This window comes from Homo sapiens, chromosome 4, assembly GCF_000001405.40.
Source record: "Homo sapiens chromosome 4, GRCh38.p14 Primary Assembly".
NCBI classification, from domain to species: domain Eukaryota; kingdom Metazoa; phylum Chordata; class Mammalia; order Primates; family Hominidae; genus Homo; species Homo sapiens.
The window spans coordinates 100,781,308-100,925,486 of NC_000004.12; the positions used below are offsets into that span (position 1 = coordinate 100,781,308).

Here is a 144,179-nt window from a genome sequence, read left to right on the forward strand (position 1 = left end):
CCTGATTATAAAGCAATGATCCACAGAACTAAAATATAGAAAGGAAAGGGGGTTGTGATCCAAGATCAAATTATGCCATAGCTTTGCATGCACTGAGAGATGTTGGATCATATAATATTTGGAATTTGGTTCTGAATTCTATTCAGAAATAAGGCAGTGAAGAGTAGGAATAGGGTCCAGTTCCTGGGAAATAGGTCTGCAGGGAGCAAAACAGAGAGCAGAATCTCTGGTTGACTTGGGTTTTAAACTTTTAAGCACCAGTAGACCCAAGCAGAAAGTGACCCAATCAGAAAGGGACTGGTTTCCCTAAGGAGTTATACTGCCCTTTTGCTTCAAGGAAGAACTTTATATGCTATCTGTATGAGTCACAGCAAATTAACATTAGCTGCTATAAAGAACAACCCTAATTAAAGTGGTTTAACATGTGCAAAAAGAAAAGAAAGATTTTAAAAAAGTTTATTTTGTGTTTTTTTAAATTATACTTTAAGTTTTAGGGTACATGTGCACAACATGCAGGTTTGTTACATATGTATACATGTGCCATATTGGTGTGCTGCACCCATTAACTCGTCATTTACATTAGGTATATCTCCTAATGCTGTCCCTCCCCCCTCCCCCCACCCCACAACAGGCCCCGGTGTGTGATGTTCCCCTTCCTGTGTCCATGTGTTCTCATTGTTCAATTCCCACCTATGAGTGAGAACATGTGGTGTTTGGTTTTTTGTCCTTGCGATAGTTTGCTGAGAATGATGGTTTCCAGCTTCATCCACGTCTCTACAAAGGACATGAACTCACCATTTTTTATGGCTGCATAGTATTCCATGGTGTATATGTGCCACATTTTCTTAATCCAGTCTATCATTGATGGACATTTGGGTTGGTTCCAAGTCTTTGCTATTGTGAATAGTGCCGTAATAAACATACGTGTGCATGTGTCTTTTTTGACACAGTTCCGTGTAGGTCAGGCCCTCTCCTGAGAAACATTCCTTGAGAGAAAGACTCAGGAGCCAGCCTCTTTCCACTGTGTTCCTTTTAGTTATCTTGGAGCTCTGATTTTTCCAGTTACATAGAGGAAAGAGAGAAGATGTGCACAAGAGTGCATGAATGGCGATCACGTAGGTTGTTTGAGAGGCCAGATCTCTAGGGAGTATACGTTACTTTTACTCTCATTTTGTTGGCCAGAGCTCAGTTCATGTAGCCTCAAACTTACTGAAATGGTGATTGTGAAACGTGGCTTTTCTGCATGTCTAAGAAGAGGAAGTAGGATTGTTGAGTATCCAGCAAGCGTCTGGCACACTATCTTCTGTGAGACAAATAAGAATTTTCCCACTTTGCCAAAACATGCTATAAAAGCTCCTGGTAAACTGACCAGCAGCCTTCTTATTGTTTCTAGTCAGCAAAAAAACTGGAGGCTCAGTTAAGTCAAATCTAGTTGTTCTTTTAAGTTTCAGCACACCTAGGGCTCCGAGGCCAATCCCGTTTCTTCTTAAGTTAATTTTAGAAATCTAGGTCACTAAATAAGTTATCAGCAAGAAGTCAAGTTTTCTTATACTACTGCTGTGATCCTGTGACCCAGTTTAAAATGGTTGGCCCTGGAGACAGACTGCCTGGTTTGCCTTCTGGATTGCTATCTATGTGCCTTTGGGCAAGTTACCTCATTTTCCTTTTCTGTAAAATTGTAATAATGTTACACTTAACTTGCTGGGGCTTTATAAGAAATAAATTTGAAACTCTGTAAAAAGCAGCACAATGCCTAGTTTCCAAGCTATTATTATCATCATTATCAACATCATCATCATCATCATCATCATCATCATCATCATCATCGTCATCATCAGTATTTGCCAATGTTGGATCACACTATAATGGGGCACATGTCATATTTCCCCAGAGCCTGAATGACTATCAATATTTATCTTTGAGTATGTCCAGGGAAAGTTGCTCTCTAGCTTTGGGCGAGAGGGCAGGCAAGGGAGGTGGTCTAGAGAGTGAGGCCAAGAGTGAAGTGGTAACAAATAGAGTCTCCCAAAATAAAAAATCTTGAGCTGCTTAAGGCAAAAGTCAATAGACAAGAGTGGATCAACAGAAGATATTCCAGGAAAAATCCAGTACTCATAATTAGGCTCCAACATACAAAGACTCACTGCTGAGCCTGTGTGCATCAGGATTGAACGGACTCACAAGAAAGACAACCTGTGGCCAAGTTAGGTCAGGTATCCAGAGATATATGAACACCATGACTCTGTTCCAGTAGTGTGTGAGTGGATAGAACAAACAAACAAACAAACAAAATAGAGAAGAGTAGTTAGTAGGAGGGCTAAAAGCAAGTAGAAAGAAAATACTTATACAAGATTCAAAATGATTTTGTCGAAGCTGCTTTTTATTCATATTTGATGTGCTGGGCTGTCACTTTTGCAAGTCTCTACTTTGCCATTCCATTTCTTCAAGAATTGCATCCTGCCATGCCCTTATCAGTAATCATACCTTTCCACCTCAGCCTGGGAGATGATTGCCCTCTAAAACTGCCACATCTCTCCTGGGTCTGTTATCTTCCCGGACCTTGGCTTGTTGCCATTTTAAATCCATCACTTCTTGGTTCCAATCATACAGTGGTTCACCTATTTGATTATGTACAATAATTTCTTTCCAGTACCTGCTTTTTGACCCTTGAAAAGGCTACTGGTTTATCAGATCCTAGACTTTCAGGGCCGGGCTAGTGTTATTACCATTCAAGTTCTTATCTTGCCTCTGCTTAAATTTGGAAAATCCTCTCTCTAAGGAAGACACGTCATATAGATTTAGCCACAAGAACTCAATCAATAGGAGAAATTTTTCTTTATTGAAGCTTGTTAGATTTTGTTTTAATTTGGGTTGAAGTTTCTTTTAAATGCTCTGGCATCTTCAAAAATAAATATTATTAGTTTGGCGCAAAAGTAATTGCAGTTTTGTTATTACTTTTAATATATTTTCCTTTAAATTAAAGACAATTGTATTTATGCATAGATATATTGCTGGTAAATGTAAAAATTAGTATTACCCCCAAAGACAACAATTTGGCATTATCTATCAAAATTAAAAATTTCAGGCTGGGTGCGGTGGCTCATGCGTGTAATCCCAGCACTTTGGGAGGCTGAGGCGGGAAGATCACTAGGTCAAGAGTTTGAGACCAGTCTGGCCAAGATAGTGAAACCTCCATCTCTACTAAAAATACAAAAATTAGCCAGGCCTGGTGGCACACGCCTGTAGTCCCAGCTACTCGGGAGGCTGAGGCAGGAGAATCGCTTGAATCCAGGAGGCAGAGGTTGCAGTGAGCCGAGATTAGGCCACTGCACTCCACCCTGGGCAACAGAGAAAGACTCCATCTCAAAAAAAAAAAAAAAAATCTGCATTCTTTGAAACTACAATTTCACTTTTAGAAATTTTCCCTAAAGACAAACTGGCTCTAGGATTAATGATGTATGAACCAAAATGCACATCTCAGCAGAGTCTCTAAGAACAAAAGACCAGACACTACTTAAATGCCCATCAATAGAACAGTGACTTAACACATTTAATTAATTATATGCAATAGAATAAAATTAGTTATCAAGTCTAACATATTCATTTATTGAATAAATTCAAATATTTATTGTGTAATTATTATATGCCAGGCACTGTACTGGGCGTTAATAATGAGTGCAGTGAAAAAAACAGTTGAAAATATTTACTCTCATGTAATTAACATTCTAGTTGGGGGTCAGAGACAATAAACAAATAAAAAATGGTAGTTAGTTCTGGTTTTTCTTTTAAGCAGGTAAGAGAGATAGAGAGCATGAAGTGTTGAAATGCTGTATTTAAAATGAGAAGAGGTTTTCAGTACCAATATAGAATAATTCCTAATGTATATTATGTGAGAAAAGGAAGGTATTTAACAGTATGTAAAACATACAAATGCACACCCACAAGACTATTTGCTTATATAAAATATCTCCGAAAGAAACTAATAAACTGATAACATTGGTTATCTCCACAGAGGAATACTGGGTGAACAGGGGCAGGAGGGAAAATTTCATTTTATGCTTTTAAAATTTTGTATCATGTAAATGTATTTATTTTAAAAAGCAAATTGATACAAAAACAAATTTAAATTTCCATATACTTCTAATGTCCTAATTTCAGAAAAGTCACGTAACATCTTTGGAATATATGAATGGTTTACGGTTTTGGGTAAATACTTCTGATTATAAATATCTTAATAATATGAAAAAAATTATTCACACTTCTTCTACAAGTTTGTTCTGCAGAATGACTTGATGTAGTTAGTCCCCATTCCAAAAGCCATAAGAATGCGGTCAAAGGGCAGGGATAAGGGTGTTTTGAGTAATTGTTTTACAAGGCCTTTGCTGAACACTTGTAGTGACTTGAGTTAGCACTGTCATTGGCACTTCAAAGATATATTCAACATTTTGATGGGTCCAGCCCAATCATATAATGCATTTCAGGATTTGTGGAATTGACAAGTAGTATGAAGGTGCGTTCTTAAGAGCTGCAATGGGGCAGGCACATGCCTCTCACAAACTAAAGATGAGGAAACAGAAAATTCCATCGACATTCCCACAGATATTGTGGGCTGAGAAAAGTAAGACTCCTTTGGCTTAAGAAAGAGTTTTCACTAAAATTAAACAGTATCTGCATTTTGTTCGTTTTGTTTCTTTCCCTTTCCTTCTGAAAGTAATATTCCACCTTTAATCTGTTCCTTCCATTCTTGACTTTGTAGTCTTTCAAGGTCTTGAATGTGTAATAGACTCCTGGTGGGAATGAGATTAAGTTGTGAAATTCTGCTTTGTGTCACCAGTGAGATAGCTGGTGTCTTTTTCTTAGCCATTTAATACTCTACTACTCCTATGCTTCTGAATTCTTAACAAGCTCCTTTGCTGCTACTCAAGCAAAGCTCCTCATATGCTCTCAGACACAGAAAAGTATAACTCACGAGTAACTGATATGTGCTTAAACTTTCCAGCTTCTGAAGCTTCACGTATGGCTTTTCTGTTGGCTGTTTTATGATTGTGCAAACAGAATCACAAAACTAAAATCCAGAAGGAAGTTTATGTATCATTCAGTGCAAGTACTCAGGTGAGTGAACTAAGGTCTAGGAGAACTAGCTTGCTCAGGAATCCACAGTAAGGAGCTGAGCCAGGGCTAGAGCCAAATGTTACCTCCGGTCAGTTGCTTTCAGGAATAAATCAAGTCTCAAACTTGCCATGCATCTGCCAGCTCTCTTGCTTTCTTCTCACAGGAAACATAAGGTCCATGGCTATTTCTTTTGATCTCCTATGCCTAGAATTACCTCAATTCATAATTCTGGTCATTTAAGCCTCTGAGGATTAATCTTCTCCCTGATGTACTGGGAAGTGTATAATCAAAAACAATACCACCATTTCCTGTGGTTCTAGCAGGGGAAAAAGTTGGCTTGATTTATGCTTTACCAGACATTAGCCATGATTCCCAGTCATTGCTGAGGGGGTAGGGAGGGAGTAACTTCATTGCAACATGTTAAAATTAGCAGGGCATCCAAGACATAATAAACTTCTTTGTGCCTATGAAATTTTTACCACAGTGACAGCTAGATATGATTTTAGGTTTCCCAGAAGAAGACAATAAGACAAGAGTTTGTGTGCAAGTGATTCAGTACAGTTGGAGTCAGTACAGTACAGTATAGGAGATGCCTGTGAATAGATGAGGGAAGCAAGGAAGGAAGGAGAAGACTAGCAAGGGTATAATTTCAGGTAAACTTTCAACCTCAGGTTCATCCTGATGGGGAGCCCTGGAACCTAAATTAAACCTCAGATTTGTTCCTCCTTGGGGCAAGGTTGCTGAGATTTTATAATCTGTGCCTGTCTGTCCTTGGTGAGGGCTATCCTTGAGGGCATGTTACCACCATGGATGCTGGCTGGCTGTGCATTGCAGGCACCATGGTGCCAGTGGCCCAAGGGCAGTCCTTCAAAGAGACTTAGAGATGCCAGTCTCTAGGAGCCAAGCATGTTGAAGCCAGAGGATGGGCACACAGAAAGAGTCAGAAGAATCTGAGGAGAATTGCTGGAGTACTGATAGCTTCTGCTTCAAATGTTGCTATATTACCTGTCCAAAATAGAATGGACAAAAATATGACCAATTACTGAAGCCTGTTATTAAAAACCAGGTCTTTGCTTTCTATTTAAAACAATGACTCAGCACCACCATATCTATATTTTTTTCTAAAATGAATACGTATATTTCTAGAATATACATATATACAAGCATACACACTCATAAATATATACATATATGCACACACTAGGGTTACATATATTTGTTTAAATGTATTCATATAAATAAAAACATTACTCTTACAATCATAATATTTCATGCCTCTAAAAATGTTCCTTAGGGATTTATTTTTCTCCCTTTAAGTCTCACCAACTCATTTAAGATCCTGATGACTTTACTAGAACATGTTGGAACCATTATTTTATATATCTTTCAATTTACAAAACAATAAACAGACCAGACGACCAGTTTTTTCCTTTATCGGGCAAGTAGCAGTCAAGGTTTGTTTGCATCTGTCTATTCTTTGGTATGTAGTTAAAATGCTTTCTCTCCTCAAAAGAAAAATTAAAGTTAAACAAAAGGGCAGGTTTTTATCAAATATTTACACATTGGAAGATTAAAGAGTTAGAGAGATCTTCACTTCTTAGTGACCCAATCACCATATTTTGCTTGTTTAATGTTGCCTACATTGTCACTCAGGATTATCAATAATGAGAATAGAATACGTTTAAGAGCAATAGGTCCTTTGTGGACCTGTTTACTTATTTCTAATGTAAAATTTCTGAACTTTAGGATATATAAATAAATATCAAAAGCAAAACACCATGTGAAAATCATACATTTACTTGGGCCATAGACACATGGATTAAATAAAAATTTTTTAATAAAAAATTCTTTTTTAGTAAAAGAATTATTTTGTCTGGCCTAAAAATCACATGAACCCAATATGAAAATATTCATATATATTGCTCAAAAGCTCTCAAAAGTTGGCAGTTATGTCTATTTGGTTAAGAGATCAATATATGCAAACAAACAGTTATTAAATAATTAACTTTATTTAGTTAGACCAATTATCTCAAAACATAAGCCCTATGAGTGCAACATAATAGAAGAGAGTCTGGCTAAAAAGGTTGAGAACATCTTCACCCATCTCCTCCCCATCTCCAGATCTCCAGGGTGGTTTAAATATCTAGGACTGGCCATTAAGTAATCAATAATCATGGCCTCTATATTTAATATTCAAGCAAAACCTCCTGTAGACTTATTCCAGTGCTGCTAGCCATTTCACACCTTAATATTTAGAGCTCCCACATACCCTTGTAAAGTACATGAATTGTGCAATGATGCCAGGCTGCGAGGGGGGAGTGGGGGCTGAAATCCACCCCTGCCCAGGAGCCAAGCTGTGGCCCACAGGGCTATACCTACACGGAGGGGGTGCCTTTTCCTAATTAGCAAATCACACCACAGAGACTAATGGCATTTCTGTTCATCTTGGTGACATAAACATATCTGACCAGATATTCTTCTCTGTGGGTCTAAAATGTTATCCTTCAGCCTAGAAAGAAAGACTCTCAACAACCTAGAAATCAAATTATGAACAACTAATTACGGCATTTTCAAAATATTCCAAACTTTGTTTCAAGATACCAAGAAAAAACTGTACATCTACACACACACACACACACACACACACACACACACACACACACATACACATAGACAAACATGCAGATACGTTTGTGTATAGGTGAAAATAGCTAGAGAACAGATTCAGATACAGGAAAACATATTTTCTTATATGGGTCAGGTAACTGATTTCAACAGCCACATTCCAGGACAAGACATTTTGTCATATAAAATGGGAGTATTCACAGGGTCAGAGAAAACACAGCCTTTTCAGATTCTGTAATTTCCTTAATCCACTCAATACACAACTAGGATCCAATGCTGGCTTTTATGACCTAAACAAAATTATCCCTGTAGGTTCCAAAATTAACCTAACTCTTTCACCAAGTATTTATGACTAGCGTATTATATTCATTAAACCCAAATGTCACAATGTATTTTTTATAAATAATCTAATCTTTAAAATATCCAAGCTGCCCTTCCATGTCCTCAGGGAGCTTGTACAGTTTCCATAGTTATAACATGTGGACAAGACAAGACTGACTGTCAAGTGGTATACCTTTTCATTTACCATTTTCTAATTTATTTCCACTGCTTCATTTATTAGATTCTGTTCCAAAACTGAAAAATATTACACGTAGAAAATTGTCCCCATTTTTTAATCCAAACTTGGCTTTTCTTCCTTGATAGAAAAAAAAAAAAGCAGTTTTAGTCAATTGATAATTACACTATCGGCTAATGGAGAACTGTCAAAAGTTTAACTCTTTCTTTTCTGAGCAGTGATCTTACTGTCATCCAAATAACAGCCAGTCATGTAATCTTTCCATTTCTCTTGCCCTTCCCATAGCCTGCTCAAACACAAAGACACACACACACACACTTGCACACTCACACAGAGGGGCTAGAGAGAAAATCTACTTCTCCATTAGATATACTCATCCATCTATTGCTCTTGCAAAGACAGGACCCAGGTTTATAAAAGTGTTAATTATTAGAGGAAGATGTAGATAAAGAATATGATGATACTGTGAAGAAATAATCTGGAACCATCTGAAAATTCTGAAAAGAAAATATTATAGGAAAGGAAAATAACTAGTGAGTAATTAACATCACTTACTATGCCTTGCACTGGGCTACTTCTTACAGTAAATACAAAAATAATATAGTCACATCCCTAGGCATCATGCAGCTTGCCATCTGCTTAGGGAAATAATGTAATAGCACCTGAAATTATTAGAGAATATGTTAGTACTACTAAAAGTCAAAACAGAATTCAGACATTCAATGGTTTGCAGTGGTCAGGAAAATTTTTATGAATGTGAAGGGGCTTGAACTGGGTCTTCACATGAGTAATATTTAGATGAGGGGAAGATTGGAGAAAGCATTCAGAGCAAAGGATAAAGCAGAAGCCATCCTGGGGAGAAAGAGTTGAAGAAAACATGTGGGGCAGGATGGGGAAGTCGAGGGAGAAGACTAAAGCAACAGAAATAGAGAACATTCTAGAATATAATTTTGCACTTTTCAGGTAGATGCTGAGCTGTATGACTGCCTGCTTATTCGTCTCACAGTTGAAATTAGAGTATCCTCATTTAAAACTACAAATTTACATATTTTCCCAACTGTTCTTTGATGGAACGGTCCACCTCCAGGGCAGTCAGCTATTGACAATTGCTCAGAGAGGTAAGTAGGGAAAAAAATATTTAAATAATTCAGTACGCATTTCAAAGTAGAATTTTTCAAAAACGCAGAAGCTATTTTAAAAACATAAACACAAAGCATGTCATTCTTCCTTCCTCCCTCAAAGGACAATGGTCGTGCTGTGTAAGAACAGAAACAAGTATATCTAGCATACTGACTGTGGAGGCCGCAAACACCGCTAGTTCTCCTGAGAATTAGAAGCCCCGAGCCTGAGCTACGTGGTATCTGTGAAGCACAAGTCAAATCATTAGATTTACATATGAAAAGTTGTATGCCTTTCACCTCTGAGGCATATCAGAGATAGACTCAATTTCCTGGTTCTAAAGGCCGACTTCAAGGTGCCTATTACAGGCAGAGACCCACCCTTTACCCTGTGAAAGTACAAATTCCATTTCTGTCTCCGCAGCTCAGTAATAGTCCCTCTGCCCCCTCCAAAAGCATGCAACAAAGGAGTAATTCCCACTGTGTGTACCTTTCTGGAGCTGATGCAGGGACAAGGTGACATTTGCTCTGTTTTAGTCCTCACGTTACTGACAATGACTCCTGTATCTTGCGTGGGCTTGAATAAAGCCACTGCATGTGAAACGTTGATGCTAATGATGACTGTGGAGACTCCTGTCATTTACTCTCTAGTCCTCTGACATTTCTGTTTCCACTTTGATTTCTTTTGGCTCACACTGTAAGCTAGATTTTCTTCATGGCACCCTGCTTGGCAGGAGAATCTTGTCTGACCTGGAAATAGTGACATTGTGTTCTGGAAAAACCTCTGCAGGGAGTTGAATCAAAGGAAGAAATAAATGCAATTCTCTGCAAAACCTGTCTGTTGTCACCAGGGATGCTCCCTGCAGGGACCTTTCAGTAGAAGGGATCCCAAGCAGATGAGTGCTGTGCTGCACAGTGTTTATGCATGTCACCTATTGGTGTGCACAAAACACACAATCCAACATTTGACACAGCTACATTCCAGTTCCAGATTACATGTGAAATCTGACAAACTCATAACCTGATTAGAATAAACTGTACCCACCTCTGCTGTTTTTACAATTACAGTCATGTGTCACTTAATGATGTGGATTCATTCTGAGAATGCATCATTAAGTGTTATTAGTACATTGTAGTCTGTACTTACACAAACCTAGATGGTATAGCCTACGGTAACACACCTAAGCTATATGGTATAGCCTATTGCTCCTAGGCTAGAAACCTGTACAGAATGTTACTGTACTGAATACTGTAGGTGACTGTAAACAATGACAAGTATTTGTGTTTCTAAATACAAGGTACAGTAAAAATATAGTATTGTAATCTTATAGGACCACCATGTGTAATGGTCATCATTGACCAATGTGTCATTATATTGGCACATTACGGTACCTAAATTTCAATAATGTCTTTCATTTCTTTTCCTTTGAAGGGGAATGATTTTTTAATATGCTGGTTTTATGGTGGTTTTTAGAAATGGTGCCTGAATTATGAACAAAGTGGTATGAAAGAGGTATGTAAAATTGTTGTATAAACTCCATGGGAAGGGGAGAGAACTGGTTGTGTTTGGCAGTGAAAGGGTACTGGAAGACAGGAGAAGAGAGAGGCCAGAATATTTCTTCCCTGACTCCTCCCTGTTTTGAGGCTGTACCTCTGGCAGTAGTTCCATCCCTCCATACACGTCTCTGACTAGAGCCCGCCTGGTGAAGCCTCTGCCAGAATCTCAGCACTCCTGGGGATCTAATGACTCTGTTTCCTCACCTCCTCCTTCAAATCTAGGGTTGGCAAAAGCCTCCCACTATGCTAGTTCCTGAGCACCTCATCATCATTTGTTTGCTCAAAATTCTGAAAGTAGTCCCCTCATTGCAGCCTCTTTATTTGAACCATCTAAATAAAATTCTGTACCCTGCCAGGAGCTTAACTGATAGGCCATCAGAGAGTGTTAGAACTTGGAGGCATCTTAGAGACTGGAGTGCAGTAGCCTCATTTTAAAAACAAGGGAACCAAGTTTCTGAGAAGTAAAGTGACTCACCCAAGGTCTCACAACCAGCAACTAAATGAGTTGAAATAGATATGAATTTCAGGTCTTCTGACTCTTGGCTTGGCTCTCATTATTCCACAGTGCCAGATAAGTTCCTGTGTTGTTGGCTTGTAAAAAGGGAGAATAAACTTAAGTATGTCAATCACATTCCAATGCAAATTTTATGTGTAAATTAATTTTTATGTATTGATATGTACAGAGAAGGACTTTGATCTGTATATTAAGTAGATAGATGGCAACTTAAGACACAGAGCAAAGGGTTTTGTTGTGTAATTTTTGTTGTGCTAATGTTACATTTCAGCATTCTTATTTCTTTACTCCAAATATAACACTTTTTTAAATGGCTCAGATACCTAAATTATCACATATTCTAATTTCATACAAGTGTAATAAAATGTTTTAAAATTTATTCATGTGCCATTTGAATAAAAATTAAAGGGTGGAGGAAGTATTCTTCTTCAAATGGACTCAAACGTGATGAGAGCAAGTCTGAAGGCCTGAGTTCCAGCCCCAGGCCCATCGCTGACTCAATAGCTTCTTTCTCTGGGTATCAGTGTACACATCCTAAACAAAATTTATTTGAAGCATTAAAATAAGTTTATCTAAAGAGATTAATTTTTATGTTCTTTTCCATCTCCACTATTCAGTAATTCTATGAAAGAGAAAATTGACTCAAGAACCCCTTCTCAAGGACTGCCATCAATAAAATATTGAAAAAATTTCAAATAAAATTTTTGTCTTGCCTTTCACATTATTTTTATCTATTTAATTTTATAAGTACAAGTAAATAAAGAAAATGTAATACTATTTCTTTATCAGTGCTGGAATTCATGGAAAATATAATGTCAAAAAATAGAATTCTGGTATCTCTTTGCTATGCTATATAATTGTGGAACAGTTGCTCTTAATGTTTTTTGGTCATTGACTACTCTCAGGGACTTTTATGGGTTGTCTACAATTTCAGGGGTCCACAAAATAAGTCTTCCATGTACTCACCATCAAAAATTCCTTTTTACTAGCATGCAAATAATGATACATTTTATAATCACATTCCCATTTTCTACTTTGCCCCAGTGGTCCTTTCTTGTAACTGTGAAATACTTAACACAGACTTTAGTGTGACAATAGGGGTTTTGTCCCAGGTTTTTTACCACCTACCTGAGTGAGCTCGACAAGTTACTCAATTCCTTGTGTCTCGGCTTCCTTATCTTTGAAATAGAGCAAACATTCTGTTATTATGAGGTAAAATTAGGTAATATATGGAAAACTGCTCCAAGTACAGTAAAGTACTTCTCTAAGTTGGTTACTATTTTTCCAGTACATAACATAATACCTGACCAAGTAGGTGCTCAATAAATATTTGAAAAATGAATACAGTAGGTAAATAAAATGGTGACCATTTCCCTTCAAATTCTCTGTTGAGATTTAGATTGTTACCATGAGAGTTTATGTTTACTGACCTAGGTCTTCAACTTGAAAGTATTGCTCATTATCTTAGTTACCTCTGTGTTAAAAAGCATTATGTTAAAAGATGTTAAAGGCTGTATTATACTACAAAGCAATAAAAAAAAAACTATTGAAAGCTATAGCGTGAATCCTTTGGGTCAACAATGAAGAATAACATTTTGTTATTCATAACAATTTGTTGTTATGAAAGTGCCTCACAGAAATAGAAGTAACAGCTTTCTTTCCTTTCTTCTCTTCCCTAGAGAAGCTCACAGTTTAGTAAATGCGTCAGTTGAATCATGCTAACTTCTACCGTGGTAAAAACTAATTCTTAAAATCTCAGTCTCCTAAAGTAACTGAAGTTTATTTCTCACTCATGATCTACGTTTCTTACATGTCTCTTAAGACCTCTGTTTTTTGTAATTAATCATGGGCCAGGCTGATAAAACAGGTATCATCTCAAACATTTCTAGCTGCTGTCCCAGGGAGGTATAGTTCTGGAGGGTTTCATATAAGCAATCAGATGTTCCTGCCCAGAAGTAGCATACATCTCATCTGCTCACAGCTGTTCAGAACTAGTCACACAGCCAACTACAGTGGCCTAGGAAGTGCAATTCTACCATATCCCCAGAATGCAGAGCACCAGAAATACATGGCAAGCTGCACTAAGGACCACCGTAGTAGGGGTATTATTGTTTTAGATGATCTCAGTTTACACTTAACTCATTCATCCATTGAGAAATAGTGATCCAAACCAAGCAAGATCTTCCCTGTGTTTTTTTTTTCTTTTTCTTTTCTTTTTTTTTTTTTTCCTGTAGAGAAAGAGAAGCAGGAGATTGAGGAGAGAAACAGGAAAAATGGAGAATAGAGGAGAAGAGAGATATAAAAGAGAAAAGTCAGGCAGAAAAGCAGGGAAGTAGGAAAAGAGCAAATCAAAGAAAATATAATTATTCCAGAATATTTGTAATCCAATGAAAGGATGTTGGTAGCTACAGCATTTTAGAGACCCCCAACTTCTCTTAGAAATTTTCAGAATCACTAGAGTTCTTAGGAGAGCTTTTCTGTTTTCTGTTTCCTAATCAAATAATTGTAGAAGAAGTTAATATATGAACATTTATTTTCAAAATGGTTTCACTGACATCATCCTGCAAGATTATTATATTATGCCCATTTTATAAACACCAAACCTAAGGCCCTGAGGAGTTCAATGAAAAGCTGTCCCACTGGTGAATGATTCAGTGGTTAGGTGGGTTATGTAGTGGAGGAGTATCATGTTCAAAGGGGAAAGGGTTAGAGTGAAGAGAGCTAAAGGGGAGAGAATATGGACCCAAGAAAAGAATGCAGGAATGAGAAAACCTTAACTCCTAAGCTAGTCTTACAATGTGGCAGAGGAGTTTTTGTTTGTGACTTTCTCTGGCCTCTTTTGGGCATGACCTCTTGCACTTTGGATGACATTTGAGATTATTTTAAAGCCATAACAATAATCAGAGAGAGTGGTCAAAAAATGGTAATGTGTGAATTAAATTTTCCCAGAACTTGTTCAGAACACAGGGCACAGGAAAACACATTTTGACAGAGCCACCTGTGCCAACTCCCTGCTGATGAGCCCTGGGAGACGAGGTTTTGCAGAAGGACTTCAACCTGCAGGCTTGGTCACTGCCAAGAACAGCAGATGGCACTTGCTGGACATAGTTGCCTGTTAGCCTGGGGGGCCTACCTGTATAGCCTGACAGTATACACTAAGTTCAGCTATTCTGGACAGGCCCAGGAAGCCCCCCAAAGGAGGAAAATGTTATATTAGGTTCAGTATAGTTTTCCCAGTGCATAGAAGGTACGTAATCTCCTGATATATGTTTTTTGAATCTGTATTCTATTTTTATACATCTACTTTTCTTACAAAGGGGTATATTGTAATGTTACCCTGCAATATTCACATTTTTAAGGTATTGAAGGACAACTATTATTTTGAAGGTGAGATTTCAAATTTTTCCTGGGAAGAAGTTTTTGGCAACTGGTCCCTTGACAAACATCCAAAGAGCCAATTACTGCACATAATTTTAAAAGCTGAAAAACTAATGATGATTTTATGGGTTCATTAACCTCATAGCATTGTTGATGTGTTCTCACAGAACTCTGGAAGGGGGTGGAGAGGTTGGAAAAAGTGTTCCTGTGAGTATCCCACTGGGAAAATCTCTATATACATTTCTCCTTGGATTGTGTTAATAACTCAGCCCAGGGCAGAGCCCAAAACTGCTGGCGCAGCACATGGAAGGAGTTCCTGCTCTATCTCTCCTCTTGAGCCCAACCCATCTCTACTTCTGCTGACAGCCCTGCTTCAGGTTGGCAAAGCCTCTATGTGGCTGTCAGAGAATCATACTTTTCCCACCCCTCAGGGGCACCACCCACAGGACTGCCATCTGCTGCTGGGTCCAGGAAAGGTTCTCTGCCTGTAACTCTGGAGCACAAATTCTCTGAAGATGCTATGGCCAAATTTTCATGGAGCATATCGACTTGGGGACAAGGTTTTAGAAACTCTCTGCTCACCTCCCAGCAGTGTGTACCAGAAAAGGAGCAGATGAGTGGGCATGTAAAATGTCACTGTTATGTTCTGGCTAATTTCCTCATACTCATGAGACATTAAAGAGTAGAGAGCCACAATAATGTGTGATGACTTATAAGGGCCTGGAGCTCAAAGTAGAAGCACATATTTAAATTGGTGCCAGCTATATGTATGTATGTGTATATATATACACATACATATATATACACACATATATGTAAAGATGGTGAGATATACTAGGGCATTGCTACTCAAGTGTGGCCCTGGAACCAGCAGCAAGAGCATTACCTGACAGCTTGTTGGAAATGCGGAATGTGAAGTCTTAGTCCAGATTTACGGAATCAGAAACTATATTTTAGAACATCCCTAGGTGATTTATAGATACATGAAAGTTTGAGAAGCAAACTGAGACACATTTATATCTTTTGGAATATATAGGACAATTGAAAGAACAAAGAATTTGAAATCAAAAGATGGGTTCAAGTGCTTGGTGAGGGTGATGGTATAAACATAGTTACAGATAAGTTCCCCAGGTGAGGGAGAGAAAGGAAAGCAAAACAGGAGCAGCCAAAACAGGGTCTTGGGCATCTTTCTGCTATTCTTAGAGTCAGTACTCCCATGGTGGCAGAAATTATATTTTCTCAAAATTTACTACTGTGGTCCCAATTTAAGTTAATTTAATTTATTTAGCAAACACTTATATAGCACTTACTATATGCCAGAAGAGCTCTCAGCACTTTACAAATATTAATTCACATAATCCCCATAACAAGCTTAGGGGGCAAGCATAACTAGCGTGACCTCTGGCCACACAGTCAGGAAGGAACAAAGCTAGGATTCAAACCATGGAAGTCTGGTTAATGCTGGGTCTTAAAGAGTAAGGTCAATTGCTTCATAAATGGCAGAGGTAATTGAAACCTGACCCTAGGCATTCTAAATGTGACTTTTGTTGGAAACCCTTTGTTGTATCATGTTGTTATATTTGCCATTAAAAGTAATGGCAAAAACATAATTACTTTTGCACTAATATTTATATTTCAAAATTGGTACCACTTTTGCTGTCTATTTCATCATATATTAATGCATATTATAACATAAAAATGATTCTTTTATTTACCTTTTATTGGCCAAAACTGATGTTTTCAGCCTCTGGCTTCACATAACTATTATAGTGTGGGTAAGCCTACATGAGAAGCACAGACTTAAAACTTTCCCAAGGACCATCTACAGCCAACAACAGCCACAGAGACAAGCCCTGGGCCAAGAACATAATGCCCTGAAGGTTCTCCTAGGCTGAAGGAAAGATGGCCAAACCACAACTTCCATTGGAAATCATAGTTAAGTTAGATAACGTAATCATAGATAAGAAATCATAGTTAAATAATATATGCAATCTGGTGGGGTTGTTCCTAACTTGGGGAAGCTTGTAAAATACATTCTTGGTTGACATATTGTTCTTATTCATAAAATGAACTGTTACTTTATGCCTAGAGTATTCTTGCAAATCCTGCTTACCATTTTCTTTTCTGTCTCTCGCTTTTTTTTTTTTTTTTTTTTTTTTTTGAGATGGAGCCTCATTCTGTCACCCAGCCTGGAGTGCAGTGGCACAATCTCGGCTCACTACAACCTCCACCTCCCGTGTTCAAGCGATTCTCATGCCTCAGCCTCCTAAGCAGCTGCTGGGATTACAGGCATGTGTCACCACACCCGGGTAATTTTTCCATTTTTAGTAGAGATGAGGTTTCACCATGTTGGCCAGGCTGGTCTCAAACTCCTGACCTCAGGTGATCCACCCATCTCAGCCCCCCAAAGTGCTGGGATTACAGGTGTGAGCCACCGCACCTGGCCCTGCTTACCATTTTCAAAGACAAAAAATAAGTTTGCACATTATGATCTACCCATTTGGATAACAATTTAATCATCATCAATCCAGTTACTATCAAACATTCAAATATTTAATGTGAACCTCAGATATACACAAAAACCAAATAAGGGCCATTGTCAAAGATTTCAGAAGATCTTATGGAACATTTTTCTTCTGAAGTAGAAAAATATACACAATTCTCCATGTCTTTTCTTGTAAATACGGTCTCATGAAACAGTTTGGTTTGCTGATATGTAGTTCAATTGTAAGCACTAAGCACAGCTGACTGTATTAAACTTTCTTAGTCAATATCAGAAAAAAAAATGCAGAACAGGAAGGTGCTACAAGAAAAGCAAGACTGCTGTTTAGTTTCATTTTTTACAGTTTGAATCATTTGGCTTTATAAATATTAGAGTAAAATCAGAATCTCACCCATCTGTAAAGTATAGCCTGCACCAGAGTGAAGGTGCTGGATGTGTAAGTAGGCCCGAGGACAAAAGAAAAGGAAAATCACCTTCTTTCATCAGGGCAAACTGAGCAACTTTAGCCTGGTGGTGAAGCACATGGGCTCAGGGTTCAACCAGCCTGACTGGGTGACTGATTTTCCCACATAGTAGTTGTGGCTTCTTAGGGTTGTTTGAAGATTTAACAAGAACTGTGTATAAACCATTAAGCACAACCCCTGTTTGCCTGGATTTACAATATGGTACTCCCCATTTTCCAGCCTCTCAAATATACAATCCCATAACAAAAGATTTATTAATCCACAGTCATGAGGTTCACTGAGAAGCCAACTTGATAAAGGGAAGCCTCAGTTAACAATTTTGTGCCACATAACATGGGTTTAAAACGTTCATGGAGAGATTGCAGTAAGGAAATTTGGACACTGACTAGGAATACTTGATAATTATCCCCTTTTTTTTTTTATTTTTAAAAAGTTCTCTTTATTTGTAATTATATCCCCTTATCTTCTTTCTTCAACTAACTTACAAAGTAGATTGGTACAGATTACCAGATACTTTTCAATGTTGTTTTTTTTTTTATCCCCTTTTTGAGCCAACAAATATTTACTGAGTACCAAGTTAATACCAACTCACTACTGTCTGTAGAGGGTACAAGGAGTCATGACTCCTGATTTCTAAGACCTAACATCCTCGGGAAAATAAAGCACTTAAAAAAAAATCTGTGATTCAGACTTTGTATGCCAATTGCTAGAGGTATATACTATGAAAGTTTCAAAGAAGGTGAGATTTCATTCAACAAAGCCAGTGGGAACAGCTTCAAAGGGAGACAGAACTGAGCTGGGCTGGGCTTCCCAATGAAGGAAATCTAGGCCTCTCACAGGGCCCCACCAGACTGCTCTGGGTTTGGCTGCTAGCTCTCTGACGTCATACAGAATCATGTTCCCTGAATTCACTCTGCTCCTCCTCTCTGTCCTTCTTTCTGTGTCTTCAACCTACCAAGTGTGCTCTGCCTCAGAACCTCTGCAATTGCTGCCACTCTTCCCGGAATGTTTTGACCCACATTGTTTAATTGAGAGCTCCTTTTAATTATATCTCAGGCTAAATGTCTGTTCAATTCTCTCTTCTCTTTCTCTAACATTCAGCTTTCTCTGCCTTCCCATAGTTTCTACTCGTCATGAAACTGTCCGGCATGTGGTTGGATTTGGTTTGAGGTCGTTCCAGTGGCTTGACATGGTCCTCACACTCCAATCACAAATTGACATAGTTTCCATGTTTCTTGGCTTCGATTCTCAAAATAGGCTTTCTATTTGACATTAGACCAGGTGTGCTTCCCTGGCCTGGTTGTTTGAGGTCATGAGGTTGGGGTTGGTTTAATAGATTCTTAAAGAGCCTATACGGAGGGAAGGTGATAAATCTTTCTCAATACTGTTGTCTACTGTGGTATTTTCCTGACACCATTGTTATTTCATTAATTCTATTAGTTTTAAGTTTGTTGCTTTAGGTTTCTAAATATCCAAATGCATCATCTAAAATAATAATCATTTTGTTTTCTTTATGCTTCAGTTTCTTAATTAACAAATTTGAGGATAAATGACAATACTATGCTCTTAGATTTGTTGTGATGTTTAAATTAGTTAATGCCTATAAAGTACTTAGGACAATATTTAGTACAGAGCAAACACTCAACAAATATTGCCAATTGTTCTCACCATTATTATTCATTTTCCTGGCAAAGTCCTTTGTAGGACTTTTACATTTTGAGTAAGGTGTGGGAGATTGGTGGAGTAGGTATACCAGGAAAGAGAAGTTATCAGAAATATGCAAATATAAGGCATGATAACATTTTTAAATGTTAGATGATAAAATTATCAGCAAGTACATTTGTTAGATACGCTGAAAAAAATATTAAACTTAAAAGCTGATTTCACATGTTCCCACAGCAATATTTCTCAAGAAAATATTTGCTCCCATTTCTACCTCCTTTTGACCACTGTAGCCAATACTCTCTAAACACCTATTATATTCCTGGCCTTCATCCATGTGATTGGGTTCCCTGCAGAAGAGCACTCTGATGGGGCATTGTGCTGACCCATGATGGTCAGGTAATAAGAGCATGACATAAACTTTTGTTACTGAAAGCCACGAAGACTTAGGGGCTGTTAATTGTTGCAGCATTACTCTGCCTCAGCTGACTGACAGACCATGAATGAAAAGCCCACATTCATACTTTTAAGTAGATACTCTAAATTCTCTGAATACAAAGTTAAGTGAGAGATCATCTAGCCGAACTAGTAGATTGTAATGTCTCTAGAGAAGGAAAAACAAGAAATATTTAAGTAGCTATGGGTGTAAGATTTAAGCAATAGTTCTCAAAATTATCCTAATACCCTACATCTAGAAAAATTAGTTATCTATACGTTGAAATGAAATTCATACATGTTATGCACCAGTAAGTGTAACTTTCTAAAAATTTAAAACAATATCCTAATTATTATAAAAAGGAGATATAAAATATATTGATGAGGTAATATGTGTTTCAATGTTACAATAAACATGTATTTCAACATGTAAATGCACAGGCAAGACTATATCTGAAGGCATCGATGTAATATAACAGAGGTATAAGAAAATGTAAGTGTAGAAGTCCAAGAGGCTACTGGAATTAGAATCAATGATAGGGTATTTCCTTAATGTAAATGACGAGTTAATGGGTGCATCACACTAACATGGCACATGTATACATATGTAACAAACCTGCACGTTGTGCACATGTACCCTAGAACTTAAAGTATAATAAAAAAAGAATCAATGATAGGGTATTTTATAACACAGTAGATTTGTTATGATGATAAAGAAAAAAAGAAAAAACCTTAATTAAAGTAGTGATTAAAAATTTAAGTAATTAAAAAGCAAGTAAAAATGCAGAAGTATATTTTTACAAATTAGCTGAGCCTTTCTTATAACACTTATGTCAAAAGAATTTACTCAATATATCTGTTATGTAAAGTAAAAAATGCATCAAAGAAAAGATATCTCTTACTTTAAAAATCCCAACATATGACAATGCATGAAGAAATATCTTGTATAAAAAAGACTTTGGGCATACAGTGGATTATCACTCAGTAATAAAAGGTACAAACTATTGATACATGCCACAACTTAATTGAATCCCAAAGGCATAATCCTGAGTAAAAGAAGACAATGTCAAAAAGTTATATACTGTATGATCCAAGTTACATGGCATTCTTAAAAAAGACAAGGCCTATACTGACCTTAAAGAAAATAGATCACTCATTGCCAGGACTCAGGAGTTAAGTGTGTGACTTCCCTGAGGGGCAACCTGAGAAGGATTTTTGGAGCAATGGAACTATTCTGTATCTTGGAACTGTTCTGTATCCATACACTTGCTAAAACTCATACTGCTATACAAACACACACATACACAAAGGACACCAACTCTACTGTATGTTTATTTAAAAAAAAGACAGTTGTATTAATCAGGGGGTTCTTCAGAGAAAAAGAATCAATAGGGTGTGTGTGTGTGTGTGTGTGTGTGTGTGTGTGTATAATAAGAGAGATTTATTAAAAGCAATTGGCTCACATGATTATGGGGGCTGGCAAGTCCAAATCTGCAGTGTGTGACAGCAGACTGGAGACCCAGGAGAGCCAATGCTGCAGATGAAGTTCAAAGACAGTGTTCTGGAGAATTTCCGCTTGCTTGGGAAGGCAGGCCTTTGTTCTATTTAGGCCTTCAACTGATTGTATGAGGCCCATCCTCATTATGAAGGGCAATCTGGTTTGCCCAATGTTTGCCAACTTTAATGTTAATTTAATCCAAAAACATCCTCCAAGCTGACACATAAAATTAATTATCACAACCCTGGATGCAATATCCTTCAATAGGCAACTAGAAATTAATGGTAGATTGGAAAAAAAAAAAAGGAATATAAGAGATCAGGTTAAATCAAGATGCATCCAAAACATAAATAAATAAATTATTTCTACATAACTTTCACAACATTTATTACCAACTGACTTACACATTGAAGTGTTTATGACAGAAAAAAAAGAATTTTTGAAACAGACTTTATTAATTACATTTAAAACAGACTTTATTAACTACATTTAGTGACATTCCTGTATTTTTTTCTATTTATTGAGTAATGCTTATTTTTAAGTCAATCTCTTAAGGAAATCTCAAATTTTCAAATCTCTTTCATTCCAAGTAGTGCTCACTTTGTATGGTACTGTGTTAACTGAAACTGAGTATATCAGAATTGTGCAAAGCAAGGACACAGCTTCAATATGCACGTTTCAGTTAAAATGATGCCATGCAAAATGAAGACTGCCTGTGTATGTTTGACTGTTACAGCTACAAATGCAAGCTGACACAGGTGTATATATTAGCAGCTCTAATACCACAAATAGCATCATTGTCGGTGATGTGCATTTCCAAAATTGTAAATCATTCTTGGTAAATTTCCTAACAAAACAAAGAACAATTCATTTTTAGTTGTCATAGTGTTTGCATTCCTAAGAAAATTCGTATGTATTAAATGTTCAAAAATTACTTTATATGTATATCCCTAGCTTCCTGTCTGCTAAATGTCAGAAGACCCTTCCCCATACTGTGAAACATAAATTCAACCCCCACCAAATTTTCAAAATACTTCTAAGAAAGGATACCCTCCAACAAAATCACCACTTACAGCTTTAAGAAGATATCATAAAGACTACCCACTTAAAGTCCTAATACAAATTAGACTGTATTAAATTTCGGAAGACATTTGTTATACATGTAATGACTGGACAAAGCAAGTATCTTAAAGTTTAGGGATCTCTGACCTTTAACGTTCAGATTAAAATTGCTCATAAAATCTTGGTCCATTAGCAATTCAGACAGAGAGAAAGGCTACCTTTGTTCCTCACATACAGTGAATGCTCAATAAATTTAATTGAAATTCAAGGCAGGCAAACTTGGTTTTGCTTAAAAAAAATTGGGATAATTGGTATGGTAATTCCTAAACTGACTTCAGTATAGGGGAAAATAATTCACCCAAAAAGCACAGATTTTCTTTAGTTTCTTTGGTGTACTATTAGTTTTCCTTTTGCTGTTTTACATCAAAACCAGTAACTCCTGCAAACTGTATTCTCAAGGTAATAAGGAGAATCATAGGAGAGGCTATGGCCTTAATATGAACCAACCCAAGGACAGATTGAAGGTAAAAATGTTGGCTTTGAAATCATGCATTAAATGCACAATGTTATTCAGCTCATGACAATAGATACTTTGTTGTTGTTTTGTTTTGTTTATTCAAAAATTTTATTTGCAAACTAAATTTCCATAATACATTGCCAAGAGAGTATAACTGTTATCTATGTAAATGTTTGTGGTAATATACTAAAATAGGAATTTACTACTTCAGTTATGCTTCTGATAACATCATTTCATTTTGGATCATTCAAAGACAGTTGGGTCCTTGATTATAAGACACACTGTCTCTATTTCTAGAAAAATAAAGTAAAATAAAAAAATATGCTTCTAAAGAATTGTTTATCACTTGATAATTACAGAGCCCTTGAAGCTATTCTCTATATTTCAAGAACTCTTATTTTTTCCCTCGGGATCAAGCAGTTCTTTGTTTTAATTTATTTTCCTCTTAAATACCTCCTGCTATTTAAGCAATAATTCCTTCCAAATCAATTGTTAGCAGCAGTTAATGAATGGTTGGTTAATTAATAGCTCAAAGCAAAGCTGAGGGTGTTCCATGTTCTAACAAACCACCAGAGTCTAACTGGGGTATTATTGTTACTATACCCTGTAATCAGTGGCTTCTCACAGCATTGTGGCTACGTATTATTTTATTTTTACTAAACAGAATGAGTTAAATGGGAAATAGGTGACAGCATTATAAAATCAATTACAATAATATACATTTTCTAAAATTATTTGCATGTCCAGATTGATTTCTTATTTCCATAGGATGTGCCAGAAGGCAGGGGGGTGAAATGTCAGCTTGTGCCGGTTAGTAAACTCATTTAACGGTAGCAGTTTCCTCTCTTCAACCCTCCAGGGCTCCAAGCCTGATTATCTGCAAAAGCCTCATGGCATTTCAAATGTTTTCTGATTCAGAATTGTGGCACTGCACTCACTGACAGCAAAAGGAAAGAAACTGTGCTGCACATTTTCTGCCTGATAAACATACGGTTTACTTAACAACACCAGATATGCCTTCTGTATGGTTAATAGACGGGATATGTGCTTAATAATTACTGCAAGAACCTAAATATCAAGAGTCCTCAAATTCTATTCCTAAAACCTCCTGCCTTGTTCTATGTGACCACAGGGAAGTAATTCAGCAACTTTGTGCTTTGTTACTAAGAATTCTAACAATCAACCAAAATCAAAGACAGCTATTCCAAAAATGAGCCTAGAGATGCTATTATGTCCTTGAATTTTGCCTTTATTAGAAATATATTAATAAATGTGTTGCATGGAAATAAATGTCAGGCATATATTTTGTGATTTACTAAAGCAGTGCTTTCATTGTTCTATATCGTCCTTTCAACTACCAACTCCTTGAGATGGTATTGAAATGGAAAATGTTCCCTTATCCCCCTCACAGGGTGTGCGATGGGGGTGTGGCTCACTTCTTCGTGCCCTGCTGCTCAAACCCCTAGGGGGAGCATGCAGACGGATAGGTTGTGGGGCTCCAACCCCATGGCGGTGTCTAGGAGTGAATGTTTACAGCTCCTGAAGCCCCAGTGGGCGTGTGTTACAGGGTGCTCTTTTAGTTTAGCTGTCCATAGGCAGCTTGTGTTAGTCAGCTCAGTTAGGCCCTCTGCCGTATCACAAAAACAGAGGGCTTTCTGTATCCTGGGATTCTTGCCTTGGTGTACCGGAAGAACTGGATCACACCTGGAGAATGAGTGCAAGGTTTCCTTGAGTAGAGATAGCTCTCAACAAATGGGGGAGACAGAAGGGGAGGAAGTGGGAAAGTGGTTTTCCCCTGGAGTTGGGCCACTCAGCGGCCAGGCTGTTCTCCAACTGCCCCGGCTAAACTCCTCGTTGTTCCACTGGTCGATGGCCTCCATTCCTGCCAACGTCTGTTGGTGTGCTTTTCTGCCAACGTGCTCCCCTTGACGTCCTCTCGACGTCCAGCCACTTATGTCTCTGTCCACTAGAATCTCAGGGTTTTTATAGGCACGGGATGGGGACATGGAGGGTCAGGGTGGTCTTGGAAAATGTAACATATGGGCACGGAGGCAGGAGTGCCTGTCCTCACCTAGGTCCATGGGCACAGGCCCGGTGGGTGAAGCACTAACCAGGGACCTACTTTTCTCTACCTAGCACTTCCCTGCCCCCTCCCATATCAGTATTGGCAAGATAGCTCTGATTTTATCGTTTATTCCTCTGTGTACTTACAAAATGTTGCGATACCAAGGGTAAATCTGTGTGGAATTAGGGTATAAACATTAATTAATATTCTGGCTTCTGTATTTCAATGTAATAAACTATTGCCTGATTAAAGTTGAGATATCACCATGTAATAATAAGTCTCAAATCCCAATTTCAGGAATTTGTTGGCAGCACAGTGTCATAGGCTTTCAGAGATGATAGTGGAAGAGAAAAGTTGATGGAGCCAGAAACAGTAATGAAAACTATAGACTATTCCTGAATAGAGAACTCTGAAGGAGAAAAGAGATGGAAGATAAAAAATCACTGAATAAATAAAAAAAGGCCACAATAAAGATTTTGTCAAATATATAGCAAGTAAAGGTCATATTCATGTCATATACTCATTCTCGTGAGAATCACAAATAATGCTTTTGGCTGAGTCACAAAGTAAGTAAAACCCAAAGCTTGTATCCCCTGTTCTCTGACAGTATTTCAAACTTGGTTAGCAAGCTGTTGCCCAGATTTTTGTTAAAGGTTATTCATTTGAATCTCCAGTCCAGGTATATTTTATTATTTTCACAATTTCTAAAATTTCATTCTTCACTAAACTGCCTCAAATTGCCAGAATAAGCAAAACATGTCCATTAAGATAATAATTGTCCAAAAAGCTTCCTGTCTGCAGAGATGATTAATGACTTAAAAGATTAAAATATCCCCAGAAATGACTTTTTAGCTAAACCAAGTCCCTAAGTGAATTACCCTCCCATGAGTCTACCTTTAATGGTATAAGCTTTGAAATATGATGTTTCTATCAGAAATATAATAGATACTCTCTACTTTGCAGCCATTTGAACAGCATTTTCAGATTTAGGGGGAATAAATTTATTTAAATTTTGACAGTGGTTTATTTTAACTTTATTATTAATACTACCATAATATTAATGGACAAAAATAACTTCTGCTTGCTGAGTATCTAAGCTATTCTAAGTTCTGGTCCTTATTTTATTTAACCCTACAATAAATCTGTCTGGTTAGTGTTTTTATATACATTTTATTGTGCATACCAAAGATACAAAGGTGCAGAAGTGTTAAGTGTTTTGGCCAAGGTCAGCCAACTAGCAGTGAGCAGAGCCAGGATCCAAACATAAGTCTGCCTGACTCCAACACTGTTATATCAAATAAGTGGCACTGACCCTTGAATCTCACATCAGTCTCTAAATCAGAATGTGTTACTTCTGATGATGACACAATCATCCTTTCTGTCTTTCAAGTTCCATTTTCGTGCAAATTTTGCTTTATGTTTTCCTAACTTCTAGGTCAAACCGTAGAAGTGTCTGGAGCAGAAGACATAGGGAATGCAAGGGCGTTCTTGCCTTCTGTAGTCTTCCAGTTAAGAATCACATGGCTGACCCTGAAATAGAATTCCCCACCTTAAAGCCCATTTTGATGGCTCAATGGAAACCTATGGCCAAACAAACCAAAAGTGATCAAGATATGGACCCAAGTGCCGTAAGAGCACTCAAAGTTTATTTTACTATGTTCAGAAGTGCTCAGGGCTTGTTTTACCGTATTCACTAGGCTTTATTGGGAATCAGTAATGGGAAAGTATGCCTTATAGTGCCCTGCAGAAGAACTTGGTCTAGTAGTTCCACTGAAGGAAGACTGAACAGTTCACCTGAGGCATTCACAAATGAGCACAATGCAATAATGTGAGAACCAACAGCAACCTTTGGGACTTCTAAATGATCTTGGCAATAATTATAGCTGTGGGTCTTGAATCAGCAATAATACTTCTACATTTGTCAAAGTAAGGGGAACAAAAACTGTATACATGTTCTACTTGTATCAAAGGCAGATATTTTTCTTTTATTAATGCAGCTTTTCTTTCATGTCAACAACCTAGACATCTCTGCTTTAAGGCAGGCTGCCATGTAAGCCTGTCACAGCTATTAATTAGCTATGGGTTAAAAAGCTAAGCATAGTCTATGACTGTGAATTTAGGATCACTCTGTGGTAGAACATGCAGCAATATTTTAGTCAGTTGGGCTATGTTTACTTTATGTAAGAATGCAAGAAGAAATAAGCCATACACAATAAATTTATTTCTCACACACAAATGAATCAATATATTTGCCTTTGAAACCACGCTAATTATTCACACAGTTTGGCAAGTATTCAAAATACTGCAGCAGTGGAAACTAATGCAATAAAAATAATTTTCACACATTTTTCATTTTCTGTGAGAGTTGTTCTTCCAATTCCCTTTCTAAGTGTTTATAGTTCATAGAAACTGTGTAATATCTAACAAATTGTATTTAGAGAACTATATTTTCTATTCCTTCGTATTACATCATGGGCAAATAATAATCCAAGAATGTGTTGTTGAAAAGTAAAGGAGGCAACTAGAGTTTGTTTGCAAGTTTCCAATTTGCAAAAGAGAAATTTCAGGCTATGGCTCAGCTTTAGAAAGGAAAAGAAGTCAGGCCCAGACTGAGGGGACAAACTCATATAGGGAGGGGCTAATGATTGGAGTAGTGGATTGCTTGGCCTAAGTTTGAATCTTAGGGACAGTTTAAAGAGCAGACATAATTAAAGCAAGCCACCAACTGGTAGAAATATGCTCCTTGGCTAAGTCTACATTTACCCATTTACATTTGACTACCAGTGAGTGTGGGAAGAAAATGGAGGAGGCAAAGCTCAGGGTAAATCATGTCACAAACACTGGTAGAGACATCCAGTTCCATTCACTCAATTAGTTGAGGAAATAAGAGCCATCTCTTTTCTTTTTATGCATGAGCAAAGAAAACAGTCACTTTACCCTGTTTTTATGTGAATAGCAATCATAGATATTTAAGTCTGTCCTAGAACAAGCAAACAAACAAACAAAAAGGCAAATCTTCATTATTTCACTCTGTTAAACTGTTTTTCCTAAGGTGTGCCTTTCATAACGATGGGTGTCCAAAAGTTATGCAGTCATAGCCAACAGAATATACTCTGCAGAACTAAGAAAGAGTAGCATTCAAAAGTTTCACTTAATTTTGAATATGTCCAAGTTTTTAAAAACCACTTATTAAATAAAATATATTATATCTTCCTACCTAGAAAAGCATCCTTTAACACCACCCAAAAAACCAGATTGGAATTTTGAATTCTCAGATGTCTTGTTGCATGATGGAAGGCAACAGGCTCAGGATCTATGTCCTGGACTGTGAAGCTTGTGGAAAGTTATTTTCTAAATCTGCTCCAATTTTCCAACACGATTCCCAGAATGTACAGATCAAAACTTAACAGATTATGCTCTACTTCGGAAAGAAAAGAGGTATATACATATTTTGGAAAGATATCTATCCAAAATAGTTTCAGCACTCCAAAGAGTAATTTTTATTTGTCTGAAAATGCACTTAGAAGAATAAGTTCATTCCTGAGTAACCAAATAAATGTGAATTAACTGGACTTAACAAGAGTTGGGCTAATCACAAACATACATTAGACATTTCTTGGCTTTTACATGTTATCTCATTGCCACATGAAAATATTAGTTTTGTTTTGTGGCACCCACAGTCAAAGCTTGACGAGGCTGACTAAAGGGCTTTTTTTTTACAAGTAGCTTTCTTTATAGAAAATGCAAAACTCATGTTTTTTGTAGTTTAATTTTTAAATATTTTTTATTGTCTTTATTTTTTCTTTCCTTTTTTTTTTTTTTGGATGGAGTCTTGCTCTGTTGCCAGGCTGGAGTTCAGTGGCATAATCTCAGCTCACTGCAACCTCTGCCGCCCGGGTTCAAGTGATTCTCCTGCCTCAGCCTCCCTAGTAGCTAGGACTACAGGTGCGTGCCACCACACCCAGCTGATTTTTGTATTTTTAGTAGAGACGGGGTTTTACCATGTTGGCCAGGATGGTCTCCATCTCTTGACCTCATGATCCACCCGCCTCAGCCTCCCAAAGTGCTGGTAGTACAGGCGTGAGCCACTGCACCTAGCTAATTCATTTCTTCTTTAATTCACTCTTTCATCACCTATTATTTACCAGGAACTCCTTCAGGTATGAGATTTACACATATGAAAAAGATAAATTTTTGCCTTCAAAGGACTTATGATATTATTTGACCTACCCAGGATTAAATATTTACATTCGATAATATTCAAATGCTATAAAAATGTCTAAACACTTTCTCAAGAAAAACCGAATTACAGTAGTTTGCAGAGATTTTATAACAGCAAGGCACAATTTGAAGAGTTCAGCTTTATATATGGGAAAGCAACATTCTCAAGCAGGCCAACAGCTTCAATTGGGTTAATACTATTAGGAATTATTAAGCCTGCCTTCCTCCTATGAGTAACTAATTCGTATTGAGCGCTCACTTTAAGCAATTCTAATTTTCATGTTTATTATATTATTTATTTCCTCATTAGAACTACATAGGATCAGAAGCCTCCATCCTTTCTCACAGGAGAGTATCATTTGAGACTAGCAGCTTTGGAAGTCTCACAGCTTTTTAAATTTTAATTCCTGGCTAGAAAAAAAAAGTTTAATTCTATGTTCTGTACAGTGTGTAACTCCATGTCTTTGCTCAATAAATGTTAAATACCAATAATAACTATGGTGGTAATCAGAATTTCTTTTCATATAAACTAGTTCGTCTCAACCTTGTTTTTACCCTGTGTCTCCTAGTAATTGTCTGGCATTTTCCCTGCTGTTCTTGTCTTTTTTAATTACATCCTACTGACATGACTCTTAAAGCATCTTGAAGCAAATGGAAGAAAGGCTTAATGGTTTCTACACAAAAGGAGCAGCAGGACACAGATGCCTAGCAGTCAGAACAATAAACTCAAAAGAAATGGGCAAGATCTTGCTTTGCTTTCATTCCTCATAAATGGAAAAGAGGATGACGGGGGAGAGTGAGAGTACAAGGGAGGAAGGAAGAGGAATTTGCTTGCATAGGTTTACTGATGAGGGCAAACACAATTTTCTTTGTTTTTGTTTTATTGGGAAGAGTTGGTACGTTATATAATTCACAGACACAGCATAAGACATTTGCTTAGGATTGGGTAAGGAAGAAGAAGATGTGCATATCAATGTCATTTGTTGACAGATATTGAGCATCTATCTCACAGGAAACACACTTGTGGCCCAGTGGAGAAATATAAATTTCACCCGGTCTCCATCCTTAGAGTTGCAGATTGGAAAATAAATCATTTTCAGAGACCCATGGCTGGTTGTCGGGGCTTTCTCCATAGCACCCTGGATTTCAAACGTCAGGTAGACTTAAGAATACTGAAGTAATGCCAACTGTTAAAGCACCATTGAGACCATCTTAACCTAATGGTTAGTAGCACTAGCTTTGGGACAGTATAGCCTACCATATGCACTACTTAGGTTACAATAGAGTTGCTATAACTATATATGAAAGCAAGGAACATATATTGACAGCCTATTATGTGCACTTTTGCTTGTGCTGCTTCATATGATCAGGTGGCCAACTCTGCAAGGAAGCATTCCCTTCATCATTTTCCAGTTGCAGAAACCATCTAACAGACAAGTAACATTCCTAAAGCCATAAGTAGCCAAGCCAGGAGTTCTACCTGGGTCTATCTGACTCCATATTCAGTGTCCCTCTTGTTAACAAGTGCTAGTGAATGATTTGAGAAGAAAAGGAAACAAAGTTAAAAACTTGATTTCATATTATTCTGGCCTTGATAGGAATGAGATTTACAATTTGTGCTCCTGAAGAGGTTGTGTGTGGTAGGGATGAGAGGGAATGGTGGGCCTCGGTAAGAAGTAGGAAATTTATGTTTAATGACTGCAAATGTTATCTTCTCCTTCTCTAACCATATTATAATTTCTGTAGAGTATCACAAAGGTGGTGGAGTCAACAAGAATGAACAGAGAAGTACAAAATTATCAACACTTAGTGATCCAAAGAACAGCACAGGACCGGTTTTCAGTAGATGAAGAGCAGTCTCTGTAGAACAACACTTCCATATGCAGTGGGCAAGCCATTTACCCTCATCCTGGCCTGAAGAATATCTACATATCTGCTCTTTTTTTGTTGTTTAATTTTGCTGGTTATTGATTAGGAGACACAGCCATCTTCATCCACTGGAAATTTACACTTTTACTTCCCCTATTATCACAGTCTGAAATGCCTTTTTTTAAACATTGTTCTTGGTGAAATTATGGTTATTCTTCAAGTTGATCCTTCCTTGGTCTTCAGTCTGCCAGCAAAATTAATAATTCCATTACGCATTTTATTTCTTCTCCATTAGAAATAGATTCTTTATTAGATAATCTAACAAAGGTTGTAAAAACTATTTCCTCCACAACATTTTGAGCAATTCAAGATGTTTAAATCATATTTACATACCATGCTTTGGGCATTCTGCCTACCTAGTACATAGCTGATATTCAAAATATAAATTCTAAAAAGTGAATAAAATTTCCATTGTCGTTAACTCTGGTTAAATAGTCATGGAGGACCATTTAGTAACAAAGGGCATGCATTGGTCTAGCTGGAATGAATACACTTTTATTTTACTGTATTTTATTATATTTCATTGGTTACTTCCTTGAGGATTGATGTTTAAATTTAAACTGGTTTCATTCCCCCAAAGGTCAAACATTGGGCAAAGATTATTTAGAACCTTCTAAGCTATAGAAAGAAATCCCTGAAAAAACTTATATAATCTTCCAAAGTCAGTACATAATGCTAAGCCCATTCATACATTCTTTAAACCAATATTTATTAAGTTTCTGCATTATACCTAAGGAACCTATCACTGCACAGTTGCAGTCCCTGCCTTCAGAAAGTTTATAATTCAGTGGGAAACATGGACATATTAAAACTTACAACAATAGTTAATAAATTACAAATGTAAAAATGTAATTGTGATAAGTTCTATAGGAAATACATAGGTTGCCATCTAAGTATATAAAGGAGGAACTCATCTTCTTTGGTGAAAGGGGATCTTAACAAATAACATGAGGTAAAATCATGGAAATAAATTTAGAAATTACTGCAGTAGTCTATGAAAAGATAATGTTAACTTGGGCTACAGCTATGACAGTGCAGATGCCAGGGTGGTGTGTACATTAGAAACATATTTCAAACTCAGAATCTGTAAGACTTTGTGATTAGATAGGGAAGAATGATGAAAGAAAAAGATAGCAAGGCTGCCTCTCGGTGAATAATGATAGCATTTACTAAGATAAAAAATAGTGATAGGGCACAGTATATGGAGGTGGAGTGTGCAAGGATGAGAAATTCAGTTTTGGACATTATATTAGGACCTTCTAGCCATGGAGAGAAAGAGTGTTTATATGAGTCATATAAATGGAATTAAAATGAAGTAAATAGAATTTTTGTCAGCCTTCGAATAAACTTTTAAAACAATAGTCTCCACTATTCTTGAGAAGACTGTGTAAAATGCAGTGGACTAACGCCATGCAAGGCTTTCCCAAAATTTTGAACACCTGATGCATTTTGATAGGTTTCTATATTTTGAATTCCACCTCCCTAAGTTAAAATTTTAAGAACAAGTCTTTCCCAGGCTCTTTTATAGGTAGAGTACAGACATGTGCCTTAAATTCCATCAATCAGATGAATCTCCTGAGACTTTGATTTAGAACTGAGCTCCTGAGAGCAGGAAGCCAGGCATCAATTTTTGTTGTGTGCTGGAATTGTTTTGAAGTCAATGGTGGCAGCAGCAACCAAATCAGGCCAGTTCAGAAATGAGGTTCTATTATTGCTCCTAAACACTTACAGCCTGTTTCTCCAGTTCTCCTGGTGATTCTGAGAACCGTGTAATGTTCCCTAGTAACTTCCAATCTGTTTAAAGAAGAAAGAATTATTGCCTTCAACTAAAACAATTCAGTCTGATTAATATATAGAGTGATAATTAATACTCTATTTAATATATATATATAAACATGTATACTCCAAAACATAAAAATACCACACAGAGATGCTTTTAAGAAAATAATAATTTTAACTTGATAATTAGGTTCATAGAATTTAAAGGAATACCACCAAAAAAAGGAATACCATGTCAAAAATTGCAGGAAATAAATACAGAAGTTAATCCTAATAAGTCTATTTATAGTTCATGTCTAGGAGACAGGAAAGAAAAATGGAAAGATCTATGTATGTAATTCTAAGTTAACAGATGGAAAATTATTACATAACACAAACACTCACACTAGGCTTTCAAATTTTCAATTTATATCGAATCCAGGAAATGGCTGCTGTAGCAAAGCCAACATGTAAAATGTGTGAATGGAATTTGATATGTTGCAATTGATATGCATAAATTAACACATTTTCCAATAGGTGTACTTACCTAAAAACAAGAAATTGGTCTTGCCCAAACTATGATTAAGAACAAAAAACATAAGCTTTTTAAAAATCTAAATGTTCTTATTCCATCTAATTCTCCCCAGCTACACATAATGCTCAGCCAGCCACCTGAAGTCTGCTCAAAGATGACACGCCAGTCTAACAAAATCTGAGGAATTTTCACCAAACCAGCAAATTGGGTTGGAAATAATATTTTGCTGTCTTAAAACCAGATGCAGATTGTCTTAAGAAGAACTAATATTTATTTATTGCCATCTACTTGTTCAACCTTGCATTAGGCAATTTCTTTACAGTATCTTGAAGGGGTGAGGTTTAGAAAAAATTGCCATCACACGACTAATAAAAGGAAAAAATTTGAGATTCGAACAACTGGCTTCAAAGACATACTGTTTCTATTGTATCACACCATCTCTGTCAAGATGTGAAAGTGTCTCTCCTGCTAGCTAATATGCTTCTGACCTGGTCTTGCCCACCAAGACTGCCCTCTTCCTCTGAATATTGAGTAAGAAGAGCCTATTTCCATGGTTCATTTTTCCATCTGTGGTTTGCCCCTCATGCTTTAGTCCTGCCAGGGCTGAGCCTGTTTTCAGCCTTTGATGATTGCTCTCAGAATGATCTCCTGAATCAATCTGGGTTCTCTACCTCACACCCCAAGTATGTCCTTTCTGTATTTTTTGTGTGTGTTTCCTATCTGCTCTATTCAATCTAGATCCCCCTTAGGCACTGCCATAGACATCAAGTTAGATTTTTCACTTTGTCTTGAATCTATTTAAATTTGGGAGGGCAAGGGAGAGTTTTCGATTTGACCTTGATGTTTTCCATTTACCTTCAACAATTTCCTTTCACTTGGACCAATGCTTCTAGAATGCCAACGCTATGGGGCTAGAACTCCCCTAAACTCTATTCTAGAATAGCAAGTATTAAACAATTTTGTGACTGTATGTATTTATACATGTTTACATGTATTGTAACTAATATAATAATGTCTACTAAATGAAGGATCCCCAATGTGATTATAGCATCATCAAATGACATTTATATTACTTTACCTATTACAAAGCACTTTCACATTTATTGTCCATTGTTCATTGTTAGGTAGTGGATATGTGTATTATCCTGTTATTACAGAAAAGCAAAGATCCAAAGTATTAAATGACTTACCTAATGGTACAGAGTTAATAGCAGAGTTAGTAGATGGATCTGGGTCTCAAACTTGAGCTTCTTGATCCCAAACTTTATCTTTCCGGAAAGTAACCAGCACTTATGACAAGTATATCTGCCAGTGAAATTCACACAAATGTATTAGTGAAATATTCAGTTCCTAAAAATTCAGTTTTAATGACTCTTACAAAATAGATATAAAGAACAGAAAAATATTTCAGCATAGGTAAAAAGTTATTAATTCTGCTCTGAAGTGCAAGTCAACAATATCAGCGTTTTTGAAAAGCTCTAAATGTATCTTGACAGTTGTGAGGCTGGTTTTTCCACATGTGCAATTACATGGGATTGAAGCTGAATTATTGACAGACATAGGGGACTAGAAATATTTACATCAATATGTACAGGTCTAACACATCTATCTCACTGACATGAAATAATTTATTCATTTATTTCTTCAACAATAGAACCCAAATTTCCAAATTAATCCCTGAAGAAGTTTATAGTAAAGAGTGTAACTAATAGGGTAGGGCTGTAATAGAACTGAATGTGAGGTTATGAAATTAGCTATTAATAGAGTTCAGAGAAAGAAAGAGATTGCAGTGATCTGGAGTAGGAACCAACAAACTATAACTGATGCATCAAATCTGGCCTACCATATGTTTTTGTATATAAAATGTTTTTTGGAACCCAGCCACACTCATCATCCACTTACTTATTTTCTATGAATGCTTTTGTGCTAGAAGGACAGAGTTGAAGAGTTGCAACAAAGACTTGTTTTGGCCCACAAATTCTAATCTTTACTCTCTGATCCTGTCGAGATTAAGTTTGCTGACTATTGCTGTGTAGTAATTGCAGAAGATTTTATGGAGGTAGAAGAGTCACGCTTAGGTTATTGAGAAGGCTGTAGAAAGGGTTGAAATGAGGCAATTCAGGCAGAGAACTAGAAAGGGCAGAGGCACATTAGTAGGCTGTGACTCAGGATGATCAAAAGATAGTAAAAAGTATTTATCAGCTCAAGTGGAGGACTGATAATGGGAACTGAGGGCATGTACATTTGTACAGGTGGAAGGATACCATTTGGAGGCCTTTTATGCCAAGCTAATTAATATCACTTTTTCTTGAAGGAGTTCATTGACAAACCACTAAAGGTGTAACCCAATTAAATTCCAGTGTTCTTGTAGCCCAGTTCTGAATTGAGTATATTCAAAGAAAATAGTCCAGAAACAAATTTTTTTAATTTCAATTAAAGGAAATCAATTTTTTAGTATTTTTCTAAGAGGATCAAAGGGGATCCCATTTGTAATAAAACCAACCCTTCAAAATTCCCCTTTTCATTTTTCACCTATTTTCTTACTTTCCTTACTTTCTCCCTATCCCTAACTTTTCACCTTCTATTTCTCCACGCCAACCCATGCAACACTTGATATTATCTTCCCCGCAATTCCCTGATTTCCTTGCCCTGGGCTTCATCTCTCCTCCTTTTTTCTGTTCACCCTCCTTCATTAATATATCATCTCTGCTTTATACAATCTTGCAGGCCCTAGAAAAGATTAGACTCTCTCTATAGTAGGGACATTTGACCTTTTTTATACCATTGAATAGACAGTCTGGTGAAGGTGAAGTCTATGGGCCTTAGCTCAGAACAATTTTTTTTTTTTTTGACACAGTTTTACTATGTTACCCAGGCTGGAGTGCAGGGGCACAATCTCAGCTCACTGCAACCTCTGCCTCCTGGGTTCAAGCGATTCTCATGCCTCAGCCTCCCGAGTAGCTGAGATTACAGGCATATGCCACCATGCCTGGCTAATTTTTGTATTTTCAGTAGAGACGGGGTTTTGCCACATTGGCCAGGCTGGTCTCAAACTCTTGACCTCAAGTGATGCGCCCACCTCGGCCTCCCAAAGTGCTGAGATTACAGGTGTGAGCCACCATGCCCAGCCAGAACAATGTTTCTAAATACCTAAAATAAAATATACATTAGACCACAAAGGAAACTAAATATATTGATACATAGTTATCAAAATATTAAAAACAAAACTACATCATAGCAATATAGATTATTTATTAATACCTTGAGTAACAAAAACTAGTGATAAGATTAATAACTCCTATAACTACAAAGTCATGATTAGTAGAAATAGTATGTTGAGATATCTGTAATAATCAAAATATGATATACGAATATCTACGATTTGTTTTCTTTTTCATTAGGAGTAGATGGGTATACCTGACAGTAGTGAATATCTATGATTTCTGTTGGTGAAAAGCCCTAGGAATTATTAATATTACTGTGGTTTGTTGCTACTTACATTTATAATTGAAAATGTTTAATTTTAATTAGAGTTCAGTGAAACCAATGATGAAGTTTTTTTACCTTCTCTGTTAGCTCTAAGTTAAAAACTCTTTAGAGAGTGAAGAAAGAGGAGAAATTAAACAAGCAAAGGCAAAAATGTTTTTAATAGGTATGGGAAATCGGGGAAGGCTAGGAACTCTCACATGGGAATAATTTTTTAACCACTAACATTTCTAAGTAGAAGAATAAAATGATGACAATGGGGCTTTATTTTGTATGCTGACAGCAGCATAAAAAATATACTGGGAAAAGTAGATGTAAATAAACAAGGCAAAAAAGCTTTTGCAATATTCAATACATGAGGTAAAACTACATTGGTTGCATTAAGTTTGGGGGAAAAACAGATATTACTTCAATTTATTAAGTATTTTGTTTAATTAGCTGACATCCTTAAATCAGGAGTAGATTATGATTAAGCAAATGTTTCCAAAGACTATTGAATATTTTGTTTCACAAAATAGTTGATTCCTTTAACTCTTCTATACACACAGAGAGAGAATACACAACTAGAGAAACTAACAAGGTTATTAGAAATCTAGTGCACTGAAATTATTCAAAAGGAGATTGTTAAAAAATTATTTCAAAATATAGGCATTTTGAACAATGGTTTGTTTGCATATCATGAAATAAATATTAGAGTTGGAGTTGAAGTTCCCACTCTCATTTGTTAACTATGTAATCTTAGGTAAATTCCTCTAAAAATCAGTGTTTTCCATTTTCAAAATGAGAACAATACTAATGATATTTATCTCTATAGCCTACAGGGCTATAGAGAGAATAACTACTTCATAAATGTAAAAGCACTAATCATGGTATTGGATACATTATAGTTACTCAATATGGGTTGATTGTATTTGGAAAATAAGAGTGTATTAGATCCATGGCTTGAGATGCTATCATTTAAAGTTATCTTCAAATGAAAGGTCTCCCATGTTCTCCTTTTCTTCTTGGATAAATCATGTGTTTGTTGTCCGAGAAAGAAAGTTATAATTTGGCTACCCATAAAATTTCCTTGATCCTGAGACAATACTAAGGCTATAACCTGTAAACATTCAGAGTATTAGAAAGCTGAATATCTAAATAGGGTACTTTGAAAGAATTTTGATTACATTGTATACTCCCATATTATTGCCTTGGTACAAAATAATTATACTCTTTGAACACAAGGTTTCCATGTACCAACCCAGCATTTCTGAAGCTGTATAGTCTCTGTGAAGACAGAGCTTAAAGTTACAAAATGTGGTTTCACATAGTTCTATGGATAACAAAAGTCAGGGTTAAAATAAGGCATTCAAGTACCATGCAAAAGCTGGCGATGCAGCACAGAACGGGGCGGGAGGGGGCGGCTTAAACTCTACAAAATGTACTTAAAGATGTGCTCAGTTTTATCTGAAAAATAAAAAATAGTAGCTTTTACACTTGTTTTCTTGGAAAGGAAATCAGGTGATCTTCTGCCAAGATGTAAAGAGAATATGCACAATCAGCCTTCAAGACTCTTTCCAGAGGATATGTATTTTGACAAATTAATCCTTTTTGAAAATACATGTGCATTCTGCACTGAGAGAAACGGTTGGCCATTGTTCCCTTGATTGGCCTGAAACCTTTTTCGTGTCAACTTTGTTTCACATTGGTTTCTCTGCACATTTCCTCATTTTGGCTACATCTTTATACCTTCCAGATTTTATAGGTCATCAGCAGCTTCCTGCTGTCCATTACTTCAATTGAGAAAGACAGAACCATATAATTAAAAATTTAAGCCAAGGTGAAAAAATGTATGGTTGGTCTTAGTCTTCTCTGCGTATTAGCCTCCTCGAACTCAGGTACTTTCCTGAGTTTGCTGAGAGGCCCATAGGCCACAGCTGGTCACTCATGTGACTCCAAAAAAAAAAAAACACGTCAAATCCTGTTCTTTAATTTTACCTATTGTCATGCCCCTCTGTTCACGGAGGTAGATTTTCTTTAAAGATTATTCTTTACTAAGACCTCATGACCACAGGTTTGTTACCACTTTTCTGCATTCTCCTTTCCAGCTCGCATTTCAAGAGAATAAGAAAATCCTCATGTTCTTTTTGTAGCCCACACACTGACATGGAAACAACACTATTTTCTTCTGCTCCAAAAAGTTTGCATAATTGCAAGAGCTGTGTGTGGGAGCTGTGTAACCATGCTGCCATAGGATGAAAGGCAAAGGCAATTTTTGTAATTCTGCTACCATTTAGAAGCACAGTATTGTAAATTTGCTGTAAAGGGATCTCGAAAAATATCTAAGACAGATGTTGCAAATTCAAATGCATTTTGAGTCCAGGTAGGTAAAATTATTATGTAATGTTGTTATACATAAGACAACAGCATAAAGGGGCCTCTGGTGAATTTACTGCAGTCATTGAAATTAATTAAACACTGTGCTATCCAAAGAAAACCTGTAAATGAACCGCATTCTGGCCATTGCACATGCCAGCTTTGTGACCCATAACTGGTCAAACTGATCTCCTCCTATTCATGTAACCCTTGGTGAAGAATATACCCTCTCTATCGTGTCTTAGAAAGCAAAGTACTGATATTACATTAATGCTAAGAAAGTTCTATGTCGCACCCAATATCCAAGCCAAGGAAAGGGCCTGCAGGGTTTTTTTTGTTTGTTTTTTTCTGAAACATTTCTCTAGATGTCATCATTTCCATTTTCAAGACACAATTACAGCAAAGATTTTAATCACCTTGGATTTTAGTCTACCACTAAAACTTTCTAACTGCATCTCTACCTTCAAAACTTTATGCTGCACATAACCACAGAAACCATTTTCTTAAATGTAGTGTGATAATACTGTTTCCTGGACTAAAAGCCTACAGCTGACTTCAGTCATTCCTTATGCTCCTTCTAAATTCTTAATCATGAAGAAAGTTCTTTTTGGCACATCCATTTTCAGTTATGCTTCTTCTTCTCTACTCACATTTGGATCTGTCTCTTGTGTTATACAAGCTTCCTTAATACCCAGACACAAGTCCAGTTTCTGAATTTGGGCCCATTTGTACTTACTCTCTTCTCTCAGGAATGTCTTTCCTATTCCTTTTTCATAAAACTATGCCCCTTGCTCCTTCAGCACATCACTCAAAACTCAAGATCTCAACAAAAAAACTGCAGGCAAACTACAAAGACTTTGATCACATAAGCCATTCAAGCATCATCTCAGCACTCCTGGACATATAGAGTTTTATCTATCATAGTTATACACTTAATTACACCAATTATACCATCAGAAGTATGAAATGGTGGCTAAATATGAATAATTGAAGTCAGACTGGGTTCATATTTTCACTTCTTACTAGCTATGTGGCCTTGGTCTAATTATTTAACTCTATTTTTAAATTTTTGTCACTTGTAAAATAAAAAGGTATCGTGAGATTCATTCATTCATTCATTCATTCAGTAAATATTTATCAAGTATCTGCTCCATGACTGGAACTGTTATCATTGTTAATAATACAACAGTAAAAAATAGGAGAGAAAAATATCTAACCTCATGGAGCTTTTGGTTTGTAGGAAAAATATGACACATTAACACAAAGATTCTCACATAGTAAGCACTAAATAAATGTTAGCTACTAACAATATTATTAAGTTAAAATTGTATGGTAACTTGAGGAAATTAGTGAATGTTTCATGGAGAAAATGTAATATGCTTTTAGTGCTACCTCTGCAAGAATTTTGTGAGCATTGAACCAGATGTTACATTTAAAGGACTTAGCATAGTGCCTGGACCATAACTAACAATTAGTAAATGGCCATTGCTGGTGTAGCTATTGCTGTTGTTATAAATGAAAACGTTTAAAGTATTCCCTTCCTTAGTATGGTATAAGAAAGTTTAATTTGCATAGTCACTAATGTTGTTGTTGCAAATGTCCTATGCTCCCTTAGAAAAGGAGAAAATGAGACATTTCTAATGTCTTATTAGAAATGTCTCATGTCTCTAATGTCTCATTAGAAATGTACTTCATTAGAAATACTAGCTCAGTTGGCTGGATGCGGTGGCTCACGCCTGTAATCTCAGCACTTTGAAGGGCCAAGGTGGGCGGGTCACTTGAGGTCAGGAATTCGAGACCAGCCTGACCAACATGGCAAAACCCTGTCTTCACTAAAAATACAAAAAAATTAGCCGGACGTGGTGGCACACACCTGTAATCTCAGCTACTTGGGAAGCTGAGGTAGGAGAATTGCTTGAACCCGAGGAGGTACAGGTTGCAGTGAGCTGAGACTGAGCCACTGCACCCCAGCCTGGGTGACAGAGCTAGACTCTGTCTCAAAAAAAAAAAAGAAAAAGAAAAAGAAAAAGAAAAAACTAGCTCATAGGATTCTCCACTGATGCCATGTTTGTTGCTGATCCTCTCCCTGTAGCCACTTTTTAAACTTATTCATGTAATGAGAAAATTGCAAATTTTTTTAATACCCCTTTGAGTATGTCAGTGATTGTGCATCTATGACAAAATACATCTTCCCTAGACCAAATGTGACAGAATCTGTTGAGCAAAGTGCTGCATGCACAGAAACAGAGAAGGAGCAGGTTCAAGAGAATGTGTTCCAGAGATTCAAGAAACACTATTTATTGGCAATTTTGTCTAGATCTGATTTGTTTAAATCTGAATCATAAGACAGCCTTGATATCAAGTAATTACTTTCCTTTAGATCAAGGTTACTAAGGGAAATAGTCTTGACTTTGAACTACATAGCTGAAGTAAAAAGGGAACTTGTTTTACAGATAAGTAGCCTCAAGGCAAAGGTAGGATGAGAGACAAAAGTTTCATTGATAGAGAAATAAGGCTTGCAAGTGGCCCCCCCTTTAATGCCTTTATGCCTTTTTGAAAGGAATTCTACATCTTGCAAACTAAACTGACTGAACATACCTCTGAGATTAATCACTGGAGTTGTCAAAAAAGCCTTCTCTAAACTATTTTAAGAAGACCTTGGGTATCATCTAACTCATTCCCTCACTGACTCATTTGACTCAGCTGTCACTCATACCATGTAGAAAGAACCTGAAATGTTCCCTCATTTACTTCTTACAAAAACCCCATTTTACTAATGAAGTAAATGAAGTTTAGTAATATTGAACATATTTCTCAAGATTACCTACCTGGCAAGTTGGTAGGTATAAGCCACAATGCAAACCCTGGTCCGTTGAGCCAGTGCTTTATTCTTGTGGCTCACTATGGTTTGGGGATTGCTTTACTAGTATGAGTGTGGGGGACTTCCACCATCACTGCCACTCACTGGAGTTTCAATGCTTTATGCTCCTTTGTTTGGGCATAAGAGTGTCACAGAAGCATGTCCTGATGGTGTTCGTATGGAATAAGTCAGATGAGGGTGGAGCAAAAGCTCAGGATTCTAATGACCTTGAACTCTGTTGCATGTCACTGGTGATGGTAGTGGCTGTTGACACAGGAAAGAGTGAACCAAGGGGAAACTGACTTGCACCAGGCTCTTGAATGAAGTATTGGATGGTGTTGACTCAAATGATATTTGAACAGTCTGCAGAGGATGACTCAGCTCATACACAACTCCTAGGTGCTTTTTCCTGTCCATGTTGCCTATTTAAGTCGGGTGACACTCTAGACCATTGCTATTCTAAGTGCGCAGCTTTGTTACACCTGGGAGCTTGAAAGAAATGCAAAATCTTGGGCTCCAATCCAGGCCTCCTGAATCAGTGTTTGCATTTTAATTAGATTCCCAGTTGATTGATATGCACATTAGATTTGAGAAGCACTCCAGTGTGTTGCTCCTATACAAGCTTGAGATACAAGAAATCTTTGTGAGGCTGTCTATGGTCTCATCTGTATAGGCCTCCTGACAAACTGTCAATCTAGCTGCTGTTCTGGGAACCTGCCTAGTAAACAGAACTGAGGTTTCCACTCCTTTGGAGACAGCAATCCTTCTATTCCCATTACCTACCCCCTGTCTCCTCTTTCCAGCTCATAGGAATTTTTAGTTTCTACTCTGTGTGGGCCCTAGCCTCTTTCTAACGTTTGTCCTAAACATTTCCTCCATTTTTGCTTAGGTCCACTAAGGGCTTAAATGCTTTTGGAATGAAAGAACCTGAGAGATTAGAAATCTACCTCTGATTTCTACCTTGCCTCAGCCTTGAGCTGAAGCATTTAAATAGAACTAATTTCCTACCTGAATTAGGAAAAAATAAAGAAGTAAATGGGGAACATGATTAATTTATCAAAGAAGTATTCAACCACACTTACATCTGATACATATGTTTGAAGCATGTTCTCAACAGCATATTTCTGCTCATGTCATTGCAGTTTGTAGATTTCTATAAACAAAGGCCTATGCCTTTCTACCTTGCATTCACATAGATGTTAGAAACATACCTGGATAATTCTGACTAACTTAAAACACCTCTGGCTCTGAGATCACTCAGCTAGGAAGTGAGCACAATTCCTTACACTTTGAGCTTATGGGGAGGCTGACCAGTCTAGAGAATAGCAGTGAGTGTGCTGATACTCATCACTTACTGTCTGTCACAACTCTGTCACTTACTGCCTAACTGTCACTTATACCTGAGAGAGATTGTTTGTTTGTTTGTTTGTTTGTTTGTTTTTGAGGCAGGATCCCACTCTGTAATGGAGGCTGGAATGCAATGGCACAATCATAGCTCACTGCAGCCTCCAATTCCTGGGATCAAGTGATTCTCCTGCCTCAGCCTCCTGAGTAGCTGGAACTACAGGTATGTGCCACCACACCTAGCTAATTTTTTTTTAAGTAGAAACAGGGTCTCTATGTTGCCCAGGCACTGGTCTTGAACTCCTGAGTTCAAGAGATCCTCCTGCCCAAAGTGCTGGGATTACAGGTATGAGCTACCGTGCCCAGCCTTGAGAGAGTTTTCATGTAAATGTTACTACAGTATCTGTCATATGGCATGCCTGATAAAGTTGAGCTTCTGTTATCATTTCTGAATTACTACTCATGAAACATTGATTTTCACCTGCGGCAACTGAAATACTATGAATACTAATCTAGACTTTTAGTTTTGAAAATTATTATATAAAATTTTTGGTTGGCACCATCATCATAATACTATGTTTATTAAGCATTAACTGTGTGTCACATTCTCATACATTATCATGCATATTCTTCACAATTCTTGGGAGACTGTTTCTATGTGTATCTTGCTTTTTCACCAAATCACCAAACTTATTTCTTCTTTTCCTGGGCACACAACTAGAGACTAGATGGGAAGCCACCTTTGCATGTTGGTGTGGCCACGTAACTAAATAAAGTAGAATGTGTGAGGAAAAAAGATTTTGCTACCATGAGGGCTGGCCCATTAACACTCAGCATATTCAATCCCACGTTCTTTCCTTTTCCATAGAAACCTGAGAATTATATGGTAAAGATGGAGGAGCTACAAGTAAGGGGGAGTCACCCAGTGGAACAGGAACAACCATTTTAAGTTTTACTTAAGTGAGAAATAAATCCCTAGTGTGTTAACTTTCTGGCATGTATTTGTTACAGGAGCCAATCTGACCTTAATTAATTCACTTAAGAGGTTAAGTAGTTTATCTAAAGACACACAGCTTATAACTGGGGACAGCATATACCAGATCTCCAAAGTCAGTCCTGTCAATCATTAAAGCTTATTGGCAGAGAAAACCAAAGTGGTTCAGGTGTAGCCACCTGCCAAGTTATGCAGAATGGGAAACACTAGAAAGGGAGGAGGCTGAAAATACCTGAACTGTATTGTTTTAGGAAGGAAGTGCATGAAACAACCAATGTATGAGCCCTGAGAGTTTCCCACAGCTGTCATCACATCATCTTGGGCAATGCCAATTTATTAGGAAAGCAATTTTGCCTCAAGGTCTTGTCATTGATTTTCTGAAGCCTATTGTCAGTTTTACTTCTCTCTCTATGGGGGTATTGAAACAGTGACTTGTATGTTTGAAGCCTCTAATGAGGTGGTAATGGTCTTATAAACTCTCTATGGAGCTCTCACACCTCTAATTGAGAATCAGGCTTGAGACTGGGGAAAGCCCAGGAAGTATTCTCAGGTTGCATGCTCATGATGGCAAATGTTTTCTCAGAAGGCTCATGGGGCATCATTCTCTCTACCAAAGCCTTAAAGAATTAGGGCAGGCCTAACTCTACTTGGTTGAACAGAAGCTGTACATCCAAACATGAAAAACAACACCTATAATAACAACAAAGAACACATGCCTGGCACATTACTGATACCAAAGCACTTTGAAACATATAGTTTCAGTGCTCCTGGAATATATGCATTGAGATGATCTCTATTTTATTGATGAGATTCCTAAGAATCGGTGAAGTTAAGTGGCTTTACAAGAGCAGAATAAAATGAGGTGTAAACACTGTCCTCTTAACTCCAAATCCATCATAAAGCTATTGCAGCTCTGTGTGTCTAAATTCTCAAAGATTCTAGTAAGTTAACAGTAATACACATCAATGGGGCTGACTGTCACACTTTCAAAGGATGGAAGCTCACCTATAAACAAAACATCTATAGCCTATGAGTAGGGGTCTGTCCCAGGCATCATCGCTGCTTGGTACACTCAGGAGCATTGTCCTCTTTCTGCCTCTGCCAGACTCAGGGGCCTTTCAGACCTGCCAGTCTGGTGCAATCGTAGCTTACTGCAGCCTCAAGCTCCTCTGCTTTGTCGTAATTATTTGGCTATGTATGAGGCAAGCAGTCGATATGGCTTGTGTAATTAATTTTCCTAGCTGTAAAATCAGGAAGCAGAACTCTCCCAGGCTCTGAGCTTCTCTCTTCTGCTCAGGCCTCGACCTGACTAAAACCAACTGAAAGAACCCTGGCAGAGGGCAAGACAGCTTTCTCTGCTCTGCAACCCTCCCACAAGGCATATCCCAGGAATATGTACACATGCAAAGGGGAGCATCAGGTTTGTTATTTTCAAAAGGCTCATTACCACCAGTTTCATCTCAAAACCGAACTGTGAATCTGTCTTCCCACCTTATAACAGTACATGGTTTAAAAAAAAATTCAAAGATGGGCTAAAAATACCTGAGCCAAATGCAGTGCTTCTGTGAGAAGGCTGAGCACACCGGTGACATCCATGGTGAAGGCAGTGCCAACATTATATGCTACAAGTCACATCCTGATGAGTTAATTGCCCTAATTGAACATTAAGTGCAGTGGAGGAAAAGGGTATGCTAATGCATGAGACTTTACTTTTTCACACATAAAATAAAACCCCAAATAGAGATTTAACATCTTAGAAAAACGTATGCAAAGATTACTTTAAAGGAAAAAAAGAATTGCTCAGATTTGCAGATGAGGATGTCTTGTGAATAAAATATAGTCATGTTTCATAGGTTTTAAAAGAAAAAAAGGACTATTTAGCACAGTCCTGTATCCTTCCCTTTCAGCATAGGCTAGAAAAGAGTAAGTGTCCTAGAATCAGGAAGACCTAAGTTATAAATCCCTATGCCCCTCTTACTGATTATGTGGCAATTGCCAAGTTTATTAACTTCTCAGTCTTGGTTTCCACATATGTAAGATTGAGAATAATGCCTATGTCTCTCCAGCTGTTTTGAAAATGAAATGAAGCAATACAAACACACACATGCACACACAGAACCTGGAGTCATACCTAGTACATTACAGATGTTTGGTAAATGTTGGTTCCTCCTTCACTCTGCATTGCAGTGGGTTGAATCAAGAAATGGGTAGAATAAAGGAAAAGAAACATGTAGGGAAGAAGGGCATTGCAAAATCTGCCCAAAGGCTGGTCAAAATATTGGTACAGGAAACAGAAAAAAGTTCCTTTTCCTAAAAGCTTCTTCAAATGAAAACATAGTGGAATCCATTATTTTTTTCATTAGTTGAATTCTAGGCCTTCCTTAGGTGACCTCAAGTTACAACTAAAGGCGGGAAAACAGCCAGTGATGATAAAACAGGTAATATTAATTTGCTAGATCAAATATGTGTTCTTTGAAAAAAATAGTGTATATATATATATATATATATATGTATGTGCATATATGTGTGTATATACATAGATACTAATATATATAAAATACCAACATTTAAATAACTGAAAAATTGATTATAATAGAAGCATTCAAAATAAGTCCAGTGGGAAAAATAAAATTCTTACTTCAATTGCTGTTGCCTTAGAAAACCACATCTTGTCTCGCTATTTTGAGTTTTCCCCAGTATGTGCCCCAGGCAGGATCTGCAGGGTCCAGGACATGCAGAGGAAGCAAGCTCAAGAGCTCTGCATACTTAAGTAGGAAACCAGAGGTCCTGGGGGCGTCGCTGAAGGATAAGGAAGGACCTGTGCAGAGACTACAAAGAGTAGACAGGGGAAGATACAAAGTAATGTCTGTAAAGAACACAATGGTCAGAGAAAATTTTCTAGTGCTGATGTTGGCTGAGGGGTTCTTAAATCTGGGATGTGAATAGTACATATTAAACTGTATGCTGGGGCTGTATAGTAATCCTCCTTCATTGCCTTCAACCTTTAGAAAAACTCTATTCCACTCATTGCCTTCTGGTGCTACATTGAAATAAAGAGGAAGAGGTCCATTTTACCACTGGTTTTCTTCTCAATTTTTTTGAAAAGGGCAGTCCAAGCAAAGATGCAGAAAGGAACAAAAACGTGTCAACAAATAAGAAACTGGAGCAAGAGGTTACCAGGAGAAAAAAAGAGTCCCCTGAGAATTGAATTCTTGCTAATTATGGGCTAGGTGCTTGTGTCAGGGCTCCCTAACATCATCCCTAGATTCAGTGTTTTGCTGCAAGGGTTCACAGGACTCAGCATATAGTTCTACTCAGAGCTATAATTTATTACAGTTAAAAGATATAAAACAAAATCAGCAAAGGAAAAGGAACAGGAGGCAAAGTCCAAAGGAAACAAAGCTCCCAAGAGACCTCTCCCAGTGGAATCACACAGAATGTATTTGATTCCTCCAGCAACAAGTCATGACAATATGTGTGTACCAGAGAAGCTCATTAGAGACTCAGTGTTCAAAGTTTTTATTGGGGGTTGGCCATGTAGGCACCCTGTGCTTGGAACATATTGAAAATCCAGATTTTCAGAAGGAAAGTAGGTGTTCAACATAAACTACATTGTTTGCACAGTTTAGACACAGTGAGTCATTCTTAACATGAAATGTTGGGAAGCTTCCTGGAATCCGAGTTACCAGATGCCAGTCAAGAGCCAACCTTGCAAGCAGACTTTCTAAGGATGACAGACTCGGGCCTGCTTTGCTAACTCTTTTCTGCACATAGCTCAAGACAGACAGTTTTTGAAATACTTTGAGAGAAGTATGACCCTCAAATCCTGGAGGACTAAAGATGCCAAGTGTCTGTTATTTGGGTTACACAAATATTTTACAGAACTTTATTGTATAATGGGCACTATTATTTATACATTAATTTTATCTTTGCAACAATACTGAGGAGTAAGTAGTGTTATTTCACAGATAGGGAATCTGAGGTTCATCAAGGTTTAGTAACACATTCAGGGTGTCATGGAATTGTGTTTTAAACCCAGATCTACGGACTCTAAACTCACCACACTTTCCACTAATTCCCAATACCAACACCATTTCTCAGCTTGGAACTTAAATTCTCATCTTTACCTCTAATCTACCCCTTCGAGAGCGCTGTTCCCAAACCTGCCTAAATCCAATAACGCGACTATGGCAGATTGTATTTCTGAAAAATGGTACCAAGAATGTTTAGAGCTCCACTTGCTCTTCAATCCTTGCCATTTTCCAATCAGGGTGTGAAACCCATATCCCCCACCCTTGAACCTGGCCAGCATTTATGACTGGCTTAATCTATAGAATGTAGCAGAAGTGATGCTGTATGGTGCAGTTGCCAAGGCTGGGTAGTAAAATGCTATAATGTGTCCCTCTGGCACACTCTTGCTTTCTCTTGCTCTCTCTCTCTCTCTCTCTCTCTCTCAATGTACACCTTGTAGTCTGAACTGACAAGTAAAACATACAGCTACCTGCTACCCTGAAGCAACCATGCTGAAAAAATCATATGAAAAGACCACACAAAGAGAGACAGAGATATCCCAGAAGCCTCAGCCTCCAGCTATTTGCTTCTGCACAAACAAGGCACCTGAAATGCAAGTGAGTAAAACTCAGATTATTCCCAAATCTAGCCTTCCAACCACCCCGGCTAATGCCCAGTGGAACAGAAACAGACTGTTCCCACCAAGCCCTGTCCAAATTACAGACTCATGAGATAAGTAAATGCTGTTCTTGTTTTAAGCCACCTACATTGTTTAAGTTTCAGTAAGGCTCATTATGCATCAATAGATAACAGTGACACTGACAGGACAGCAGCTATATATGTAAGAAAAAGTGGGCATTTAGATATAGTTTTAAAAATTCAAATATATACATAAGCATACAAGACTGTTAAGATGTTTTATGTTTACATTGTAAATCTAATCTTTTCAAGACCAAACATCCTTTTTTTTTTTTTTTTTTTTTTTTTTTTGAGACGGAGTCTCGCTCTGTCGCCCAGGCTGGAGTGCAGTGGCGCAATCTCGGCTCACTGCAAGCTCCGCCTCCCGGGTTCACGCCATTCTCCTGCCTCAGCCTCCCAAGTAGCTGGGACTACAGGCGCCCGCCACTACGCCCGGCTAATTTTTTGTATTTTTTTTTAGTAGAGACGGGGTTTCACCGTTTTAGCCGGGATGGTCTCGATCTCCTGACCTCGTGATCCGCCCGCCTCGGCCTCCCAAAGTGCTGGGATTACAGGCGTGAGCCACCGCGCCCGGCCGACAAAACATTCTTAATAAACATAGTGCCAATAAGCAACATAATAATAAATCTGAATTTCTGAAAATAAATGTAAATTTTGAACTTTTTACATTACTAAGGAGAAAATTATTTTAATATTTTCAGACAATAAATCATATTTAAGTAGGGTCTTGTTAGTCCAATAATAAGTACCTGTCACCAAAGAATTGGGCATATGACCTCATTTAATGAAGGAGTTTCCTTCCTGGCAGACATTAGCTCCTCTGTCTGTTATATAACATCTGTTATAACTTAAAGGGCTGGGCCTCTTGAGAGGTAAAACAATTAGACCACTTGGAAAGTGGAGTCTGACCCCTGGGGGCTGAGAAGTGCTAGAAACGCATCTTTGGTTGGACAGAAAGTGACAAGTCAGGAAAACGGGGCTTTGGAGCCAGCACTTGAGGGTAGGAAAATTCCTCGACACCTAAGCTGAGGGTGGCACAAGGTAAACTAATGGGAGGGCAAAAGAAAATAGGATGTTAATGAAGTGAGAGACTATGGAGATTAGGTGTTTGTCATTACTGGAGAGAGAAAATAAAACAAGGGCATTCTACTCATCTCAGGATGAGCAGAGGTACTTCATCTACCTTTTCCGAGTAGGTCTCAGAGAAGCGACACTGCCAGAACTGCTTAAAAGTGGTTTCCCACTACTCAGTAGGGTGGCACCAAGTGGAGTTAACACACATGATGAGTCTCCAGAATACAGCCATACGCCCTTTTACCTGGACACCTGTAACCACACCTACTGCTGGGGAACAGAGGGAGAATTTCTCTTCTTATTCCATATTCATATGAAACTGACCTTGCTATTGACTTAGAAAGAATAGAATATGGCCTCAACCCAGAACACACACTAGCAGAGATAAGCAAATGGTGCTCTGCACATCTGGCTCTGTGGCCACATCTGTATGAAGGAGCCTGCAGGAGAGACCAACCTCATCTCATACCTTTTCTCCACGCTTGACCCAAGGTTTTTTAATTAAAATTAAACTTTTATAGAAACTTCTTAAAGTTCAGGGGTAGACTGTGAACCATAAATACAATAGAAAAAGTAAAATTTTCAGAACAAAAAAAGGAATTTTAATTATGATAATAATTCCAACTGTTTTTCATCCACTGTTCACCCCCAACAACTCTCAAACCTCACTCCTACAATATCTTACAGCCTCCAAGGATTGACAGTGTTTATACACAAAGAAATGCTTTTTGGTTTTTAGAAAGTTTTGAAAACAATACCTCATGCTGTTTTATTGATCTGGCCTTTTAATGGTATTTAAATATTTCTTTTCATAGACTCTTGTGATATACAGAATTCTATGATTCTCCTCCCTTAATAATCCCACTCTTGGTATACACCCCCTAATAATCCCCCACCTTGAGTGTGGGCAGAACATGTAAACGTGATGGGATAGTCACTGCGTGATTGTTACATTACACCAAGACTCATGCAAAGCAGGCTAGAGAGAGCTTCCTATGGGCTTTGAAGACATAAGCAGCCACATTTTGAGAAGGCCACTGTGTAACATCTGAAGACAAATCTTAGGAGATTAGAGCAACCTCTGACCAATGACCAGCAAGAAGACAGGAACCTCAGTCCTACAACCACATATATGTGCAACATCCTGGTGACTAAGTATTATTATTCCCATTCTACAGATGAGGAAACTGCAATCAAAAGAAGTTAATGTCACACAGCCAGTAACTGGAAGTTCTGGCATTTATATTTGTGTCTATCTTATATCGAATTATGTGCAGTTCTGGTTACATAAACATATCTTACAAATTCTAATTGGCCCTATTAGTCTTAGTTCACATCAAATTGCTCCTATTACTTACGGATAAATATTTACACCAGCCCTACTTACAAACAGTCACAGCACAGAACTTTGGGAAAGTCTGAACTTCAACCTGCACCCATGAAGAGTCATTGAAGAGATTTGCTTGTTGCTGTTTTCTTTTGTTTGAAAGGCATGCTATAATGGATTCAGTCTTTCAGGGAAATGCATATGGCCACAACTTCAAAGGACAGATTGGATAAAGGACTGGAGTCCCAGAGATCAGACAGGAGGTTATGAAACAGTCGTGGGATGAGGTATTGAAAACTTGGACAATAATGATGCAATAGAAATCAGAAGAAAAGGATATATGTGAAAAATCTTATGAAGAAACAATCAACAAGTCTTACTGGAGTGTAAGATGACCTTCAGCTCTCCAGCTGAAAGGTGCAAAATTGATTCATCTGATAGTAAAAAGAGAAAAAAAAACAAATAATAAGAAGATTACTCTGCATAATATATGCTCTTTCAATAGGTCTTAATTGTGACTAACAATACGAATACTACTAATAAAACATTTCTGCTTCGTAGATATGTTTTAGAAATCTCTGCTTAGATACAGTTAATGAGTCCAACACAATTTGGAGTGATTAAAGGTTGTATTGTCATTGTTTGTTTTTGAAATCAAATGCAAAGTACATAAACTTTTCTTGAGTTGTTCACTATTTCCTTCAGAAAGTAAAGGAGAATGTCATTTTTGGCTATATCAAAAGAACTTGCTTATGATTACTTTGTGTTAAGGGAACAAGTACTCCTTCAAGCAAGTTGCCATGTGACTTCATGCTTGCACACATACACACACACATTCTCATTTACACGCGATCATACAAGGTTTCCCAGACCTGTATGATAAATAACTCGCTTCTTCAGTACTTTTCAGGAGTGCCATGAGGCTTGGTAAATGTAAATTATTATTTGTTGGACTGTCTTAATGTAGAAACACATGAGCAAAAGGGTCAGTATTACAATAGGAAGACTGCTGACTTCACATATTTAAATAAATAATCTTAACATTGTTTCAGAGTTTCAGGGTTTTTGCAAACTTTTTGGCTCAACTCCATGTTTTAGCCTAGGCCAAGAAAATACAGAATTTACCATAGAGATGAAATTCTTTTACTTCAAGGAGAGAAATATGAAAAGAAACAACATTTGAAAAATGCTGATGAAATGTAACTTTTTCTCATAATAATTTTTTGGCATTTATGACAAAGATCCTCTGTTACTTACAACTTCCAGTGATTTTCATTCTTGGCTTAGTTGTAACCCAAAGAACTGACAGCGAAGGAATATTAATATATCTCTGAGCAGTGAGGGAGCTGTTCTTAAAGTGATACAAAGGCAATGAGAGTTTGGAACACCTCATATTTCAATGAAATTCAATTTTCTCTTACAGGTTTCACTCAGTAGCAAGAAGGCACTCATATTGTTATGCTTAGATTCTAACAGCATTTATAAAAGAGTAAATACACTCTGCAATGTTTAGAGGTTTTGTGTTACTTGCAAATGTACTTTCTTCTTGTCCAGTTCCAGTGAATTCTAACCACTGAGGCAAGACCCCAGACTTCCAGTGATTTGTAGAGAAGTATGTTACCAGTGGTTTTACGTATCCTTCATGTCTGAATCCTCTGAGTTTTGTGGAAGCATACTGCCAGGAATTTGCTTGCAGAAGGGAATAATACTTTACAGCAAATGATTAGAAGGCAAGAAGGGCAATTTCAATAGGAGAGTATGTCATAAATCACTGGAAATATGGACATTTTCTGGTATGGAGGCATTCAAAGGTTCAAGAAGCTTTATAAATTCTACAAATATTTAATACATTCCTATTGTGTGGCTGCCCTTCAAAAAGCTCCCTTCCTAGTCATGAAATCACCTCAGGCTATCTGAGGTCATAGGAGTTAGGAAACCTGAACCCTTTCTGTTAAATATTTGAGATACTGGGAAGAAAATAAAAAGGGAAAAATTTTGTTTATAGCCATTGAGGTATCTCTGTGGTGCCTTGTAGAATCATTATCAGGGGTTCTCAAATCTGAGAGATAGTTCACAAAAGCATTTTCAATCCCCTTGTACGAATGTGGGTGCTGTTGTTATTGTTGCTCTTCTAGCAATCAATAAAAAGTCAAACATATTTTAAATATGGCAAGAGCTTGAGATAATTTGAATTTTCCTAATAATACCATATTCTCTGAAAGAAGAACTTCAGCTTGTAGCAGGAAGGTTAGGGCACTCTGTTTCAAACTCAAGGTTTAGGAAAGATGTGAATATAGGTGTTAGGAGAAAACGGTTCACTTTCAGGAGCCTCCATAGTTAATTACCTACTGATATCTGCTACATTTATCAAGGTTCCACTGCAGGTTGTAACATGGCTGAGAATTAATAAAAATCTGAATCTATTTAAGCCCAAATTGGGATCTCAACTTGATATGGTTTGGCTGTGTCCCCACCCAAATCTCAACTTGAATTGTCCCTCCCAGAATTCCCACATGTTGTGGGAGGGACCCAGCAGGAGGTAATTGAATCATGGGGGCCAGTCTTTCCCATGCTATTCTCATGATAGTGAATAAGTCTCACAAGATCTGATGTGTTTATCAGGGGCTCCTACTTCTGCTTCTTCCTCAGTTTCTCTTGCTGCCACCATGTAAGAAGTGCCTTTCACCACCCGCCATGATGCTGGGGCCTCCCCAGACATTTGGTACTGTAAGTCCAATTAAACCTCTTTATCTTACCAGTCTCAGGTATGTCTTTATCAGCAGCATGAAAATGGACTAATACACAACTATTCTGTCTATTGTATTTCAAGCCTACTCACCTAGATTAAGGGGAGAATCTCAGTTCATTTATTGGGTACTTTATCTATGTCAGACAGAGTTTAACCATGTTATATAACCTCAGTAAATTCTTACAATAACACCATCAGGTATATATTATTAATATCCCCATTTTGTCAATATATAAGTGAGAATCATGCTCAGTTATTGGTGATAAAGCTGGCACTTGAACATAGAAATTATCTATTAAGAGCTGATTTTCCCATACCTGTTATCAGACACCTTGCTACTCTACTACTAGTGGAGTTTATTGGACAAATCATTTACATTAAAAAGGAAATTTATATAAAGACAGTGATGGTAAGACTATTGGTGGCATCTTTTCACAGAAATTGAAGGCCACTGAATCAAGGTGAGTCCAAGAAACTTTTCCGGGAAACTTTAAACAATTGAATAATAATAGTTCACAAAAGAGTTGACCAAAAGCCCCATCTTTCACTAGCAGTGATATTGCTGCATGGGATATCATGAAGTAACTGCTTTTTCACCTTGACTATATCAACAACAGTAACGAATGTCCAGGGGGAGATATTTTAGCCTATAATTCTATTCAGCAATAATAATTACCACTTAATTTTGCAAAAAGATTTAGGTGTTGTTTGAGGGAAAGGAGCATTGGCCATTCTGTCTATTTTGTTTGTTGGCTTTTTTGGTCTTGATTTTGGTCAATCATGTTGATAATGGCATAAAAGTAGAAGTCTGAACTTTAGTCAATAGCAAGATATGTGGTTCTATGTGTGATGTGTTCTTTGCCCTTCTGGCATTTCAGCTTTTTCATCAGGAGAAATTAAACAGGATTTTCCTCTCCCTGCAATACATTCCAGTTCCTTCCTTTTACTCCTGCCTCTCCCCAGCTCCCACCACCACATTGCTGGAGGGGCAGACTGGCCCAGCTGATCTAAATATACTCGGTTCTGATCATATTGCTTCAGAAACTGCTAGTGAAATTGAGCTGTAACGTATTAAAAATATCCAGAGATTTGACTCTCAAGGAAACAATGTTTTCTTTCTTCTAAATCCCAGGATGCCAATAGAAGAGCAAAATCAAACCTGGTAATGCAGAGACCTAAAGAAACCAGTGAAAATGATAATGATGCTTTTTTTTTCTTCCTGGGGGAAGAGTAATCCTTGTGAATTTTCCTCCTACAGAACAGAATGGTGTGGGATTCACAGGCTGCTTGCTCTCTCCTTTTTCTTGACTTCTTCAGGAACTTTGTATCCCTAGGAAAGTGTGTGTTATATAAAACAGGGTTGATTGACCTGCCTGTGATGGTAGCAGGAATTTGTAGCTTTGTTCTGTTAATCAGTGTGTGCACTCAGTTGAGGATTAGCAGAAGTTGCCAGTTGCATTAGCACTGAACCTGAGCTTCCTCAACCACTAGGGAATATAGCAAATCAATGCTCACTCACAAAGACGCCCTGATCTTATCCATACCAGCATCTCCACTCATGTTACCCACTACAGTTACCAGCCAACTGTGAAAAAGGAACAGGCACTCTGGAAATTTATCAGCCTCTCTCTTTCTTTCTCCACATCTACATCCACATCCATATCAACAGACACACACATACACACACTTGCCACATACAAACACACAATTTTCTGCAACGGTATCTCACTCCAGAAACCAAGAGCTATCATAACCAGCTATTGAAAGGGGCCTTTTAGAGATGGGAGGTAATGAGAAGATATAATTGGCCTACAATTTTTGAAGGAATCACTCTCTAAGAGATGAGTTGCTCTAAGCAAAGTAGTAGTTTATGTTCTTTATACCAGGACTTATATTCCAAACCCTATGTCTTTTTGTGTGGCCACCCTAAAGTCCAATATAGCACTGGTCACTTCTGCTAAAAAGTCAGCTCACTTTCAAACTCTGTGTGCTATGGGAGTCTTCTTATGGCGAAAAATGGCATAAACGGGGTTTCACCAAAGCCAGCTCAGGTTGCTTGTGTTTCTTTTTAGTTGCTGTTTGTTTTTTTCATGGATGCACAGAAAACTAGAGTCCACCCAAGGACTTGGAGTGAGAAGAGAAATAAATTAAGATTTCTGGGACTTTGATGAGAGCTTAGTTTTTCAGGCTTTGCTTGATCTGATTGATGACTGGAAACCCTGATGAGAGGTTGAAATGCAGAGATTCCTCCATCAAAGCTCAAGTTTTGGCATGTGCCCATTTTCCAACTCCACTTTGATTTACATGGACCTCTTATATTTTCATTGTAAATGATCAACTTTGATTTATTTAATAATTTTGCATTCTCATTTGTTATAACCAAATATTTGCATTTCAAATGCAAAAAAAAAAAAACAAAAAAAAACAAAAATAAACAAAAAAAAACAAAGGTTCTTAATGAAATTTCTAGGTTTTTATAATGCAAATTTCTCTTGTGGTCCAGCATGCTAGTCAGGAATGTCAGTGTTTCAAATTATTCCAACCTTCTTTTGTGGAGAGAAGCTTATCATATTCTACTCTTTCTACTGGTGGCTTCTTTTTGCTAAGGTTGGATTACATTTGGCTAAACACGAGGAAATTTTAAAACTGAGCCCATTTGTAAATTGGGAATTGCCTGCCAATGAAACCCATATGTAATCTCAAATCCTGATTTTCATCAGTAGTTTCAGCTTTTTCACTAAGTAAATCTATATGCCAGAATGCTCATGAGACAATCCTGAAGTGTCATTAGCATAATTGTATGGCCCCAGGGATTAAGAGGTCAACAGGTCTTGGCTGAAGTCCAGCTCTGCCACCAACTAGCTGTGTGACCTTGAGCCATTTACTTCATTTATATAAATCTCAGGTAGTAGCTCTCTCATTTGGCTTTTGTGAGGATTAAATACAGTAAAGTGTGAAGAATGCATTGTTTAATGCCTGACACATACTCAATAAATATTACCTAATGCTATGCTTCGTCCTTCAAACTTTCAAGCACGTTGAACATACATCATTGAACAAAAACCAGACTGGCATAAGATTTCTCATCAGAAAGATTCAGGCTAGCAGACAGCAGAACAATACTTTCAAAGTTTTGAGACAATGAGATTTTTAACCTAGAATTCTGTATCTGCGAAATTGTCAATAAGATATATAAATGTCCACCAGTCAACAATCTGGGACATACCTGAAGTTGAACAAGATTATGTTAAATGATATATTCTGCAGCAAGGAAGACCTCAGTCCATGGGGAGCTATGTGCAACTCTGCAAGAGGGTGTTGGGAGAAATCTTGTTATATGATTTAGGCTTGTGTTGAATTATTTTGAATAAAGTTCAAGGAAGTATGGTTTTGGCTGCTGTCGGGAGGTAGGAATAATCCTATGATTAGGTATATTAATAATTTTCATCTAGGAGTCAGGAGAAATCTAGGAGTAAGAAGAATTTTTATCTAGGATTCAGGAGAAATGGAAGAGGCAGTTCTAAAGCTTAATTCATATGGAAGTGGCGGTCATTCATGCTACTTAAAGAGAGGATGTTGGATGTCTTTGTGATTTGCTGTTGTCTGTGCTCAGACACAATTACGGTTATTCTGCTTTTATTTGCACGGTCATGGTCACAAAGTTATGTCTTTTTGTTTGTTTGTTGGTTTGTTTGTTTTCTGAGACGGTGTCTCACTCTGTCACCAAGCTGGAGTGCAGTGTCACAATCTTGGCTCACTGCAACCTCCGCCCACCAGGTTCAAGAGAATCTCCTGCTTCAGCCTCCCAAGTAACTGGGATTACAGGTCTGCACCACCATGCCTGGCTAGTTTTTTATTTTTAGTAGAGATGGGGTTTCACCATGTCAGCCAGCCTGGTCTCGAACTCCTGACCTCAGGTGACCCGCCCACTTTGGCCTCCCAAAGTTCTGGGATTACAGGCATGAGCCACCACACACATCTTGTCTGATGTTGATATTCCATGAAATTGTTTGTGTTAAATAGGAAGTATCAGTAGCAGTAACATGCCTGCCAACAGCTGACAGCATTTGTTCCTTCTCAGGTGGGAGGAAAGAATAAGGACATTTTCAAACATGCACAGACTCAGATATTTTGCCTTACAAACACTTTTTCCTAAGAGGTTACTTAAGGAGGTGCAAAGTGCAACAATGGGATGACCAAGACTAAAGAGGATTTAGAATCCAAGAAATATTGGCAGGAACCCGGGATAGCAAATATTGACCACAGAAAGGGTGAGGGGAACCTATGAGAGGAACAAAGTTCGGGAGAAGGTGAGTCAGTAGAATACCTGTCTGAAATACAGAATTGAAAATATAGGGACTATGATAAGTTAAATAAGAAATAAAAAGGGAAATTAGATACTCTAGAAAACAAATGTAATTAAAGTACCTTTTCTAGAAGTAATTAAATTCCACACTCTGAAATAGTTAAATAATGTAAACTTTTTTTATTAATTCTATTAGAAATAAACTATAGGCAGTGATTAGAACACCTCGGTGTGGATATTTTCAACCTTGACAATATAAAAATAAAATTTCAGATGACAGAAGTCTACAGGTAGGAAAGACGGAGAAGAGCTGAAGGAAATAGTAGAGCCAGTAATGTCATCAGCCTACAAATTCGGCTTCAGGAGAATCTAAGATAATTTGATGGAAGCAGTAACAGTGTTTTTAAATTACTCGAAGTTATAAAGCAATCAATAAAGAATCTGAAAACTCCTGTTTAACTGTTTAGGAGAACGCAGAAAGGGGTGGTGGTATAATGGTATAATGAGGCAAATACTCATTTATCAGATCAAGAAATCTAAATTGCTCAACAAGAAACAGAAACATAAGCATATTTATTAAAATTGTGGACGTAACAACCAGAGGAATCAGAACCAGCTAACGGAGGTAAAAGTTATTGCCTCTAAGCATCAGGTCTAGCACTAGAAAGGAATGTACCGTTTCCTCTACTAGAGATAATAACAAAGAATATAATAACAAAGGATGTTATTATCTCTAAATATTTTTTCTGTTCAATTTTTTTTCACCTACACTTTGATAAAATCTAGGTGAACAAAGAAAAGGGAGTAAAATGGGCATGGCAATTTCTTCATAAATATTTATTGAGTAAATTACTTACTTTATATTAAATATGAGAAAAATATAGCTTAGAATCAAAATTTTATCAGTATATTTTTGGACTGTCTGGATCTTCTTTATGATTTAAAACAAATGGCAGAATTTTTTAATGTAATGTTGTCATCCCAGATCCAGCTCTTAGAATTCACTAGCACATTTTCATCATGGGAAGTTGTTTTCTAACTCTGTACCTTCTGAGTAATCGGTACCATTGAAAGCAAGCAGATTGCCTTCTGCAATAAACTACATTCCCTGTGCATTCACCTAAGCCTGCACCAACCTGAAGATCAAAGAATATAGAGACTTTGAACATGACATTACCTTGCTAAGTGCAGCTCCATAGAATTCAAGACCTGTTTTAAAAAAACAGCACAGTCCACCCCACATATACCTACCCAGGCCCACAGAGATCTCTGTGAGAATGGCAACCAGACACTTGCGCCTCTCCTTTCTACTGAAAGTCTTCAGCATCTCCCATCATTATTGTTGTTTAGATTTCAAGACTTTGCTGAATCACAATGCCACTATACAGAATAATTCTGAAAGTCCAAATATAAGATTACAAAGCAGTTTTCCCCAAATGGGAATGAGGTTTTTGTTTGGAAATACTTAGTCCAGTGGTGTTTGTTTTTTGACCTCTCGGCATTAATATTTTCTTCCTAATAATATCACCTCCTTCCACTGGGTATAATTTAGTAGGTCTGTAATGGGGAAAGCTGGCCATCTCTAGCCAAGTTCATGATTCAAGGTAAGTCAATAGAAAGCTCTTTCTATAGAATCCAAATCTCTAGTAGAGGAACCAGGTTGCCCAGGTCTCAGTTCACATTAGGCTTTTCCAAGGTCAGGCTGCTCCTGCAAGACAAGGTCATTACTGCTTCTGCCACCCGACCTTCAGGGGTGCTTGAGATCTGTCTATATCCAAGATCGGGTCTCCAGCTTCCCATCAATCCTGTAAGACCGAATGGTTTTCGACTGAGTTAGCTTTTGCTACTGAGAATCAAAGAATCCTAGCTAAGCCTATAGCATAAACTGATACTTAGTACTTACTGATAGAGACTTTCACAGAGTCAAGAATAATGCTATCAATAAACTGAAGATGATATTTAATATATGAAAGTACAAAACAGAAAATAGTGACTTCTTTCCTACTGTATGATGACAACTGACTTTCAAATGTTTGTTTCTATGAGGAGCAGAACTAGAGGTGGGAAAGAACAAGGAAGAAGCTCTTGAGTGTACCCAGGATTTTGTGCAATTCTCCATGTGCTAACCACAATTCCAGGATGAATCAGAATGTAGCAATGATATTATTGTGGAAAATCATTTAAGTCTATTTATCTCTAGAAAAGAGTAAATTATTCACAAGTTATGGTAAGTTAACCATCTGAAGTAACAAATCCACTAATAGAACACTCAACTCGTCACATCCCACCAATGGTTTTAACACTGAGTTTAAGAGCCGTGATCTCATTTTTTAAATGAGATACCTTTTTAAAAAATCATCTCTTAAGGCTAATCTTATAGTAGGAAAAAAAAAGAGAATTAAATTAAGCTTTCCATGGGTCATCTAACATATAATTGCTTTACAAAGAAGAGGGTTAGGAGGTAAGAACATGGTGACAAGATAATCAAGTAAAACAAACAAATTGGTGATGGTTGTGTGGGGTGAAGACCTGAATGAGAAGGTAGTCAATAAAGAGAAAGAAAAATTTAAATATATTACACAGAGAGAAAGGATTGAAGACTGCAACTATAAATGAGGAATAAGTGAAGGGGCTGATAAAACTTCTTCAGACCTGCCACTAATAAGGAAATGTAACACAAATAGGAAAGAATTAAGGTGATATCAGCTGGGTTGAGGGTATTTGAAGATGAGGGAGATAGATAACACTTTCCAAACCATTAACATTTTAAAATTATAGTTCTAAAGAGTTGCATAATTAAATGAACATTAAAAGAGAAGCAAATAGATGTTTGAAAATGTGAGAGAAATGAGGGTGTGGAGAAAAGAGACCACTTGTACACTGCTGGTGCAAATGTAGATTAGTATAGCCATGATAGAAAACAATATGGAGGTTCCTCAAAAATTAAAAATAAAACTACCAAGTAGTCCCTCTGCTAGGTAGGTATCCAAAGGAAATGAAATCAGTATGTGGAAGAGATATCTGCACTCCCATTTTCATTGCAACACTGTTTACAATAGCCAAGATAAGGAATTAGCTTAAGTGTTTGTCCATAAAGGGAGAAAGAAGTTGTGGTATACAGGAAGTGGAGGTTGCTGTGAGCTTAGATTGCGCCACTGCACTCCAGCCTGGCCAACAATAGCAAAATTCTGTCTCAAAAAAAAAAATAATAATAAATAAAAATAAAAAGTTGTGGTATATGTACACAATAAAAAAATATCATCTTTAAAAAGTATATACTGCCATTTGCAACAACATAGATAAACCTGGAGGACATTATGCTAGCTGAAATAAGCTAGGCACAGAAAGACAAAAACCACATGATCTCACTTATATGTGGAATTTAAAGAAAGTTTGAATACATAGAAACAGACAGTAGAACAGTGGTTACCAGGGCCAAGGACATCGGGGAAGGAGGAGGAAATGGAGAGACGCAGATCAAAGGGTACAAATTTGTAGTTATGTGGGATGATTAAGTCTAGAGATCTAACAGAGAGCATGAGGACTATAGATCATTATATTGTATACTGAAAATTTGCTAAGAGAGTAAATTTTCGGTGCTTTCATCACCAAAAAAAGATAACTATGTAAGGTGATGGATAGGTTAATTTGCCTAACCATAGTGATCATTTCACTGTGTATATGTGTATTAGAACAGCACGTGTACACCTTAAATATATACTATAAAAATTTGTAGACAATCATCATAAAATCAGAGGAATTCTGTTGTAATTCATCAAAATTACATAAGAAGTATTGTTTTCTGAATAATATAGACAACCAAAGTCAATTTTCATCTCAAATAAAACAGACTTTTCATATAAAATATAAAAATAAAGTACTATCACTTTTTACCATATTTTAAGTATGACAGTTTCAAAGACTTCTGAATAAATATTTGTAGTCAACTCACTTAATTGTTTTTTTGAAAAACATAAAAGAATAGAGTTCTTTCCCTGTTGTTTGTTTTTATCAGTCTTGTCAAAGCAGAAAAGAAACCACCCCATTGAGTGAAGGATATGAACATCCACTTCTCAAAAGAAGACATGTAACTGGCCAACAAACATATGAAGAAATGCTCAGTATTACTGATCATCAGAGAAATGCAAATTAAAACCACAGTCAGATACCATCTCACACTAGTCAGAATGGCTATGATTAAAAAGTCAAAAAACAACAGATGCTGGCCAGGTTGCAGAGAAAAGGGAATGCTAATGCACTGTTGGTGAGGATGTAAATTAGTTCAGCCATGGTGGAAAGCAGTCTGGAGATTTCTCAGAGAACTTTAAACAGAGCTACCATTTGACACAGCAATCCCATTACTGGGTATATACCCCCAAATAAATAAATCTTTCTACAAAAAAGTCACATGTACTCATATGTTCATCGCTGCACTATTCACAATAGCAAAGACATAGAATCAATCCAGGGGCATATCAATGGTATATTGGGTAAAGAAAATGTGGTACATGTACACCATAGAATACTACTGAACCATAAAAAGAATGAAATTACGTTCTTTGCAGCAACATGGATAGAATTGGAGGCCATAATCCTAAGCATATTCATACTGGAACAGAAAAACAAAGACTGCATGTTCTGTTTATGAGTGAGAGCTAAATATTGAGCACATAAGGAAATAAACATGGGAATGACAGACACTGTGGACTACTAGAGAGTGGGGGGGTGGGCGTGGTGAGTTTAAAAACTACCTGTCAGGTACTATGCTCACTATCTGGGTGACAGGATCCATATTCCAAACTTCAGCATCCCACATAATAAATCTGTACATGTACCCCTACATCTAAAATAAAAGTTGAAATAATAAAAGTAAGTGCAAGATGAATTGCAAATTTGGTGAGCAGGTAACCATCTCATAAAATAACACTTAAGACTTTATTCAATGTATTTGAGTTGGCTGGAAAATTGGCTGGCAAGCTATAAAATAAATGGTAAAAAAACAGTGACATTTTGAGTACTTGATGAGGTGCCCCAGGAACCAGTATTAATTCAACCTCACTTTATGTACAAACAGAACACTGCCGTCACTGAGGCAGTAACTGAACACAAATACTCAAAGGGACATTTTCAAAATCCTTATGAGTCTAGGTCATCAACCTTAACTATACTTAAATTGAATGGGTTTTGGTAACAACTTACTTCTATTTAGTTTCTTTTGAAAAACCTTCAAGTAGTCAGGCCTCCAACAAAAGTAGTTAAATTTAATAAATTAAACTTCTGCTCGCTGCATTTGTTTCCATTTTCAGATGGAATGTAGTTGGGAGAGGAGGTAAAGAGACTCTTCTTCTGGCAGTGAAAGAAATCCCAGAAGAGGGACATGTGGAAGGCAACACAGAGGGCCCAGGTGGCAGACAGCAGTGAGAGATGGATGCTCAAAGCAAGTCCATGCCAGCTTCCCATTTTGCTGCAAGACATTAGGGAATTGAAAATTCACTTCCTCTGGAGAATTATGTAGCCAATTAAATGTGAACATTCTTCACACCTGTTCCTGTTCATAGGGCAATGGGCTTCGACATACGTGAGGAATACAGTCATATAAATCTCAAGTTGCATTGAGAAATTGATTTTATTTTTGTAAAACACTACCCTGAATCACACAGTGCCTCAACTGTTCCACCTGTAAACACAGAAAACCTTTGTCTACACAGTCCTCACAGAGATGGATTCATAGTCTACAAAGGGCTTTTCCTTAGAGAAATGAATTACATGAACCCAAGATTTTCCTAACCTATTAATAAGATCTTGACTTCCCCCCAAAAATTATGGGACTAATGTGATCTTCCAGCACACCAGCTGCATTCCAGATAAAAATATTATCAATTTTGAAGTTACTTGTTTGAAGAAGATTTGGCAATTTCCCTTAATAACTCAGTCTAATATAATTATGTACCTGACAAAAATGTTCATTATGTAAAAAAGAGAGGTGGAAAACAATCACTAGGCAATTGAAGTGAAATGCAGGCCTAGCTAATTGTGAAGAGATGTAATTAACTAGTTTATGTTCCTGAGATGAGTGGCTTAAATATAAAAGAATGAATTTTAAAAATTTCAGTCCCTCACGCCTGTAATCCCAGCAGCATGGGAGGCCAAGGCAGGCAGATCGCAAGGTCAGGAGATCGGATCATCCTGGCTAACACGGTGAAACCCCCTCTCTACCAAAAATACAAAAAATTAGCTGAGCATGGTGGCGGGCGCCTGTAATCCCAGCTATTCGGGAGGCTGAGGCAGGAGAATCTCTTGAACCCAGGAGGCGGAGGTGGCAGTGAGCCAAGATTGTACCATTGCACTCCATCCTGGGTGACAGAGTGAGACTCTGTCTCAAAAACAAAAATAAAATTCAGTCCCAAATGAGTAATGTTACCCTAATGGTCATATTTGTTTTGTTTAATTTTTATGAGGCATATTCCATTTTTTATTTGAACATAATGAGTTTTTTTCTGTGTTTACCTTTCCACATGAGAGAGACTTTTTGACACCACTTGCACTCTGTCACCCTGGTTTTTGTCACACAGGGGTTTACCCTCCCTGGCCCCGCACACTGCAGTGACCATGGACATGCATTCCCTGTCCCTACAACCTGCCACTCAGCACACACTCAGAAGAGAGTAGCAGGAGCAGCAGAGGAAAGCAATGAGAGCTTATATTCCAGGTGGGAAGACAAGCTTCTGCATAAGCTTATCACATGTGCTCCCCACTCTTCTCCGCTCCCTTGTCACCTCTGCATGCATTAAAATTCCCTAATTTTTAAAAATCTTTCTTTCTTTCCCATCTACTGATATGTTCCTAATAGGTAAACAACTAAAAGAGAAATCTAGTGCTCAGTCTCCTAAATGTGAGTCTCTCCCTGCTCCATGCTGCCCTATTCACCACCCCAATCATGTACATCAGCTGGATTGGTGTGGCCAGCCAGCTCCTCAGCCAGGCATCAAAGGCCCTACATGGAAACTCCTAGTTAGGTGGGTGACATTAGCTTACACTGATCCCCTTGATTCTTACTTTTAACAACATCCATCTCTTTGAATTCCTCAGGGTCAACAAATTAGATTTTTCTTTCATATGAAATAGTCCTCTTTCTCAACAGAATTACTGTAAAAATTCTGCCAATCCTTCAAAGCCTGGTTTAAATGTTACCTGTTTCCTCTATGAAAAATGTTCTCATCTCTACAAGTAGAAATTATCTGCATCTCTTTTTTTACTCTTATCATCATCATCATCTTTAGAATACTTTAATAGTTTCAGATTCAGGCTGGCACCATATAATATTTATGTCTGTATCCAATACCCTCTATTAAAGTCTAATCCCTTGGAGGTCACGGTGCCTTGTCTAGAATATATGCCTCCTCATTGTTGAGCAAGTAAATGATTAAGTTCCTCCTTTACTGTTTTCTCATTCAGTTCTGCCAATGACAGCATGAGATGAAAGGGTGAAAGGAGTACGGACTAAGAAAAGCAGGGCATGTTAAGGGCCAAAAGTAACTTCTGTCTTTTGCCTCATTTGCTAATTTCTTCTGTATCACTATAACATTCTGCTCAGTAGGGGGCAGAAAGTAAACTTGGTGTGGCAGGAATAGAAAATGGAGGTGTAATATGTAAGATTGCAAGAAAGGGGAAAACTTAACATTTTTTATCTCTTTTAGTCCCATAATTTATTTTATTTTCAATTTTCTACAGGAGACACTAGAGCAAGGCAGAATTATTCATGTTTTAAAAGGTATATTGAATTCTATTCTCTGTTCCCAAGATGAAGCTAGTAGAAAATCAGTCAACCAGCAAGCAGGCAAGGAGGGAGAACCTCCTCCCTCCTCTTGTCATATGCCTCTTTCCCTGAAGTTACTCCTGTTCAAATGAAACAATGGTTCTTCTCAAATCTACTGGAATCAGAACACACACACCTGTCATGTGTGTATGTTAGTACGGTGTAACAAATCAGCCAGTCGACAAATGTTCACTCACTGCCTATGATGCATCAGGAAGATTGCAGGCCCTTGGGGATGCAAAGGAGAACCAAACAAACAGCTACCACCCTCCTGGAACTACTTCTGCTCTCAACATTGCCAACAGTCTTCACACAAATAATTTAAATAATTGGAAATATGCAAAGTGTTATTTAATATAAGTATCACACACAGGTGTGGCGGCCAGTCTTTCCATGTATGTGTGAGTGATCATGGGCAAAGACAACAGCTTTAAACATATTTATTAAGCACTTACTGGTAATCCTACATTAAAGGCCCTTAGCATAATGCTTGGCACACATTAAGTATTGAATAAATGACATGGAATATATAAATTGCTCCTTGCTAAGGAATTACGTATTTCCACTTATAAAGTCTACTTCTCATTTCAGTCAAATTAGACTAAGAATATTAGAAAAGCCATTCATTCCACTTTTGGTGGATGTATCACCCCTAAAAAGTGGTGTACAAATTGTCAAGGGTCCTAACTGATGTCAAGAGTCTCTCTTCTTTTTCTCCTCATTAAAATTCTGATACAAGGTCTCTACAGGCTCAATCCCTGGGTTACAAGTGAGAGAGTAGCAAGGGCACCAGATTTAGAGTTAACTGGATTTGGGTTTATGCTGTGCTCTACCAGTGATTTGGCCATGAGACCTAAATCATCTGTAAAACAGAGATAGTAATATTGACTGCATACAACTTCTATAAGCCTGAGATGAGAAAGCACACAAAAGGACCCATGATATTTACTGGCAGGGATACTTGAGATATTCTCTGAGGACAAACAAGGTTCCATCCACTATTTAGAGGCCATTGATGCCAAACCAGCTATGCACTGATATCTTCCAAGAATAAAGGGAATGTGCTTTGTCCGAAGCACATTCTAAGCACAGACACTAACTAGTGATTTACAATGTGGCTCATGGAAACAGACTGGGCCTGCCTGCGATTGTGCCTGTTAAAATGCCCAAAGAGTACTGCCCTTCCCACTTAGAGCTCAAGAGAAATACAAAGACACCTCAAGAGTGGACCTGCTGTCACTCTTTCATTGACAGCTAGATGGCAGGCCCTGTGGTTGCCTCACTTGCAGTCTCATTCCTAACCCTCAACTTGTGGCCTCCTTTATCACACCCTACAGTTTCTAAATTGCTTTGCAGGATTTTCTAAGGACTATTCTGTGAGAACATCTTGGGCTGCTGGATGTGTGCATGCACTTGCACAAATATGAAACAGAGAGCTGGTCCAGGCAGAAGGACTTACATATTTTTTTCTCAAATAACATATTTGAGTATTAAAAGCAATGTATTCTGTTCTCCTGCTAACAAAGAATAATAAAACCAGAGTGTTGCCTTCCCAGCAGCTCTTGCCTTTGAATCGTGCAAAGCAGAAATGATCCTTGGTTTGTAGGCAGCAACAGCCTCCAGAAGCTATGGGAACATTGCCAAGAGCCCTGAAAAACCTCCACAGCTAATTGGGAACTGGCTTATTAGTGACACTTTTGAGAGTCAGGTTGTCATTGAAGAGAAACGAAGGAGAACACAGTGGGCGCTGTAGCCTGGAATTAGGCAGTGGGAGGAGGGAGGGCTGGTCCCTGCTCCTTGCAAGAACATTGCTCTGTAATTTTCTCAAACAGTGTGCTCAGCTGGCTTGCAAAAGCACTAGATCCTGGGATGCTGCAGACAACACCTTAGCCTCCACTCTTCCTTGAACACTGCCCCTTCCATACACATTCGGAGATCCCTGTGGCCATGTCAAAGGTACCGTGAATTTGTTAACACAACTGAGAAAAACATGTCATGCCCTCTTAGTAGCCTTTGGAACATGTATCTACATCATTTTGTGTGTGTAGCCAACTGAAAGTGTTTTATTTCACAGTGATTAGACAATTCCAGCCGCAAAGAACTCCTGATTTTTTGTATAAACATTAAAAACACACAAAAAAAGGAGAAATTAGTTAAAGAACTCACAATTTTTATTTAGCTAACTTAAGTCAAAATGCCAGGTAGGTCAATTAATTAGGAACCATCACAAGAGATAAATATGACTAGCAGTTTCTATTAAAACCCCTGATTTTTAAAAGAAAGTTAAGGACACTGATGATCAGTGTCAGGCCAGCAGTCAAGCAAAATGCTGTGTCCTGAGAGTCACCTTTGAGCAACTAGCAAGATGTTGTTCTGATAACAAAGTGGGTTTCTCAGTTCCCTCCCCATTGGGCTGATGGTGATTGATCTGGATAACCTTTTCTGATTTCTTTGCTAAAATTCTAGCCCTCACCCAATTTTTAAAAAATTTTTAAAAAGAAGAATCCGTGTCATTCTTCATTAGCAATGAGAGCTATGTAATGTGGATAAGCATATACCACATCCATTTGCTGTGCTCCCTGCTGGATTAATTGATGGAATTGAGTTGCCACCCTGCTAGAAAGAACAAAGACTAGATCCTGGAATTAACTCCTGAAGTTCTACACTGGTGTAGGGAACAACCCAACTCTTTTCCTGATGGTACTAGAAGTCCATCTGAGTACAGAGAAACTGGAACACGGAAAACATAGTTTATAGCCACCTGTTTGTTGTCTTACTCCATAAATTGCCTCTTGTTTCTCCTTTAGCAAATTCATTCTTCTCTTCTCATAATAATGATTCAGGATTTGCCCATTTTCTAATTCAGCTCAACCTGTGACACAATGGGTTCCCCGAATCTTAAGGTAACTCTATTTGTTTCTCTAACTCTTGCTGTTAACATCATACACACACATACACATAGACACACACACATGCATTTTAGTGGTAGACAATATTGGGTTGATTGCCTACCTAATAGTTGGCCATTTTCTCCCCCTTTCTTCTTTTCCGGGCGGGCTTGCTCCCTACAAGAGAAGCTGAACTGTCACTTATCAGTATTCCCAGCTTTCTTTCTTCTAGAGGTAGTATGTGACCGAGTTTTAGAGTGGTCCTCTAACAGACTCATGGGATGGTGGAATTATGACATAGTTGTGGGGTAGAAAGTGACGGAGTCCTGCAGCAGCAATGTGAAATCATGTGACAGATTTCTGGAGTAGCCATGTGACAAAATCTATGGAAGTGACACAGTTCTGACATGGTTGTGTGACACTGTTTTGGGGTGACCTTGTGATGTAATGCTTGGGTGGCAATGTGACATATTGATAGCCATGGAGCACAGTCCTGGGGTGACAATGTGACATATTGAACATTCCTGGGATGGCCATGTGACATAGTTCTGGGATGGCAATGTGACATAGGACAGGACCATGTGAAAAGTCTCTGGTCAATGAAGTCTTAGGGATGTCTCCTGGAGAGTTTCTGGGAAAGATTCTCCCTCCATCTAAAGAGGAATATGGAAAAAGGCTTTCCTCACCACTAGGACTGCCCCTTTCTCCTCTGATATTTGAACAGATTGACATGAGCACATAACACTCCAGGCTGCTGCAGCAGACATACTGCCGCAACAATGGCAGACATTTCATCTACTGAGAATGGCAGACGAATGAGAAGTGCCTAGAACCTTGATGGCACTTTGTGCAATAAGTCTTAGCTTGCCTACCCCTAGATTACTTCTTAAGTGAGTGATATGGTTAGGCCTTGTGTCTCCACCCAAATTTTATCTAGAATTATAATCCCCATAATACCCACATGTCAAGGAGATACCAGGTGGAGGTAATTGGATCATGGGGGCAGTTTCCCCTGTGTTGTTCTCGTGATAGTGAGTTCTCACAAGATCTGATGGTTTTATAAGTGCCTCTTCCCTCTTTGCTCAGCACTTCTCCTTCCTGCCACTTTTGTGAAGAAGGTGCCTTGCTTCCCCTTCAGCTTCTACCATGATTGTAAGTTTCCTGAGGCCTCCCCAGCCATGCTGAACTGTGAGTCAATTAAACCTGTTTCCTTTATAAATTACCCAGTCTTGGGCAGTTCTTTATAGTACTATGAACATGGACTAATACAGTAAGATTAAGCATAAGCATTTCCCTGTTGAAATTAAATTTATTTTTGCAACAAAGACACAAATTGCTTTTTCATAAAAGTTCAGGAGAAAAAAATTAATTTGAAACTTCATAAAGAATAATACAAGTAGTATCCTTTAGTTATATAAAGATAATGCAGGCAGGCTCCCTGACCTAGAGTAAAGACGCATAAGACTTTTTGCTTGACTAAGTTAGGTGCTAAAGACTGTGGTAAGCAGCTCTAGCGAGTGAGTGGCCAGTTGGCAAACGAAGTTTTAGGAGACTGAAACTTCCCCATTATTGCTTTCCAAAGTTCAAAATAAAGGAAAACAATCAATTTGCACCAAGGTGACCATAACCACCTACAATAAAATTACCTGTATCATAGGCGAGGCTCATGATCTAAGGTTCAGGTGTAGATCAAGCTGAGAATTCTGCAGTTTCCAATATCAGTGGTTGAGACTTAGGAAACAGCATTGAGTATAAAATCTGGAAATCTTGGTGTTGATGTGAAGGGATGTGAACAAGCAAGGGCATGTCAGAGCCAGTGGACAAATAGTGTCATCTGTCACACTATGTAAGACATAGAGGTAAGTCATGCCAGTAATGGGATTGCCAAGTAACAACTCCCTATTTGCTTTTTGTGTGTGGAAATAGGCTGAATCTCCTACCACAACTCACCTTGGTCATATGAGCAAATGGACAGGTTCTTGAACAAACTGGACCTGGGGAAACATGAAGGAGGATTTAATAAAATTTTCACTAATAAGACTTGTAGATTTCAAAGCATTAACTATAAATGAGTGAATACATGCATCAGTATTCCCACATCAGTGAGTATATACATATTTGTCTTTGTCATACGTATATCTACTTATATATCAACATCAAACACTACACAACAACTGTTAATTGCCCCAAAACAGAATGATTAATTAAGCACAGTTATTTTTTGCTAATCTAACCTTTCTTATTAAAAATAAATTTTATTATGCATATTTTAGGTATACAGCATGTTACAAGATACATATATGTACATATATACACATATATACATAATATAATGGTTACTATAGTGGAATAAATTAGTATACCCATCATTTCACTTAGTTACTCATTTCCCGCTCTGTGGCAAGAGCAGCTATCATCCATTCATTTAACAAAATTTCTGACTACAATACATTATTATTAACTATAGTTCTCATGTTGTATATTAGTAGCATGTTTGCTACTTTTTACCCTTTGACCTACATCTCCCCATTTTCTCTCCTTCACCTCAATCCTGGTAACCACTGTTTTATTCTCTATCTCTGTCTCTATATACTTGATTTTTTTAAGATTCCACATATAAGTGGGATCATGCAGTATTTATCATTCTGTGTCTGACTTATTTTACTTGGCATAATGTGCTCTCTAGATTCATCCATATTATTGCAAATGGCAGGATCTTCTCTTTTTTAAGGCTGAGTAATATTCCATTGTGTGTGTGTGCACACATGTATGTACATGCACACACACATGTATTTACACACACACACTATAGTTTCTTTATCCTTTCATCCATCAGTGGACTGTACATTGTTTTCATATCTTGGCTATCATGAATAATGCTTCAAGGAACATGTGAGTGCCAACATCTTTACTAGGTGGTGATTTCTTCCCTTTGGGCATATCCTCAGCAGTGGGATTGCTGGGTTATATGGTAGTTCTATTTTTCTTTAGGGACCTCCTTCCTGATATACCAATGTACATATCCATCAATGGTGCACAAGAATTACCTTTTCTCCATACTCTCACCAATACTTGCTAATACTTATTAAAATGTTAGGAAATCTTATCTGAAATAAAACGTTTTAGCAAAGACTGGAAAGACCGTGATATATATAATTAATTATATATTATTTCATATAATAATATATACTATATAATCATAAAATATGATATATAATTAGTTATATTATTGTATGTAATAACAAATTATAATATAGAATTAATGATAATACATATAATCTATATGTAATTAATCATAGTATATGTAATCTTTCTGGTCTTTGTCAAAATGTTTCATTTCAGAGATTATTTCTTAACATTTTAATAAGTGTTTTTAAGGACAATTTTCTAAGGTCAAATAAGTCTGGAAAATACTCTTTACCCAAATTTAAACTGGTTGCTTTGATGCAAGCCTTCTGAACCTTTGAATACGCAGTATGAATATTCAAGAGAGGATAGAGTAGATATTGCCTCTAAAAATTACGTATCCACTGAAGTCTTCTTTACAAAGCATCTCATGAGACTAGTTTCTTGCAGAACGTAATTTGAAAAACACTGATTTAGTTTTAAATTCAACCCACAGATAATAAATGTTTAATTTTTACATATATTTTCTTTAAATTAAAAATATTCAAATTTATTACAATTATTTGAAATTTAACCTTGTATTCAATTGCATTTTTATTCACCAGCAGTCCCTTTGTGCCTTCGCCATTCTAGCACTTTTAATATTAATGCATGGCTTGATCTGTTGGAGTAGATTTTTAAATACATTTTCAAGAATGGTTCATGGATAATATGTTTTATGATCCCACCCAAATATGCGAAATATTTTATTGTGTGACATTGATCTTGGCTATATACACAATCACTAGGTCCTCAGACTATGTCCTCAAAATGCTAGGCAAAATCTGTTATGTATAATTGTATAGGACTTAGTAGCTAGCCTGAATCTGTTCTTTTGCTTATAAGTTTAGTTTGTGAGTGGGGCAGGAGAGGGGTTTGAGGTGCATGGAGCTAAATCCAGATACTCTGTTTTGTCCAGCTTCTTTAACTTAGCCCAAATTTTTTGAGATTCATCCATGTTGTTTTATGTTTGAATACTTTATTCCTTTTTATTGTTGAATAGTGTTCTGTTATGTAGTATGCTGCAATTTGTTAATGGATTCACCTGTTGATGGTTATTCAGGTGGTTTTCACTTTCTGGTTATTGTTTCTATTTATGTGATTAAAAATTTTTGCAAGGATGTGTCTAGTGTGGGTATCCAAAATAACTTTGAATGATATTTGCAAAGCATGTCAAATCTATGTAACTGGTTTGCTATAAAGATTCAATGTGAGTCTAGACACGGTGGTCATTCCTATAATCTCAGCACTTTGGGAGGCCAAGGTGGATGGATCACCTGAGGTCAGGAGTTCAGGACCAGCCTGACAAACATAGTGAAACGCCATCTCTACTAAAAATACAAAATTAGCCAGGCATGGTGGCACGTGGCTATAATCCCAGCTATTTGGGAGGCTGAGACAGGAGAATCACTTGAACCTGGGGGACAGAGGTTGCAGTGAGCCAAGATCAAGCCATTGCACTCCAGCCTGGGCAACAAGAACAAACTTTGTCTCAAAAAAAAAAAAAAAAAAAAAAAAGACTCAATTTGTTGGGGCATAGAAATAAAAAGCATTCCTTTAGATCCAATAATTAATACCTTCCATGTTCAGTAATATCCTCTTTTCCTACTGGGTACCAGTTTTCTAATTGGCATTTTAATTTTGACTCAATTAAATCACATTTATTCTGGAAAGAATTATTTCATTTATTGAAAGACTAACATACTTATTTTAACTTTAAATATTCTATTCAATTCGAAGTTTACCCCCACTCATCCTGTCTCCTTTTCTCAGATTAGACTTGTGGTTCAAGAGTTTGAAATGAAGAGGTTGGAGTACAGCAAAACTCTGTTGGCAACCCACCTTCAATGCATATCTCTTTTTCTGTTGAAACACTTAGAAAAAGAAGAGAAGACAGTTGACTTCAGTTGCTAACCTTTGACTGGTAACTGTTTTTTCTTATGTGCTCCCTAAAATTCTTCATATCATATCACACCAAAAAATTGTATTATTAGCACAGGACATTTGAGAAAAGGAGAGAGCATCTGGGGCTTCTATGTGACTTGGAGAACAATTTTTATTATAAGAAAACAAAATGCAAAGTGTTGGAAGCATATTAAATGTTGAATTCGTTTATCCCTTCCAAATTAAAATTTGTCAATATTGTTAATCAGCCACTTGATCTTATCCTCAGTAAGCAATGTTAACCTAACATTGCAATCCTTCTCTTCCACCCTTCCACCCATTCCTCCTTCCATTGGCAAGCAATCAACTATCTTTTTTCTGTCACTTTCTATTTGCTTGCATTTTCTGGAATTTTATATAAATCAAATCATACAAGGTATGTTCTCTTTTGTCCAACTTCTTTGACTCAGGCTAATTATTTGAGATTTATCCATGTTATTTTATGTATGAATACTTCATTGCTTTTCTTTTCTTTTTTTTTTTTTTTTTTTTTTGCTTTTTTTGGCTGAGTAGTATTCCGCTATTTGGGTAAACTGTAATTTTTATTGCTAAGTAGTATTCTGCTATATGGGTAAACCGTAATTTGTTTATGGATTCACCTGTTGATGATCACTGGGTTATTTTCACTTTTTGGCTATTATAAGTGCCAAACATTTACTTGTTAAATTTCTTAACATTCATGTATGTGTCTTCTTGTGAACACATGCTTTCATTTCTTCTGGGGACATGCTAGGATTAGAATGGCTGGGTCATATGTGAGGTGTATGTTTACAGTTTCACAAAACTGCCAAACTCTCTTCTAAATTCATTTTTCCATTTTAATTTACCACAAACAGTATATGAAAGTTCCAGTTGCTTCACATCCTCACAAAACTTAGTATGGTCTTCTTTTTATTTTCACAAATTCTAATGGGTGAGTAATATATATCTCATTGTCATTTGCATTTTCCTAATGATTAATGACAATGAATATCTTTTAATATGTTTGACATCTGTATATCCTATGTGGTGAAGTGTCTGTTCAAATATTTTGCCCATTTTATTTCATTTTTTGTCTTATTATTGAGTTGTAAGAGTTTTGAATATTCTAGATACAAATCTTTCATTAAATACATGTTTTTCAAATATTTTTGCCAATCTGTGTCTTGCTTTTTTATTCTTTACAATGTCTTTTGAAAGGCAACTGTTTTTAATTTTCAGTAAGTCCAATTTACTAATTCTTTCTTTTTAAGGCTTTTGCTTTATTTGTTGTACTTAAGAAATCCTCATCAAACCCATGGTCACAAATATTTTCTCCTAGTTGTCTTCTAGTTGTTTTATAGTTTTAGCTCTTACTTTAAGGTCTATGATCAATTTCAAGCTAATGTTTGTATGTCAGATGAGGAAAAGGGAAAGCTTCATTTATCCAAATGACTATCTAATTGTTCCAGCACCATTTGTAGAAAAGATTATAATCTTGGATTCTCCTCTTAAATTGTCTTAACAATTTGGTAAAAATCAATTGATAATGTATGTGTGGGTCTGTTTCTGGACTCTTTATTGTATTCCATTGATCTATTTTTCTCTTTACGCTATGATCACATTATTTTTATTTAAAATAAGTACTGAAATTGGGTAGTGTGAGTCCTCCAACTTGATGGAGTTGTTAAAGTTGTTGTTTTAGCTATTCTAGATCCTTGGTTTTTTTTTCATTTAAATATAATTACCTTGTTAAAAAAACAGATGCCTGCTGGGATTTTTATTAGAATTACACTGAAGCATCAAATGGTAAAAAAACTTGCATCTTAACAGTGTTGAGCCTTCTGATCTGTAAATGCATATATCTTTCTAGTTATTTAGGTTTTTAAATTTCCTTCTGCAGTATTTTGTAGTTGTAGTATACAGATATTATATATCTTTTATCAAATTTATCTGTAAAATTTTCATATTTTGATGTTATAAATTATATTGTTTTTCATTTTAATTTGTGATTTTTTGTTGCTAGCATATAGAAATGAGATCAAATTTGCATACTGACCCCACTGTTTCTTTATAGAAATAAAATTTAATTTGCATATTGATCCTGTATACTGAAAACTCATCCAACTCACATTTTAATGCTGGAAGATTCTTTTGTCAATTGCATCAGATGTTCTACACAGATAATCATGTTATCTACAAATTAAAACACTTTTACTCCTGCCTTTCCAACCTAGATGTTTTTCATTTTTTATTCTCGCTTTATAGCAATTGATAAAACATCAAGTATAACGTTGAATAGAATCAATGACAGCAGATATCTTAAATTTTCCAGAAGAGTTTGCATGGAATTGATATTATGACTTTCATAATCATTTGGTATAGTTAATCACTGAAACTATCTATGCTTGAATTTTTTGTGGAAAAATATCTTAATAAAACTTAAAATTCAAAATGGAAAACTATGGAAACAGTAAAAATATCAGTGATTTCCAGGGGGTGGAGGAGAGACAGGGGTTAATGTGTGGAACACAGAGGATTTCAAGGCAGTGAAATCTTCCACACATACTCTATATGATACAATAATAGTGGATACATGTCATTATAAATTTGTCCCAACTGCTAGAATGTAGAGTAACCTTTAATGAAAACTATGGACTTTGAATGATAATGATGTGTCAGGGTAGATTTGTGAATTGTAATGAGTGTCCCAGCCTTGTAGGGGATATTGCATGTGTAGGAGCAGGATGTATACGGGAAATGTCTGTACTTTCCTCTCAATTTTCCTGTGAATCTCAAACTGCTAAAAAAAAAAAATAATAACAATAAAACCTTTAATTTTTTAGAAAATCTTTTTAAAAAATAAATTTTTGATGTACAATTATTTAGGTTATTTCTTATTGTGTGAGCGTTTGTAGTTTACTTTATCATAATATTTATTATTCTTTTAAAATATATATAATATTATTTAATTGTTTCTGATATTGGTAATTTGTGTCTTTTCTCTTTTCATCTTGATCAGTCAGGTTAGAAATTTATCAATTTTATTAACCTTCTCACAGAAATGCTTTTGGTTTTGTTGATTTTCCTTTTTTGTTATTTTCTAATTGGTTTCTAATCCGATCTCATCATTTTCTTTCTTCTGCTTACCTTGGTTTTAATTTTGTCCTCTTTTTTTCCAGTTTCCTAAAGTGGCAGTTGAGGTCATTTATTTGAAATCTTTTTTTCCTTTCCAATTAGGCATTTTAGGTCTATCCATTCCCCTCTCAATACTACCGTTGCTGCATTCTAAAAAATCGTGATGTGTTGTATTTTCATATTCGTTTAGTTCAAAACATTCTAATTTCTATTTTGATTTCTCTTTTAACCTGTGAGATTTGAAAAATTGTGTTGCTTAGTTCCCAAATATTTGGATCTCTTTGAGATATCTATTATCAATTAATAATTTAATTCGAGTGTGATTAGAGAACATATTTTGTATAACTTGGATCATTTTCAATGTATTGAGATTTGTTTAATAACTCATAACATATTCTATCTTAATAAATATTCCCCACGTACTTGAAAAGAATTTGTTATTCTGCTATTGTTGAACTGGATGTCCTTTTTCTTTATTTCAATAGCTTTTTCTTTGCTGATTTGTTTAAATTCCTTGTAGATTCTAGATATTTGTTCTTTGTTAGATGCATACTTTGTAAATATTTTCTTTCATTCTGCAGGTTACCTATTTACTTTGTTGATTATTTATTTTGCTGTGCAAAAGCTCTTTATTTTTGTTTTTGTTGCATTTGCTTTTCGGGTTTGTTGCATTTGGTTGTAAATTCTTTGCCTATGCCAAGGTTCAGAAGTGTTATTCCTAGGCCTTCTTCTGGAATATTTAAAGTTTCAGGCCTTGCATTTAAATATTTAATCCACCTGAAGTTAATTTTTGAATGTGGTAGTGAGGGATAGAAAACCAGTTTTACTCTTCTGAATGTGGCTGTCCAGTTTTCCAAGCACCATTTATTGAACAGGGTGTCCTTTACCTAGTATATGGTTTTGTATGCTTTGTCAAATAGCTATTGGTTATAAATATTTGGCTTTGTTTCTGGGTTTTCTTTTCAGTTCCATTGGTCTACGTGTCTACTTTTATACCAGTACCATGGTGTTTTGGTTACAATAGCCTTGTAGTATAATTTGAAGTCAGGTGATATGATGCCTCCAGATTTGTTCTTTTTGCTTAGGATAGCTTCAACTATTCGGGTTATTTTTTAGTTCCATATGATTTTAATATTGTTTATTCTAATTTTGTGAAAATTGACATTAGTATTTTGACAGGAATTGCATTTAATCTATAGATTGCTTTGGGTATGGTCATTTTCACAATATTGATTCATTCTATACATGAGCATGGGATGTTTTATCCACTTATTTGTGTCATCTATGATTTCTTTTATCAGTGTTTTTTAGTTCTCCTTGTAGATATCTTTTATCTCCTTGGTCATATGTATTCCTAGGTATTTTATTTTGTGTGCAGCTATTGTAAAAGGGACTGAGTTTTTTGTTTGCTTCTCAGCTTGGTGAATATTAGTGTATAACAGTGCTACTAATTTGCATATGCTGATTTTGTAACCTGAGACCTTACTGAATTCATTTATAGAATCTAGGAGTCTTTTGGAGGAGTCTTTAGGGTTTTCTAAGTGTACGACTGTATCAGCAACAAACAGAGATTGTTTGACTTCCTTTTTCAATTTGGATGTCCCTTATTTCTTTCCCTTGCCTGATTGCCCTGGCTAGGACTTCCGGTGTTATGTTGAATAGAAGTCGTAAAAGTGAGCATCGTTGTTAGTTCCGGTTCTGAGGATAAATGCTTTAAAATTTTCCCCCATAAAGTATGATCTTAGCTATGGGTTTGTCATATATAACTTTATTATTTTGAGGTATGTTCTTTCTATGCCTAGTTTGTTTAGGGTTTTATCATGAAGGGATGCTCAAATTTTTTATCAAGTGCTTTTTCTTCATCTATTGAAATGATCATATGGTTTTCATTTTAAATTTTGTTTGTGTGTCAAATCACATTTATTGATTTGCATATGTTGAATCATTCTTGCATCCTCAGAATGAAATTCACTTGATTGTGGTGAATTATATTTTTTGATGTGTTGTTGGATTCAGTTTCTAGTATCTTCTTGAGGATTTTCACAACTATGTTTATCTGTTCATCAGGAATATTAATCTGTAGGTATTTGTGGTGTCATTGTGCCCTTTCATGGCTTATGTATTAAGGTGATACTGGCTTTATAACATGAATTAGGGAGCACTCCTTCCTTCTTAATCTCTTCGAATCATTTCAAGAAGATTGGCATCATTTCTTCTTTGAATGCCTAATAGAATTCAGCTGTGAATCCATCTGGTCCTGGGCATTTTTTTGTTGTTGGGAGATTTTTTATTACTGATTCAATCCCACCACTAAACATTGGCCTGTTCAGGATTACTATTTGTTTATGATTCAAGGAAGGGAGGATGTATATTTCTAGGAATTTATCAATTTCTTCCAGATTTTCTAGTTTGTATGCATTGAGGTATTCATACTAGTCTCAGATGATCTTTTGTATTTCTGTGGTAGCAGTTGTAATGTTTCTATTTTTAATTCTAATTTAGCTTATTTGAATTAATTATCTTTTCAATTCATTGATCATTTGTATTTTTTTGTTTATTCGTTTCCATTTCATTTAGCTTTGCTCTTATCTTGGAATTGATTTCCAGTTGTATTCCTTTGCAGTCTGAGAAGATACTTTGCTTTTATTTTTCTACTTTCTTGAGGTCCAATGTAAAATTGTACTTTTTTTTAACGTAAGTATTTATCCTATAAATTTCCTTCTTTGCACTGCTTTCACTGGATCCCAGAAATTTTGATAATTTGTGCCACTGTTATTATTCATTTGATTTTAAATTAAATTTCCATCTTGACTTCATCATTGACCCAAAGATCTTTTAGGAGCAAGTTGTTTAATTTTGTGTATTTATATAGTTTTGAGAGTTCCTCTTGAATCTGAGAGCTCCTCTGTTAAGTGCATATATACTTAGGATTGCTGTATCTTTTTATTGAATTGGTCTCTTTGTTATTATATAATGACCTTCTTTGTCTTTTTGTACTGTTTTTGATTTAAAGTCTGTTTTTTCTGATATAATAGTAGACACTCCTGCTCTCTTTTGTTTTCTATTTGCGTGGAATATTTTTTCACCCCTTTATCTTGGGTCTATAATAATATTTATGAGTTAAGTGGGGCTCTTGAAGGCAGCAGATATTTGGGTTGTGTTTTTTTCCATTCCACCAGTATATGTCTTTTAAATAGGGCATTTAGACCACTTACATTAAAAGTTAATATTGACATGTGAGATACTGTTTCAGTCATCATGTTGATTGTTATCTAATTGCTATATCTTCTCCATTGTGTAATGTTTTATAAGCCCTGTGAGTTTTATAATTTCAAGTGTTTTATACTGGTGTATATCAACCATTAGTTTCAATGTTTAGAACTCTTTTGAGGATTCTTGTTGGATTGGTCTAGTGATGACAAATTCCTTCGGCATTTGCTTGTCAGGGAAAGACTTTATTTATCCTTCATTTATGAAACTTTAGTTTTGCAGAATACAAAATTATTGGCCAACAGTTATTCTGCCTAAGAAGACTAAAGATAGGACTCCAATCCCTTCTGCCTTGTAAGGTTTCTGCTGATAAATCTGCTGTTATTTTGATAGGTTTTCCTTTATAAGTCATTTGATGTTTTGTTTCACTGCTCTCAGAATTCTTCCTTTTGTGTTGACTTTAGATAGCCTGATGTCTGTATCCCTTGGTGATGTCCTTTTGCAAAAAATCTTCCAGGAGTTCTTGAACTTCATGTATCTGAATGTCTAAATCTCTACTAAGACCAGAGAAGTTTTCCTCAATCACTCCCTCAAATAGGTTTTCTGAACTTTTTGATTTTTTTCTTTTTGTTTTATAAATTCTATCTTTTTAGATTATTTTTCATTCATATCCTGAATTTGTTTTCTTTTCTTTTTTTTTATTATGCTTTAAGTTCTAGGGCACATGTGCACAACGTGCAGTTTGTTACATAGGTATACATGTGCTATGATGGTTTGCTGCACCCATCAACTCGTCATTTACATTAGGTATTTCTCCTAATGCTATACCTCCCCAAGCCCCCCATCCCCTGACCAGCCCCAGTGTATGATGTTCCCCACTCTGTGTCCATGTGTTCTCATTGTTCAACTTCCACTTATGAGAGAGAACATGTGGTGTTTGGTTTTCTGTCCTTGTGATAGTTGGCTTAGAATGATGGTTTCCAGCTTAATGCATGTCCCTGCAAAGGATATGAACTCATTCTTTTTTATGGTTGCATAGTATTCCATGATGTATAGGTGCCACATTTTCTTAATCCAGTCTACCATTGATGGACATTTGGGTTGTTTCCAAGTCTTTGCTATTGTGAATAGTGCCACAATAAACATACATGTGAAGGTGTCTTTATAGTAGCATGCTTCATAATACTTTGGGTATATGCCCAGTCAGGGGATTGCTGGGTCAAAAGGTAATTCTAGTTCTACATACTTGAGGACTCGCCACACTGTCTTCCACAATGGTTAAACTAATTTACACTGCCACCAACAGTGTAAAAGCATTCCTATTTCTCCACATCCTCTCCAGCATCTGTTGTTTCCTGACTTTTTAATGATCACCATTCTAACTGGTATGAGATGGTATCTCATTGTGGTTTTGATTTGCATTTCTCTGATGAACAGCGATGATGAGCATTTTTGCCTATGTCTGTTGGCTGCAAAATGTCTTCTTTTGAGAAGTGTCTATTCATATGCTTTGCCCAGTTTTTGATGGGGTTGTTTGTTTTTTCTTGTAAATTTGTTTAAGATCTTTGCAGATTCTGGATATTAGCCCTTTGTCAGATGGGTAGATTGTAAAAATTTTCTCCCATTTTGTAGGTTGTGTGTTCACTCGGATGACAGTTTCTTTTGCTGTGCAGAAGCTCTTTAGTTTAATTAGATCCCATTTGTCTATTTTGACTTTTGTTGCCATTGCTTTTGGTGTTTTAGTCATGAAGTCTTTGCCCATGCCTATGTCCTGAATGGTATTACCTAGGTTTTCTTCTAGGGTTTTTATGGTGTTAGGTCTTACATTTAAGTCTTTAATCCATCTTGAGTTAATTTTTGTATACTGTATAAGGAAGGGATCCAGTTTTAGCTTTCTACATGTGGCTAGCCAGTTTTCCCAGCACCATTTATTAAATAGGGAATCCTTTCCCCATTGCTTGTTTTTGTTAGGTTTCTTGAAGATCAGATGGTTGTAGATGTGTGGTGTTATTTCTGAGGCCTCTGTTCTGTTCCATTGGTCTATATATCTGTTTTGGTACCAAAACCATGCTGTTTTGGTACCAAAACCATGCTGTTTTGGTTACTGTAGCCTTATAGTGTAGTTGGAAGTCAGGTAACATGATGCCTTCAGCTTTGTTTTTTGCTTAGGATTGTCTTGGCTATGCGGGCTCTTTTTTGGCTCCAAATGAACTTTAAAGTAGTTTTTTCCAATTCTGGGAAGAAAGTCAGTGGTAGCTTGATGGAGATAGCATTGAGTCTATAAATTACCTCGGTCAGTATGGCCATTTTTACTACATTGATTCTTCCTATCCATGAGCATGGAATGTTTTTCCATTTATTTGTGTCCTCTTTTATTTCCTTGAGCAGTGGTTTGTAGTTCTCCTTGAAGAGGTCATTTACAATCCTTGTATGTTGGATTCCTAGGTATTTTATTTTCTTTGTAGCAATTGTGAATGGAAGTTCACCCATGATTTGGCTCTCTTTTTGTCTATTATTGGCATATAGGAATGCTTGTGATATTTGCACATTGATTTTGTATCCTGAGACTTTGCTAAAGTTGCTTATCAGCTTAAGTAGATTTGGGGCTGAGACGATGGGGTTTTCTAAATATAAAATCATGTCATCTGCAAACAGAGACAATGTGACTTCCTCTTTTTCTAACTAAATACACTTTATTTATTTCTTTTGCCTGATTACCCTAGCCAGAACTTCCAACACTTTGTTGAATAGGAGTGGTGGGAGAGGGCATCCTTGTCTTGTGCCAGTTTTCAAAGGGAATGCTTCCAGTTTTTGCCCATTCAGTATGATATTGGCTGTGGGTTTTTCATAAATAGCTCTTATTATTTTGAGATACGTCCCATCAATACCTAGTTTATTGAGAGTTTTTAGCCTGAAGGGCTGTTGAATTTTGTCAAAGGCCTTTCTGCATCTATTGAGATAATCATGTGGTTTTTGTCAATGGTTCTGTTTATGTGATGGATTACATTTATTGATTTGTGAATGGTGAACCAGCCTTGCATCCCAGGGATGAAGCCCACATGATCGTGGTGGATAAGCTTTTTGATGTGCTGCTGGATTCGATTTGCCAGTATTTTTTTGAGGATTTTCACATCAATGTTCATCAGGGATATTGGCCTAAAATTCTCTTTTTTTGTTGTGTCTCTGCCAGACTTTGGAATCAGGATGATGCTGGCCTCATAAAATGAGTCAGGGAGGATGCTCTCTTTTTCTATTGATTAAAATAGTTTCAGAAGGAATGGTACCAGCTTCTCTTTATACCTCTGGTAGAATTCAGCTGTGAATCCATCTGGTCCTGGAGTTTTTTTGGTTGGTAGGCTATTAATTATGGCCTCCATTTCAGAGCCTGTTATTAGTCTATTCAGAGATTCAACTTCTTCCTGGTTTAGTCTTGGGAGGGTGTATGTGTCCAGGAATTTATCCATTTCTTCTAGATTTTTTAGTGTACTTGCATAGAGTTGTTTATAGTATTCTCTGATGGTAGTTTGTATTTCGGTGGGATTGGTGGTGATATCCCCTTTATCATTTTTTATTGTGTCTATTTGACTCTTCTCTCTTTTCTTCTTTACTAGTCTTGCTAGTGGTCTATTTTGTTGATCTTTTCAAAGAAACCAGCTCCTGGTTTCATTGATTTTTTTAAGGGTTTTCTGTGTCTGTATCTCCTTCAGGTCTGCTCTGATCTTAGTTATTTCTTGCCTTCTGCTAGCTTTTGAATGTGCTTGCTCTTGCTTCTCTAGTTCTTTTAATTGCGATGTTAGGTTGTCAGTTTCAGATGTTTCCCTCTTTCTCTTGTGGGCGTTTAGTGCTCTAAATTTCCCTCTACAAGCTGCTTTGAATGTGTCCCAGAGATTCTGGTATGTTGCATCTTTGTTCTCTTTGGTTTCAAAGAACATCTTTATTTCTGCCTTCATTTTGTTATTTACCCAGTAGTCATTCAGAGGCAGGTTGTTCAGTGTCCATGTAGTTGTGTGGTTTTGAGTGAGTTTCTTAACCTGAGTTCTAATTTGATTGCACTGTGGTCTGAGAGACAGTTTGTTGTGATTTCTCTTATTTTACATTTGCTGAGGAGTGTTTTCCTTCCAATTATGTGGTCCATTTTAGAAGAAGTGCGGTGTGGCGCAGAGAAGCATGTATATTCTGTTGATTCTGGGTCGAGAGTTCTGTAGATGTCTATTAGGTCCGTTTGGTCCAGAGCTGAGTTCAAGTCCTGGATATCCTTGTTGACATTCTGTCTCATTGATCTATCTAATATTGACAGTGGGGTGTTAAAGTCTCCCATTATTAGTGTGTGGGAGTCTAAGTCTCTTTGTAGGTCTCTAAGGACTTGCTTTATGAATCTGGGTGCTCGTGTATTGGGTGCATATATATTTAGGATGGTTAGGTCTTCTTGTTGAATTGATCCCTTTACCATTATGTAGTGGCCTTCTTTGTCTCTTTTGATATTTGTTGGTTTAAAGTCTGTTTTATCAGAGACTAGGATTGCAACCCCTGCTTTTTTTTTGCTTTCCATTTGCTTGGTAGGTCTTCCTCCATCCCTTTATTTTGAGCCTATGTGTGTCTTTGCACATGAGATGGGTCTGCTGAATACAGCACACTGATGGGTCTTGACTCTATCCAATTTGCCAGTCTGTGTCTTTTAATTGGGATATTTAGCCCATTTACATTGAATGTTAATATTGTTATGTGTGAATTTGATCTTGTCATTATGATGTTAGCTGGTTATTTTGCCCATTAATTGGTGCAGTTTCTTCATAGCATCAACGGTCTTTACCATTTGGCATGTTTTTGCAGTGGCTGGTACTGGTTGTTCCTTTCCATGTTTAGTGCTTCCTTCTGGAGCTCGTGTAAGGCAGGCCTGGTGGTGACAAAATCTCTCAGCATTTGCTTGTCTGTAAAGGATTTTATTTCTCCTTCACTTATGAAGCTTAGTTTGGCTGGATATGAGAATCTGGGTTGAAAATTCTTTTCTTTAAGAATGTTGAATATTGGCCCCCACTCTTAGGCTTTCTGCCGAGATATCCACTGTTAGTCTGATGAGCTTCCCTCTGTGGATAACCTGACCTTTCTCTCTGGCTGCCCTTAACATTTTTTCCTTCATTTCAACCTTGGTGAATCTGACAATTTTGTGTCTTGGGGCTGCTCTTCTCAGGGAGTATCTTTGTGGTGCTCTCTGTATTTCCTGAATTTGAATGTTGGCCTGCCTTGCTAGATTAGGGAAGTTTTCCAGGATAATATCCTGAAGAGTGTTTTCTAACTTGGTTCCATTCTCCCCATCACTTTCTGGTACAACAATCAAACGTAGATTTGGTCTTTTCACATAATGCCATATTTCTTGGAGACTTTGTTCATTTCTTTTCACTCTTTTTCTCTAATCTTGTCTTCTCGCTTCATTTCATTACTTTGATCTTCAATCACTGATATCCTTTCTTCCACATGATCGAATCGACTACTGAAGCTTGTGCATTTGTCACGAATTTCTTGTGCCACAGTTTTCAGCTCCATCAGGTCATTTAAGGTTTTCTCTACACTCTTTATTCTACTTAGCCATTTGTCTAACCTTTTTTCAAGGTTTTTAGCTTCCTTTTGATGGGTTAGAACATGCTCCTTTAGCTCAGAGAAGTTTGTTATTACTAACCTTCTGAAGCCTACTTCTGTCAACTCATCAAACTCATTCTTCGCCAGTCTTGTTCCCTTACTGGTAAGGAGCTGTGATTCTTTGGAGAAGTGGTGCTCTATTTTTTGGAATTTTCAGGTTTTCTGCTTGGTTTCTCCCCATCTTTGTGGTTTTATCTACCTTTGGTCTTTGATGTTGGTGACCTGCAGATGGGGTTTTGGTGTGGATGTCCTTTTTGTTGATGTTGATGCTATTCCTTTTTGTTTGTTAGTTTTCCTTCTAACAGTCAGACCCCTCAGCTGCAGGTCTGCTGGAGTTTGCTGGAGGTCCACTCCAGACCCTGTTTCCCTGAGCATCACCAGCGGAGGCTGCAGAACAGCAAATATTGCTCCTTAATCCTTCCTCTGGAAGCTTTGTCCCAGAGAGGCAACCGCCTGTTTGAGGTGTCTGTCAGCCCCTATTGTGAGGTGTTTCCCATTCAGGCTACACGGGGGTCAGGAACCCGCTTGAAGAAGCAGTCGGTCCATTCTCACAGCTCAAACGTCATGCTGAGAGAACCACTGCTCTCTTCAGAGCTGTCAGACAGGTATGTTTAAGTCTGCAGAAGCTGTCTGCTGCCTTTTGTTCTACTATGACCTGACCCCAGAGGTGGAATCTATAGAAGCAGTAGGCCTTGCTGAGCTGTGGTGGGCTCCACCCAGTTTGTGCTTCTAGGCCTCTTTGTTTACACTGTGAGCCACTCAAGCCTCAGCAATGGCAGACGCCCCTCCCCCTTCCAGCTGCAGCATAGCAGGTGGATCTCAGATTGCTGCACTGGCAGTAAGCAAGGCTCTGTGGGTGTGGGACCTGCCGAGCCAGGCACGGGAGGGTATCTCCTGGTCTGCCAGTTGCTAAGACTGTGGGAATAATGCAGTATTTGGTCAGGAGTGAACCGTTTCTCCAGATACAGTCTGTCACAGCGTCCCTTGTCTAGGAAAGGGAAATCCCCCGGCCCCTTGTGCTTCCGGGATAAGGCGATGCCCCACCCTGCTTCAGCTCGCCCTCCATGGGCTGTACCCACTGTCCAACCAGTCCCAGTGAGATGAACCCTCAGTTGGAAATGCAGAAATCACCCGTCTTCTGCGTCAATCTTGCTGGGAGCTGCAGACCGGAGCTGTTCCTATTCAGCCATCTTGGCAGCAACCCGAATTGTTTTTCTTTTTAATTTCTTTATGTTCATTTTTAACTTTCCTTTGGAGCTCATGGAGCAACTTTATAATAAATATTTTGAATTTTTTATCTGGTATTTCAAAGATTTCATTTTGGTTGGATCCATTGCTAGAGAGTTAGTGTGATCCTTTGGGGCTGTTGTAAGATTTTTTTTCATATTGCCACAATTATTTTTCTGGTTGCTTCTCATCTGAGTAGACTCTTTATTCTAATTATTTTTGAATTCAGTTTTAATTAGACAGGGATTTCCCTCCTCTTGAGGAAGTGACTATAATGTGTATAGTTTATGATTGCATAGCTTTGGCTCCGGGTGCTTTCAGTGGTAAATACTTTGTATAAGTTCCCTGGTTATAGATAATCTTCATGCAATGACTTTCTCAGATGCTGCTTTCAGCAGCAGTGTACTGGGTGTAGGAGCAGTTTCACTATCTCCTGTGGGGCTGGAATGGCAGAGGTCTCATGAAGCTTACCTCACTCCCAGTGGTATGCACTTTACTCTTCCAGTATTTTTTTCACCGGGTTGAACAGTTCATCCTCAGGCCAATATTAGTTGTCCATGAGTAAGAACCAGCTGTGTCTGAAACAGGTGGGTATATGTGATATCACAGTGGTAGGTAAAAGTCCAGGCCCTGATGGAGGAAGTTTGAAGAGCTCCTAGTGAAATTCACTGAGGTCTTCACAGGGAGGAGGAATACAGCTGCCTCAGCTCTACTACCAGGCCAGCAGAAAAGCAATCCATCTCCCAGTCATGCCCTGGTCCTCATGTTCCAGATATTCAGATCAGACAGGCATCTCTCTCCATCTGCAGGAATGCTGATGTTCTGTGTAGAGAAGAAGGAGGTCTCCACCACTTGTGCAAGCCTCCCGTGTGGACGCAATCACCCCAAAATGCTCCAGAAAGACTGTCTACAAGTGCCCTCATGCCAAGCTCCCATGGGAGAAGTGCAAGCTGTGACTGCAGGGTGGGCAAGGGAAAGGAGAAGTCCCCTTCTTCAAGTCCTTTCATGATAACTGGTGTTGTTCAACTGCTGAAGCAGAACTCTAGGGAGCCCAGCACTGTATCTGTGCCTCTGCTGAAAGAGGTGCAGCCATTCCCTGCCCATGAACAGGAAGTTCTGGGACATAGAAAAGCCTCCCTTCTGGTATATTTTGTCCCACAGCATGCTCCCTTGGTGTGATACAGTCTCTCTTCCCTTGAAAATGGCAATCCCTGAGGGCCAGACTAATATGAATCTTGCTGCTCCTCTAGGTTTAGCCACTGTGGGGCTGCTGCAATCCAGGCTGGTGCTGGGGAATGTTTTCAAGGGATCTATTTACGTGAAGACCTGAAGATTGAAAGTTTCTGAGTGGAAAAATGTCCCACAATGAGTGTGCACTTAGTATGGTGCTTACTACTACAGGTTGAGTACAGGGCAAAAAGGGAGGGATACTAAATTAGGTGGTAGGCCAGTGTAATGCACTAGAGAAGTTCCAAAATCACAGTCCATTCCAGTGGGACCATGAAGGCAAAGAAGCTCTCTTTGAGTTCCAATACTGCAGTCTGCCAGATGAGCTAGAGAGGCTGAAAACACTCCCATCTGCCCTTTCCACAGACTTCTAAGTTTAAAAAGGTTTAATCTGTGCTAGTTTCTTGTTTCTTTCTTTTTTGTATGTCATAGATTCTTCCAGTGAACTCTCCAATAGGCTCTAGTACTCTCCTCTTAACACAATCTTTGGGCTATGATTTTTCCCCTGCAATTTTGCTTCTTCCTTCTGATGAGAACTGGTCCCTGAAATCTCTAGTCAGCCATCTGGAGAAGCTCTTCAATGCCTTAGGCAATGGATTGGTCTGCAGGATGTCTAGTGGCTTAGGGTCCAATCTTAGCTCCAGATGGCTACAACGTTGGGTGCTGCTGGACCAGGCTGACCTGTCCAGCAATACCCAACATGTGGGTCACAGAGAAGTGGCATGGACTTTGTAAGATTTCCTGGGTTATAAATAGCCTTACAGTGGTAACTTTCTCAATTGCCAGTTATAGTAATAATGTATTGGGCACTCCTGAGTAGCTGGGGTGGGGTAGGCAATGGTGTTAGCAGAGGTCACGCACACATTTTCTCCTCCCCAAGCACTGTGTTTTTGTGCAAGCAAATGTTGTAATGGGCTATGCCGATTGACCTCTGACCAAAAGGTGGCACTTGCAGCAAAGATCCAGCTGCAGAGGTGGCCATGGAATTTACTCTTGGCCTATGTTACCCAAAGGAAGTACTCAGCTGTCCCAGGCAATAGGTGGGGCCATGAAACTCCCAAAAATGCCTATATGTGTTCTGCTACTAAGAGGGGTGGATGAGCAAAGCTGGGTGGAAGCTGGGTCAGGCAAGTTCGCACTCTGGCTTCCCAAGTGTGTGTGCAAGCAAAGGATCTGACGGTGGCTGCTGGCGTAATGTACCAGGGAGAAGTAGAACCACCACTGCTGCCCAATAGAGTCATGTGAGGAGAGAGGGGCAGCTGAAAGCAGTGAGACCCACCCAGGTTCCACACCCTTGACATGGCATGTCTCACACCCTCAGACTTCTACTGGCAGAAAGCTGCAATAGCCAGCTGGATCCCAGGCAGTCTGTGCTCAGAATACAAAACTGCCCCAGGCCACAAGACTTTCCACCTGAGACAGAAACCTAAGTGTCACGCCACACCACTCCTGGTTTGGCTTGCGAAACATAGGCGCTCAGCTCACACACCCATGGCAGGAGAACACCTGAAAGAAGTATCCCATAAATCTCATTTAGATTAGTTATTTGACAGTATTGTTTAATTATTTTATATCATTACTGATTTTCTACCTCTCTATTCTATAAATTATTGGGAAAAGACTATTAAAATATTTAACTACAATTATGGATTTGTCCATTTTTTCTTGCAGCCCTATAATTTTCTTCATGTATTTTGAAGCTCTGTTACTGCGTGCATACATGTTTAGAAGTGTTATTTTCTTTTGAGAAATTAATTACTTTGTCATTAGGAAATAACCTTTTTAATCCATGATAATACTCTTTGATCTGAAGTCTACATTTTGTAATATTATTATAACTACTCCAGCTTTCTTTCTGTTTAATGTTAACATCATGACATATACACATATATGATGTTTACATGGATTCAGGCTGCTACCATTCTTTTAGTCCTTTTACTTTTCACCTATGTGGCCTTATATTTAGAGTGATTTTCCGGTAGGTATCAGATGGTTCAATTTTAAATAGCTTTTATGGTTGATGTGGCTATGTGCAGTCTTGACCTAACTTTTTAATGAAAAACTTTTGCAATTTCATCAACAATTTTTGACTTTACAAGTACATGTTAAAAGACTGACATCATTCAAATTTTTTTCAAAATTTTAAGTACTAAAGTGTTTAATAATCTTTATTTCATTGACAAATACAATATGGAATTTTCTTGTGATTGATGAAAGGCTTCTGAATCCAAATTTTTCTATATTGTTTCAAATTTGTGAAAAGCATCCATTATTCAGAGAAGACAGTTCATACCTAGTATGAATGTAACTGAAAGACACATCTGTCCCAAATGAACACAGGAATCCAATATATGTGAAGGCAGAGATTCAGGCTACCATTCTTGGGTTGTACACTAACTTATAAGTATGAAACATCAGCACCTCCAGACTTTGCATAGTTTTCTTGTCTATGACAGGCAGGGCAATGGTCTGTATCTAGTTGCTAAAGTAGATATCCAGATGCTAGTATACCTCCATAGTCACACTCAGCACTTAGTATTTGAGCACTCATTCCCAGCATCAAGTCACTTATGCTCTCTGGGAGAGCTTTCTTGCCCCAAATCCTCTGACTAGGGTTCCTGTGGCTATAGGTGACTGGCCCATGTGCTACAATTATCCCAGCTATTCTATTGCCCCAGATTCACCCCAAGGTGTAAAATATTTCTATACCCAATTTTATGGTGACGAAGATTCAGTTCAGGCTTGATCTGTCCTGATGTACCTCAATCCAATACCACAGGCATTTCACCAGTTCTTGCTGCCAGGATTCTGTCATTTAGAAGACAGCCTTCTCTAGGAATCACAAGGAATCCTAACCACTCTATGTGTTGTTTATCTGACTCATAGATCGCCATACCAAAGAGTGGGAATGCAAGCTGCCCGACCCCACTGCACTCATTCCTCAACTTTGCCATTTCTTCCATGTCTCTTTTTCAAGGTTTCCAGCAACATTCACCCAATTTTTTGACTTTGCCCATGCAGGAAGATGGTAAGGTAGAGGACAATTTAGGCAGCCCAAAAGTTTTACAGAGTGGCTGCCGAATATGTAAAATAGATCCTTCATTAAGCCTTGGTGGTGGTGGCTAGCCTCCAAGAGCTGGTATTGCTCTCAGCTTAGCAGCTATTTTTCTTCGCTGAAAGCTTCAATATCCAATTTTTAGACAACAGGAAAGATGTCATTTGACATTTCATATTATCTTGTATATCAGCATGCACTGATTTTCTTTCCCTATCACAGGAAATTTTGCCTTTGATTATTGTTTCTATTCTAATGATGTTATCTCTTCAGGGATAGCTAACTTCTCTAAGCTAAAGCTCTAATATTACCCATTCATTCCTTCATTCACTCACTCAATAGTTCATTCAATAAATATTTATTAAGTAAATAGTACCAGGAATCTTTCCAGGTATAGAGAGTATAGTGATGAGAAAAAATATACATGGTCTTTTTTTCCCATCTTAAGAAACAGCAAGAATGACAGGTAATTAAAGACATCATTCCAATAAAATGTGATATACTAGAGTATTTAGAGAGTACTAGGAAACAATAAATCAAGAGGGCTCAAACTATGTCAGTGAGTCAAAGAGAAACTTAGGTTAAAATTAGTCAGGTAAAAGAGGCAAGAAAAGTGTTCCAGGCAGAGAAAACAGCATGCCAAAAGGCTTTGGCAGCAAAAAAAAAAAAAAAAAAATGTGTAACATATTTGAGGAATTATAGATTCATGTTATAGAAAGTTCTACTAATGAAGATAAGAGCAAGATAGTGGCTAGGTCACTTAGGGTCAATTCAAGTTATGCATGGTTATGCATGGCCATGCATTGCCTATAATCTCAAAGACAATGGAAGTCAACAAAGCTCCTAAGCACTGAAATCATACAACTATACTTTGGGAGAATCACCTGGCTGCAGTGTACAGTTTAGACTAGAGGATGAAAAGATTGGTATCGGTAAATTTATTAAAAGTTTGCAATGGTCCAGGCCTGAGGGGATAGAGGGCTGGATTAGTTAGATTAGGGGCAGTTGACATAAGCAAAAATGGACACATTTGAGAGATAGTTAGCGAGTAAGCGAGTAGGCTCAAAAGAACTTAGATTGCTTCATTGTTAAGCCTAGAGTGGGGTGTTGGAAGATAACGGAGATGTTAAAGATAATTGGTTTCTATTTCTAGCCAACTTTAAATATGTAACACTGAAAGAAAGCTGATGAATCCAGAATTTGGAGATTCACTGTGAAAGTCAAAAAGAAATGTCCAATGGCTGGTTGTATATATGGCTCAAAGGTCAAGAGATGTCAAAGCTAACACAAATATTTGAGAGTTATCATATTTAACTTTTAAATTTCATCTCACATTACTTTTCTTTATCATTTTTTTCTGTCTTCCAGATGATCTTTTTAAGTTTGTGCTCTAAATCACTTCGTTTTCTGCTACCGGATTTTTATTAAATATGGTATCTATCCTTATTTCACTGAACTCCCTTTACACTTTATCTTTGCTTTCATAATTTGGTACCTTCTGTGGTTGTCTATTCACATTACATAGCTTTTATTGTATTGACACTGTCAAGCAGTTTTCAAACTTCTATTTAGGTTTCTATAGTAAAACATTTTGCATAATTTTTCATAATTATGCTCATTCATTCCCTGTTTAAGATTTTGCTTCCATTCCAATGTAATATAATCATTTTTTTTTTAGTGAGCCCTGTGTTATTTTGCCTTCTCATTCACCCTCAGTCCAGAAGATACTCTAGTTTTGATTCTCCCAGTAGCAGATTCTGGGGAAAAATATTGTAAGCCATGTACTTTATTTAGAAGGTATAGGAAGCACCAATAGAAGAGAGGGAATGATAAAGGTAAAGGAAGACAACATATAAAGGGTATATTGTTGGACCAGATAACACTGTAGGTAAATCTATGGGAAAACCCTAGGAACCAGTGTACATTACATACTTGAGAATTATCCCACCTTAGGTGAAAGCTGTGAGGTAAATAAATGCACATATTGGTAGTTGGAGGTCTGTCCAGTCCTGGAAGATGTTGACAGGACAGTGGGTCTTCTACAAAGACTTTTTTTTTGCCAGTACTCAAGAAGTGTGGATGTCTCTTTGTTCTTTTTACCTGTTGTTTTGTTTAATCCCCATTTGGGTGTGCTGCAATATAATTCTAAGGTTAACCACCTTGAGTTAGCATTGGACTCCACAGTTAAAGGCTCAGACACCCACAAGACTATACTTTAGATACAACCCACAACTTTGGGGTTCCTCATACCACCCACACTACTGACTGTCTACACATTCAGGGGTTCCCTTAACCTCCTCAGTTTTGATAGTTCACTAGAATGACTCATAGAACTCAGAAAAGTGCTATACTCATGAATACGTTTTATTATAAGGGATACACATAGAGTGATATCTGATAAGGAAATTCCATGCCCTCTGCCAGTGAGTCAGGGCTTGACACCCTCCCAGTACATCAGTGTATACCCCACTGAACTTCAGTGTCCAGAGTTTTCATCAGGGTTTCATTACATGGACATGATTGTTTGAATCACAGGCCATGTGATTGGATTTAATCTCTAGTCCTCATGCCTTCTCTGAAGGTTTGGAGGTCAGCTGATATCAAATGACTCAACATCTTCAAATCCTCTAATCCCACGGTTGGTCTTCCTGGGATGGCCAACCCCTATCCGGAGCCATCTCGCTAGCATAAGCTATCTAGGGCCCATCATGAGTCACCTCATTAGCATTAACTATCAGGGCCCACTACAAATGAAAAAGAGTTCCATCACTCTGGGAGTTCCAAGGATTTAGTTTCCCTCCCAGGAACAAGGGACAAAGACTAGATTAATTTTTTATTTTACTACACTTCTCCTTCTGGAGACAGTTGAATCTCCTTTGATCTAGATCTGGAGGGAGAGTTGGAGTTATATACTACTACTAAATTCTCATGTTTAGCAGGCATCAATTTAGTTTATTTTTCATACTAAGAATCCTTTCTTGCCACTACCTGATCCTCTGAAAAACTGGAGCACATTAAAACTATGTCCCCAGCATACATTTCTTTCTTCCAGGACCTCATAAAGGTACAAAATCCAAATGAATGTAGAAATATGAAAGAGTAATAGTACCCTTGGAGGAGAAGACAGATCTCCTTGTGTTTTGGGTCAACAAAGATCCTGGGTCACAGAATCACAAGGTAACTAGAGGGAGAAGCACAAATGTCATGCTTTTCTTTATCCTGATGAATTGGCTTTATTTTTCATAGAAATTTTCTCAGAGATTTTAATGATAGCCTTAGTTTTAGGGTAAGGTGTAAGTTTTTCCACTGTAGTAAGAAGTTGGGGGAAGCTGAATAAGAAGATGCAAACAAAGCATTATTTCAAAGCATAACTCCAGCAATTATTGTGCACAATTTAAAATGACATTCTTAAAAAACCTTACCATGTCTAATCATGTATCATTCTAGTTTTTGTATCTTTTAATTATTAACAAGCTCAGACTTGCCTTTTACTAGGAAAGTGATACAGCAAAGTTGGCTCATATAGCCTCTTCACACAGACACTCTCCTCAGGCAGAACTTTGCTGTTGAGCTCAGATAAACCAAATCTATACTCAAGCAATGTGCAGGCTTCCTTCCTCCCACAAACATGAAGGTTGTACTGGAAAAGAGGCATTTCATTCTCACCTGTCTTCTTTCTTTATTTTTCTTTTGTTTTCCTCTACTGGAAACCTCAACTAAGTTCTATATCTATATAGCAATATCTGAAGTCATGCATAAAATATAACCACATACCAATCCTACATCAACCTAATATTCTCCTTCCACAATCTGACTATTCCCTGTAACTTTCCTTAGTGTTAGCTAACAACTGGTATCATATTCTGTTCAGACTAACCCTCTGTAATGTCATCAATTTACATCCCAGGAGGATGAATTTGGAGCTATGCATTAAATATTTCATCAGGGTATGTGAAGTGTGATCTGTTGGATTTAAAGGTGAACAATCATCTCAGCTATCACACTCTAATATGAAATGTCTGTATTTTAGTTTCAAAAGACCATCAGGGAAAATATTATGCACAAAAATAATTTAAACAACATCTGCTCCAGTCACTGTTATAATTATCTCAGAGGCAACTGAAAGGATAATCACTTTTGTCATGTGAGAATACAGTGTTCTGTTCTAACTGGGTTAAGTACATGCCATGGCAGAACACAGAGAAAAGGCATAATAGGAAAATATGAATAGAAGATAGTTCAGCTATGATCCTTACAGCCTTATTTCATGAAAATTACAATTTAATCCACAGAGAAACTTTCTCTGACCAGTCATGATTATGTCAACTAAGCATTAGTCTTTGAGTCAATCCCCTGAGCTGCCATTCATTAAAGTCTTTCCGCTTTAATTTTCTCAACTCATAATAATACTCATCCCAAGAACATGGGCTCTGTAAGGTAGGTACCTGCCTTTTATCCTCTATTTTAGGCAAAGCACTTAGCTTACTAGAAGTACATACTTGACCCTTAATCAACAGTCATTGAATCACTCACGCATTCATTTAACAAACATTTAGTCTGATCTAGGCATGAGAGAAAGGTAGGTTATACATCATGAGGGCTATCACCACTTTAGTGAGAGAGAACAGGTCAAAGAAAGAAATATAAGGTAAGCAATTAGAATAGTCTCTTAAAATGGAGTTATGTCCTAAATGCCATTAGAACACTGAGAAAGGAGCCATTAATTCTGCCCCAAAGAGTTAGAAAACATACACAAAGGATTTGTATTAGTCTGTTTTCATATCAATATAAAGATACTACCTGAGACTGGGTAATTTATAAACAAAAGATGTTTAATTGACTCAGTTCCACATGGCTGGGGAGGCCTCAGGAAACTTACATTCATGGCAGAAGGTGAAGGGAAAACAATGCACGTTTTACATGGTGGCAGAAGAGAGAGAGAGTGAGGCCAAAACTGCCAAACACTTCTAAACCATCAGGTCTCAGGAGAATTCACTCACTATCACGAGAACAGCATGGGGGAAACCACCCCAATAATCCAATCACCTCGTACTAGGACCATTTCTTGACATGTGGGGATTCCAATTCAAGGTGAGATTTCAGTGGAGACACAGAGCCAAACTGTATCAGAATATGACATAAACTTGATCCTAAAGAATAACTGAAATTTACCAGATGGAGAAGAATGAGAAGGATATAACAGACAGAAGAAACAACATACTCAATAACTCTGAATAATATAAGAGTTTCTAAGGCTCATACACTACCTGATGTGGATTTCACCAGGTAGTAATGTGGGGGAAGAATAACAGGAGAGCATTCAGGTGAGCCAACCCAAGACCAAATCATAAAGGGTTTTGTATCTCACATACACACTTTCATCTTATAGGTAATCGGAAGCCATAGAACACTTTTAACAAGATCAATATTGTAGGATTAACAGATGACTTTTACATTAAATGGTTTTGTTAGAAAGTAGCCAAAGAAGGAGACTAGTTAGAAAATTCTGGCATTAATTTGTCAATATATGATGGGATATGTGCTAAGGCAACAGTAGAAATAGAAAATATATACAAATTTGAAAGATAATTAAAGGGGAGTATAGTTGGGGTTTAATGATTTTAGATTATTTTCAACTATGTGCCAGACACTATTCTAGACTCAGGATAAAACAGAGAAGAAAATTGACAAAATTGTCATTCCCTGATCTTGCAGAGCTCATAATCTAAAGGATAAAAAGATAAGGTGAGTTCTGTGAGATTCTCTTAGCTCCATTCTTCAGGGCCTACTCATCCAAACCCAGCTTCTCAGAATATTGGCTGCTGAGGGCCTACTTCAGCAGGCCCTCACTGTGAATTGCCTTTATCCAAGGTTAAGGCTCATCCCAGGGAAGGTCTATAACCTATGTCTAGCTGATGAAAGCATGTAAGAGTCCAGCACTACCCCTTTAGTTCAATTTGGGACAATGCCAAAGTTTCAGAGCCACTATAAAATTGGCTGTGGCCTCCACTGCAACATTACACATCTATGTATCTCTTTACCCAATCCTACCTTTCTAACTCCCTTACATATGTATCTCTCAGAAGCAATCACCAATAAACATCTGCACACAATCCTTCAGCTAAAAGTATATTTTCAGAGAACTCAGTTGAAGATAGTCAGTGCCAGGAGTGGTCTTAGAAAGCAGACTCTTTAGGAAAATTGATCACTTGTCAGAACATGGCAGTGAGAATCCCATTGCTAGAAATAGATGGAGTATGGATAGTCCCTGGCCTACTGTAATGGTGCAATTAACAAAACTATCACCAGTGGTAATACGTGACAAGACACAGGTGGAAGGGGTCACACTAGCTGATGAAATTGGTACTTGAGAGGTATGAGAGACACACTCACTGTGAGGACAATGGGATAGGGTGACTTGCTGAACACCACTGATTCATTAGAGACAAATAAAGACAGGCTCAGTATGATTAATCATCAATTCAAGACTTATTGTAAAAGTCAGGGTGCCTTGTAGGTTGCATTTAAAGTTCCTCACTTTCTAAAGCCAGAGGCAAAACAAAGCTGAAGACCAGGTGCTGGACTTAATCAAAGTGTTGCAGAGCTTCAGTGAAGGGAGGATCCTCAGCCCTTGTAGAATTTTTACTTCAAGGCCAGGACCCTATTCTGGAAATAGTAAGATATTAAAACTTGGAAAATCTATGAGAGTGCAGTGGCAGATCCCCTGAACCCACTACGCCTGAAGTAGAGGCCACTCACCTCTCTTAGTAGATTGTAGCTCCTCCTTACTGAAGATTATAAAGAAGCTTCATATGAGGCAGGTGACATAATGCAGTGCTCCTTTTTCTCAGCATCTACCATCCTGGCTGAGAATGAATGTCTAATTGTCAAACCCTGGCACAGATGTGCTATGCCTGATAAGGGAGGAAAGGAGCTACAGGAATTTGACTAATCTGCACTGCCAAGGGCTAGATAGAATACATGGACTGGACCCTGCTGGGGATGGGGCAATACTAGATCCCAAGGGTACTTGATACTGTATGTGGACCTGGCTCCCAGGGGTGCCTGTTAATGCACAAGGAACTGGTCCCTGAGTGCTCTGGATACTGACGGGAGAGTTTATCTGGAAGAGCACATTCTCATGGTAGAGAATTTAACACTCTGGTGAAGACCTCAAGAGAAAGTGCAAATGTGCTGCAAAAGTGACACTTAGAAGCTTGGAAAAAGTGACGGACACAGCTAATGGAGTAGAAATGTGAGAACTACTATGGTGACAGTTCATGGAGCAAAGGCTCCCACGGCTCAGAAAAATGGTCATGCTAAATTAGAAAATCCAGCAGATACTTATGTTCCTTTGAAGGACCTGGAGGACATGCCATGTAACAAAATAGACAAAGAACATGCTGGTGAAAGGGGCACCAGCCTCACTGAGAAGTTGACTGTGGTTGTTATTAATAGGCCAGCACTCATGGTAGGAGATGCTATCACAGGACTGGGCTACTTCATAGCAATGAGGGTGATGGGACCCTGAATAATGGAAGCTACATGGTATCACTGAACAGTCAGTAAACAAGGTAAGTCAATTATCACAATTAACAGCAAAGTCAGAGTGGTAATCAGGGACCCTGATACACAAATAACTTTTGGGATGGTTTATAGAATATTGGTCCTAGAGGCAAGATTAGGAATTCAACAAAAAAAATTTGCTTGAGTTATACCGTCAAAAAAATCCAGAGTTGATGATTATGAGACTAAAGGTAATTACCCTAGTAAAGAGTTATGATCCCTTGCCCGGCTTTTAGATATGGCCAGTTCTCAGAGAAATCCTGAACTCACTGACCAAGGGAAACATTAGTTCCCTATGATAAAAGAACACTGCAGCAAGACCACAACAAGCATAAGAAGTGTTAATTCCCCCAATTTTTTTTTTTTTTTTTTACCACCAAACGGTCCTACAGCTATTTATTCAGCAAACCATATGCTAGGAAAAGTAAAATACCTGGACCTTTCAGGGACTTTTGAACAGAGGCTAAATCAACACTGATGTCTGGAGATGCAAAATGCTACCAGAGCTCTCTTTTAGAGTAGGGGACAAATGGAGGTTAGTGGTAAATGGAGTTCTAAGCAGTAGTTAATGAGTTGTTCAGTGTGTCCACAGGATCCATGGACAACATCTGATGATCATAACTTGGGTTCCTATGTATACTGGTATGCTTTCTTATTAGCAGAACTATAACATTGGTTCACAGGTCTGTGGTATGAGAGTTATTTCAATAGTGAAATAACTCAAAAGTGAAAGCCTCTGTATCCCTCCCCCAGGAAAGAGAGTAAATTTAAAAACTACTAGTTTGTATGTGGGGAATGGCGAAGCTTAATGGCACTCTCAAAACCTTGAATGCAGGAGTACTGGTCAATATGGAAGCTATAGAAGTAATTTCAAAGAAAACATGGGAATAAAGGACTGACTGAGTGGGTTCAAGCAAGAGATTTGCTATGACAGCAAGCAGAAAAGTGGCTTTGAATGTGGATTGTAAGGGAAAGAAAAGAAAAAGATCAAAGTCACTAGCTTGTTTGATTAAATGTGTGTTAGTATCATTAATCAAGATTAAAAATTGATATGGAAAGCCATTAGGCTTTCAAAATTTGAAAGGGGAAAATAATGGTTTATTTTGGAGCCTGTTTGGTTTGAATATAGAATTGCCTAAGCTGGGCAAACCAGAATCAGGGGCCGCAGATCTCAGAACAGGGCTGGAATCTCAAGAGCTAAGATGGTCATAAGAGAGACTAGGACTTTCCCCTAGTAACCAGAGGGGTTCTGGGGATATCAGGTTTGATTTGCCATGAAAATGGGGCTGGCTTACTGTGCTAGGGAGCTAGGACTGAGAAAAATAGTCTCGATACCTTGGGACAAGCATATTTGGTGGGGGTAGAGGAAGAGTTCCAAAAGGGCCAACACAAAGGAGAAGAAATAGAGCAAACTGTGCTAGAGAGTAAGATAAGCTCAAGGTGAATGGGAAAGCAAAGCTGTGATAATTGCATTCCTGATATTGGCCCTTAGGAACGCTTCTGGGTAGACCACAGGAAGGATGGAATGCTCATAAAGGCAGAGACTTGGGAAAATACAATCATTTCATGGTATACAATCAAATATTATTATCTTCATCTCCTAACAGCTTTTTATTCTGCTATTCTTATTAATTTTGGTCTGTTAGAAACCCAACTCCAAAAGCCCTTAGTTTTTTTCATCAGTTTGGTAAACACCTACCTTTTTCTTGGGGTATGTACGAGATTGGGGTCAGGCCTAGGAGCAGAGATAAAACAGGATCCAAAACCATAGCTGTCGTGGCGATTGCCTCTCACCCATGGTGTCTGGGGCTAACAGGGAATTTAGAATCTGAGCAGATCTATGGACTATAATGAGTTCCATATTGTATATAATGAGTTTAAATACCTGGCCAAGTGGAAGTATAGGTTTAAAACTCAAGATGTTTTCAACAGAAGTAAAAATTACTAGTACCTGAATATTTTGTATTTTGCTCCTCCTCCCTTCAAATGGGGAATCATTTTTTTCACACTTGCCCAGATTCTCCTTTCCATACAGGAGTTGGTAATGAGTGAAGCCCAGAGAACACCACAAAAAATGAGGAAGTGAAGTTAATGTACATCATAATGAGCTTGAAGTTTAAAACAGAAAAATAAGGTGGGCTAAATGCTGAGAAATGGTTTTGAGAATTTGGAGTCCAAAATGGAAAATGGAATGTTTCAGGGAGAAACTGCTGTCTGCTTCAGGATCCTCAAAGTAGCAAAAGTAGAGGCAACATTTTAATTGTGTATGGAGAATGTTCTCATTTTATGTACTTCATTGAGAGGCTATTTAAAGACAGAAGAACTTTAATTACTTTAGGGCTAGTGGCTGTTGTTTTTTAAATTGCAACATCTTTACTAAACAGGTCTATATAGTCTTTATTTTTATTATTTTTTAAATTTTTGTGGGTACATAGTAGGTGTATATATTTGTGTGTTACATGAGATATTTTGATACAGACGTGCAATGCATAATAATCACATCAGGCTAAACGGGGCATCCATCACCTCAAGCATTTATCCTTTGTGTTACAAACAATTCAACTATACACTTTTAGTTATTTTTAAATGTACAATTACATTATTTTTTTACTTTAGTCACTGTTGTTCTAGCAAATTCTAAGTCTTATTCATTCATTTAATGTTTTGCTACCCATTAACCATTCTCTATTCCCACCCAATCGTCACCCACCAAATACCCTTCCCAGCCTCTGGTAATCATTCTTCTATTCTACAACTCTATGAGTTAATTGTTTTAATTTTTAGCTTCCGTAGATAAGTCAGAACGTGTGCTATTTTTCTTTCTGTGCCTAGATTATTTCCCTTAACATAATGACTTCCATTTCCATCCATGTTGTTGCATATAACAGCATCTCATTTTTTTTACAGCTGAATAAAACTCAATTGAGAGAATTTACCCCATTTTCTTTATACATTCATCCATAGGTTGCTTCCAAATCATAGCTATTGTGAATAGGCTGCAATAAACATGGAAGTGCAGATATCTCTTTGAGATACTGATTTCCTTTCTTGTGGGTATATACCTATCAGTGAGATTGTTGGGTCTTATAGTAGCTATATTTTTAATTTATTGAGGAACCTCCAAACTGTTCTCCATAGTGGTCATAGTCATCTACATTCCCATCAACAGTGTACAAGGATTCCCTTTTCTCCATATCTTTGGCAGCATTTGTTATTGCCTGATTTTTTGATAAAAGCCATTTTAACTGGGGTGATATCTCATTTTAGTTTTGATATTCATCTCTCTGATGATCAATGATGTTGCGCACATTTTCATGCACCTGTTTGCCACTTTTATGTCATCTTTTGAGAAATGTCTGTTTAAATCTTTTGCCCATTTTTCATTGAATTATTAACTTTTTTCCTATAGAGTTGTTGCTTATATATTCTGTTTATAAATCCTTTGTCAGATAGTTTTCAAATATTTTCTGCCATTCTGTGAGTTGTCCCTTCACTTTGTTGATTTCTTCCTTTGCTGAGCAGAAACTTTTAACTTGATTTGATCCTATTTACCAATGTTTTCTTTGGTTGGTTCCCTGTGTTTATAGGGTATTACTGAAGAAAATGTTGCCTAGTCCAATGTTTTGAAGATTTTCCCCAGTGTTTTCTTTTAGTGGTTTCATCATTTGAAGTCTTAGATTTAAGTTTTTAATCCATTTTGATTTTTGTGTATGATGAGAGACAGGGGTCTAGTTTCATTATTTTGCATATAAATATCCAGTTTTCCTAGAACCATTTATTGCAGAGACTGTCATTTCCACAGTGTACGTTCTTGGAATTTTTGTCAAAAATGAGTTCACTGTAGATGTATGGGTTTGTCTCTGGGTTCTCTATTCTGCTCCATTGATCTATTCTGTTTTTATGCCAGCACCATGCCATTCTGGTTATTACAGCTCTGTACTATAATTTAAAGTCAGGTAGTGTGATTCTTCCAGTTTTGTTCTTTTTGCTTAGGATAGCTTTGTCTATTTTGAGGTCTTTTGTCGTTCTATATCAGTTTTAGGATTTTTTTTCTACTTCTGTGAAAAATGTAATTGGTATTTTGATAGGGATTGCATTGAATCTGTAAATTGCTTTGGGTAGTATGAACATTTTAACAATATTGACTTTTCCAATGCATGAACATGGAATGTCTTTCCACTTTTTTTGTGTCCTCTTTAATTTCTTTCATTAATGTTTTATAGTTTTCATTGTAGAGATTTTTCACTTCTTTGGTTAATTCCTAGGTATTTTATTTGTAGTTATTGTAAGTGGGATTACTTTCTTGATTTTTTCAGATTTGTTCACTGTTAACATATAGAAATGTTACTGATTTTTATATATTGATTTTTGTATCCTGCAACTTTACTGAATTTTTTTATCAGTTCTAATTGTTTTTTGGTTAGGTCATCAGGTTTTTCCAAATATAAGATCACATTATCAGCAAAGATAATTTGACCTCTTTCTTTACAATTTGGATGTTCTTAATTTCTTTCTCTTGTCTGATTGCTCTACCTAGGACTTCCAGCACTATGTTGAATAACAGCGTTGAAAGTAGGCATCCTTTTCATGTTCCAGATCTTAGATAAAAAAGGCTTTACAATTTTTCCTATTCAGTATGATACTACCTATGGGTCTGTCTGTCATATATAGCTTTTTTTATGTTGAGATATAATCTATCCCCAGTTTTTTGAGGGTTTTTATCATGAAGGGATGTGGAATTTTATCAAATGCTTTTTGGCATCAATTAAAAAGATCATATCGTTTTTGTCCTTCATACCATTGATATGATGTATACATTAATTGATTTGCATATATTGAACCATCCTTGCATCCCTGGAATAAATTCCATTTGGTCATGATGACTGATCTTTTAAATGTGTTGTTGAATTCTGTTTGCTAGTATTTTGTTGAGGATTTTTGCATCTATATTCATCAGTGATATTGGCCTATAGTTTTCTGTTTATTGCTGTGCCTTTGTCTGGTTTTGGTATCCAGGTAATACTGGCCTCATATAATGATTTTCCCCCTCCTCTATTTTTCAGAATGGTTTGAATAGGATTGGTATTAGTTCTCTCAATGTTTGGTAGAATTCAGCAGTGAAGCACTCAGGTCCTGGGCTTTTCTGTGATAGAAGACTTTTCATTACAGCTTTGAGCTGACTACTTTTTATTAGTCTGTACAGGTTTTGGATTTCTTCATGTTTCAATATGGGTAGGTTGTGTTTGTCTAGGAATTTCTCCATTTTTTCTAGATGTTCTAATTTATTGGCATTTAGTTGCTCATAGTAGCCACTAATAATCGTTTGAATTTCTGTAGTACCAGTTGTAATGTCTCCATGTTCATCTCTGATTTTGTCTAGATGAGTCTTCCCTCTTTTTTTCTTAGTCCATCTACAGGTTTGTCAATTTTGTTTATCTTTCTGAAAAACAAACTTCATTTTATTGATCTTTTGTATTGTTTTATTCATGTCAAATTAAGTTATCTCTGCTCTGATATTTATTATTTATTTTCTTCTACTATATTTGAGTTTGGTTTGCTCTTGCTTTTCTAGCTATTTAAGATGCATTGTTAGGTTGTTCATTTGAAGTTTTTCTTCTTTTTTGATGTAGGTACTTATAGCTGTAAATTTCCCTCTTAGTCCTTTTTTTGCTGTATTCCACAGGTTTTGATATGCTGTGTTTCCATTATCATTTGTTTCAATAAATTTATTCAATTCTTTCTTTATTTTTTCATTGACCTACTGGTTATTCAGGAGCATATGGTTTAACTTCCATGTGTTGGTATAGTTTCCAAAATTCCTCTTGTTATTGATTTCTAGTTTTATTCCATTGTGGTCAGAGAAGATGCTTCATATTATTTCACTATTTTTAAATGTTTGAAGACTTGTTTTGTGACTTAACACATGATTTATCCTTGACAATGATCCATGTGCTGAGGAAAAGAATTTGTAACCTGCAGCCATTGGATGAAATGTTCAAATGTTCAATAAGTATCTGTTAGGTCCATTTGGTCTATATTGCAGATTAAGTCTGTTGTTTCTTTGTTGATTTTCTGTCTGGGAGATCTGTCCAATGCTGAAAGTAGGGTGTTGTAGTCTACAGCTAGTATTGTATTGGGCCCTATCTCTCTCTTTAGCTCTAATAATATTTGCTTTATATATCTGTGCTCCAGTGTTGCGTGCATATATATTTACTATTATATCCTCTTGCTGAATTGACCCCTTTATCATTGTATACTAACTTACTTTATCTCTTCTTATAGTTTTTGTCTTAAAATCTATTTTGTCTGATAGAAGTACAGTGACTCCTGCTCTTTTTTGATCTTCACTGCCATGGAATATCTTTTCCATCCCTTTGTTTTCAGTTTGTGTTTCTTTACAGATGAAGAGTTTCTCATAGGCAACAGATCATTGAGTCTTGTTTTTTTTTTTTAATCCATTCAGCCAGTCTATGTCTTTTGATTAGAGAGTTTAGTCCATTTACATTTACATTCAATGTTATTATTGATAAGTAAGGACTTACTCCAGTCATTTTGTTTTTTGTTTTCTGGTGGTTTTGAAGTCTTCTCTTCCTTCTTTCCTTTCTTCCTGTCTTCCTTTTAGTGAAGATGCTTTTCTCTCGTGGTAGGATTTAATTTCTTGCTGTTTATTTTTTTGGGGATCAAATGTATTTTTTTTTATTTAGGTTACCATGAAGCTTGCAAACACTATCACAACCCATTATTTTAAGCTGATAACAACTTAACACTGTTTACATAAACAAATAAAAAGAAAACTAATAAAAAGTCTACACCTTAACTTCATCCCCACACTTTTTAACATTTTGTTTCTATTTATGTCATATTGTACTCTCTATGTCTTGAAAGGTTGTTGTAGTTTACATAGTCTTTATTTCAAGATTGTTTGCATGACAACCTTGTACTAGGTGTTATTCATGTGATTTTACCATCCAATTTATATTCACGTTATCACCAAAGATTACTGCTTTTTGTTATGAAAAGGGATGGGAGAAATGGAACTGAACATAATCCATGATGATGAATTTGTGCCAGCTAAGTACAAATGAGATCACAATGCCCTAAACAAAAAAGTGGTTCCCAGCAGTTAGAAAACAGAAAACTAGCTGAGAAAATGAGTTGCCATAGCTACCACAGCAGTAGAGCAACATGCAATTTAAAGGACTCTTGTCTTAGCAGTCCTCACTAAATTCAACTCTTGAGTAAGAATATAATATTTTCATCAAGACAATATAATCTACATTGTTAAATTAATGATGCTAATTTTAAAATATAGTATTTTTAAGGAGTTTATAATTTACAAATTTGTCTTTTTTAAGATATTGATTCACATCTGAACATGTTTAAGTGATGTTTTTATTAAAATAATTTATATTAATATGGGAAGAGAAAGAATTTTGCTTCTAAAAGTGATCCTCATTTTATTAAGTTTGAGAAACAATTAGAATACAACTAGCTATAATGCAAGGAACGATTAAAAAAAAAAAGTGCTCTCAGACAGGCATAGGCCACAGAGGGAAACTGGCAAAAAGCAGAAAAGATGCCAGAGCAGTTCTAGAGAGAAGTAAAATGTTTAGGAACTATCAGTCAAACCCACAGAAATTTTTCTCATAGCCAGCTTTTTAAATTTCAGATAATTATATCTCAGAGTTTTAATTTAATAATACCCATTTAGGTTTATAACATTTTTCATCATGTCACAAATTTATATGGCAGTTACAAATGATTTTGTGTTTTGTCTGAGCAACCACTGCATTAACTAAATGTGAGAAGCATCTTGGTTCTCCTGGCAACTGTAGTTTAAAATAAGGTAGTCATATTCTAAACAATGTGCTGAAAAGTGACATAATAAGGTATTATAATGTTGTTATAACAACTGGAACATTTTGACTTAAACATTATGGATCCATAATTTTAAATCATACCTAAGCAAAGAACACTGTATCAATAAGTAAGCCATCCTTATTCAGTTATTTCTACTCATTCCTGAATGCCTTCCTTTAACTCTCAATTTATCACTTATCCCATGTGATTTTTTGAGTAATTACAATATTCAAATCTTTAGTCTGGAGGGAATTACAATAGGATTTTGTCCCTTTTCATCCTGACTCTTGTCTTGTCACTATGGCTTCTCCTATTCAAACTAAGCTCCAGCCAAATTGAAATTTTTCCATACTTCGAGCAGGGCATAATCTTTCTAATGTTAAACATCTCTCTCAAATGTTCACACCATGAGTCCAACCAATTCAGCATCTTTTCCCCCAGACATCTTCCCACTTAGATAAAGATGCCAGATTCAGCTAATAAAAATACAAGACATCCAGTTAAATTTGAGTAACAGATAAGCCTTTTTACCATAAATATAGTTTATATATTGCGAAGGACATACTTCTTATACTAAAAATTATTTGTTGTTTATCTGAAATTCAGATTTTACTAGATGTCTATATTGCACCTGAAAATCCTGAGGCTGGAAGGACTCTCGATGCTACAGTTTTTCATTTCTCTTAATGCATATCCTCTCCCACTGGCATGGCTAAAAAAAGTGAGGCTTCTATATAGAAAAGTGAGAAAATGGCAACTTTTGGTGTGGCATCAATGTCTTTCTCCTTGCTGATACCCTGGCCCACTTTCCAAACTAATTTTACAGCCTACACGTCCATGTTAGTTAATACAGTTTCTTTTTCTAGATCCCTAACCTTCTAACCCACTCTCAGACTGTGTTGCATGAGAACCAACTTTTGAAAAGTCTGCAGCCCTATATTATCTCATCTGAGTAGCCCAGAAAATCTCAGTTTCAGAAACTAGATTAAAGTGACCCTAGGTTGCTTGCACACCTGAAAGCTGCAGAGGCAAATGAAAATCCTCTTTAATAAAAGAGAACACAATCTTTGGTAGAGTATTAGTGCTACTCGCTCATATTTTTAATTATCTTTTATGCACAGGAAAAACTTGCTTTTCCCCATCCATTCAAGTTTGGGAGTAGCCATGTGACTTGTCTAGACAATGAAGTATTTAAAACCGGTACACAATTCTCCGGTTTCTCTTCCTAGCCATATATATGGCCAAGAAAGATAAAATATGGGGAAAAAACTCTCAAAGGGAACAGCCAGAGACCACAGAGAATAGTGGACTGGGGAAGGCTTCCCAGGTAGCAAAATTGTCTAAATAAAAAATTATCCAAATAGGGACCTGTTGAAATGTATTTTCAGGATGACTTCAGTATTACTATGACTCAGTTACTTCTGCAGGTCTCCCACTCTTTTTCTTTCAAGATGAGAGTGTTTTTTGTAATGATCCAATCCCCATTTCATGACTGTCTATTGGTTTGGAGCAGAAGATAACTTTATATTTTTAGTTCATTGATCTCTGGATCAATAGATCCACATCTAGATTTGATGTAAATATTACTATCCATCACACTCTAATGGAGAGACTACCATACATCACCAAAAAATCCTGGATTTTCAGCTCAATGATATGTTTGGAGAGGATTTCAAGTTAGTGACCTTTGAGTTAAGAGTGTGTGTATTTGACATGCAGAAAAGAGACTGAACCTAACATCTAACATCTGGTAACCAGAAGAGTACTCTGCAGTAGACATTAGTACTACTCTCCACCAGTTTTCCTCCCTTTCTAGGCCCATGGAACAATTGCATTTGCCTGTCCCCTTGCTTTAGCTAATAAAATGAGAATAGAAGTGATATGTGTATTTGCAGGTAGAAGTATTTATAGTACAATTTTACAATTTTTCCCCATCTTGGCAATTGTGGAAGCAACTGTTAATATGAAGCTGTCATAAGATTAGAGCAAACTGAATCATTAAATCAACATGTGAAATATAGCAACACTGGAGCATTATCTGGTCCCCCTTGCATGTTAACCTACTGACATTGAGGTTGTTAACACAGCATAACAAAGGTAATCTGATACTTTAACATAGGCTAAAAAGTATTTCTATGTTTTCAATACACTGTGCAGCACATATTCAAAAATAATTCATACAAGAAAAGACATCATAAACAAAATCCAGTGGAAACAACAGACAATATAAACAGATCTATGGAATCTCCAGAGATTATATTAACAAACACAAATTTTAACTATGCTTATTAACTTTTTATTATTAACTCTACCTTAGTTCAATAGTGATTCAGAAACATCCATTTTATAGCTTTAATCCTATCACATTTTTTGAGAGCTTCTTTATTGCTCAGTGTATAATAAAATTTGTTTAATGTTCTATGTATGTTTGAAAGAAATGCATATTCTACAACTGTTGGGCATAGTGTTTTACATATGTTAATTAAGTCAATTTTGTCATACTTTAAAAAATATTCTGCATATTCTTGACTTTTTTCTCTTGTTCTATCACTAATGAGATAGAACAAATTGGAAATATAGTGATAAAATCTTCCAGTATGATTTTAGCTTTGTCTATCTCCTCTCATGGTTCTGTTAATTCTTTCTTTTCTGTATTATAATTTTATTGCCTTTGTTTGAAATTGGAATTAAATTGAAAATTCTATTGATTTCCTTGTTAATTAAATGTTTTGTCATACCAATTGTCTTTTTCTCCAAAGATATATTAAATAAAGTATACTTTAAGGCAAAAAGTAATATACTTGTAAATAACATGATGCAAAGAAGAAATCACAATGGATATTACAAAATATTTTAAATTAAATACACTTCAAAATACAACATAGAAAAACTTTTAGAATAAGGCCTAAGGTACATTTAATGGGGAATTTATATTTTTAAATTATTAGAAAATGAGAAATGTTAAATATCAGTGGTCAATAAGTTAGAAAAGGAATAACACTTAAACATGCATAATGTAAAAGGAAAGTAATACAAAATATAAAGTATTCCCTTCCAGTTACTTATTTCCTGTTATTATAGTTTCCTTTCAGTACAGCCTGTGATCAATAGTGGACTCATTGTGTTTTTTATTCATAAATATCTTCATTTAATAACAATGATGATAATAATTGAGAAATTATGTGCCAGATACTGTATAAAAGTTTGACATGCTATATTTCATTTAATCCTCTGAATAATTCTATGAAGAAGGAACTATAGTTTTTCCTGTTCTACAAATGAGAAAACTGAAACTTAAACAAAAGTTGTGTAATTTGCCCGAGGTCAAACCAGGTATTCTGACTCCAGAGCCAGCACTCTCAACCAGAACACTACATACATGGCTCCCACTGTCTCTTACACACACACTCATGCATATACACACAAAGCACAGTCAAGAAAGAACCCACTCTTCCACTCCTCAGATTTCCTAGAGGCCGGCCTGTAGAGATAACTGCCAAAATATAGATGTTTTGTCTACAAGAGCCATCTAGCTATGCCACATATGAGATAAATGCCAAACTTTTTGGACTTCTAAAATATATAAATATTTTTGTATGTCTCTAACTCTTTCAATTGTAGAGTCAAAAGAATTGCTAGTAATTTTCTACTCCCACAAATGCAGAAAATCCCTTTCACTGTGTAGGATAAACATACTCCTTGTCTGACCAACTCTAAAAACACAAGTTCCTTCCTCAGCAGACCATTTTGAAATGCTGTTTCTTATAGTTCCCTCTAGCCCAACTCCACTCATGTTACTTGCTTATATTCTCTCATATTTAGTAGGAAGAGGTGTGTTGCAAAAGGATACACCTATGGCAGTAAATCCACATAAAATCTCATTTCCCTTGCAAAGTAATATTTTTATGGCACGTATTTTTGTTCTGGTTACAATAGTAATGCTTGTTCACTGAAGAGAACTGGGGAGATCCAAAAAGAATAAAAGGGGAAATGCAGATTACTTTCAAAATCATCACTATAAGGTAGTGTCAACATGTTGACTTATATAGTTTCAGTAACCTAGAATGGGATATATATGAAAAGGAATAAGAGAAAAACTTTCAGTGGCCAATGAAATATTATTGCTAATTAGCGACCATAGGTACAAAAACATATTAAATTGTTTTAATTAACAATTCATTCATAGCTTTCAGTATTTTGGATCTCAAGAACCACCCTTCAGTCTGCTTGTTTCTCTTTGAAGAGTGACTAACCAAAGTTTATTTTCCACTTGTCCATAAACCACTTAGGATACAGTTCAACTGGCTTGTTTTATATTTATTAGTTATCTTACCAATATTTTCTCTCTCCAAGGGTATTTCCTAAATTAAATAATCAACCTTGACAATATATTAGAGTAGAACAAATATATGGTGGATAGAGCCAATTTCACTTGACTTTGAGTCTTCCTAACAATGCAGTGACAGGTATAAATTAAGCATTTAGAAGGTGCATTGCATTAGTCAGTAAAATCATCCATCTAGAGCTTCTCCAGTGACTTACTGTTAAAAATTAATCTTTGAAGATTAAGCATTTTTTTCTATCTCTTAGTACAATGCTTTTAAGGTGTAGATTCTAAGTATAAATATATGTATCTTTTGCTGCTAGACCTATTTCAAAGGGGCTTTACTTAACCTGAAGATGCGTTTAGTCCATAGGGGATACTTATTGGGTAACTGTTCTGTGCCTAACATTATGCAGCAGCAACACAGGGGGAATCAAAGGCTGTGGTTACGTTTGCACTTAAAGGGTCCTTATAGAAAGTGTACACATGTTCGGCCGGGTGCGGTGGCTCACGCCTGTAATCCTAGCACTTTGGGAGGCGGAGGCGGGCTGATCACGAGGTCAGGAGATCCAGACCATCCTGGCTAACATGGTGAAACCCCGTCTCTACTAAAAATACAAAAAAATTAGCCGGGCGTGATGGCGGGCGCCTGTAGTCCCAGCTACTCCGGAAGCTGAGGCAGAAGAATGGCGTGAACCTGGGAGGCGGAGCTTGCAGTGAGCCGCAATCGCGCCACTGCACTCCAGCCTGGGCGACAGAGCGAGACTCTGTCTCGAAAAAAAGAAAGAAAGAAAGAAAGAAAGTGTACACATTCTTTCAGCTATATCTTACAAGAAGCTGCTTATATATAGTTTTTTTTCAAGATAAAAAATATGAGCAATATATGCATTCTGATTTTCTTTCAGCCAGACTGACATCTCATATGCTATGCACAGACTGATGAATAGATAAATATGTATAGGAACATTCCAAGGGTATTCTTGAACTTTTCCCTGGACCCTTCACTCCGTTTCTAACCTGTTCTTAATCTTACTCCATCCCATTTGACCCTAAACTCTTGGAAGCATGTGTTTGATCCCACCTCTGGCAATTTAGACTTGGTGTCTGTAATTGGTCTCACTGAAGTTAGCTTTACAGCTCTTCCTTAGAGATTTTGACTGTCTCCTGGGCAGATTGCCTGAGATAGTATAGCCCATCCTAATCCTAGCTTTTCATAACTTGGCTAATACCCCGGCCAAACTGGCCCTGGGACTGTAATGGAACACTGTATCTCTTTTAGAAATCATGACTATTGCACAGTATTCATTTCTCCTGCTCCTTTTTGTGCTCCATATAGACAAATAAGAGCCTCTGCTTAGAAAAACACCATGAAAATAGTGCATAATAACTTTATGTACTTTTTTAAGTAAAAAGCTAGTTGGAAAAGTAAAATTTGGAGTTTATTTGGTTATTGAAAACGGAGTTCATAAACAGCAATTGACAGTACAGCACTCCTGTTTCATGTTGCATTGCAGTTGTTTTATGGTACTGTGCAAAGTCTTACCTTTTCCAAACAAAGAAAATCACCAGGCCTCTCTGCACTTAGTACCAATTAAACTGAGCATATTCAGTTCCATTATCACTGAAGAAAAGTGAGCCCATTGCTTTTGACAGGGAGCTGGCCCCTTTCTGAGGCCATGTAAGCATGTTGTGCAGCCACCTGTTATAAGAGCCCATAAATTGGCTAGCAATTATTAACCAGCCTTTCTCCATCAAAGTGCTTAGAATAAGATGGTAATTATGAACAGAAAAGTTAAGAACAGATTGATTATCAGATCTGTTGTCAACCACAGGCAATGTCATCATACAAAAAATGACATTCAAAAACCATTTCTGTCCTCTCTTTGCATTAATAGGTCTTAGGTTTAAGGACCTCCAGCTTATTTTCTATAAAACATTTATTCCTATATTGACATTCACCATAGCCTGTAAAGATAGAACACTTGATCTTGTATATCCACTTAAAAATGAGGACACAGAGGCACAAGAAGTGTTCAACATCTTACTCATCATCAGAATTAAGGAGGCCTGAAAGGAGAAGAAGCAGTCTGGCCCAATGGGAACTGCCATAGTTTTGACACCAGCAAGATGCAGATTTAACACGTGCTTCGATGTGAACATATTGTGTGACATTGGGCATGTAACCCAAACTCACTAAACCACAGTTTTATCAGTAGCATGGGATTTTTAAAAACTGTGTCATAACATTGTTGAAAATATTGAATAAAATACCACTGTTTGCACAAAATAAATTATAAATAAATGGTAACTATTCCTATTGAACCTCTTTTGACGAAAATTGCTTAGAGTCAACCCTAGAAACATCAGTCAGTAGATATGAGTATTGAAGTGGAAAGGAGATACTTTAGCCAGTCAAGGTGAACAATTATATCCAGGAAGTATAATGCCCCTGGGGCTGGGAATCATTGAGTATAATTTGGGAGTGAAGGTCAAAATGATTTGTTAAGGACAGATGCAAAGAAGAGTGCTACATAAAAATGTCTGCAGGAATGATTTTGTGGCTGGAGATGTAACTGAGGATACTTCTCTGGAAAAAAAGACCAGCTTCTTCTATAAATGCTGTCATTGACTCAAAATCATCTAGTTTTGTGGAATTTAAAGACGATTATATGATCAAAGGGATTATCTGCTTTCTGCCGAGTGGTTCACATCAATAAATTTATTTAATTTCACCACAACTCTGTGAGGCATTACGTCTTTTATACAGAAAAGGAAAGTGAAACTTACAGGGGTTAAATATCCTCTTTATGGTTTTATGGCTCGTTCAAGTCAGAGACAAGGAAACCCAGGTCTATCTAACTTGAAAACTCAACTTCTTTCCATCCTATCATATTTTCTCCCCCAAGAATGAGAAACTCACCAACGAAAAACACATCTATATTCTGGGGATTTGTTTTGGTTTGGTTTTTTGAGACAGAGTTTTACTCTGTTGCCTAGGTTGGAGTGTAGTAGTACAATCATGGCTCACTGCAGCCTCGACCTCCTGGGCTCAGGCAATCCTCCTGCCTCATCCTCCTGAGTATCTAGGACTACAGGTGTATGCCAGCATTCCCGGCTAATTTTTTGAACTTTTTTTAGAGACGGGGTCTTGTTATATTGCCCAGGGTGGTCACAAATCCCTGGGCTCAAAAGATCCTCTTGCCTTGGCCTCTCAAAGTGTTGGGATTACAGGTGTGAGCCACTGTACCCAGCCTACATTCTGTTTAAGAAGGAAACAAGATAAGTAAAAAATGAATGTGTTTCTTCAGGGAATAATTCACACACACACATACACACACACACACATTCAGATATCATAGTATTTACTTACCATACTCCTAAAGAACAGTAGAAGATGGAAAATAAGCTTTTAAACTATAAGAAAACAGACGATGGGGCTAAACTTTCAGACATTTATTTATTGTAACTTTGTTGTCATCTTATGATGATAAAGGGGGCAGCTAATGTGTTTCCTATCTAGATGTTTCTAACGGCTGTGGAGTTACGTTTCTTAAATATTTTTCTCATAAGACATTTTACAATAACATCATCTATCATGAAATTATGAACTATTCATAATATGTATTCTTATTTTCTTTTCCAAAACAAGTTCAAGGACATTCAGATTTAGATTTTCTCTGAGGAAAAAAAATGAGAAGTGGATTATGCTGTTTTATGCATCTTCCTAGGAAATTCTTTGCTTCCATTGAAAGAGTTGTAATTCATCACGTAAAAACTATTTATTGAGCAGCTACTCTTTTCAAGTCACTACACTAACCACTACTTGGAAATAGGGGGAAAAAAGAAGGGGGAAGATGACAGGTTCTTCGTCTTTAATAAATATATAATCTGATTTAAAAGCCAACACAAAGGAATCATCATGACTGTTAAAGCCATGCCGGAAATAGATTGCTTTTCTCTCCACCAGTGTTTCTGATCCCCTGTCCTGACTTTCCTTCCTCCACTAAGACTAATAATACCTACTACCATATAATGTGACATAATGCCTCTATAGGACAGTGCAAAACTTCTGGACAACCTACTCCCTTCCTGATGTTTAGGTATTTTTCAGAGGGGCAATTTTCAAAGAACACTAATGTCTTCTTTACAGTTTTTTCCAGGCTTTTGTGAGCACTTACTGTTCTCCAGGCATTTCTCTAGGAAATTTCACATCCACTATCATACTTATTTTCATAGTGTCTTGATATTAATATAATAACCTCCATTTCACAAATGAAGAAATGAATAATCAGATATATGAAATAAGTTGCCCAAGATCATGCCACCAGCTTATGCTAAAACCAAGATGTAAATATAGGGCTTCAAAAGACATTCTAAGTTCAGTACTTTTTTCACTGCACCACTTTGTACTTAAGGACAGATAGTTGGCCTTGTGTCCCCAGCTGGGTCCTCCAGGAAGCCCAATACAAGATGGAGATTAGTGACCATGAAAATTATTAGGGAACACTCTCAGAATCAATGCAATTAGTATTAGGGAAGGAGGCTGGGGGAGATGAACAGTGATGCATTCACAACAAGACCTCACACAACAAGAACTGGCACATTGGCACAGTTTAGGATGTGTGCTACCTCAGAAGGAGGGTTTAAATCTGTATAAAGTAGCTCTCTTTAGTGAGATAATTCCCAGAGAAGACTAATGGTTGAGAGGTGTCAACTGGCTTCCCAGCAGCTGGAGGAAAATCCTTTAGTCTTAAATAGGGATTTGGATGGCAAAGAAAAGCATTCACATATTAGAGCTTTTTGCATCCGACTCTCAAACTAATTCTTGGATCTCTTTCAATTAATTCATCAAACCATTCACCATGGATTTTTCAAAAGCATGCTCAATTAGAGTCTTGGGAATGCAGCAATATTATAATGTGAATTTTTAGTCTTTATCTAAGTATTCATCACAATGTCCAAGTCCATAAGCTTCCCTCTTAATCAAGGAAGATATACTAGGGATGCCTTGGGTTAGCTGACCCTGGTGTATCTAAAAAAGACCACCATATTGGATTTCTCACTTTTTGCTTGAAGGCTCTATTTTATGCAAAAATTACTTAATATATAAGCAAATCAAACTGAAATTCTGCTATAAACAGTTAAGGCAAAAACCTTTGTATACAGGTTCTCACATTTCATGCAATATTTTGTATTTGTCCACCATTTTAAGATTGCATTACTCCTTCTGATATACAGTCTCCAATCACCAAGAAGGAGCTGAATATTGTATTTGATGAAATTCCTGACAATCAGTGCTAACCAAAACAAAGATCCTAATCTTTTAGTAGATATAGAATGAAGATTCCTCCTCCCAATCTATTTCATTATTGTTTAACCCTTATTAGACCCTTATCAAAACAAGTTTAGTAGTCTCCCATGGGAAGTATTCTGACATTTTAAAGCACTACTGCTTTTTAGTTATTTGGGTGCAAATAAAGATTGTTTTAATTAAGTGATTTTTTTGAGTAGAGGTAATCTATAAAGAGCTCAGCATTTTTTCCGACTTTCCCTATATTCTCTAAATATGAAATGTTTCAAGTATATTATCTTGGACCCAAATGAATGAAGCTGAGTGAAAACCAGGTAGCTTCAAGAAATATTTATAATCCTATTGTCCACTACAAATTCCACAAATTGCCCTTCATTATCTCAACAATCTATTTTAATAGTCACAGTGAAATCTTTGTCTGTACTTGAACGTTTACAATGCATTTATTCATTCCAAAAGTCAGAAATCCTGATTTTTATTCTGTTGATTTTCATATCATCAAAGACTGCTATATAAGAGTAGTCTCAAAAGTGATGTGTACACAACAAATGTGTGTGTACAGAGTAATGCTGGAAATAAGAAAGTATCAAGATTTTCTTTTGAAAATAATATGTAGTATATTTAGTATTAGTAACAGCACCTCCTCACTCAGTCCAGAGAACAGACTGGAGAGTGGTAGAGCCAGAGATGGAGGGTTGACTGTAGTGCTCTCATATGTTCCATAGCAAGTGCTCAGACAGGTGTATTTACAGATCCTGCCTAGTTTAAACAAAACTAACCCTTGCACAATAGATGAGTGCTTTAAAAAGATAACTATTGGGTACAGGGCTTAATACCTAGGTAATAAATAATCTGTACAACAAACCCCAGTGACATGAGTTTACCTATGTAACAAACCTTCACATGTACATCCAAATCTAAAATAAAAGCTAAAAAGAGACCAAGCCCTCCCAAAAAAAAAGATTCTTGCAAAGAAACAGTTGATTAAAGTTAACGCTAATATTGCAAACTTTTCTAACATGAAACACATCTTGACAATTTTTTGCAATCTTCAAAATCATGCATCTTAATCCAGTAATTTGTAAATATCCACTCACCATAATGATACATTTTTAAATACATCTTTTGAGATTCCTTGCTTATCATCAAAGCACAAAAATCTACATACCACTGAGAAACATCTTTTTGCTGTGGCCAAAATGACCAAAACAACAAAAATAAATTAATATTGGCAATCAACATTCATTCTTCTGCTAGCAAATACTATTTGAAAATGCAGAGAAGCTTTGTTAAAGATTTTAGAAAACAGGTATTGGAACAAGTTACGCAGCATGGGAGGTTTGTTATACAGTTGGTCAAGGCTCAAACGTTTCTACCATGCTCAGCTTATAGTATTTACTAGATTCTTTTAATGATAAAATATACATAAACTATAATTTGTGAGTCATTAAAGGACAGATGTCTTGCAGAAGATATGTTCTCCAAAGTAAATGACTTATTTTTATATCGCTGTAATTTATCGAACAAAAAAGTGCTGCATAAATTAACCCCTAGTATAGTAGATACTTTGTCTAGAATTCTGGGAATAGGTCACAGAAATAGTCAAACATATGCAATTCAATCACTGCATCATTTGTAGAACAATGCAAGCCATTGCAAAAATGAATTGAAGCAAAATTGTACAAAGTCCTACAGTGTGTCATTCATCAGATCAAGCTTATTTTTTTAATGACACCTTCAAATAAAAATGTATCTTTATAATAGATGTAATGAAATGTGGAAGGACTATGAAAATCTTTTGTTCCGAAGAGAGGTTTCCTTGTTGACATGTAGCAAAGCAAATATAAGACTTGCTGATAGTTGTCAAGATGGCCGAATAGGAACAGCTCTGGTCTGCAGCTCCCAGCGAGATCAACGCAGAAGGCGGGTGCATTCTGCATTTCCAACTGAGGTACCCAGCTTATCTCATTGGGACCGGTTACACAGTGGGTGCAGCTGAAGCAGGGTGGGGCGTCCTCTCACACCGGAAGTGCAACGGGTGGAGGAACTCCCTCCCCTAGCCAAGGGAAGCCATGGGGGACTGTGCCATGAGGAACGGTGCACTTCAGCCCAGATACTACATTTTTCCCACTGTCTGCACAACCTGCAGACAAGGCGATTCCCTTGGGTGCCTACACCACCAGGGCCATGGGTTTTAAGCACAAAACTGGGAGGCGGTTTGGGCAGACACTGAGCTAGCTGCAGTGTCTTTTTCATACCCCAGTGGCACTTGGAACACCAGTGAGACAGAACCATTCACTCCCCTGGAAAGGGGGCTGAAGCCAGGGAGCCAAGCGGCCTAGATCAGTGGATCCCACCCCCATGGAGCTCAGCAAGCTAAGATCCACTAGCTTGAAATGCTTGCTGCCAGCACAGCAGTCTGAAGTTGACCTGGGATGCTCCAGTTTGGCGCAGGGAGGGGCGTCCACCAATACTGAGGCTTGAGTAGGCAGTTTTCCCCTCACAGTGGAAACAAAGCCGCCTGGAATTTCAAACTAGGCAGAGCCCACCACAGCTCAGCAAAGCCTTCGTAGCCAGACTGCCTCTCTAGATTCCCCCTCTCTGGGCAGGGGATCTTTGAAAGAGAGGCAGCAGCCCCAATAAGGCGCTTATAGATAAAACTCCCATCTTCCTGGGACAGAGCACCTGGGGGAAGGGGCTGTTGTGGACGCAGCTTCAGCAGACTTAAATGTTCTTGCCTGTTGGCTCTGAAGACAGCAGCAGTTCTCCCAGCACAGTGCTTGAGCTCTGCTAAGGGACAGACTGCCTCCTCAAGTAGGTTCCTGACCCCCGTGCCACCTGACTGGGAGACACCTCCCAGGAGGCGTTGACAGACAACTCATACAGGAGCGCTCTGGCTGGCATCTGGCAGGTGCCCCTCTGAGATGAAGCTTCCAGAGGAAGGAACAGGCAGAAATCTTTGCTGTTCTGCAGCTTCTGCTAGTGATATCCAGGCAATCAGGGTCTGGAGTGGACTTCCAACAAACTCCAGCAGACCTGCAGCAGAGAGGCCTGACTGTTAGAAGGAAAACTAACAAACAGAAAGGAATAGGATCAACGTCAACCAAAAGTACATCCACAGAGAAACCCCATCTGAAGGTCACAAACATCAAAGACCAAAGGTAGATAAATACACAAAGATGAGGAAAATCCAGCGCAAAAAGGCTAAAAATTCTCTTCTCCTCCAAAGGATCACAACTCCTCACCAAGAGAACAAAACTGGATGGTGAATGATTTTGATTAATTGACAGAAGTAGGCTTCAGGAGGTGGGTAATAACAAACTCCTCCAAGCTAAAGGAGCATGTTCTAACCCAACGCAAGGACACTAAGAACCTTGAAAAAAGGTTAGAGGAATTGCTAACTAGAATAACCAGTTTAGAGAAGAACATAAATGATCTGACGGAGCTGAAAAACATAGCATGAAAACATAATGAAGCATACACAAGTATCCATAACTGAATCGATCAAGTGGAAGAAAGGATATCAGAGACTGAAGATCAACTTAATGAAATTAAGCATGAAGACAAGATTAGAGAAAAAAAATGAAAAGAAACAAACAAAGCCTCCAAGAAATGTGAGACTACGGGCAAAAACCAAACCTACATTTGATTGGTGTGCCTGAAAGTGATGGGGAGAATGGAACCAAGTTGGAAAACACTCTTCAGGATATTATCCAGGAGAACTTCCCCAACCTAGCAAGGCAGGCCAACATTCAAATTCAGGAAATACAGAGAATACCACAAAGATACTCCTCGAGGAGAGCAACCCCAAGACACATAATCATCAGATTCAACAAGGTTGAAACAAAGAAAAAAATGTTAAGGGCAGCCAGAGAGAAAGGTTGGGTTACGCACAAAGGGAAGCCCATCAGACTAACAGCAGATCTCTTGGCAGAAACCCTACAAGCCAGAAGAAAGTGGGGCCAATATTCAACATTCTTAAAGAAAAGAATTTTCAACCCAGAATTTCAAATCCAGCCAAACTAAGCTTCATAAGAGGAGAAATAAAATCCTTTATGGGCAAGCAAATGCTGAGAATTTTTGTCACCACCAGGCCTGCCTTACAAGAGCTCCTGAAGGAAGCACTAAATATGGAAAGGAAAAACCAGTACCAGCCACTGCAAAAAAATATCAAATTGTAAAGACCATCAATGCTATGAAGAAACTGCATCAACTAACGGGCAAAATAACGAACTAGCATCATAATCACAGGATCAAATTCACACCTAACAATGTTAACCTTAAGTGGAACTGGGCCAAATGCCCCAATTAAAGACACAGACTGGCAAATTGGATAGTCAAGACCCGTCACAGTGCTGTATTCAGGAGACCCATCTGACGTGCACAGACACACATAGGGTCAAAATAAAGGGAGGGAGGAATATTTACCAAGCAAACGGAAAGCAAAAAAAAAAATAAAAATAAAAATAAAAAAAAAACCAAGGGTTGCAATCCTAGACTCTGATAAAACAGACTTTAAACCAACAAAGATAAAAAAAAGACAAAGAAGGGGTATTGCATAATGGTAAAGGGATCAATGCAACAAGAAGAGCTAACTATCCTAAATATATATGCATCCAATACAGGAGCACCCAGATTTATGAAGCAAGTTCTTAGAGACATACAAAGAGACTTACACTCCCACACAATAATAGTGGGAGACTTCAACACCCCACTGTCAATATTAGACAGATCACGAATACAAAAAAGTAACAAGGATATTAAGGATTTGAACTCAACTCTGGACCAAGTGGACCTAACATCTACATAACTCTCCACCCCAAATTGACAGAATATACATTCTTCTCAGCACCATATCACACTTATTCTAAAACTGACCACCCATAATTGGAAGTAAAACACTCCTCAGCAAATGCAAAAGAATGGAAATCATAGCAAACAGTCTCTCAAACCACAGTGCAATCAAAGTAGAACTTAGGATTAAGAAATTCACTCAAAACTGCACAACTACGTGGAAACTGAACAACCTGATCCTGAATGACTACTCAGTAAACAACGAAATGAAGGCAGAAATAAAGAAGTTCTTTGAAACCAATGAGAACAAAGACACAACGTACCAGAATCTCTGGGACACAGTTAAAGCACTGTTTGAGGGAAATTTATAGCACAAAATGCCCACGGGAAAAAGCATGAAGATATAAAATTGATACCCTAACATCACAATTAAAAGAGCTAGAGAAGCAAGAGCAAACAAATTCAAAAGCTAGCAGAAAACAAGAAATAACCAAGATCAGAGCAGAACTGAACAAGATAGAGACACAAAAAACCCTTCAAAAAATCAGTGAATCCAGGTGCTTGTTTTTTGAAAAGATTAACAAAATAGATAGACTGCTAGCTGGAGTAATAAAGAAGAAAACAGAGAAGAATCCAATAGACGCAATAAAAAATGATAATGGGGATACACCTCCAATCCCACAGAAATACAAACTACCAACAGAGAATACTATAAACACCTCTACGTAAATAAACTAGAAAATCTAGAAGAAATGGATAAATTCCTGGACACATACACCCTCCCAAAGCTAAACCAGGAAGAAGTCAAATCCATGAATAGACCAATAACAAGTTCTGAAATTGAGGCAGTAATTAATAGCCTACCAACCAAAAAAGCCCAGAACCAGACAGATTCACAGCCAAATTCTACCAGAGGTACAAAGAGGAACTGGTACCACTCCTTCTGAAACTATTCCAAACAATAGAAAAAGAGGGACTCCTCCCTAACTCGTTTTATGAGGCTGCCATATCCTGATACCAAAACCTGGCAGAGACCCAAAAAAAAGGAAAATTTCCACCCAATATCTCTGATGAACATCAATACGAAAATCCTCAATAAAATACTAGCAAACCAAATCTATCAGAACATCAAAAACTTATCCACCACGATCAAGTCAGCTTCATCACTGGGATACAAGGTTGGTTCACCATATGCAAATCAGTAAACGTAATGCATCATATAAACAGAACCAATGACAAAAACCACATGATTATCTCAATAGATGCAAAAAAGGCCTTCAATAAAATTCAACACCCCATCATGCTAAAAACTCTCAAAAACCTAGGTATTGATGGAATGTATCTCAAAATAATAAGAGCTATTTATGAAAAACCCACAGCCAATATCATACTGAATGGGCAAAAACTGGAAACATTTCCTTTGTAAACCAGCACAAGACAAGGATGCCCTCTCTAGCCACTCCTATTCAACATAGTATTGGAAGTTCTGGCCAGGGCAATCAGGAAAGAGAAAGAAATAAAGGGTATTCAAATCAGAAGAGAGGAAGTCAAATTGTCTCTGCAGATTTCATGATTGTATATATAGAAAACCCCATCATCTCTCAGCCCAAAATCTACTTCAGCCGATAAGCAACTTTAGCAAAGTCTCAGGATACAAAATCGATGTGCAAAAATCACAAACATTCCTATACACCAATAATAGACAGAGAGCCAAATCATGAGTGAACTTCCATTCACAATTGCTACAAAGAGAATAAAATACCTACGAATAAAACTTACAAGAAATGTGAAGGACCTCTTCAAGGAGAACTATAAACCACTGCTCAAGGAAATAAGAGAGGACACAAACAAATGGAAAAACATTCCATGCTCATGGATAGGAAGAATGAATATTGTGAAAATGGTCATACTGCCCAAAGTAATTTACAGATTCAATGCTATCCCCATCAAGCTACCATTGAATTTCTTCACAGAATTAGAAAAAACTACTTTAAATTTCATAGGGAACCAAAAAAGAGCCAGTATAGCCAAGACAATCCTAAGCAAAAAGAAAAAAGCTGGAGGCATCATGCTACCTGACTTCAAACTACACTAGGAGGCTACAGTAACCAAAACAGCATGGTACTGGTACCAAAACAGATACATACACCAGTGGAACAGAACAGAGGCCTCAGAAATAATGCCCCGCATCTACAACCATCTGATCTTTGACAAACCTAACAAAAATGAGCAATGGTGAAAGGATTCCCTATTTAATAAATGGTGTTGGGAAAACTGGCTACTCATATGCAGAAAACTGAAACTGGACCCCTTCCTTACACCTTATACAAAAATTAACTCAAGATGGAATAAAGACTTAAAATAAGACCTAAAACCATAAAATCCCTAGAAGAAAACCTAGGCAATACCATTCACGACAAAGGCCTGGGCAAAGACTTCATGACTAAAATACCAAAAGCAATGGCAACAAAAGCCAAAATTGACAAATGGGATCTAATTAAACTAAAGAGCTTCTGCACAGCAAAAGAAACTCTCATCGGAGGCAACCTACAGAATGGGAGAAAGTGTTTGCAATCTATCCATCTGACAAAGGGTTAATATCCAGAATCTACAAAGAACTTAAACAAATTTATAAGAAAAGAACAAATGACTCCATCAAAAAGTGAGCAAAGGATATTAACAGACACTTCTCAGAAGAAGACATTTATGAGGCCAACAAACATGAAAAAAAGCTCATCATCACTGGTTATTAGAGGAGTGCAAATTAAAACCACAATGAGATACCGTCTCCCACCAGTTAGAATGGCGATCATTAAAAAGTCAGGAAACAATGGATTCTGGAGAGGATGTGGAGAAATAGGAACACTTTTACACTATTGGTGGGAGTGTAAATTAGTTCAACCATGGTGGGAGACAGTGTGGCGATTCCTCAAGGATCTAGAACCAGAAATACCATTTGCCCCAGCAATCCCATTACTGGGTATATATCCAAAGGATTATAAATCATTCTACTATAAAGACACATAGACATGTATACTTATTGCAGCACTGTTTACAATAGCAAATACTTGGAATCAACCCAAATGCCCATCAATGATAGACTGGATAAAGAAAATGTGGCACATATACACCATGGAAAACTATGCAGCCATAAAAAGATGAGTTCATGTCCTTTGCAGAGATGTGGATGAAGCTGGAAGCCATCATTCTCAGCAAACTATCACAGAAACAGAAAACCAATCACTGCGTGTTCTCACTCATAAGTGGGAGTTGAACAATGAGAACACATGGACACAGGGAGGGGAACATCACACACCGGGGCCTGTTGGAGTGGGTGGACTAGGAGAGAGATACCATTAGGAGAAATACCTAACGTAGATGATGGGTTGCCGCAAACTATCATGGCATGTGTATACCTATGCAACAAACCTGCACGTTCTGCACATGTATCCAAGAACTTAAAGTATAATAAAATAAAATAAAAATTAAGAAAAAAAGAACTGATATAAAGCAAATTAAAATTTGGTGGACTAAGATTTAAAATCTAATACTAAGGAGCATAGATGCAATTTCATCCCAATTATAATGAGAAAAAAAAGAGTTGCAGAACTTCAAGACAACTTATATTTTTTTCTTTAAAAAAGAGAAGTGTTCCAACTTTGCTTTCCATCTGTAATTTAGAGAGACTGTTGATATAATACAGATATTTAAAACAACACATTTATTTTGTCATTTATAGGTAAAGGTAACATTTTTACAATAAATGAGAAAGTAATTGTTTTATGAAAGAAAACTGAGCAATGGAAAGAACATTGAAATTGAGTATTTGAAATCATTTTCCTCATTATTTCTTTTCCTGAAAATAGTGAGTATCACATAAAAACTCCTACACTCTTAAAAAACTATTAACAGAATCTTGTTTAAAAAATAATAAAAAAATGCAACACTTCTTCCATTCACTTGCAAGAACAACTGACTTACATCAAGGAGATAGAAATTTACTAGCAGTGTTTTAAAAATCAAAATCTTGCATAATCCATGAGTAGAAGCTATTGATTTAGTAAGCACAACCAGTGCAAACCACTTGCATTTGCGTTTATGCTTTTCTCTGCAGTAACATCTTCAGCTATGAAAGCCATTTGAAACATTATTGAAATAAACTAAATAAACTAAACAAAATAGTCACTTTTTGTATTCACAATGGGTTAAACCAGGACTTTTTTAATGGCGAAGAATATTCATTCACATCACTCTCAAAATATCGTCTTTTGGCACCAATAATGAAATATATTATCTTTAAATTAATGTTTATTCCATCTTTATTTTATGTTTAAAATTCATTCCTGTATGTTTTATGGCATATATGTTAGTATTTGTACATTACATATAAATATACATATATTATAGGTGAAAGCATAAACATTTTTACTGAGAAGTCTGAAATCCAAAAAGATTGGTGATAATGTTTTATTAGTCTTTCTACATTTTCTTTCTGGATGTTCATGTTTTTGACCAGCAGGTGTCAATATCTGGAAGTGTGGCTGCATTTTGCCTCCAGCCACACTTCCAGATATTGGGGACATCTTACCTCACTCAACAGGAAAAGCATTCCGCACTCTTCCACAAGTTAAAGAAAAGACAATGAATTGACTCTGTTCACTTGGCAAAGCAAAACAAAACAAAAACAGGGAGAGCCTGTTTGCTTGGTCAAAGATAGTGACCTGGCAGTGCATTTTTGCATTCATATTTATTAACTGGGTTTTAGGAACAACAGAAGTCTTATTGAACTGCAGGAGATTGCTGAGGGAAAGGGGACACCAGAACACCATATTTTAAGGCCACCTGATTACTAAGGTGGGCTTGTGGGAGTGGAATGAGTATGTGCTATGGAGCAAGAGATACTTGGTTTGCAATCCTATTGGTAGTGACCTTGTGCAAGTTAATTAATAGCTCACTGCCTCAGGCAACTAATCTATAAAATACACATTATGATGCCCAAAGCACAAGATGACTATAAGGGTTACGGAAAGTGGTACGAAGAAAGCATCTATCATTCTGAGGTAACTTACAGACTGAATTTAGGAAAATACAAGCACCCTTAAAATAAAGGCTAACAGGATGATTTGCTGTTTCCTGCTTTGGATCAAGGGTGAGAGTTCATTCCAGAATCCAGGGCATTCTCATGCTCTCTCTTGATCTCTCTGTCTCTCTTGCTGTCTCTTTCTTTCTCTCTTATATCTATGTCTCTGTCTACACACATATATAGCTTTTCTGAGATATAACTGACATGCAATAAATCACACATACTTAAAATGTACAATCTGATGACTTTTGAATTTATGTATATACTCATGAAACCAACACAATAAAATTAATAAATACATCTGTCACTCCCCCAAATTTTCTCATGCCTATTTGTAATACTTTCTTTTCCCAGCCCCTGCCTATCACCAGGGAATCATCTATTTGCTTTCTGTCACTATAAATGATTTTGCGTTTTCTAGAATTTTACGAAAATAGAATATATAATATGAAACTTTTTTGTCTGCCTTATTTTACTCAGCATAATTGTTTTGAGATTCATGCGTGCTATTGTTCATTCCTTTTCATTGCTGAGTAGTATTCCATTATATAGACATACCATGATGTGTCCACTGACCAATTGATACTTATTTGGATTGTTACCAGATGTGGGCTATTACCAATAAAGCTGTAATGAAAATTCTTGTACAAGTTTTTGTGTGGATATATTCTTTTGCTTTGATTGGAGTAAAATGGGCAGGAGTAAAATGACTAGGTCAGATGGTAGGTATGTATTTATCTGTTAAGAAATCACAAATTGTTTTCCAAAGCAGATGTATCATTTTATATTCCCACCATCAGTGTATGAGAGTTCCAGTTGCTCAATCTCTGCCCCGCAACACTTGAAATGATCAGATATTTGAATTTTAGACACTGTCACTTTAATTTGCATTTCTGTACTAACTTTTGGTGTTAGTACATCTTTTCCTATGTTTATTTTCCATGTGTATATCTTCTTGGGTGAAGGGTCTATTCAAATCTTTTATTACTTCTTTATCAAATTGTTTGATTTCTTATTGTAAGCATTAGTGTTCTTAATGCATTCTGTATGTAAGTCCTTTATCTTATATGTAATTTGCAAATATTTTCTTGCAGTATGTGACTTGTTTTTCAACAATGTCTTTCAAAGAGTCACAGTTCTTAATTTTGATGAAGTCCAACTGATTCACTCTTTTCTTTTAAGAATTATAATTTTGGCATAGTTTCTAAGAAATCTTTGCTAAATCCAAGGTCACAGATTTTTTTTCCTATGTTTTTCGCTAGACACTTGTTAGTTTTAGAATTTACACTTCAGTGTATGACCCACGTTGGGTTAATTATTATATATTATGTGAGATATGAACTGAAGAGTTTTTGTTGGGGGAAGGAGTATGGATATCCAATTTTTCTGGCATCATTTTTTTAAAACACTAATTTTCTTCATAGAAATTCTTCTGTACCTTGTTTGAAAGTCAACTGACCATATATGTGCAAGTGTATTCCTGAATTCTCTGTATTCTGTTCAAATAACCTATTTGTCTGTATTCACATGAATAGTATATTTTCTGGATTACTGTAGCATTATTAGTCTTGGGACTCAATATTACAAGTCCTCCAACTTTGTTATTCTTAAATTTGTTAGGCTATTCTAGTCTTTTGCATTTCCATATGAATTTTAGAATCGGCCTATAGAAGAACCTTTAAAGATATTGTTTTGATATTTTGATTATGATTGCATCAATTATATAGATTGCTTTGAGACTAGAATTGACATATTGACAATATTCAGTCTTGTGATACAGGGACACAACACATCTCTCCATTTATGTAAGAATACATTCATTTCTTTTACTAATGTTTTATAGCTTTTGCGTTATAGATCTTACACATCTTTTGTTACATGCATGACTATGTACTTTATATTTTAATGCTACTATATATGACAAGTTTTAAAATTCAAATTTCTGATTTTATTGCTAGCGTACAGAAGCACAGCTGACTTTTGAACATTTATCTTTTATCTTGCAGTGATAATAAACTAATTAGTTCTAGTACCTTTTTTAAAATTCCACAGGATTTTCTATATTGACAATCATGTAGTCTTTGGATAAAGATCATTTTGTATCTTTGTATCTAATATGAATGTCCTTTTGTTTTACATGCCTTAGTGACTAGATCCTCCAACACAACATTAAATATAAACAATGAGAGCAAACATCCTTAGAAGGAAACAGCACTTTTTTTTTCCTTAATTAGGACATTAGATGTAGGTTTTTCTTAAATGCTCCTTATCAAATTGAAGAATTTTCTTTCTATTCCTAACGTGATGAGATTTTGACTTTTATCTACTGCTTTTCCTACATCTGTTGGTGTGCTTGTGTGTGTGTGTATGTGTGTGTGTGTGTGTGTTAGTGAATGGTGAGCTACAAATATTAAACTAACCTTACATTTCTAGGATAAACCCAATTTGATTATAATGTATTATCTTTTTTATATATTGTTGGATTTGATTTGCTGACATTTTGTTAAGAATTTTTGCATCCTGTGAAATATATTATTCTTTACTTTTATTGAAATGCATTTTTCTCATGTTAGTATCAGGGTAAGACTGGCTTCCTAGAGTAAGTTGGGAAATATTTCTTCCCACTCAATTTTCTAAAAGAAAATTTGCATAATTAGTATTATTTCTTCCTTAAATGTTTGGCAGATTTCATCATTGAATGCATCTTTGGCTGGAGTTTTTAATGTGAAGTTTTTTAACTTATTTTTTGAATTGTCAAGTGGAGGTAGGGCTATTTGTATTACATATTTATTCTTCAGTAAGCCTTGATGGTTTGTGTCTTTCAAGAAATTTACCCATTGCATCCAAGTTGTAGAATATATATACATACATATATATATATATATAGTTCATTTGATTTCCTATTATCCACTGAATATCTGTAAAATCTGCAATGATGTCTCCTCTCTCATTTGTGATATTGGTGATATACGTATTCTTATTTTTTCCTGATTAGTCTGACTGAGGTTTATCTTTTTTTAAAGCTTCTCAAAACATCAGCTTTTGATTCCATTAATTTTCTCTCTTGTTTTACTATTTACTATTTTATTCATTTCAATCCTAATTATTATTATTTACTTTCTTCTGCCTACTTTGGGTTCCATTTGATTTTCTCTTACTATTTTCTTAAGATAGAAGGTTATTTAAGAACTTTATTTTTCACATAGACATTTTGTTCCATAAATTTTCGCTAAGTAATACTGCATTGCAAATATATTGACATGCCCTGTTTTTTTATTTTTTTCCTCCATTAAAATGCTCCGATTTCCTTTTTGATTTATTTTTTGACCCATAATTTACCTAAAATTGTTTTATTTAGTTTTCAGATATTTTGAGATTTTTCAGATATTTTTCTATTATCGATTTCATGTCAATTCCATTTTGGTCAGAGAACATACTTTGTATGACTTGAATCCTTTAGAGTTTATTGAGACTTATTTTACGCCCAAATATAATCTATCCTGGTAAATATTCCATGTACACTTGAAAAGAATGTGCATTTTGTTATTGTTGAGTAGAGTGTTCTATAAATGTCAACTAGGTCGAGTTGGTTGATAGTGTTATTCAAGTCTTCTATATCCTTACTGGTTTTCTGTCTACTTATTTTATCAATTATTGAGAAATGAATATAGAAATCTTTGATTATTGCCATGGATTTGTCTATTATTTCTATTTCAATTGTACCAGTTTTGCTTAATGGGTTTCAAAACTCTTTTGCTAGGTAGATAAACACTTAAGATTGTTAGGTCATCTTAACAAGTTGACACGTTAGTCATTATGAAATGAGCTTCTGTATCATTAATGATGTTATTTTCTCTGAAATATATTTTGTCTGATATTAATATACCTATACCAGTTTTCTTTTATAAGTGTTAACTTAGTATATATTTTACCATGCTTTCGCCTTTAAACTATTTGTGGTTTAAATATCGCATGTTCTCACTTATAAGTGGGAGCTGAATAATGAGAACACATGGACATATAGCAGGGAACAACACACACTGGGGCCTGTAATAGATTGGTGGGTGGGAGGAGGAATAGCATCAGGAAGAATAGCTAATGGATGCTGGGCTTAATACCTAGATGATGGGATGATCTGTGCAGCAAACTGCCATGGCACACATTTATTATGCAACAAACCTGCACATCCTGCACATATACCCCTGAACTTAAAATAAAAGCTGGGAAAAAAAAAACTATTTGTGGTTTTATATTTAAAGTGGATTTCCTACAGGCAGCGTATGATTGGGTCTTGCTTTTTTATCCAATCTGATAATTTCTACATTTTGGTTGGTGTTTAAAGTGGGGATCAATAATCTCTAGCCCACTGGCTAAATCTGGCAGTGGTATGTATTCCTATGGCCTATGAACTAAAAATAGATTTTTATCTATTAAAGAGTTTGTAGAAAGAACAAAGAAGAAAATGCAACAGAGATTATATGTGGCCCACAAAGTCTAAGATATTTACTATCTGGTCTTTTATAGAAGTTCGCCCACTTCGTTTATTATACCTGTTCTTTGTTCTCTTTTTTTCTTCTTCCTTTAGATTAATTATTTATTGTGATTCCATTTTACTGTCTTCTTGGCTAATCAACTATAATTATTTTTGTATTGTTTTAGTTGTTGCATTAGAATTTAGAGTATACAGATGAACTTACAATAGTCAATGCTCAAGCAATATTACACTTCATATATTCTAAGTCTTAAAATATTTCTCTCCACTTGACCTGTTTGTTATTATTGTCATATGTCTACATATATTATAAATCTCAAAATTGCCATTAGTTTTAATGTAAACAGTCATTTTTAAAGATATCTAAATAAGAAAAAATATTTTCTGTTTACCCATGTACTTAACATTATACTCTATTCACCGTTATATAGATACAAATTCCCACCTGCTATCATTTCCCTTCTGCTGCAGGGACTCCTTTTAACCTTTCTTGTAATGCATGCCTTCTAGTGGTCAATTATTTTAGCATTTCCATGACTTAAATGTCTTTATGTTACCATCATTTTCAAGAAAGAGCTTCCTTGGGTATAGACTCCTAGGTGAATAGTTTTTTCATTACTTTAAAGATCTTGCTCTACTACCTTCTGATTGAATTGTTTCTGATGAGAAATCTGCTGTCATCCTTATTTTTGTTCTTCTGTATATAATTTATTCCATCACCACCCCTCTTCCTTCTGGCTGCTTTTATGATTTTATCTTCATTGCGGTTTTGAATGATGTGATTATAAGGAAGCTTAGTGTACATTTATCCATATTGCCATATTTCTGGCCTAGGATTTTTTTTTTTTTTTTTAGCTCCGTGTACCTGTGGGTTTGAAATTTACAGCAAATTTAGAAATATTTCAACCATGATTTTGTCAAATAATGTTTCTGCTCTCTACCTTCAGGGATTCCAATTACATGCACAGTTGTCTTTTGATATCCCTGGGGGATTGGTTCCAGGACTCCCTCAGACACCCAGCTCCTACAATGCTCAAGTCTCTTATATAAAATAGTGAAGTTATTTGCATATTGCTGTCTTGTATACTTTAAATCATCTCTAGATTAGTTTTAATACCTAATGAAACGTAAATGCTATGTAAATACTTGTTATACTTGGTTCTCTAGGGCACGGGTCCCCAACCCCCAGGCCACAGACAGGAAATGGGCTGCACAGCAGGAGGTGAACTGCAGGCCAGCAAGCATTATCGCCTGAGCTCTACAGATCAGTGGTGGCATTAGACTCTCATAGGAGTGCAAGCACTATTGTGAACTGCACGTGCGAGGGATCTAGGTTACACACTCCTTATGAGAATCTAATGCCTGATGAACTGAGATGGAACAGTTCTTCCCGAAGCCATCCCACCTCCCCCAGTCTGTGGAAAAAATTTCTTCCACAAAACTGGTCCCCGGTGCCAAAAAGGTTTGGGACCACTGGTCTAGGGAGTAATCACAATGGAAAAACATCTGTACATATTGAGTACAGACTCAATCATCCTTTTTAAAAAAATATTTTTGATCTGTGGTTGGTTAAATCTATGGATGCAGAACCCGCAGATACAGAGAACCCACTGTCTGTTACTCTACTTGAAGCTGATCATTTATTTTTTGCTGCTTCATTTTGGATGACGCTTATTTCTATTTCTCCAAGTTCACTAATATTTTCCTCAGTAAAGCCTAATCTTTCCTTGCAGTTGATCCTTATTATTTGCAGATTCTTTACTTGTAAATTCACCTCTTGCTAAAATGCATTTGTAACCCCCAAATCAATACTTGCTGTGCTTTTAAAGTCGTTCATGGTCATTAGTAAACTAGCAAAAAAATTTTGAGTTATTCCCAGTTGAGGTCAAACAAGACAACACTCTGCCTTCTGGTTTCACCTCTCATAAGGTAAATAAATACCTGTTTTTGTGGTCTACTTATTGCCACAGTTTTACATTTTTGTACTTTTTATCTTAATTTCACTGTTCAAAATGAGCCCCAAACTGTTCAAAATAGGGCCAAAGTGCTGTTTAGTGTTCCTAACACCAGAAGGCTGTGATATGCCTTGTGGAGAAAACGTATGTGTTAGACAAGCTTTGTTCAGCATGACTTACAGTGCCGTTGGCCATGAGTTCAATGTTAATCCATTAACAATGTATATTAAATAGGGTGTCTTTAAACAGACACAAATATAAAACAAAATCTTATATTGATTGGTTGAGGAAAATTTTGTGACCAGAAACTCACAGGAATCTAATCCTATGCTATGATTTAAAGGTACATGGGCCCCCAAAATGTATATGTTGGAACCTAAGGCCAAATGTGATAGTATTAAGAGACAGAACCTTCATTAGGTGATTAGGCCATGAGGGTTCTACCTTCATGAATGAGATGAGTCCCTTTATACAAGGGATTTAAGGGGCGAGTTCAGCTTCTCTGATCCTTCTATCTCTTCTGCCATGTGAGGACACAGCATTCAAAGTGCCATTTTGGAAGCAGAGACTAGGGCCTTCACCAGACATTGAAACTTAACCTTGGAATTCCCAGCCTCTGTATTTGTGAAGAATTAGATTCCTTTCTTTTTTTCTTCCTTCTTTTTTTTTTCTCTGTTTCATTTTTTTTTCTTTTGAGACAGGATCTTGTTTTGTTACCCAGGCTGGAGTACAGTAACATGATCATGGCTTACTGCAGCCTTGACTTCTTGGGTTCAAGTGATCCTCCCACTTCAGCTTCCCAAGAAGCTGGACTACAGGCACATGCTACCATGCTCAGCTAATTCTTTTATTTGTTGTAGAGACAGAGTCTCTCTATGTTGCTCAGGCTGGTCTCAAGCACCTGAGCTCAAAAGTGATCCTCTCACTTCAGCCGATCAACGTGCTGGGATTAAAGGTGTGAGCTGTTCTTTATAAATTACTCAGTATCAGACATTATATTTCAGCGGCAAAAGTGGACTGAGACCCTATATTTTCCCCTAGGGGGAATTGCTCAGTAACCACTAATTTAATGGTCATAACTACTGTGAATGGCAAGAATATACAGCATTTTTCATCATGGACATCATTTCACCTGTCTAGAATTTTCTTCTCTATAAGTTTGATTTTGGAAATTTTTATGTGTTCCAATTCTTACCATGTTCAATTTCTCCTCTACCTTGTTGAACATATGTAATACAGTTATAACCACAGGTTTTCTACAAATTCTATCATCTGTGTCATTTCTAGATCAGTTAGTATTGATTGATTTTTTCCCCTCAACATGAATTGTATTTTCCTGCTTCTTTGCATATCTTTAAATTTTTTATTAGATATCAGACGTTGTGAATTTTACCTTTTTGAGTGGTTGATATATTTGTATTCCCAACAATATCCTGGAACTGCATTCTAGGATGCAATTAATTTACTTGGAAACAATTTGGTCCTTTCAAGTCTTGCTTTTACAGCTTTAAATCGAGACTCTTAAGGATCAATGTTTTTAAAACACATTCAAGAATATCTATGAGATATTATGAGTTTTATATAATTGTGATTAATTTGGTTCCACTTCTGAAACAACTCTCTGGATTACCAGGGTTATTAGCCTTCTGTCTAACTGGTTTTTTTCTGATATTCTAATTTGCAAATTCTACCTGGTTTTAGCCTCCCTGATTCCAGTTCTGGCTTCTCAACTTACAGTGACCTCACCCAGGAAGTGCAAGGGGTCAGGGAATTCCCTTTCCTAGTCAAAGAAAGGGGTGACAGACAGCACCTGGAAAATTGGGTCACTCCCACCCTAACACTGCGCTTTTCCAAAGGTCTTAGCAAACGGCACACCAGGAGATTATATCCTGTGCATGGCTCAGAGGGTCCTATGCCCATGGAGACTTGCTCATTGCTAGCACAGCAGTCTGAGATCAAACTGCAAGATAGCAGCAAGGCTGGGGAAGGGGCGCCCGCCATTGCCAAGGCTTGAGTAGGTAAACAAAGCAGCCAGGAAGCTCGAACTGGGTGGAACCCACCACAGCTCAAGGAGGCCTGCCTGCCTCTGTAGACTCCACCTCTGGGGGCAGGGCATTGCCAAACAAAAGACAGCAGAATCCTCTGCAGACTTAAATGTCCGTGTCTGACAGCTTTGAAGAGAGTAATGGTCCTCCCAGCATGCAGCTGGAGATCTGAGAATGGACAGACTGCCTCCTCAAGTGGGTCCCTGACCCACGAGTAGCTTAACTGGGAGGCATCCCCCAGTAGGGGCAGACTGACACCTCACATGGCCAGGTACTCCTCTGAGACAAAACTTCCAGAGGAATGATCAGGCAGCAACATTTGCTGTTCACCAATATCTGCTGTTCTGCAGCCTCTGCTGCTGATACCCAGGCAAACAGGGCCTGGAGTGCACCTCCAGCAAACTCCAACAGACCTGCAGCTGAGGGTCCTGACTGTTAGAATGAAAACTACACAAGAAGAAAGGATATTCACACCAAAACCCCATCTGTACATCACCATCATTAAAGACCAAAGGTAGTTAAAACCACGAAGATGTGGAAAAAACAGAGCAGAAAAACTGGAAACTTTAAAACTCAGAGCACCTTTCCTTCTCCAAAGGAACACAGCTCCTCACCAGCAATGGAACAAAGCTGGACAGAGAATGACTTTGACAAGTTGAGAGAAGAAGGATTCAGATGATCAAACTACTCCAAGCTAAAGGAGGAAGTTCAAACCCATGGCAAAGAAGTTAAAGTCCTTGAAAAAAAATTAGATGAATGGATAACTAGAATAACCGATGCAGAGAAGTCCTTAAAGGATCTGATGGAGCTAAAAACCAAGGAACAAGAACTACGTGATGAATGCACAAGCCTCAGTAGCCAATGTGATCAACTGGAAGAAACAGTATCAGTGATGGAAGATCAAATGAATGAAATGAAACGAGAAGAGAAGTTTAGAGAAAAAAGAATAAAAAGAAATGAACAAAGCCTCCAAGAAATATGGGACTATGTGAAAAGACCAAATCTACGTCTGATTGGTACCTGAAAGTGATGGGGAGAATGGAACCAGTTGGAAACCACTCTGCAGGATATTATCCAGGAGAACTTCCCCAATCTAGCAAGGCAGGCCAACATTCAAATTCAGGAAATACAGAGAATGCCACAAAGACACTCCTCGAGAAGAGCAACTCCAAGACACATAATTGTCAGATTCACCAAAGTTGAAATGAAGGAAAAAATATTAAGGGCAGCGAGAGAGGAAGGTCGGGTTACCCACAAAGGGAAGCCTATCAGACTAACAGCTGATCTCTTGGCAGAAACTCTACAAGCCAGAAGAGAGTGGGGGCCAATATTCAACATTCTTAAAGAAAAGAATTTTCAACCCAGAATCTCATATCCAGCCAAACTAAGCTTCATAAGTGAAGGAGAAATAAAACACTTTACAGACAAGCAAATGCTGAGAGATTTTGTCACCACCAGGCCTGCCCTAAAAGAGCTCCTGAAGGAAGCACTAAACATGGAAAGGAACAACCAGTACCAGCCACTGAAAAAACATGCCAAATTGTAAAAGCCATCGAGGCTAGGAAGAAACTGCACAAACTAACGAACAAAATAACCAGCTAACATCATAATAACAGGATCAAATTCACACATAACAATATTACCCTTAAATGTAAATGGGCTAAATGCTCCAATTAAAAGACACAGACTGGCAAATTGGATAGTCAAGACCCATCAGTGTGCTGTATTCAGGAAACCCATCTCACGTGCAGAGACACACATAGGCTCAAAATAAAGGGATGTAGGAAGATCTACCAAGCAAATAGAAAACAAAAAAAGGCAGGGGTTGCAATCCTAGTCCCTGATAAAACAGACTTTAAACCAACAAAGATCAAAAGAGACAAAGAAGGCCATTACATAATGGTAAAGGGATCAATTCAACAAGAAGAGCTAACTATCCTAAATATATATGCACCCAATACAGGAGCACCCAGATTCATAAAGCAAGTCCTTAGAGACCTACAAAGAGACTTAGACTCCCACACAATAATAATGGGAGACTTTAACACCCCACTGTCAACATTAGACAGATCAACGAGACAGAAAGTTAACAAGGATATCCAGGAATTAAACTTCACTCTGCACCAAGCAGACATAATAGACATCTACAGAACTCTCCACCCCAAATCAACAGAATATACATTCTTCTCAGCACCACATCGCACTTATTCCAAAATTGACCACATATTGGAAGTAAAGCACTCCTCAGCAAATGTAAAAGAACAGAAATTATAACAGTCTCTCAGACTACAGTGCAATCAAACTAGAACTCAGGATTAAGAAACTCACTCAAAAACGCACAACTACGTGGAAACTGAACAACCTGCTCCTGAATGACTACTGGGAACATAACGAAATGAAGGCAGAAATAAAGATGTTCTTTGAAACCAACGAGAACAAAGACACAACATACCAGAATCTCTGGGACACATTCAAAGCAGTGTGTAGAGGGAAATTTATAGCACTAAATGCCCACGAGAGAAAGCAGGAAAGATCTAAAATTGACACCTTAACATCACAATTAAAAGAACTAGAGAAGTAAGAGCAAGCACATTCAAAAGCTAGCAGAAGGCAAGCAATAACTAAGATCAGAGCAGAACTGAAGGAGACAGAGACACAAAAAACCCTTCAAAAAATCAATGAATCCAGGAGCTGGTTTTCTGAAAGGACCAACAAAATTGATAGACCTCTAGCAAGACTAATAAAGAAGAAAAGAGAGAAGAATCAAATAGATGCAATAAAAAATGATAAAGGGGATATCACCACCGATCCCACAGAAATACAAACTACCATCAGAGAATACTACAAACACCTCTATGCAAATAAACTAGAAAATCTAGAAGAAATGGATAAATTCCTCAACACATACACTCTCCCAAGACTAAACCAGGAAGAAGTTGAATCTCTGAATAGACCAATAACAGGCTCTGAAATTGAGGCAATAATTAATAGCTTACCAACCAAAAAAGTCCAGGACCAGATGGATTCACAGCCGAATTCTACCAGAGGTACAAGGAGGAGCTGGTACCATTCCTTCTGAAATTATTCCAATCAATAGAAAAAGAGGGAATCCTTCCTAATTCATTTTATGAGGCCAGCATCCTGCTGATACCAAAGCCTGGCAGAGACACAACCAAAAAAGAGAATTTTTGACCAATATCCCTGATGAGCATCGATGCAAAAATCCTCAATAAAATACTTGCAAACCGAATCCAGCAGCACATCAAAAAGCTTATCCACATGATCAAGTAGGCTTCATCCCTGGGATGCAAGGCTGGTTCAACATACACAAATCAATAAACGTAATCCAGCATATAAACAGAACCAACGGCAAAAACCATATGATCATCTCAATAGATGCAGAAAATGCCTTTGACAAAATTCAACAATGCTACATGCTAAAAACTCTCAGTAAATTAGGTATTCATGGGACGTATCTCAAAATAAAAAGAGCTATCTAAGACAAACCCACAGCCAATATCATACTGAATGGGCAAAAACTGGAACATTCCCTTTGAAAACTGGCACAAGACAGGGATGCCCTCTCTCACCACTCCTATTCAACATAGTGTTGGAAGTTCTGGCCAGGGCAATCAGGCAGGAGAAGGAAACAAAGGGTATTCAATTAGGAAAAGAGGAAGTCAAATTGTCCCTGTTTGCAGATGACATGATTGTATATCTAGAAAACCCCATTTTCTCAGCCCAAAATCTCCTTAAGCTGATAGGCAACTTCAGCAAAGTCTCAGGATACAAAATCAATGTATGAAAATCACAAGCATTCTTTTACACCAATAACAGACAAACAGAGAGCCAAATCCTGAGTGAACTCGCTTTCACAATTGCTTCAAAGAGAATAAAATACCTAGGAATCCAACTTACAAGGGATGTGAAGGACCTCTTCAAGGAGAACTACAAACCACTGCTCAATAAAATAAAGGAGGATACAAACAAATGGAAGAACATTCCATGCTCATGGGCAGGAAGAATCAATACTGTGAAAATGGCCATACTGCCCAAGGTAATTTATAGATTCAATGCCATCTCCATCAAGCTGCCAATGGCTTTCTTCACAGCATTGGAAAAAACTACTTTAAAGTTCATATGAAACCAAAAAAGAGCCCGCATTGCCAAGTCAATCCTAAGCCAAAAGAACAAAGCTGGAGGCATCACACTACCTAACTTCAAACTATACTACAAAGCTACAGTAACCAAAACAGCATGGCACTTGTACCAAAACAGAGATATAGACCAATGGAACAGAACAGAGCCCTCAGAAATAATGCCGCATATCTACAACCATCTGATCTTTGACAAACCTGACAAAAACAAGCAATGGGGAAAGGATTCCCTATTTAATAAATGGTGCTGGGAAAACTGGCTAGCCATATGTAGAAAGCTGAAACTGGATCCCTTTCTCACACCTTATACAAAAATTAATTCAAGATGGATTAAAGACTTACATGTTAGACCTAAAACCATAAAAACGCTAGAAGAAAACCTAGGCAATACCATTCAGGACATAGGCATGGGCAAGGACTTCCTGTCTAAAACACCAAAAGCAATGGCAACCAAAGCCAAAATTGACAAATGGGATCTAATTAAACTCAAGAGCTTCTGCACAGCAAAAGAAACTACCATCAGAGTGAACAGGCAACCTACAGAATGGGAGAAAATTTTTGCAATCTACTCATCTGACAAAGGGCTAATATCCAGAATCTACAATGAACTCAAACAAATTTACAAGACAAAAACAAACAACCCCACCAAAAAGTGGGCAAAGGATATGAGCAGACACTTCTCAAAAGAAGACATTTATGCAGCCAAAAAACACATGAAAAAATGCTCATCATCACTGGCCATCAGAGAAATGCAAATCAAACCCACAATGAGATACCATCTCACACCAGTTAGAATCACTAAAAAGTCAGGAAACAACAGGTGCTGGAGAGGATGTGGAGAAATAGGAACACTTTTACACTGTTGGTGGGACTGTAAACTAGTTAAACCATTGTGGAAGTCAGTGTGGCGATTCCTCAGGGATCTAGAACTAGAAATACCATTTGACCCAGCAATCCCATTACTGAGTATATACCCAAAGGATTATAAATCATGCTGCTGTAAAGACATATGCACACGTATGTTTATTGTGGCACTATTCACAATAGCAAAGACTTGGAATGAACCCAAATGTCCAACAATGATAGACTAGATTAAGAAAATGTGGCACATATACACCATGGAATACTATGCAGCCATAAAAAATGATGAGTTCATGTCCTTTGTAGGGGACATGGATGAAGCTGGAAACCATCATTCTCAGCAAGCTATCGCAAGGACAAAAAAACCAAACACTGCATGTTCTCACTCATAGGTGATAATTGAACAATAAGAACACATGGACACAGGAAGGGGAACATCACACACAGGGGCCTGTTGTGGGGTGGGGGGTGGGGGGAGGGATAGCATTTGGAGATATACCTAATGTTAAATGACGAGTTAATGGGTGCAGCACACCAGCATGGCCCATGTATATATATGTAACTAACCAGCACGATGTGCACATGTACCCTAACACTTAAAGTATAATAAAAAATAAAAAAAAAAGAAAACTGTAGACCAATATCACCAATGAACACAGATGCACAAATCCTCAACAAAATACTGGCAAACAGAGTTAACAACACATTGAAATGGTCACTCACCATGATCAAGTGGGACTTATTCCAGAGATGCAAGTATTTTCAACATACACAAATCAAGAAACCTGACGCATCATATTAATGCAGTCAAGGATAAGAACTATATGATCATTTTAACGGATGCAGAGAAAGCATTTGATAGACTATAACATCTGTTCCTTATTAAAAACTCTCAACAAATTAGGATAGAAAGAACATATAATGACACAGACAGGCCATATTGACAAACCCACAGCTAACATCATACTGAATGAAGAAAAGTGGAGCTCTTTTCCTCTAACACCTGGGACAAAACAAGAATGATCACATTTTCCACTTGTATTCGACATGGTACTGAAAGTCCTGGCCACAGCAATTAGGCAAGAGGAAGAAATAAAGCTCTTCCAGGTTAAAAAAAAGAAAGAGTCAAATTGTTCCTGTTTGTAGATGATCATATATAGTGAAAGTCCTAAAGACTCCACCCATAAACTGTTAGAACTAAATAATCATTTCATTGAAGTTGCAGGATACAAAATCAACATATGAAATAAACAGCTTTTCTATACTCCAATAGCAAACTATCTTGAAAAAAAATCAGGAAAGCAATCTGGTTTACATCAGCTACAAAAAATAGTAAATTATCTAGGAATAAATTTAACCAAGGAGGTGAAAGATCTCTACAATGAAAACTGTAAAACACTAATGAAAGAAATTGAAGAACACACAAGCGAATTGAAAGATATCCTATGTTCATGATTTTGAAGAATTAATATCATTAAAAATCCCATGTTATCCAAAGAAATGTATAGATTCAATGCTACCCCTATCAAAATGGCAATGACATTCTTCACAGTAATAAAAAATCTAAAATTCATAAGGAACCACAAAAGATCCTGAATAGTCAAAGTAATCTTGAGCAGAAGGAACAAAGCTGCAGATAACACACTGCCTGACTTCAAAATATACTACAAAGCTATAATAACCAGAACATGATATTGGCATAGAAACAGACACATAGACCAATGGAATAGAATAAAGATCCCAGAGATAAATCCATACATTTTTAGTTAACTTCTTTTCAACCAAGGCACTAAGGATACACATTGAGAAACGAAGTCTCTTCTATAAATGGTGCTGAGAAAACTGGATATCCACATGCAGAAGAATGAAACTAGACACATATCTCTCACCATATATGAAAATCAACTCAAAATATATTAAAGACTTAAAGATAAGACCTGAAACTATTAAACTACTAAAAATAAAAACGTGGGAAACACTTTATGACATTTGGGCAATCATTTTTTTTTCTTTTGATAGGACCTCAAAGACACACGCAACAGCAAAAACAGACAAAAGGGATTGCATCCAACTAAAAAGCTTCTGCACAGCAAAGAAAACAATCAACAGTGAAGAGACAACCTACAAAATGAGAAAAAATATTTGAAATCTATGCATCCAACAAGGAGTTAATATCCAGAATATATAAGAAATTCAAACAACTGGATAGAAAAAAAATTAATTTTTAATGGGCAAAAGACCGGAGTAGGCATTTCTGAAAAGAAGATAAATGGTCAGCAAGTATATGACAAAACGCTCAACATCATTAATAATCAGCGAAATGCAAATCAAAACCACAATAAAATCTCACCTCACCTCAGTTAAAATGGCTATTATCAAAAAGACAAAAAATAACAAAAGCTTGCAAAGATAAGAAAAAAGAAGAACTCTTATATACTGTTGGTAGAAATATAAATTAGTACAGCCATTATGAGAAGCAGTATGGAGGTTCTTCAAAAAATTAAAAATAAAGCTACCATACAATCTAGCAATTCCAATACTAGGTATATATCCAAAGGTATTAAAATCAGCTTATCAAAGAGATACCTACACTCCTATTTTTATTGCAGCACTATTCACAATAGCAAAGAGATGGAATCAACTGAAGTGCCCCTCAGCAGATGAATAGATAAAGAAAATGTGGTATATATACAAAATGGAATACTATTCACCTATAAAGAAGGAATAAAATCCTATCATTTGTGACAGTCTGGATGAACCTGGAGAACATCATGTTAAATGAAAACAAATGCCGCACGATCTTACTCATATGTTGAATCTAAAAATGTCAATCTTATAGAAGTAGAGAGTAGTATAATGGCTACCAAAGGCAGGACAGGGATTGGGGAAGAGGAGGCAAAGAGAGGTTGGTCAATGAGTACAAAGATGTGGTTAGATAGGAAGAATAAATTCTGGTGTTCTATTACACAGTGGGTGACTATAGCTGGTATCAATGTATTGTATATTTCAAGATAGCTATAAAAGAGAATCTTGAAATTTATCACCAAAAATCATGATAAATTTTGAGATGATGGGCATGCTAACTACCCTGATTTGGTCATTATACAATGTATACATGTACTGAAATAGTACACTGTACCCCAAAAACACATACAATTATTATGTGTCAATTGTAAACAAAATGTTTAGAAATGCTCTTTTAATTTTAATTATATCTCAGTTCTATATTAATGGGCTGCACCTAGGTAAAATGCCAAGCATATCTATTAGGATCCCAATAGGAAGTAGATAGAATTGAAAGAGTTTAGAGAAGCCAGAGGGCAAAGGAATTCTTAGAAGCCAGCCTTCTGGGGCAGAGTAGAGAAGAGAAAATAATACAATGGACCTGGAGAAACAAGAAGAAACATTACTAAATTTTCTTTTACATAAGCATATGAAAAGACTATGTGGCCACAGAAATATCAAGGAGATTGAAAATATCAGTTATTTGAGGACAGTCAAGACAGCTTTGGAAACTATCTCTACTTTGTTTTCCTAATCCCTTCAATTTATTTCTCCTTTTTCAAAATTTTAACTATGAAATACATGTCTATGTAAGAAATTTTTTATTAAGAAGTATAGCTAATGAAGTAGAGTGGCGATAAGATTCCATTGATATCTGTATTCCTCAGAGAAGTAACATTTTTTTCACCTTCACCAGAAACAGCCTTTACATTTATTTAAAAGTGTGTTTCCTAATTGAACTAAAGTCAATTGTGAGTGTCATGTTCGAGCACTCAGCACAATTTACCTAA

General features: G+C 37.1%; 2 long non-coding RNA genes across 2 annotated transcripts, besides 5 other annotated features; both read right to left on the minus strand.

Annotated features, from left to right (window-relative positions):
• Positions 1-3,923: 3,923 nt before the first annotated feature.
• Positions 3,924-10,119, minus strand: LINC01217 (long intergenic non-protein coding RNA 1217). Its single transcript, NR_046812.1, has 3 exons — positions 9,863-10,119; positions 8,264-8,374; positions 3,924-6,117 (listed from the first exon to the last, which is right to left on the minus strand). It is a non-coding gene; the product is annotated as a long intergenic non-protein coding RNA 1217 (long non-coding RNA).
• Positions 29,443-30,287: an enhancer, noted in NCBI's record as "OCT4-NANOG hESC enhancer chr4:101731907-101732751 (GRCh37/hg19 assembly coordinates)". NCBI's record gives its function as "activates a minimal SCP1, AML or CMV promoter by ChIP-STARR-seq in primed H9 embryonic stem cells {active_cell/tissue: H9 hESC(primed)}" and the evidence as "EXISTENCE:reporter gene assay evidence [ECO:0000049][PMID:30033119]".
• On the minus strand, positions 30,112-98,815 carry LINC01218 (long intergenic non-protein coding RNA 1218). The gene is made up of 5 exons (NR_189167.1): positions 98,697-98,815; positions 71,330-71,373; positions 34,661-34,775; positions 32,907-32,971; positions 30,112-31,361 (listed from the first exon to the last, which is right to left on the minus strand). It is a non-coding gene; the product is annotated as a long intergenic non-protein coding RNA 1218 (long non-coding RNA).
• Positions 41,853-41,902: an enhancer, noted in NCBI's record as "active region_21746". NCBI's record gives its function as "activates an Ori minimal core promoter by ATAC-STARR-seq in GM12878 lymphoblastoid cells {active_cell/tissue: GM12878}" and the evidence as "EXISTENCE:reporter gene assay evidence [ECO:0000049][PMID:35858748]".
• Positions 43,273-43,442: an enhancer, noted in NCBI's record as "experimental_71492 CRE fragment used in MPRA reporter constructs". NCBI's record gives its function as "activates a minimal promoter by MPRAs in K562 erythroleukemia cells, with activity observed for the introgressed 4:101745822 variant allele {active_cell/tissue: K562}" and the evidence as "EXISTENCE:reporter gene assay evidence [ECO:0000049][PMID:34662402]".
• Positions 52,006-52,175: an enhancer, noted in NCBI's record as "experimental_71505 CRE fragment used in MPRA reporter constructs". NCBI's record gives its function as "activates a minimal promoter by MPRAs in K562 erythroleukemia cells, with activity observed for both the introgressed and non-introgressed 4:101754555 or rs35863364 variant alleles {active_cell/tissue: K562}" and the evidence as "EXISTENCE:reporter gene assay evidence [ECO:0000049][PMID:34662402]".
• Position 52,091: a transcriptional cis regulatory region, noted in NCBI's record as "Neanderthal adaptively introgressed variant 4:101754555 (GRCh37/hg19 assembly coordinates) or rs35863364 in the experimental_71505 CRE". NCBI's record gives its function as "modulates activity of the experimental_71505 enhancer by MPRAs in K562 erythroleukemia cells {active_cell/tissue: K562}" and the evidence as "EXISTENCE:reporter gene assay evidence [ECO:0000049][PMID:34662402]".
• Positions 98,816-144,179: the final 45,364 nt, after the last annotated feature.